At 37.3% G+C, this 103,425-nt stretch overlaps 3 protein-coding genes across 3 annotated transcripts; 2 read left to right on the top strand and 1 right to left on the bottom strand.

Moving 5' to 3' along the window:
* Positions 1-1,444: 1,444 nt before the first annotated feature.
* slc2a11l (solute carrier family 2 member 11, like) lies at positions 1,445-32,587 on the top strand (the record flags this gene model as incomplete). The annotated part of the gene is made up of 12 exons (XM_083902311.1): positions 1,445-1,468; positions 1,879-1,977; positions 2,552-2,712; positions 3,026-3,150; positions 3,279-3,408; positions 4,587-4,735; positions 5,608-5,795; positions 6,233-6,343; positions 31,311-31,412; positions 31,532-31,607; positions 32,165-32,292; positions 32,393-32,587. The coding sequence occupies 12 exons, from the start codon at positions 1,445-1,447 to the stop codon at positions 32,585-32,587; spliced, it is 1,488 nt and encodes a 495-aa protein (XP_083758437.1).
* Positions 32,588-35,627: 3,040 nt separating this feature from the next.
* Positions 35,628-42,506, top strand: nt5c2l1 (5'-nucleotidase, cytosolic II, like 1). Its single transcript, XM_083902806.1, has 17 exons — positions 35,628-35,661; positions 35,746-35,863; positions 37,758-37,853; positions 38,087-38,178; positions 38,665-38,722; positions 38,821-38,914; positions 39,005-39,058; positions 39,142-39,225; positions 39,318-39,353; positions 39,680-39,787; positions 39,882-39,948; positions 40,068-40,238; positions 40,320-40,371; positions 41,574-41,634; positions 41,982-42,158; positions 42,243-42,327; positions 42,422-42,506. Exons 1-16 carry the CDS (start codon positions 35,643-35,645, stop codon positions 42,324-42,326), a joined length of 1,371 nt encoding a protein of 456 aa, XP_083758932.1. The 5' UTR covers positions 35,628-35,642; the 3' UTR covers position 42,327; positions 42,422-42,506.
* A 23,295-nt stretch (positions 42,507-65,801) lies between these two features.
* On the bottom strand, positions 65,802-86,078 carry sppl3 (signal peptide peptidase 3; the record flags this gene model as incomplete). The annotated part of the gene is made up of 11 exons (XM_083902308.1): positions 65,802-66,114; positions 66,826-66,935; positions 67,020-67,210; positions 68,078-68,241; positions 68,696-68,802; positions 69,679-69,791; positions 70,400-70,478; positions 70,698-70,817; positions 70,980-71,071; positions 72,977-73,054; positions 86,053-86,078. The coding sequence occupies 11 exons, from the start codon at positions 86,076-86,078 to the stop codon at positions 66,043-66,045; spliced, it is 1,152 nt and encodes a 383-aa protein (XP_083758434.1). The 3' UTR covers positions 65,802-66,042.
* Positions 86,079-103,425: the final 17,347 nt, after the last annotated feature.

Below are 103,425 nucleotides of genomic sequence, written 5' to 3'. Positions count from 1 at the left end.
ATGCTTTACCTATGCATAGACTTTATGGTCAACCCAAATAAAAACCCCAAATAAAGTGGTCAGAACAGCACCTAATAGCTTAATCATTGACATGCCTTTATCTTTGTAATATGTTGAGAAAGCAGTGTTTTACCTTTACATAACAGTGATATTCCTCTGTGTGAGAAAGCAAATAAGTTACATTATTCTCTGTCTATTTGTAAACCGAAGAACCGCCTTCATGTGATGTAATCCCTGTGACGCTAATCTGTAAACCCAGGGTCCGGTTAATTTGTAAAAAAGGCCGTTAGATTTTAAAGCGGGACAAGGAGGAGACATGTCTTCATCTTCAGTTTTTCCAGTCGGCTCAAGTTAGTGTTTCATTGGTTCAGTGCAGGTTTCCTCAAGCTTTTAAATAGATTGCGAGACAATAAATAACTGTGTTTTTTTTTTTTGTAGAGGCTGTTCAAAGTCTCTCATCATTCTTGTGAACAAAATCCTTCAGTAAACAGAAACAGAACACACACACACACACACTGGTACATCTTTGTGAGAATATACACTTTTATTTATTTATTTATTTCACCTTTATATAACCAGGTTCAGTCCTGTTGACAATGACATCTCCTACGAGGGGGCGACCTGACCCTGACCCATTCACTGGTTCACTTCCTCCTTTCTTCTATTTATTTATTTATTTATTTATACAATGTTTTGTAGTACAACCATTACATGAAGTTACTTTTTACGTAGTATTTTATCTTTGGCTACAGGCCCTTGCTCTAGTCTAAACCAAACCAAATGCCTAACTAATTTTCCACTTATTTGACCAGCCAAAACAAACGTTCGTCTTTTACCTTGACCAAGACCACTTCATAGTTGTCCAGATTTTTACCGGCTGCTTCTTACAGCTCAATAAACAACCCTCTGGAAAAGGGGCGACCAGAACAAGTATGGCGGACAACTCGAGTGTCTTTAAGAGTTTTTATTCTAAACACAACTCAATACACTGCTTAATAGGTTGTAAACCGGCAAAGCATACAGGTTCTGATGATCAGTTACAGATGACGACAAACAAATACGGGGGTTAGTTATATACAAGAATTGCCTTGGATGTTAAAGCTTTGATTTGCGACTGCTTTGATGACAATTCCACTCGGATTCCGCACAGAACGCGCTGAACAACTGCTTGAAAGTTCTACATAATACCTAACCCTATAAACTATAAACCTTACCACAATTCAAACTTAAATCATCTTCCTCGTGGAGGTTTTTGGTCTCCACGACGAGGAAAAAAAAATTTAATAAAAATAAACACACAGCACAGCCTCCCGGTCGGAGATAACGTTTGCTTCGTCACTTTTCATCGCACAAAGTTAATCATTTCAAGTTTTGGGCCACACCAGCGTCTCAATGTGTGAATGACTTACGACATTTGGGACATGAGAGTGACCAGACTTCAGCGATGTCTCAGTACTTAAAACTCCTGGTAAGAAATATTTAATAATAATAATAATCGACATCATCATCATCATCATCGTTGTGATCATTTTGATTTGTCCTCTCAGGGATACACTTGTGTGACAGCCATGGGTTCAATTAAAAGTAAAAAATAAAGACATTCATTTTTAATTAAATAGTTTTTTATTTCATTAAAGGTTGTGACTGATTGATTTACTGCTGCGCTGAGCCACCATAAATAATTCAACACACTAATATGATAAATGCAAGCCTTGGGCTAAGTGGAAATGTGGACTATAATAATAATAATAATAATAATAATAATTGGTAGAAAGGTTGGTCTGGTCGTTTATGTAAAGAAATATTGACATTTTGTTAGATTTCTGTGCCTGTAAATGTACATTTTTAACACAACACATGTTCTCTCCCTCTCTGCAGTTAGACTTCCCTGTTGTAATCGCAACCATTTTTATCACCGGCATTGGAGGCACATTTCAGTATGGATTCTCTGTGTCTGTGTTGACTTCCCCTTCCGTTGTAAGTGGAACTACCAAGCAAAATCACACCAAATGTGATCTTTTACAAATGTGTTTTTGGATTAACTCAACTTTGTGCATGCGTACACGACCGTTCAAAGGTTTGGTGACACTTAGAAATGTCCTTATTTTTTGAAGGAAAAGCACTTTTTTTTCAATGAATATATAACATTAAATGAATCAGAAACACACTCTATACATTGTTAATGTGGTAAATGACTATTCTAGCTGCAAACGTCTGGTTTTTAATGGAATATGTACATATGTGTAGAGAGGCCTATTTCCAGTGTTCTAATGGTACATAAGAGCGTTAGAAGGCTATTGGATGATTAGAAAACCCTTGTGCAGTTTTGATGGTTCTTTGACGAAAGGGCAAAATTATTATTTTGAATAAAAATCATTATGTTCTAATCTTGCCAATGTCCTAACTATATTTTCTATTCATTTTGCAACTCTTTTGATGCATAAAAGTTTGACTTTTAATGGAAAACACAAACAAATTGTATCGGTGACCCCAAACTTTTGAGCCGTAGTGTAAGTCATATAAACGTGATACTAACATGTTGTGTTTTCAGTTCATAATGGACTTGGTGAACGAAACGTGTGTGCAGAGGTACGGCCTCTCCCTGCAGTCCAGTCAGGTGTCTCTCATCTTTTCCTACATCGTCTCCATATTCTGCATTGGAGGGTTAGTGGGGTCGCTGATTGCGAGTCCACTGGTGTCCAAATATGGCAGGTTCGTGTACTGCTACTGCTAATATAGCATTTTTATTATTATTATTATTATTTTTATAGTTCTATTGTATGACCTGTTTATTTATATTGTTTTTATATTTTCTACCGAATTTTATTGTTTGTTCTTAGGTCTATTAGGTCACACGTTTGTATGTTTTATTTGTTTTATTTAGTTATCTCTGATGCACAGCACTTTGTTTCAGCTGGTGTTGTTTTTTTTTAAGTGCTTTATAAATAAAGTTGGATTGGATTAAAAAAAAATTCAATTTTGGATTATCTGGCTCAAACACAGATATTTCTGTCTCCCTGAACAGGAAAAGATGCCTTTTGTTGAACAACTTTGTTGCTATAGTCGGAGCCTTGTTGATGCTCCTGAGCAAACAAGCTGTGTCCTTTGAGATGATCATGGTGGGACGACTTCTCTATGGCATCAATTCGGGTAAATCTAGTATTCCACCTCTGTCACTTTCTGTTTATTCTCTTAAAAGCCTTAGTTGCACAGATCATTTGTCAACAAACTCCATGTGTCTGTCTTTAACCCTTTTCTTTCTTTTTGTACGCCTCCAGGAGTCAGTTTCTGTGCTCACACCATCTACCTCATTGAATGCGCGCCCAAGAGGCTGCGAGCAATGGTGGGCGTGACCATCGCTACCTTCATCTCCTTTGGGAAGTTCAGTGGTCAGCTGCTGGGGATCAGGTAAGAAGTCTGGGCGTGACAAACACTGTGCAGGGGAAAGGTGAGGGGAGCCGGTGCTAGGTCAGATCACATGACGGGTCAATCATGGGCTAAAGGAAAACCGATCTGTCCGTACCACTTATTCCCCTCAAATTGAAGTGACTTTTGGATGAATCACATTTTCTACAGACATATATATATATATATATAAAACAAATCCTAACAGTAAATCCAGCTGACCATGGTGATTTTCTGACTGCTCCTCTAGCACCACCATGAGGATAACATTTACATTTCTATGTAATATCTTACAGTTTCCCTCAGGGTGATTAGATGCAGCAACATCTTTTGAGGAGGAGTTAAATGGCATATTTATGCACACAAACCAAAAAATGTAACTTTACGTTTGCAAGTTTTTACAAAATACTTAGACGAGGATGGGTGTAGGGATGAAAAAGGTTTTTCTGAATCTGATAGGGTTGTGCTTTTCACCTTCTTTTCTTTTATGCCTTCAGTCTTCTTATTATTTTAATATGGAGAGTATATTTGTACGTTTCTGATAAATATCTTGTATATTTATTCTGTTTGAAGGTATTTATTAGTGGAGCAAGCAAGAAAGCTGTAGGGACATACTTTTTACAATACAGTTTTGCTTTGACGCTGTTCTCTTGTGTTATCTTATCTGTGTTTTTTTATTATTGTTTTTATTTTAAGGTTCAAAATAAATTGAATGGTAATTCATTATTACATTTTCTCAAATTGAGTCCCTCTAAAACCAGGGGGGTCAAACTCAACGACCAGGGGGCCAATGAGTTCTTATATGGAACCACGTATACTTACCATTCATAACATATTTATGATGCGAAATGAATCTATTAATATCAAAAACAGAGAAATCAATCTCAAGTAAGTAAATAAATAATAATGTGGACAACTGTAATTAAAACACCAAAGAAGCTTCCAATTTAATGTTGAATGTAATACATATTATTATTATTATTATTATATAATAATAATTGACAGTGACAGTTACAACAGAATGCAATGTTTTCATTATAACAAGGTATTAAATGGTGGTGGTGCACATGTAATCTATCAGTTTGACACCTCTGCTCTAAACATTCAAAAACATTATTACTGAGACTTGGATGCTTGCCTTTATACAACATTATGATATTGAGCTGTTGTTGCTCTTGCAGTGAATTACTTGGTACAGCAGAGAGATGGCCATGGCTGCTCGGTTTCAACGGCTTCACGGCGTTACTTCAGCTCGCCATACTTCCCTTCTTTCCGGAGTCGCCCAGCTTCCTGCTCCTGAACAGAGGAGATCGTCAGGCGTGTGAGAAAGGTAAATGAAAAAGAAACAAAAGCTCTCGTTGTGGCCTCCCCCACTTCATATTGTCTCCTTCTCAGGCAATTTTACTGTAGAATTTCCAAGTGAATCAAAGGTTAACTCAACCCATAATTTCCTACTGCAAGAATATCCATTCAGGGACTGATCCTAAAGTCTGCCTGTTCATATCAGTGCTGCCCACACTCTTAGAAATAAGGGTTCCAAAAGGGTCCTTCTACAAGGGCTGAGGTTCTACCTGGAACCATTTGCTTCAAGGGTTCTTGGTAACACCAGGAACCTTTTAAAAAAGGTTCCACCAAGAACCCTTTTAAAACCCTTTCTCCGGGAAAGGGTTGTTCAGGAGCAGGAAGCTGGGAGCTCAATTAGGACATTATCAGATATATTCAGTTTTCCCGAAATCTTTAATATTTTCCGAATTACTCAACATTTTCCACATATTTTTTCCCCATTGGAATGAATTAATGAAGAAATGCTTTCAAACATTAACATTTTCATACATCTTTCAACTCCTTCTACTCACTGACATTCAAATTTCCAAATGTTCCCAACATTGTTTTGCTTTATTCAACTTTTCAAAACCCATCATTCTTTCCACAATCAGAGTTTAAGTTTCATCAAGTTTTTGGACTTTTTCCTGAGTTACATCAGTGTGTGGATTAGCGTGTATGCTGTTGGGGGAAAGTTTTAAAGGTACATTCCACCCAAATATTACTTTTTCCAAATAGACTTAGACTTAGACAGACTTTATTGTCATTCAAATATACTCCTTCTGAACAACATTTCGCTATAATATAAAACATTGTCAATAAACATTGACCTTGACCTCATCACCACGTAAATCTGCTGCTTCGCCCTTTGACCCTCAGCTTTGAGGAGGCTGTGGGGCAACAAGGACTACACCAAGGAGGTGGACGAGATGACGACAGAGAACGTTTCCATGCAGAACGTCAGCAGCCGCTCACTGATGGACCTGTTTCGGGACAAAAGTATGCGCTGGCAGCTCAGCACCATCATCGTTACCTTCATTGGACTGCAGCTCTGTGGCATCAATGCTGTGAGATACAAGACATTTCCTCTCCTCTAGTTTGACATTTCACCTCCTTTTTAAAGTTATGTATCATATTAATCAACTTTGTGTTGAACACAATGATGCTGAGGTTTATTATGCAGATCATTGTTTTACAGTGTTTGAGTAACACTTTCCTTTACAATACAATAACATCATGGTAGTACATTTGCAATGGGGAGGTAATATTATGGTTATACCAAATGATGTCTAGTGCAATTTATAGTTTGGAATAACCATGGCATCTATCTATCATATGTCTGTCTGTCTGTCGATCTATATCAAATGGATGTGTGTTAGTTATTTGGGAAAGTTTCAGGACATACTCAAAACAAAAAGTATAATAAACTGTGGTATATAGTCCATACTTTACCACAAAACATTTTCATAATCCAAAGTCTTCATTTTTGGGCTTCACTCCACAGGTGTACTTTTACTCTTTTGATGTGTTTCGTGCAGCAGGAATCCAGGAGCAGCAACTACGTTACGTTGCCTTGGGGACGGGGCTGTGTGAGCTGACGGCCTCTTTTGCTTGTGTAAGTCACATTGCTTGTGAGTAATGTTCTTCACCATGTTCAAATCAATTAGGACATTATCGGATGTATTTTAGTTTTCCCGAACTATTCAATATTTTCCAAATTATTCAACATTTTCGGCAGATGGATGAAGAAATCTTTTCAAACTTCAACATTTTCATACATCATTCAACTCCTTCTACTCATGCATACTTTCACTGAGTATGAGTACTATACGATGACTTTTTGGATGATTTGGACAACATATTATACATATTATACTATGTCCAAAATTTTACAAAAAAGTCATACTTTATTATGTCATCCAGATGTGCCGAGAAAGTCATAGCATGTCGTCCAAAATTTGACAAAAATGTCATACGATAGCATATCGTCCAAAATTTGACAGAAAAGTCATACTATAGCATATCGTCCAAAATTTGACCAAAAAGTCAAATTATAGCATGTTGTCCAAAAGTCATACTAATATACAATATATATAATATACAATTTTTTGAAAAACATTCATTCCAAAACTTGACAAAAACGTCATACTATACTATGTAGTACGTCCTACTATACTATGTCGTCCATAATGTGACCATTATTTGAAAAAAAAAATAGGTCCAAAATTTGACAAAACGTCATACTATACTATGTCATCCAAAATCTGACCTTTTTTTTGAAAAACGTTTTTTTGGTCCAAAACTTGACAAAAACGTCATACTATACTATGTAGTACGTCCTACTATACTATGTCGTCCATAATGTGACCATTTTTTGAAAAAAAAAATAGGTCCAAAATTTGACAAAACGTCATACTATACTATGTCGTCCAAAATCTGACCATTTTTTTTAAAAACGTTTTTTTGGTCCAAAACTTGACAAAAACGTCATACTAAACTATGTAGTACGTCCTACTATACTATGTCGTCCATAATGTGACCATTTTTTGAAAAAAAAGAATTGGTCCAAAATTTGACAAAAACATCATACTATACTATATCGTCCAAAATCTGACCATTTTTTTTAAAAACGTTTTTTTGGTCCAAAACTTGACAAAAACGTCATACTATACTTTGTAGTACGTCCTACAATACTGTCGTCCATAATGTGACCATTATTTGAAAAAAAAAATTGGTCCAAAACTTGACAAAAACGTCATACTGTACTATGTAGTACGTCCTACTATTCTATGTCGTCCATAATGTGACCATTTTTTGAAAAAGAAGAATTGGTCCAAAATTTGACAAAAACGACATACTATACTATGTCGTCCAAAATCTGACAATTTTTTTGAAAAACGTTTTTTTGGTCCAAAACTTGACAAAAACGTCATACTAAACTATGAAGTACGTCCTACTATACTATGTCGTCCATAATGTGACCATTTTTTGAAAAAAAAGATTGGTCCAAAATTTGACAAAAAAGACATACTATACTATGTCGTCCAAAATCTGACCATTTTTTTGAAAAACGTTTTTTTGGTCCAAAACTTGACAAAAACGTCATACTAAACTATGTAGTACGTCCTACTATACTATGTCGTCCATAATGTGACCATTTTTTGGAAAAAAACAATTGGTCCAAAATTTGACAAAAACCACATACTATATACTATGTCGTCCAAAATCTGACCATTTTTTTAAAAAACGTTTTTTTGGTCCAAAACTTGACAAAAACGTCATACTATACTATGTAGTACGTCCTACTATACTATGTCGTCCATAATGTGACCATTTTTTGAAAAAAAAAATTGGTCCAAAATTTGACAAAAACAACATACTATACCATGTCGTCCAAAATCTGACCATTTTTTTGAAAAACGTTTTTTTGGTCCAAAACGTCATACTATACTATGTAGTACGTCCTACTATACTATGTCGTCCATAATGTGACCATTTTTTGAAAAAAAAAATTGGTCCAAAATTTGACAAAAACGTCATACTATACTATGTCATCCAAAATCTGACCATTTTTTAAAAAAACGTTTTTTTGGTCCAAAACTTGACAAAAACGTCATACTATACAATGTAGTACGTCCTACTATACTATGTCGTCCATAATGTGACCATTTTTTGCAAAAAAAAATTTGGTCCAAAATTTGACAAAAACGACATACTATACTATGTCGTCCAAAATCTGACCAGTTTTATGAAAAACGTTTTTTTGGTCCAAAACTTGACAAAAACGTCATACTATACTATGTAGTACGTCCTACTATACTTTGTCGTCCATAATGTGACCATTTTTAAAAAAAAAAAATTTGGTCCAAAATTTGACAAAAACGACATACTATATACCATGTCGTCCAAAATCTGACCATTTTTTAAAAAAACGTTTTTTTGGTCCAAAACTTGACAAAAACGTCATACTATACTATGTAGTACGTCCTACTATACTATGTCGTCCATAATGTGACCATTTTTTGAAAAAAAAAATTGGTCCAAAATTTGACAAAAACATCATACTATACTGTGTCGTCCAAAATCTGACCATTTTTTAAAAAAAAACGTTTTTTTGGTCCAAAACGTGACAAAAACGTCATACTATACCTTGTAGTACGTCCTACAATACTATGTCGTCCATAATGTGACCATTTTTTGCAAAAAAAAATTGGTCCAAAATTTGACAAAAACGTCATACTATACTATGTCATCCAAAATCTGACCATTTTTTTTAAAAACGTTTTTTTGGTCCAAATCTTGACAAAAACGTCATACTATACTATGTAGTACGTCCTACTATACTATGTCGTCCATAATGTGACCATTTTTTGAAAAAAAAAATTGGTCCAAAATTTGACAAAAACATCATACTATACTATGTCGTCCAAAATCTGACCATTTTTTTAAAAAAACGTTTTTTTGGTCCAAAACGTGACAAAAACGTCATACTATACTTTGTAGTACGTCCTACAATACTATGTCGTCCATAATGTGACCATTTTTTGCAAAAAAAAATTGGTTCAAAATTTGACAAAAACGTCATACTATACTATGTCATCCAAAATCTGACCATTTTTTTTAAAAACGTATTTTTGGTCCAAAACTTGACAAAAACATCATACTAAACTATGTAGTACGTCCTACTATACTATGTCGTCCATAATGTGATCATTTTTTGAAAAAAATAATTGGTCCAAAATTTGACAAAAACATCATACTATACTATGTCGTCCAAAATCTGACCATTTTTTTTTAAAAACGTTGTTTTGGTCCAAAACTTGACAAAAACGTCATACTATACTATGTAGTACGTCATACTATACTATATCTCCAAAATGTAACCCTTTTTGGAGAAAAAAAGATTTGGTCCAAAATTGGACAAAAACGACATACTATACTATGTCGTTTTTGATTCTGACAATTTTTTTGAAAAACGTTTTTTTGGTCCAAAATTGACAAAAACGTCACACTATACTATGTAGTACGTCATACTATACTATGTCTCTAAAATGAGACCATTTTTGGAGAAAAAAATAATTTGGTCCAAAATTGGACAAAAACGACATACTATACTATGTCGTGCAAAATCTGACCAGTTTTTTGAAAAACGTTTTTTTTGGTCCAAAACTTGACAAAAACGTTGCACTATACTATGCAGTACGTCATACTATACTATGTCTCCAAAATGTAACCCTTTTTGGAGAAAAAAAATTTGGTCCAAAATTGGACAAAAACGACATACTATACTATGTCGTCCAAAATCTGACCAGTTTTTTGAAAAACGTTTTTTTGGTCCAAAACTTGACAAAAACGTCACACTATACTATGTAGTACGTCATACTATACTATGTCTCTAAAATGTGACAATTTTTGGAGAAAAAAAATTTGGTCCAAAATTTGACAAAAACGACATACTATACTATGTCGTCCAAAATCTGACCAGTTTTTTGAAAAACGTTTTTTTGGTCCAAAACTTGACAAAAACGTCACACTATACTATGTAGTACGTCATACTATACTATGTCTCTAAAATGTGACCATTTTTGGAGAAAAAAAATTTTGGTCCAAAATTTGACATACTATGTCGTCCAAAATCTGACAATTTTTTTGAAAAACGTTTTTTTGGTCCAAAACTTGACAAAAACGTCACACTATACTATGTAGTACGTCATACTATACTATGTCTCCAAAATGTAACCCTTTTTGGAGAAAAAAAATTTGGTCCAAAATTGGACAAAAACGACATACTATACTATGTCGTTTTTGATTCTGACAATTTTTTTGAAAAACGTTTTTTTGGTCCAAAACTTGACAAAAACGTCACACTATACTATGCAGTACGTCATACTATACTATATCTCCAAAATGTAACCCTTTTTGGAGAGAAAAAATTTGGTCCAAAATTGGACAAAAACGACATACTATACTATGTCGTTTTTGATTCTGACAATTTTTTTGAAAAACGTTTTTTTGGTCCAAAACTTGACAAAAACGTCAGACTATACTATGCAGTACGTCATACTATACTATATCTCCAAAATGTAACCCTTTTTGGAGAAAAAAAATTTGGTCCAAAATTGGACAAAAACGACATACTATACTATGTCGTCCAAAATCTGACCAGTTTTTTGAAAAACGTTTTTTTGGTCCAAAACTTGACAAAAACGTCAGACTATACTATGCAGTACGTCATACTATACTATGTCTCCAAAATGTAACCCTTTCTGAAGAAAAAAAATTTGGTCCAAAATTGGACAAAAACGACATACTATACTATGTCGTTTTTGATTCTGACAATTTTTTTGAAAAACGTTTTTTTGGTCCAAAACTTGACAAAAACGTCACACTATACTATGCAGTACGTCATACTATACTATGTCTCTAAAATGTGACCATTTTTGGAGAAAAAAAAGTTTGGTCCAAAATTTGACAAAAACGACATAATATACTATGTCGTCCAAAATCTGACCAGTTTTTTGAAAAACGTTTTTTTGGTCCAAAACTTGACAAAAACGTCACACTATACTATGCAGTACGTCATACTATACTATATCTCCAAAATGTAACCCTTTTTGGAGAAAAAAAATTTGGTCCAAAATTGGACAAAAACGACATACTATACTATGTCGTCCAAAATCTGACCAGTTTTTTGAAAAACTTTTTTTGGTCCAAAACTTGACAAAAACGTCACACTATACTATGTAGTACGTCATACTATACTATGTCTCTAAAATGTGACCATTTTTGGAGAAAAAAAATTTGGTCCAAAATTTGACAAAAACGACATACTATACTATGTCGTCCAAAATCAGACAATTTTTTTGAAAAACGTTTTTTTGGTCCAAAACTTGACAAAAACGTCACACTATACTATGCAGTACGTCATACTATACTATGTCTCCAAAATGTGACCATTTCTGGAGAAAAAAAATTTGGTCCAAAATTGGACAAAAACGACATACTATACTATGTCGTCCAAAATCTGACCAGTTTTTTGAAAAACTTTTTTTGGTCCAAAACTTGACAAAAACGTCACACTATACTATGTAGTACGTCATACTATACTATGTCTCTAAAATGTGACCATTTTTGGAGAAAAAAAATTTGGTCCAAAATTTGACAAAAACGACATACTATACTATGTCGTCCAAAATCAGACAATTTTTTTGAAAAACGTTTTTTTGGTCCAAAACTTGACAAAAACGTCACACTATACTATGCAGTACGTCATACTATACTATGTCTCCAAAATGTGACCATTTCTGGAGAAAAAAAATTTGGTCCAAAATTGGACAAAAACGACATACTATACTATGTCGTTTTTGATTCTGACAATTTTTTTGAAAAACGTTTTTTTGGTCCAAAACTTGACAAAAACGTCACACTATACTATGCAGTACGTCATACTATACTATATCTCCAAAATGTAACCCTTTTTGGAGAAAAAAAATTTGGTCCAAAATTGGACAAAAACGACATACTATACTATGTCGTCCAAAATCTGACCAGTTTTTTGAAAAACTTTTTTTGGTCCAAAACTTGACAAAAACGTCACACTATACTATGTAGTACGTCATACTATACTATGTCTCTAAAATGTGACCATTTTTGGAGAAAAAAAATTTGGTCCAAAATTGGACAAAAACGACATACTATACTATGTCGTCCAAAATCTGACCAGTTTTTTGAAAAACGTTTTTTTGGTCCAAAACTTGACAAAAACGTCACACTATACTATGCAGTACGTCATACTATACTATATCTCCAAAATGTAACCCTTTTTGGAGAAAAAAATATTTGGTCCAAAATTGGACAAAAACGACATACTATACTATGTCGTTTTTGATTCTGACAATTTTTTTGAAAAACGTTTTTTTGGTCCAAAACTTGACAAAAACGTCACACTATACTATGTAGTACGTCATACTATACTATGTCTCTAAAATGTAACCCTTTTTGGAGAAAAAAGAATTTGGTCCAAAATTTGACAAAAACGACATACTATACTATGTCGTCCAAAATCTGACCAGTTTTTTGAAAAACGTTTTTTTGGTCCAAAACTTGACAAAAACGTCACACTATACTATGCAGTACGTCATACTATACTATATCTCCAAAATGTAACCCTTTTTGGAGAAAAAAATTTTGGTCCAAAATTGGACAAAAACGACATACTATATACTATGTCGTCCAAAATCTGACCAGTTTTTTGAAAAACGTTTTTTTGGTCCAAAACTTGACAAAAACGTCACACTATACTATGCAGTACGTCATACTATACTATATCTCCAAAATGTAACCCTTTTTGGAGAAAAAAAATTTGGTCCAAAATTGGACAAAAACGACATACTATACTATGTCGTCCAAAATCTAACCAGTTTTTTGAAAAACGTTTTTTTGGTCCAAAACTTGACAAAAACGTCACACTATACTATGTAGTACGTCATACTATACTATGTATCTAAAATGTGACCATTTTTGGAGAAAAAAAAATTTGGTCCAAAATTGGACAAAAACGACATACTATACTATGTCGTCCAAAATCTGACCAGTTTTTTGAAAAACGTTTTTTTGGTCCAAAACTTGACAAAAACGTCACACTATACTATGCAGTACGTCATACTACACTATATCTCCAAAATGTGACCATTTCTGGAGAAAAAAAATTTGGTCCAAAATTGGACAAAAACGACATACTATACTATGTCGTTTTTGATTCTGACAATTTTTTTGAAAAACGTTTTTTTGGTCCAAAACTTGACAAAAACGTCACACTATACTATGCAGTACGTCATACTATACTATGTCTCCAAAATGTGACCATTTCTGGAGAAAAAAAATTTGGTCCAAAATTGGACAAAAACGACATACTATACTATGTCGTTTTTGATTCTGACAATTTTTTTGAAAAACGTTTTTTTGGTCCAAAACTTGACAAAAACGTCACACTATACTATGTATCTAAAATGTGACCATTTTTGGAGAAAAAAAAATTTGGTCCAAAATTGGACAAAAACGACATACTATACTATGTCATCCAAAATCTGACCAGTTTTTTGAAAAACGTTTTTTTGGTCCAAAACTTGTCAAAAACGTCACACTATACTATGCAGTACGTCATACTATACTATATCTCCAAAATGTAACCCTTTTTGGAGAAAAAAAATTTGGTCCAAAATTGGACAAAAACGACATACTATACTATGTCGTTTTTGATTCTGACCATTTTTTTGAAAAACGTTTTTTTGGTCCAAAACTTGACAAAAACGTCACACTATACTATGCAGTACGTCATACTATACTATGTCTCTAAAATGTGACCATTTTTGGAGAAAAAAAATTTGGTCCAAAATTTGACAAAAACGACATACTATACTATGTCGTCCAAAATCTGACCAGTTTTTTGAAAAACTTTTTTTGGTCCAAAACTTGTCAAAAACGTCACACTATACTATGCAGTACGTCATACTATACTGTATCTCCAAAATGTAACCCTTTTTGGAGAAAACAATTTTGGTCCTAAATTGGACAAAAACGACATACTATACTATGTCGTTTTTGATTCTGACAATTTTTTTGAAAAACGTTTTTTTGGTCCAAAACTTGACAAAAACGTCACACTATACTATGCAGTACGTCATACTATACTATATCTCCAAAATGTAACCCTTTTTGGAGAAAAAAATATTTGGTCCAAAATTGGACAAAAACGACATACTATACTATGTCGTTTTTGATTCTGACAATTTTTTTGAAAAACGTTTTTTTGGTCCAAAACTTGACAAAAACGTCACACTATACTATGTAGTACGTCATACTATACTATGTCTCTAAAATGTAACCCTTTTTGGAGAAAAAAAATGTGGTCCAAAATTTGACAAAAACGACATACTATACTATGTCGTCCAAAATCTGACCAGTTTTTTGAAAAACGTTTTTTTGGTCCAAAACTTGACAAAAACGTCACACTATACTATGCAGTACGTCATACTATACTATATCTCCAAAATGTAACCCTTTTTGGAGAAAAAAATTTTGGTCCAAAATTGGACAAAAACGACATACTATACTATGTCGTCCAAAATCTGACCAGTTTTTTGAAAAACGTTTTTTTGGTCCAAAACTTGACAAAAACGTCACACTATACTATGCAGTACGTCATACTATACTATGTCTCTAAAATGTGACCATTTTTGGAGAAAAAAAATTTGGTCCAAAATTGGACAAAAACGACATACTATACTATGTCGTCCAAAATCTAACCAGTTTTTTGAAAAACGTTTTTTTGGTCCAAAACTTGACAAAAACGTCACACTATACTATGCAGTACGTCATACTATACTATATCTCCAAAATGTAACCCTTTTTGGAGAAAAAAAATTTGGTCCAAAATTTGACAAAAACGACATACTATACTATGTCGTCCAAAATCTGACCAGTTTTTTGAAAAACGTTTTTTTGGTCCAAAACTTGACAAAAACGTCACACTATACTATGCAGTACGTCATACTATACTATATCTCCAAAATGTAACCCTTTTTGGAGAAAAAAAATTTGGTCCAAAATTGGACAAAAACGACATACTATACTATGTCGTCTAAAATCTGACCAGTTTTTTGAAAAACGTTTTTTTGGTCCAAAACTTGACAAAAACGTCACACTATACTATGCAGTACGTCATACTATACTATATCTCCAAAATGTAACCCTTTTTGGAGAAAAAAAGATTTGGTCCAAAATTGGACAAAAACGACATACTATACTATGTCGTTTTTGATTCTGACAATTTTTTTGAAAAACGTTTTTTTGGTCCAAAACTTGACAAAAACGTCACACTATACTATGTAGTACGTCATACTATACTATGTCTCTAAAATGTGACCATTTTTGGAGAAAAAAAATTTGGTCCAAAATTTGACAAAAACGACATACTATACTATGTCGTCCAAAATCTGACCAGTTTTTTGAAAAACGTTTTTTTGGTCCAAAATTGACAAAAACGTCACACTATACTTTGTAGTACGTCATACTATACTATGTATCTAAAATGTGACCATTTTTGGAGAAAAAAAAATTTGGTCCAAAATTGGACAAAAACGACATACTATACTATGTCGTCCTAAATCTGACCAGTTTTTTGAAAAACGTTTTTTTGGTCCAAAACTTGACAAACGTCACACTATACTATGCAGTACGTCATACTATACTATATCTCCAAAATGTAACCCTTTTTGGAGAAAAAAAATTTGGTCCAAAATTGGACAAAAACGACATACTATACTATGTCGTTTTTGATTCTGACAATTTTTTTGAAAAACGTTTCTTTGGTCCAAAACTTGACAAAAACGTCACACTATACTATGTATCTAAAATGTGACCATTTTTGGAGGAAAAAAAATTTGGTCCAAAATTTGACAAAAACGACATACTATACTATGTCGTCCAAAATCTGACCAGTTTTTTGAAAAACGTTTTTTTGGTCCAAAATTGACAAAAACGTCACACTATACTATGTAGTACGTCATACTATACTATGTATCTAAAATGTGACCATTTTTGGAGAAAAAAAAATTTGGTCCAAAATTGGACAAAAACGACATACTATACTATGTCGTCCAAAATCTGACCAGTTTTTTGAAAAACGTTTTTTTGGTCCAAATTTGACAAAAACGTCACACTATACTATGCAGTACGTCATACTATACTATATCTCCAAAATGTAACCCTTTTTGGAGGAAAAAAATTTGGTCCAAAATTGGACAAAAACGACATACTATACTATGTCGTCCAAAATCTGACCAGTTTTTTGAAAAACGTTTTTTTGGTCCAAAATTGACAAAAACGTCACACTATACTTTGTAGTACGTCATACTATACTATGTATCTAAAATGTGACCATTTTTGGAGAAAAAAAAATTTGGTCCAAAATTGGACAAAAACGACATACTATACTGTGTCGTTTTTGATTCTGACCATTTTTTTGAAAAACGTTTTTTTGGTCCAAAACTTGACAAAAACGTCACACTATACTATGCAGTACGTCATACTATACTATGTATCTCCAAAATGTAAACCTTTTTGGAGAAAAAAAATTTGGTCCAAAATTGGACAAAAACGACATACTATACTATGTCGTCCAAAATCTGACCAGTTTTTTGAAAAACGTTTTTTTGGTCCAAAACTTGACAAAAACGTCACACTATACTATGCAGTACGTCATACTATACTATGTATCTCCAAAATGTAAACCTTTTTGGAGAAAAAAAATTTGGTCCAAAATTGGACAAAAACGACATACTATACTATGTCGTTTTTGATTCTGACAATTTTTTTGAAAAACGTTTTTTTGGTCCAAAACTTGACAAAAACGTCACACTATACTATGTAGTACGTCATACTATACTATGTCTCTAAAATGTGACCATTTTTGGAGAAAAAAAATTTGGTCCAAAATTTGACAAAAACGACATACTATACTATGTCGTCCAAAATCTGACCAGTTTTTTGAAAAACGTTTTTTTGGTCCAAAATTGACAAAAACGTCACACTATACTATGTAGTACGTCATACTATACTATGTATCTAAAATGTGACCATTTTTGGAGAAAAAATTTTTTTGGTCCAAAATTGGACAAAAACGACATACTATACTATGTCGTCCAAAATCTGACCAGTTTTTTGAAAAACGTTTTTTTGGTCCAAAACTTGTCAAAAACGTCACACTATACTATGCAGTACGTCATACTATACTATATCTCCAAAATGTAACCCTTTTTGGAGAAAAAAAATTTGGTCCAAAATTGGACAAAAACGACATACTATACTATGTCGTTTTTGATTCTGACAATTTTTTTGAAAAACGTTTTTTTGGTCCAAAACTTGACAAAAACGTCACACTATACTATGTAGTACGTCATACTATACTATGTCTCTAAAATGTGACCATTTTTGGAGAAAAAAAATTTGGTCCAAAATTTGACAAAAACGACATACTATACTATGTCGTCCAAAATCTGACCAGTTTTTTGAAAAACGTTTTTTTGGTCCAAAATTGACAAAAACGTCACACTATACTATGTAGTACGTCATACTATACTATGTATCTAAAATGTGACCATTTTTGGAGAAAAAATTTTTTTGGTCCAAAATTGGACAAAAACGACATACTATACTATGTCGTCCAAAATCTGACCAGTTTTTTGAAAAACGTTTTTTGGTCCAAAACTTGTCAAAAACGTCACACTATACTATGCAGTACGTCATACTATACTATATCTCCAAAATGTAACCCTTTTTGGAGAAAAAAAATTTGGTCCAAAATTGGACAAAAACGACATACTATACTATGTCGTTTTTGATTCTGACAATTTTTTTGAAAAACGTTTTTTTGTTCCAAAACTTGACAAAAACGTCACACTATACTATGCAGTACGTCATACTATACTATGTCTCTAAAATGTGACCATTTTTGGAGAAAAAAATATTTGGTCCAAAATTTGACAAAAACGACATACTATACTATGTCGTCCAAAATCTGACCAGTTTTTTGAAAAACGTTTTTTTGGTCCAAAATTGACAAAAACGTCACACTATACTATGTAGTACGTCATACTATACTATGTATCTAAAATGTGACCATTTTTGGAGAAAACATTTTTTTGGTCCAAAATTGGACAAAAACGACATACTATACTATGTCGTCCAAAATCTGACCAGTTTTTTGAAAAACGTTTTTTTGGTCCAAAACTTGTCAAAAACGTCACACTATACTATGCAGTACGTCATACTATACTATATCTCCAAAATGTAACCCTTTTTGGAGAAAAAAAATTTGGTCCAAAATTGGACAAAAACGACATACTATACTATGTCGTTTTTGATTCTGACAATTTTTTTGAAAAACGTTTTTTTGTTCCAAAACTTGACAAAAACGTCACACTATACTATGCAGTACGTCATACTATACTATGTCTCTAAAATGTGACCATTTTTGGAGAAAAAAATATTTGGTCCAAAATTTGACAAAAACGACATACTATACTATGTCGTCCAAAATCTGACCAGTTTTTTGAAAAACGTTTTTTTGGTCCAAAACTTGACAAAAACGTCACACTATACTATGCAGTACGTCATACTATACTATATCTCCAAAATGTAACCCTTTTTGGCGAAAAAAAATTTGGTCCAAAATTGGACAAAAACGACATACTATACTATGTCGTCCAAAATCTGACCAGTTTTTTGAAAAACTTTTTTTGGTCCAAAACTTGACAAAAACGTCACACTATACTATGCAGTACGTCATACTATACTATATCTCCAAAATGTAACCCTTTTTGGAGAAAAAAAATTTGGTCCAAAATTGGACAAAAACGACATACTATACTATGTCGTTTTTGATTCTGACAATTTTTTTGAAAAACGTTTTTTTGTTCCAAAACTTGACAAAAACGTCACACTATACTATGCAGTACGTCATACTATACTATATCTCCAAAATGTAACCCTTTTTGGAGAAAAAAATTTTGGTCCAAAATTGGACAAAAACGACATACTATACTATGTCGTCCAAAATCTGACCAGTTTTTTGAAAAACGTTTTTTTGGTCCAAAACTTGACAAAAACGTCACACTATACTATGCAGTACGTCATACTATACTATATCTCCAAAATGTAACCCTTTTTGGAGAAAAAAAATTTGGTCCAAAATTGGACAAAAACGACATACTATACTATGTCGTCTAAAATCTGACCAGTTTTTTGAAAAACGTTTTTTTGGTCCAAAACTTGACAAAAACGTCACACTATACTATGCAGTACGTCATACTATACTATATCTCCAAAATGTAACCTTTTTTGGAGAAAAAAAATTTGGTCCAAAATTGGACAAAAACGACATACTATACTATGTCGTCCAAAATCTGACCAGTTTTTTGAAAAACGTTTTTTTGGTCCAAAACTTGACAAAAACGTCACACTATACTATGTAGTACGTCATACTATACTATGTCTCTAAAATGTAACCCTTTTTGGAGAAAAAAAATTTGGTCCTAAATTGGACAAAAACGACATACTATACTATGTCGTTTTTGATTCTGACCATTTTTTTGAAAAACGTTTTTTTGGTCCAAAACTTGACAAAAACGTCACACTATACTATGCAGTACGTCATACTATACTATATCTCCAAAATGTAACCCTTTAAAGGAGAAAAAAAGATTTGGTCCAAAATTGGACAAAAACGACATACTATACTATGTCGTTTTTGATTCTGACAATTTTTTTGAAAAACGTTTTTTTGGTCCAAAACTTGACAAAAACGTCACACTATACTATGTAGTACGTCATACTATACTATGTCTCTAAAATGTGACCATTTTTGGAGAAAAAAAATTTGGTCCAAAATTTGACAAAAACGACATACTATACTATGTCGTCCAAAATCTGACCAGTTTTTTGAAAAACGTTTTTTTGGTCCAAAATTGACAAAAACGTCACACTATACTTTGTAGTACGTCATACTATACTATGTATCTAAAATGTGACCATTTTTGGAGAAAAAAAAATTTGGTCAAAATTGGACAAAAACGACATACTATACTGTCATCCAAAATCTGACCAGTTTTTTGAAAAACGTTTTTTTGGTCCAAAACTTGTCAAAAACGTCACACTATACTATGCAGTACGTCATACTATACTATATCTCCAAAATGTAACCCTTTTTGGAGAAAAAAAATTTGGTCCAAAATTGGACAAAAACGACATACTATACTATGTCGTTTTTGATTCTGACAATTTTTTTGAAAAACGTTTTTTTGGTCCAAAACTTGACAAAAACGTCACACTATACTATGCAGTACGTCATACTATACTATGTCTCTAAAATGTGACCATTTTTGGAGAAAAAAAATTTGGTCCAAAATTTGACAAAAACGACATACTATACTATGTCGTCCAAAATCTGACCAGTTTTTTGAAAAACGTTTTTTTGGTCCAAAACTTGACAAACGTCACACTATACTATGCAGTACGTCATACTATACTATATCTCCAAAATGTAACCCTTTTTGGAGAAAAAAAATTTGGTCCAAAATTGGACAAAAACGACATACTATACTATGTCGTTTTTGATTCTGACAATTTTTTTGAAAAACGTTTTTTTGGTCCAAAACTTGACAAAAACGTCACACTATACTATGTATCTAAAATGTGACCATTTTTGGAGAAAAAAAAATTTGGTCCAAAATTGGACAAAAACGACATACTATACTATGTCGTCCAAAATCTGACCAGTTTTTTGAAAAACGTTTTTTTGGTCCAAAATTGACAAAAACGTCACACTATACTATGTAGTACGTCATACTATACTATGTATCTAAAATGTGACCATTTTTGGAGAAAAAAAAATTTGGTCCAAAATTGGACAAAAACGACATACTATACTATGTCGTCCAAAATCTGACCAGTTTTTTGAAAAACGTTTTTTTGGTCCAAAACTTGACAAAAACGTCACACTATACTATGCAGTACGTCATACTATACTATATCTCCAAAATGTAACCCTTTTTGGAGAAAAAAAATTTGGTCCAAAATTGGACAAAAACGACATACTATACTATGTCGTCCAAAATCTGACCAGTTTTTTGAAAAACGTTTTTTTGGTCCAAATTTGACAAAAACGTCACACTATACTATGCAGTACGTCATACTATACTATATCTCCAAAATGTAACCCTTTTTGGAGGAAAAAAATTTGGTCCAAAATTGGACAAAAACGACATACTATACTATGTCGTCCAAAATCTGACCAGTTTTTTGAAAAACGTTTTTTTGGTCCAAAATTGACAAAAACGTCACACTATACTTTGTAGTACGTCATACTATACTATGTATCTAAAATGTGACCATTTTTGGAGAAAAAAAAATTTGGTCCAAAATTGGACAAAAACGACATACTATACTATGTCATCCAAAATCTGACCAGTTTTTTGAAAAACGTTTTTTTGGTCCAAAACTTGTCAAAAACGTCACACTATACTATGCAGTACGTCATACTATACTATATCTCCAAAATGTAACCCTTTTTGGAGAAAAAAAATTTGGTCCAAAATTGGACAAAAACGACATACTATACTATGTCGTTTTTGATTCTGACAATTTTTTTGAAAAACGTTTTTTTGGTCCAAAACTTGACAAAAACGTCACACTATACTATGCAGTACGTCATACTATACTATGTCTCTAAAATGTGACCATTTTTGGAGAAAAAAAATTTGGTCCAAAATTTGACAAAAACGACATACTATACTATGTCGTCCAAAATCTGACCAGTTTTTTGAAAAACGTTTTTTTGGTCCAAAACTTGACAAACGTCACACTATACTATGCAGTACGTCATACTATACTATATCTCCAAAATGTAACCCTTTTTGGAGAAAAAAAATTTGGTCAAAAATTGGACAAAAACGACATACTATACTATGTCGTTTTTGATTCTGACAATTTTTTTGAAAAACGTTTTTTTGGTCCAAAACTTCACAAAAACGTCACACTATACTATGTATCTAAAATGTGACCATTTTTGGAGAAAAAAAAATTTGGTCCAAAATTGGACAAAAACGACATACTATACTATGTCGTCCAAAATCTGACCAGTTTTTTGAAAAACGTTTTTTTGGTCCAAAATTGACAAAAACGTCACACTATACTATGTAGTACGTCATACTATACTATGTATCTAAAATGTGACCATTTTTGGAGAAAAAAAAATTTGGTCCAAAATTGGACAAAAACGACATACTATACTATGTCGTCCAAAATCTGACCAGTTTTTTGAAAAACGTTTTTTTGGTCCAAAACTTGACAAAAACGTCACACTATACTATGCAGTACGTCATACTATACTATATCTCCAAAATGTAACCCTTTTTGGAGAAAAAAAATTTGGTCCAAAATTGGACAAAAACGACATACTATACTATGTCGTCCAAAATCTGACAATTTTTTTGAAAAACGTTTTTTTGGTCCAAAACTTGACAAAAACGTCACACTATACTATGCAGTACGTCATACTATACTATATCTCCAGAATGTAACCCTTTTTGGAGGAAAAAAATTTGGTCCAAAATTGGACAAAAACGACATACTATACTATGTCGTCCAAAATCTGACCAGTTTTTTGAAAAACGTTTTTTTGGTCCAAAACTTGACAAAAACGTCACACTATACTATGCAGTACGTCATACTATACTATATCTCCAAAATGTAACCCTTTTTGGAGAAAAAAAATTTGGTCCTAAATTGGACAAAAACGACATACTATACTGTGTCGTTTTTGATTCTGACCATTTTTTTGAAAAACGTTTTTTTGGTCCAAAACTTGACAAAAACGTCACACTATACTATGCAGTACGTCATACTATACTATGTATCTCCAAAATGTAAACCTTTTTGGAGAAAAAAAATTTGGTCCAAAATTGGACAAAAACGACATACTATACTATGTCGTTTTTGATTCTGACAATTTTTTTGAAAAACGTTTTTTTGGTCCAAAACTTGACAAAAACGTCACACTATACTATGTAGTACGTCATACTATACTATGTCTCTAAAATGTGACCATTTTTGGAGAAAAAAAATTTGGTCCAAAATTTGACAAAAACGACATACTATACTATGTCGTCCAAAATCTGACCAGTTTTTTGAAAAACGTTTTTTTGGTCCAAAATTGACAAAAACGTCACACTATACTATGTAGTACGTCATACTATACTATGTATCTAAAATGTGACCATTTTTGGAGAAAAAAAAATTTGGTCCAAAATTGGACAAAAACGACATACTATACTATGTCGTTTTTGATTCTGACAATTTTTTTGAAAAACGTTTTTTTGGTCCAAAACTTGACAAAAACGTCACACTATACTATGCAGTACGTCATACTATACTATATCTCCAAAATGTAACCCTTTTTGGAGAAAAAAAAATTTGGTCCAAAATTGGACAAAAACGACATACTATACTATGTCGTCCAAAATCTGACCAGTTTTTTGAAAAACGTTTTTTTGGTCCAAAATTGACAAAAACGTCACACTATACTATGTAGTACGTCATACTATACTATGTATCTAAAATGTGACCATTTTTGGAGAAAAAAAAATTTGGTCCAAAATTGGACAAAAACGACATACTATACTATGTCGTCCAAAATCTGACCAGTTTTTTGAAAAACGTTTTTTTGGTCCAAAACTTGACAAAAACGTCACACTATACTATGCAGTACGTCATACTATACTATATCTCCAAAATGTAACCCTTTTTGGAGAAAAAAAATTTGGTCCAAAATTGGACAAAAACGACATACTATACTATGTCGTCCAAAATCTGACAATTTTTTTGAAAAACGTTTTTTTGGTCCAAAACTTGACAAAAACGTCACACTATACTATGCAGTACGTCATACTATACTATATCTCCAGAATGTAACCCTTTTTGGAGGAAAAAAATTTGGTCCAAAATTGGACAAAAACGACATACTATACTATGTCGTCCAAAATCTGACCAGTTTTTTGAAAAACGTTTTTTTGGTCCAAAACTTGACAAAAACGTCACACTATACTATGCAGTACGTCATACTATACTATATCTCCAAAATGTAACCCTTTTTGGAGAAAAAAAATTTGGTCCTAAATTGGACAAAAACGACATACTATACTGTGTCGTTTTTGATTCTGACCATTTTTTTGAAAAACGTTTTTTTGGTCCAAAACTTGACAAAAACGTCACACTATACTATGCAGTACGTCATACTATACTATGTATCTCCAAAATGTAAACCTTTTTGGAGAAAAAAAATTTGGTCCAAAATTGGACAAAAACGACATACTATACTATGTCGTTTTTGATTCTGACAATTTTTTTGAAAAACGTTTTTTTGGTCCAAAACTTGACAAAAACGTCACACTATACTATGTAGTACGTCATACTATACTATGTCTCTAAAATGTGACCATTTTTGGAGAAAAAAAATTTGGTCCAAAATTTGACAAAAACGACATACTATACTATGTCGTCCAAAATCTGACCAGTTTTTTGAAAAACGTTTTTTTGGTCCAAAATTGACAAAAACGTCACACTATACTATGTAGTACGTCATACTATACTATGTATCTAAAATGTGACCATTTTTGGAGAAAAAATTTTTTTGGTCCAAAATTGGACAAAAACGACATACTATACTATGTCGTCCAAAATCTGACCAGTTTTTTGAAAAACGTTTTTTTGGTCCAAAACTTGTCAAAAACGTCACACTATACTATGCAGTACGTCATACTATACTATATCTCCAAAATGTAACCCTTTTTGGAGAAAAAAAATTTGGTCCTAAATTGGACAAAAACGACATACTATACTATGTCGTTTTTGATTCTGACAATTTTTTTGAAAAACGTTTTTTTGGTCCAAAACTTGACAAAAACGTCACACTATACTATGTAGTACGTCATACTATACTATGTCTCTAAAATGTGACCATTTTTGGAGAAAAAAATTTGGTCCAAAATTTGACAAAAACGACATACTATACTATGTCGTCCAAAATCTGACCAGTTTTTTGAAAAACGTTTTTTTGGTCCAAAACTTGACAAAAACGTCACACTATACTATGCAGTACGTCATACTATACTTTATCTCCAAAATGTAACCCTTTTTGGAGGAAAAAAATTTGGTCCAAAATTGGACAAAAACGACATACTATACTATGTCGTCCAAAATCTGACCAGTTTTTTGAAAAACGTTTTTTTGGTCCAAAACTTGACAAAAACGTCACACTATACTATGCAGTACGTCATACTATACTATATCTCCAAAATGTAACCCTTTTTGGAGAAAAAAATTTTGGTCCAAAATTGGACAAAAACGACATACTATACTATGTCGTCCAAAATCTGACCAGTTTTTTGAAAAACGTTTTTTTGGTCCAAAACTTGACAAAAACGTCACACTATACTATGCAGTACGTCATACTATACTATATCTCCAAAATGTAACCCTTTTTGGAGAAAAATAATTTGGTCCAAAATTGGACAAAAACGACATACTATACTATGTCGTCCAAAATCTGACCAGTTTTTTGAAAAACTTTTTTTGGTCCAAAACTTGACAAAAACGTCACACTATACTATGCAGTACGTCATACTATACTATATCTCCAAAATGTAACCCTTTTTGGAGAAAAAAAATTTGGTCCTAAATTGGACAAAAACGACATACTATACTATGTCGTTTTTGATTCTGACCATTTTTTTGAAAAACGTTTTTTTGGTCCAAAACTTGACAAAAACGTCACACTATACTATGCAGTACGTCATACTATACTATATCTCCAAAATGTAACCCTTTTTGGAGAAAAAAAATTTGGTCCAAAATTGGACAAAAACGACATACTATACTATGTCGTTTTTGATTCTGACAATTTTTTTGAAAAACGTTTTTTTGGTCCAAAACTTGACAAAAACGACATACTATACTATGTCGTCAAAAAATCTGACCAGTTTTTTGAAAAACGTTTTTTTGGTCCAAAATTGACAAAAACGTCACACTATACTATGTAGTACGTCATACTATACTATGTATCTAAAATGTGACCATTTTTGGAGAAAAAAAAATTTGGTCCAAAATTGGACAAAAACGACATACTATACTATGTCGTCCAAAATCTGACCAGTTTTTTGAAAAACGTTTTTTTGGTCCAAAACTTGACAAAAACGTCACACTATACTATGCAGTACGTCATACTATACTATATCTCCAAAATGTAACCCTTTTTGGAGAAAAAAAATTTGGTCCAAAATTGGACAAAAACGACATACTATACTATGTCGTCCAAAATCTGACCAGTTTTTTGAAAAACGTTTTTTTGGTCCAAAACTTGACAAAAACGTCACACTATACTATGCAGTACGTCATACTATACTATATCTCCAAAATGTAACCCTTTTTGGAGAAAAAAAATTTGGTCCAAAATTGGACAAAAACGACATACTATACTATGTCGTCCAAAATCTGACCAGTTTTTTGAAAAACGTTTTTTTGGTCCAAAATTGACAAAAACGTCACACTATACTTTGTAGTACGTCATACTATACTATGTATCTAAAATGTGACCATTTTTGGAGAAAAAAAAATTTGGTCCAAAATTGGACAAAAACGACATACTATACTATGTCGTTTTTGATTCTGACAATTTTTTTGAAAAACGTTTTTTTGGTCCAAAACTTGACAAAAACGTCACACTATACTATGCAGTACGTCATACTATACTATGTCTCTAAAATGTGACCATTTTTGGAGAAAAAAAATTTGGTCCAAAATTTGACAAAAACGACATACTATACTATGTCGTCCAAAATCTGACCAGTTTTTTGAAAAACGTTTTTTTGGTCCAAAACTTGACAAAAACGTCACACTATACTATGCAGTACGTCATACTATACCATATCTCCAAAATGTAACCCTTTTTGGAGAAAAAAAAATTTGGTCCTAAATTGGACAAAAACGACATACTATACTATGTCGTTTTTGATTCTGACAATTTTTTTGAAAAACGTTTTTTTGGTCCAAAACTTGACAAAAACGTCACACTATACTATGCAGTACGTCATACTATACTATGTCTCTAAAATGTGACCATTTTTGGAGAAAAAAAATTTGGTCCAAAATTGGACAAAAACGACATACTATACTATGTCGTCCAAAATCTGACCAGTTTTTTGAAAAACGTTTTTTTGGTCCAAAACTTGACAAAAACGTCACACTATACTATGCAGTACGTCATACTATACTATATCTCCAAAATGTAACCCTTTTTGGAGAAAAAAAATTTGGTCCAAAATTGGACAAAAACGACATACTATACTATGTCGTCCAAAATCTGACCAGTTTTTTGAAAAACGTTTTTTTGGTCCAAAATTGACAAAAACGTCACACTATACTTTGTAGTACGTCATACTATACTATGTATCTAAAATGTGACCATTTTTGGAGAAAAAAAAATTTGGTCCAAAATTGGACAAAAACGACATACTATACTATGTCGTTTTTGATTCTGACAATTTTTTTGAAAAACGTTTTTTTGGTCCAAAACTTGACAAAAACGTCACACTATACTATGCAGTACGTCATACTATACTATGTCTCTAAAATGTGACCATTTTTGGAGAAAAAAAATTTGGTCCAAAATTTGACAAAAACGACATACTATACTATGTCGTCCAAAATCTGACCAGTTTTTTGAAAAACGTTTTTTTGGTCCAAAACTTGACAAAAACGTCACACTATACTATGCAGTACGTCATACTATACCATATCTCCAAAATGTAACCCTTTTTGGAGAAAAAAAAATTTGGTCCTAAATTGGACAAAAACGACATACTATACTATGTCGTTTTTGATTCTGACCATTTTTTTGAAAAACGTTTTTTTGGTCCAAAACTTGACAAAAACGTCACACTATACTATGCAGTACGTCATACTATACTATATCTCCAAAATGTAACCCTTTTTGGAGAAAAAAAATTTGGTCCAAAATTGGACAAAAACGACATACTATACTATGTCGTCCAAAATCTGACCAGTTTTTTTGAAAAACGTTTTTTTGGTCCAAAATTGACAAAAACGTCACACTATACTATGTAGTACGTCATACTATACTATGTCTCTAAAATGTGACCATTTTTGGAGAAAAAAAATTTGGTCCAAAATTGGACAAAAACGACATACTATACTATGTCGTTTTTGATTCTGACAATTTTTTTGAAAAACGTTTTTTTGGTCCAAAACTTGACAAAAACGTCACACTATACTATGTAGTACGTCATACTATACTATGTCTCTAAAATGTGACAATTTTTTGAGAAAAAAAATTTGGTCCAAAATTTGACAAAAACAACATACTATACTATACTATGTCGTCCAAAATCTGACCAGTTTTTTGAAAAACGTTTTTTTGGTCCAAAACTTGACAAAAACGTCACACTATACTACGCAGTACGTCATACTATTCTATATCTCCAAAATGTAACCCTTTTTGGAGAAAAAAAATTTGGTCCAAAATTGGACAAAAACGACATACTATACTATGTCGTTTTTGATTCTGACAATTTTTTGGAAAAACGTTTTTTTGGTCCAAAACTTGACAAAAACGTCACACTATACTATGTAGTACGTCATACTATACTATGTCTCTAAAATGTGAACATTTTTGGAGAAAAAAGATTTGGTCCAAAATTTGACAAAAACGACATACTATACTATGTCGTCCAAAATCTGACCATTTTTTTTTAAAACGTTTTTTTGGTCCAAAACTTGACAAAAACGTCATACTATACTATGTAGTACGTCCTACTATACTATGTCGTCCATAATGTGACCATTTTTTGAAAAAAAAAATTGGTCCAAAATTTATCAAAAACGTCATCGTATAGAATGTCGTCCAAAAATGGTAAAAAAAAGTCAATAGTATAGTATGTCGTCAGAAAATGGTCCAAATTTGACAAAAAAATCATACTATACTATGTCGTCCAAAATCTGACCATTTTTTTTAAAAAACATTTTTTTGGTCCAAAATTTGACAAAAACGACATACTATACCATGTCGTCCAAAATCTGACCATTTTTTTGAAAAACGTTTTTTTGGTCCAAAACTTGACAAAAATGTCCTACTATACTATGTCGTCCATAATGAGACAATTTTTTGAAAAAAAAAATTGGTCCAAAATTTATCAAAAACGTCATCGTTTAGAATGTCGTCCAAAAATGGTAAAAAAAAGTTATAGTATAGTATGTCGTCAAAAAATGGTCCAAATTTGATAAAAAAATCATACTATACTATGTCGTCCAAAATCTGACCTTTTTTTTGAAAAACGTTTTTTTGGTCCAAAACTTGACAAAAACGTCATACTATACTATGTAGTACGTCCTACTATACTATGTCGTCCATAATGTGACCATTTTTAAAAAAAAAATTGGTCCAAAATTTGACAAACACATCATACTATACTGTCGTCCAAAATCTGACCATTTTTTTGAAAAACGTTTTTTTGGTCCAAAACTTGACAAAAACGTCATACTATACTATGCAGTACGTCCTACTATACTATGTCGTCCATAATGTGACCATTTTTTGAAAAAAAAAATTGGTCCAAAATTTGACAAACACATCATACTATACTGTCGTCCAAAATCTGACCATTTTTTTGAAAAACGTTTTTTTGGTCCAAAACTTGACAAAAACGTCATACTATACTATGTAGTACGTCCTACTATACTATGTCGTCCATAATGTGACCATTTTTAAAAAAAAAAATTGGTCCAAAATTTGACAAACACATCATACTATACTGTCGTCCAAAATCTGACCATTTTTTTGAAAAACGTTTTTTTGGTCCAAAACTTGACAAAAACGTCATACTATACTATGCAGTACATCCTACTATACTATGTCGTCCATAATGTGACCATTTTGTGAAAAAAAAAATTGGTCCAAAATTTATCAAGAACGTCATAGTATAGTATGTCGTCCAAAAATGGTAAAAAAAAGTCATAGTATAGTATGTCGTCAAAAAATGGTCCAAATTGGTCAAAAACATCATAATATAGTATGTCGTCCATAAACGGTCAAAAAAGTCATAGTGTAGTATGTCGTCCAAAAATGGTCAAAAACGTCATAATATGTCATCCAAAAATGGTAAAAATTGGTCAACAAGGTCATAGTATAGTATGTCGTCTAAAAATGGTCAAAAAAGTCATAGTATAGTATGGCGTCCAAAAATTGTCAAAAATGTCATAGTATAGTATGTTGTCCCAAAATAGTCAAAAATGACATAGTAAAGTATGTCGTCCAAAAATGGTCAAAAACGTCATACTATAGCATGTCGTCCAAAAATGGTCAAAAAAGTCATAGTATAGTATGTCGTCTATAAATGGTCAAAAATGATCAAAAACGTCATAGTATAGTATGTCGTCCAAAATTGGTCAAAAAAGTCATAGTATAGTATGTCGTCTAAAAATGGTCAAAATTGGTCAAAAAAGTCGTACTATAGTATGTCGTCCAAAAATGGTCCAAAATGGTCATAAACGTCATACGTTGTCCAAAAACGGTCAACAACATCATAGTATAGTGTGTCGTCCAAAATTGGTCAAAAACGTCATAGAACAGTATGTCGTTCAAAAAAGGTGAAATATGTCATTCTATAATATGTAGTCCTAAAATGGTCAAAAACGTCAAACTGCAGTATGTTGTCCAAAAATGCAAAAAAAGATGAAATTAAAAAAAATAACTAAAAGAATTGTCAAATTTTGGAGGACATAGTATAGTCCGACGTTTTGTCAAATTTCTGACCAAAAATGTTTTTTCACAAAAAATGGTCAACTTTTGGATGACATAGTATACCAAATTTTTTTTTTACTTTAGTCTGAGAAAGTTTTGTGCAGTTTTAGCCTCCTTGTGTAGTCGGCTGGTGAAATTGTGTTCAACATTGCAGTTCTTGATTATCGAGAGCATGGGGAAGAAGGTGCTGCTGTTCAGAGGATACGTGACAATGTCTGTGTTACTGGTTCTCATCACCATCACTCTGTCCCTGCAAGTGAGTCACCACTAAACCAGCGCCTGTTTGCAGCATAGCTCTGCATATTATGATGTTCAAAACATGAGTAACAGCAAATTAAATCACTCATAAACAACAGATTTTTTTTTTTTCCTCAGAGTTACGTCTATTGGATGCCATACTGCAGCATGGTCCTCCTTTTCTTATTCATTGTGTCTTTTTCCTTTGGACCAGGTAGGTTTACTAATATATAATAATATATATGTATATAGATGTACATATATAATACATTAAAAGCAAGTAAAATTAAACAAAATACCCTATGAAACATTGCAATATGTACCATACTATCAATATGATAAATAAGAACATGGGTTAACTCTGTACAGAATGTGCTGATATGGGAGTGTGCATAATATTGTCATGCGTAGTTAATCAAGGATTTAAAGGTCCACTGTTAAGAATTTGAGTTTTGCAGCTTGTGATCTGAGGACTCCTTCATTCTCAAGTGCGTGCGGAAACTATGGTGGCCTTTGCATACCAGAAAGGATGTTCTTTACCCAATTCTTTCTTTGGGTATTAAGCTTTTGCTTCAAAACATATAACACACACACACACATTTGATTACAAACATGGCAAGCACATGATGGCGTTTATTCTTAGGCTAGAAAAAAGTAATCTTTTTAAGAAAATAATTACACTCTTAAACAAACATACTTATGGGTAGTAGAGTCAACCTCTGTGAATATACTATTAAATGTCCTGAGATGTAAAATGTTCTTGTCTCTCAGCTGGAGTCATAGCTCCTCTTCCAGGAGAGATCTTAACTCAGGCTTATAAATCAGCTGGATATACACTGGCCTGCACTCTCAACTGGATAAGCCTGTTTTTGTTGGGGATGGTCTTCCCTTTCATTGTGGTAAGCACCATAACTTTCTCTATGAAAACTGTAGGACTGAACAAGGAGGTGAAGTGTGTTAACACTAACTCACACATTTAAAACCCTCCTTTTTTTCCAGCGGTATCTGGGTTCCTTCTGCTTCCTCATATTTCTGTTCTTCTGCATGGTCTGTGCACTGTACGTGAGGTTCAACGTTCCAGAGACCAAGAATAAAACGGCACTGGAGATCGCTGCAGACTTTGATAAGATGCACAGCAAAAAATCCCCAGAACCAGACGGCGGTGTCGTCAAAATATGTGAGAGTAAACTCTGATTCTGTTCAAATAAACTGGCAATCAAGTGGCTGCAGGAAATGACTTTGTTTTCTGTGTTTACATGTATGTTTTTACTTGTGAGGACTATAAACAATGTATAAACCATAGAATGGAAAAATGGGTTAGACATGGATCATTTTAGCTGGTCTTTGTAACTTTAATTTATTTTTTCAGGCGTTTAATGTAACTATATTCTACTGTTCTACTTTGAAGGCCGAGAAATGTGAACTTTGAATGTGGTGACGGTCTGCCTTACAGATCATTTCAATAACTTGTTTTTCATACTATATGAAAAAAAATATATATTTTCAAAGTTCACAACCTTCAAAATTCCCATTTCACAGCCTTCAAAGTCCACGACCTTTACAGTTTGAATGTTGAAGTTCACAGCCTTCAATGTTTGTGACCTTCAAAAATAAAAACAAAAATTACATAAGTTCTATACAAAACTTGTGTTCAGGACATCTGTGACTTCTGTCATACTGTAAATCAGACATTTTTATTGTACACATTTGCAAGTTTTAAGCAAAAAAATATACATTTTGAGATGTAATAAAAACCAAAATGTCCATAAGTCTTAGACAAGACTAAGTCTGAGATGTCCTGAACACAAGACTCCCTATCATACTGTACATTTTAGATTAATTTCGAATTAAGTGCCCAATATTTGCACTTTTTAAGCAATGTTTATCTAATTCACGGCTCCTTAACAAAAGGTAAAATTCCTTACAATGTGAAAATCTACTTTCTGTGGGATCATATTAAAGCTTTTTGGTGAAACGTAACCAAATGAGTCGATCATTATTCAAAAGAAGTGAAACATTCAGAACACGGGGGAGGGGAAACTCCTTCTGCAATTACGCAAGCGCGCAGCCTCTCCAAAATGTGCGCGTCGCTGATAAGACAATCTGCACGCACCAACGCTCCAAGTCTCACTGGGCGAATATTGGGCAGATGCTGAGGATCAGAGACTGAGTGCGTGTGACACGCGGCCTTTGACATCACCGACAAGTTAAAAGTCACAGGGAGGAGGAGTTTGAGTCTGCACATTTAAACATGAAAACAACTTTCAGGTTCCACGCCTTCACAAATGCCAGGCATTTAAATGAATCTGCATTGAGAAAACACGTTTGAGTTTTTCCTGTGAACACATGAGTCACTGCGTCATCAATGGACGCAATGGACACAGATGCCAGCAGCTGCCCAGAGAACAGCCAGAAGCCAGACTTTGACCAGAAGTAAGTTTAAATAATAAATACTAACGAAAACATCACATGAACTGAAGCTCAGCACTTTCTCAGCTCAGTGATACATTAACATGAACAAAAACAAGGGTGGGGGGGGGAAAAAGCATTTTGAATTTATATTTAACAGAAAATGCCTCTCAGAGTCAGAATTAGTTGGGTTTTTTTCCAGGTAAATAATATAAGGTAAATAAAATAGAAAAGAGTTAGGGAAATAGTTATTCACAACAGAGTGGATATAATTTTAAACAAAAAGTGAATATCATTTAAAACAAAGTCAGTGCAACATTAGACCTATAGTACAAGTATGAAATACTAAAACTAGAATCTACACGGCTACTAATAGGAGCTTTCTTCGATTGCTGATGCTAATCTTTTGATATCAGTGCAGCCAGTGGCTACAGTATATATGATTTATTTCTGGCCAAATTTTATTTTATTTTCCTCCATCTAAATAAAACAGAAGCAGAATTGTCTTAATTGGCCAAGTATTGGACTCTTTTTAAATGATTATTATTCTCTGTGTATTTACAAAAAAAAGTTTATAAATTAAATATAAAAATATAAATATGCTTAACAATTAGCATTAGTTAATGCAAGTAATTAGAGTTTTATAAAAACAAATTCTACACAAAATGAGCTTCACTAAAATAAATAAATATTATGACTGCACTACTGTCTAAATGAAAATAACATATAATCTCAATTAAATGTTTTTTTTAATATAAAAGCCTATTAGTTATTCAAAAGCATAACGTTTTAGTGACTTGTCAGCATTTATCATGTTTCTGAGAGCAAAATATAGAACAAAAAAGGCAAAATTGTCCCCATGAATCAGCCTGAATGCTGCCTACACTTTTTAATAATCACCTGTATCATAAATCCGTCTACTTTCAGAGTGTTTTTCGTGTGCTTCTATTCTCTGAAGGTCTAAACTGTTTAAATCCTCCAGCATCGGCCTCTCTCTCAGCTTTTATTTGCTAGATTGATCTCAGGAGGAAGATCCTCGATGCTTGGCAGCAGCACGCTTACCAAACAAGAGCTCGCAGGTGAATTATTTAACCGCAACTCTATATGGATGAACTGTCAGGCAGTGTTGAGCTGGACATGCTGCAGATAGGCCTCTCCGTCTCTGTCAGGGTGTCACTGATAAAGAGGAGTGACACACAGGAAACCCAGTACAGATGCACCCAAAAACAACCATATCGCACATCTCCGAGTTTCTTTTTCCTCGATACGCTGCTTGTGATGTCTGCTGCTATACAAAATGTTGGAGCTAATTGAGGGCCGTGATAAAATCTCCCGACTCCACCCTGTTTCATTGCTGCTGCTGCTGCTGCTGCTGTGGGATCTTGTTGAGGCAACACTAAAGGCCTTTAAGTAACTCAAGTCAAAGTTTAGATAAGCTTCCTGCATTTAAAAAGACAAAAAAGCTAAAACATTCTAAGAAAGAAAGAAAGAAAAGTTCTAATAAACTTTGGTAACATTTGACTGGAATGAAAACAGCCTCTGAGTAGAAACAAGATCATGAACTCAGACTGTGGAATGAAATATTCTACTCAAGTAAAAGTACCACTGTTTTGTACTTGTACTTGTAAGTTACTTAATTACTTTAAAAAACAAGGTTGGGGCTCTCTCTTTGTGTCAGGAGAACAAATAAAATATGTAAACACAGTGTATCAGTCAAAATGGGTCAAAGGTCACAGATGCTTGAACTGTCCTCATCATTCATTCACCTGTTGTGTTTGATCTCAGGATTTTCGTGAACAGAAGTCTGACATTGGAAAACATCAAGTGCTATGGCTTTGACATGGACTACACACTGGCAGGTATTAAATATTCTCTCTCTGCTGCTCTCTGCGTCACACAACATTCACTGGCTTTGTGTGTCTATGCATTTGTTTGTTTTTCAGTCTACAAGTCTCCCGACTATGAGAGCCTGGGCTTTGAGATGATCAGAGACAGAATGGTGTCGATCGGTTATCCTCACGAGATTCTGCGTTACACGTATGACCCCAGCTTCCCCACGCGGTTAGTTCTCTTATCTGACATAACTGACCATAACTTACATCTACATGTAAGTGTTTCATGGAAACACTAAATAATAATGTCATCAACACTGCATGATTATTTATTGTCTTTCTTAATATTAGGATTAATAGTATTTTAATTGAAATTATATAGCAAGCATTAACTTCTATTTTCCAACTACTACAGGCGTCACTAGGTTTTAAGGACGGGGGAGGCTTAGCCCCCAAGAGACACACAGATGTGAGCGAACATATCGCTCAAACACATTTCACAAAAAGCTTTATCGTTGACACTTTCTTGGCCTGTTCGCTCTTCTTCTTCTTCTCTCTCTCTCTCCTCTGCCTCTTGATCCCCTTCCTCTCTCTGACTTGACCTTGCCTGTTGATCTATTTCTCCCTCAGCATCTCCTTCTGCCTAACCCATCAAGATACAATCGAAACACAATGAGTTGAATTAATAACTGATCAACATAGAGGCTAATGCCATGACTTTAGCTCACAACAAAGCCATTTGTTTGTTCCCAAATATTTTAAAGTCGCACAGATTACATTTTGGGCACATATGTAAGTAAAATGGTTGCCATTTCAAGCCCTGCAAATTTATTACTTAATTACTTAAATTAAAGTAATATTAAGATACTGTTGAAAAATATTTGGGTCAGGCTGATTTGTGCTTTATATAAATATCTTAGCTTTCTCCACTTTCTAATCATTACTCTCCTCAATGAAAGCTCAAGTTAAATAAGTCTTAAATGGTGCACCTTGACTGAAATGTTTCATATTTCATGTTCATTGAGTTCCATAAAATTCCAAAACTGTCTGGATCATAAATGACTCCATCCTGTGAAATCTCTTTAGACTCACTTTTCCAGTAGAGATCTCTCTCCTCTCACTCCCTGTGCTCCTCTGCCCTGACTCCTACAGGTCAATAGTGATTATTATTAGTGTATTATTATTATTATTATTATTATTATCCACTGATGATAATCATACACGAATGAGCTCAGCTCCTGACGCACGGTGTGCATCCATGCCTACATTGGGAAACACAGCTGCAGAGATTGTCTATAGTATATTTTTCAAACAGGGAGCACTTGGTTCATTTATTACATGGGACTTTCTGCTGTTAGCTGTTAGCTGTTACTGTTACTATGAGCAGTGATGAATACTTACTTTCTTGAAAAACTTTCTGATGTCCATTCTTGACGTTATGCTGCTGTATTCGCTCTGTGTGCTTCAAGGTGCACACATGCTGCAGGAGTACAATCAAGGTAGCAGGGAAAACGTGGACTGGATTTTCAGTGTCACTGAGCCTCCAAAGGTGCACACACGCCTCTGAGTGCAAGCAAGTTAGCAGGGAAAACGTGGACTGGATTTTCAGTGATGTGAGCGTTCTCGATATGAACAAGTGGAATGGATTGGATAACGACGCACTGGGGGGCTTCAGACCCCTAAAATGGGCCTAGTGACGCCACTGCTACTATTACTACTAATATAATCATAATAAACCTTGTTTGTAAGGCACTATGCAAAACAAGGTTACAAAGTGTCTTACAACCAAATTAGGCAAATCAATACAGTAATATTTTACAATAAAATATGCAAAAATAATCAAATCTATTAGCTAATAATTAGGTAAATATTGACTAAATATTCATTATTAATGAATGACAAATCATAAGATTATCATTATCATTAGTAATAGAAGTATAATTATTCAAGTCTGCCTTAAAATATTTTCCAATACACACATAATACATAAAATAGTGACAATTAAAAAAAAACAAGAAGGAACATATTAGGATTAAACCATTCAGTTAAAAAATAAGAAATCATTTTAATTTTGAAAATGAGTTGTTTGTCTCAATAACTTTGTTGTCTTTTCCCACCTGTAGTGGTTTAGTGATTGACACCACATATGGGAACCTCCTGAAGGTGGACTCCAATGGAAACATTCTCGTCTGTAGTCATGGCTTCCTCTTCCTCAAAGGGTAGAATGTTTTAATAATTATATATATATATATATATATTTATTTTTTTTGGGGGGGGCATATATTCCAATAAGTTATGACACACAGGATAAAGATAAAGATCTCAGATTTACAAAAACAATGATATCGCCAGGCAACAGTAATCATTTGTGTTCGCAGTCTGTGTTATATTGTGTTATAATATATTATATTATATTATATTATATTATATTGACTTGTCCTGTGTTTGACAGCGATGACGTCGCCAAATACTATCCCAACAAATTCATTCAGCGAGGCGACATCGACCGCTTCTACATCCTCAACACACTCTTCAACCTGTCAGGTATTTTTATTTATAATAATTTGTGTTCTTATACTCATACATGGAATTATATATATAAAAAAAACAATCACAATAAAGTCTCAGAGCATTTGAAAGCTCTTGATTCGCTCCCGAGTGAAAGTCAAAGAAACACACAGGTAAACGCTTGTTAAACAGAGAAATATGACACAAATACACAATTTTGTGTATTATATATATATATAGTTTGTTTGTACTCTAGTCTATTTCACTTGTTTTTTTTAATTACTTATTTCACCTTTTGGATTACAATCATTCTAGTTTTTATTATTATCTTTTTACATTTTCTAATCTCTTTTACACAATAAATCTCTGTTGCCTAATTTTAGTTGAAAATCTAACATTTCCCTGTGTATTTTCTGTCATTTTCACCACATCTCTGTAGATTTACTTATTATCTCGTAAAAATATAAAGGTTTTATATGATATAAAAAAAAAATGTGAGTTAACTGTAGTGTTTCCTTGCAGAGACTTATCTCTACGCTTGTCTCGTGGACTTCTTCACCAGATGCAACAGATACACAAAGTGAGTTTTATTCCTTTTATGAGCTTAAACAAACCTTCTTTTTATTAAATAAACTCACAGGTGAATTGACTGTAAACAAACTGTCTCTCTCTCTGCAGCCTCCTGAAAGGTCACCAGCACGGCGACTTGTTAATGTCTTACAGAACAATGTTTCAGGACGTCCGAGACGCGATGGACTTCATTCACGACACGGTGAGACAGTAAAAAAAAAACACTGCAGATAATTCTTTTTAATGATGAAGTTTGATTTGACTAATCATAAACTCTGTGTGCTGTGCGTAGGGAATCCTCAAAGACAGAACCATTAAGAATTTGAGCAAGTATGTTATCAAAGATGTGAGTAAACTGATAAACATTTCTTTATTTTTGTGGCGCAAAAAAAAAGTGGCAGCAATCTTAAACGCACTGTTTCTTTACAGCCAAAAATCCCAATTCTCTTGTCTCGGATTAAAGAAGTGGCCAAACTCTTTCTTGCCACTAATAGTGACTACAAGTACACCGAGGTGAGTTGTTCCATCATCGTTAAAGAAAATAAAGTGTTCAAAACGTTCAAAACGAATCTCACATTTTTCGATTATTTATATTTCTCATCAAGGCCATTATGAAATACCTGCTGGAAGGTCCTCTGAGGGTAAGAAAGTATTTATTAACTGTGATTGAAATGTTTGATTCTTGTGTCGGAATCCGTGTTTTCCTTTTCTTCCGATGTTGACATGTTTTTGAGAGGGGTGCTGAGTCTTTTTTAGGTTGAGTATCATTTAGGGGTTGCCAACTTCATGATCCAATCCAATCCAAATGTATTTATAAAGCACATTTAAAAACATCAATCTTAAAACTTACACTTTAAACCAACAGGACATTAAAGTTTCCTTAATCTTACAATGACACATCAGGGTCATTCGATGTGCTGCATTTTTCCCACTCCGCATTTTTTTAAAACATTATTGTTCACCTTAGTCGGGAAATCCCAAAGATTGCTGGCGCTCCTTCTTCGACCTCGTCGTCGTGGACACCAAGAAGCCGCTGTTCTTCGCCGAGGGCACTGTGCTGAGACAAGTGGACACGGTACGTCAGAGTCCATCACTCCTTCCTGCACATTTACATGTTTTTGTGTTGACCCACAGCAGCTTTTTGATAACTCTGTGTATTTTGGAGACAGGACACGGGAAAGCTTCGGATCGGGAGGTACACAGGCGACCTCCAGCTTGGGACTGTTTACTCAGGAGGTGAGATTTAAAAACACAGATTATAGATTTGAGTATTTAAAGGTCCAGTGTGTAACATGTATGCAAAATAAATGTGTTCTAACTCCTCGTACCTTATGTTCCTGTTTCCTCGCCGTAAGGATCCTCAGACATGGTCTCTGACCTGCTGCATATCAAAGGTAAAGAAATCCTCTACGTTGGAGACCACATCTTTGGCGACATCCTCAAATCTAAGAAACGTCAGGGCTGGAAGACTTTCCTGGTCGTGCCGGAACTCACCAAAGAGCTGAGCGTGTGGGAGGAGAAGAAATGTAAGACGTGCGTGACGTTCTGTTATCTTCTCACTGTGATTTGACTGTTGTCATAAATCATTTCTTGTTTTTTTTTTGCAGACGTGTTTGATGAGCTCAAACGTCTCGACGTCTTCTTGGCTGAACTTTACAAGTGAGTTGATGTCCATCTCTACATTTATCTTATATATTACTCACTTTTTAAGCAGTTTTAATGTGTATATACCATTAGTAAACAGCTCATTATAACCTATAATGTTACTTTTCTTATGCAGTATTTGTCACATACAGGAAATTGAAATGGTTATGATTTCCATTGCCACTAGATGGCACACTAACACCAACATCTCAGATTCAAAAACCCTCTCCTTACACAAGGCCATTACTCCTCCCTCGCTTCCCTGTTCCCTGGAGGTTGTTGTAAAGCCACTAAACACACAATGAAAAGCAAATATTAATAAGGTTAGTTCCGTCACATTTCCACCCTGGTTAGTGCTTCTGTCAGGGTCCGAGTCGCTTCTTAAACGTGTGAATTTGAGACTTGTTTTTTGTAGACAAACACAAGTTCTCTTACACCTACACGAAGAATGTTGAGGATAGTTAATGTTCTGGTTTAAAGTATGCAGAAGCACAGGGAGGAGGCTAAAATTAGAGAGAGGATGCTGTCTTTCAGTCAGTCAGTCAGTCAGTCAGACTTTATTTATGTGGCACTTTTAATTCAGAATAATCAAATGTAAAACACTTCTGTGGATAAAGCAAAGCTCTGCTTCTCCATCCAACTCAACGTCGCACATCCCTAACAATAACACAATGAAGAAACATCTTGAGAAAACACTGGAGACTAAGAATACTAATGCTTGAACACAAAACCCAGAAATAGTCCCTCATTCATCCATCTTCTACCACTGTATCCTCCACTGGTGCCAATCCCAGCTGACATAGGGCGAAAGGCGCGGTACATCCTGGACAGGTCGCCAGTCCATCACAGGGACACATAGAGACAAACAACCATTCACTCACACTCACAAACCTACGGTCAATAATAGAGTCTCCAATTTGCCTAATCCCAAAATCTGCATGTTTTTGGATCGTCAAAATCCCATGCACACATGAGGAGAACATGCAAACTCCATGCAGAAAGGCCCTTTGTTCCGACTGAATCGTGACCACGGTTTTTCTTGCTGCAAAAGCAGGAGTGCTAACCAATAAAAGGATGAACTAAAATAGATTAGAAAAGGATAGACACACAAACACATCATCTTTAAAGTCCAGCACCAAATCCGTCGTGGCTGGGTGACACGGTCCAGCAGCAGCAGCTGATATCATAACTGTGTCGTCTGTGTTTGTGGTTCAAAGACATCTGGACAGCGGCAGTCGAGAGTGTCCAGACATCAGTGCCATTCAGACACGGATGAGGGTGAGCGCCACATTCTGCACAAAGAATCTATTCAGGGAACCATGTAGATCACACACGTGATCAACTGATGAATGACATTTGTAGATCTATAAATTGTACAATGTTTGCACATTCAGAGGATCTTTCTCTTGTTAAAGCTGAGGTTGGCATGAAAAACTGCGTATTGCTTGTTGAGTTTCACGTGCAGCCTTTGCTAAACATACTTAGGCTTTGAGATCACGATTTTCTGTCTTAAGATCTTCTCAACAGATGCACTCGTTTCATATGCGACAGATGACCCAAGGCAATCAGAAGAGCTTGTGTGTTGGACATTACATCTGACGTGGTTGTGTTGTTGGTGCCCGCAGGTGCTGACCCACAGGATGGACATGGCGTACAGTCAGATGGGCAGCCTCCTGCGCAGCGGCTCCAGACAGACTCTGTTTGCCAGTCAGCTGATGCGTTACGCAGATCTTTACTCTTCCACGTGCATTAACCTGCTGCACTATCCCTTTAATTATCTCTTCTTGGCTCCGCCAGTCCTGGTCAGTCATGGAGCATAAAAATAAAGACACATACAAATCAACTGTCACGGCAGTCGATTCATCGTCTCACTCTCGTGCTTTCAGATGCCTCATGAAGTCGCAACGGAGAGCTACGACTTTGGTTCAACACAGATGCCCAGAGTCAACAACCACACCATCCGAAACTGAGGTTATGATCATTAACATGAAGACTTTTACTGTCTTTTGTTGATTTGTTTACCTTTAAAGAATGAATCATGAACATGTTTTCCTTCCTCTTGCAGTGACAAAGACGAAGCTGACCAAAGACAAGACGAGACAGACAGAGGAGGGACATGTGAAGACAACACAGAGACAACACTGGTGCAGGGGCGTGCATGGACGTTTCAGGTGGGGGCTCAAGGGGAAAAAGGGACACTCCAAAAAATACAATACAGTTGTTGGGCGCGTTAACAGCAGTTAATGGCGTCAACGTTAGCGCACGTTAACACATGTAAACGCAAGACGAGCTGAGCTGCACCGGAGTGCAGGCACCGTTTACTAGTTAGCTCCATTAGCCGATGTAGCTCCTTTAGCGGCGTTAGCGCGCCTACGGTCGAACTGGAGCGGTCTGTTTATTAAACGAAAAGAGCAGGATACATTAAAAAGTATAGTATATTCAGCCTCTACTTAAGGGTTCAAAGACGGGGGACAACCTGGACAGGTCGTCACTCTGTCCCTGGGCCCACATTATAAATGAAAGCATGAAATTAGAAGTATTAATAATGATGATTCAAGATGACTTACAAAAGGAGGTCCAAAGGGCTGAGGTGCTTGAGCGCCACCTGGGGGTCTGTCTGTGCGCGTCCACGACCTCGGTATCAGCTGCAGTTGTCTGATGTCAAAAAACAACTAACCCACTGCTTCACCTGCTGGATATGGAACAGAATAACATGTAACGTTTACCAGACTAACTCATACATTTCATTATTCTAAGAAAAAGAAAAAAAAACGAGGTCATTGTATATAAGAGTGCAATTTTTGAGTTTGTGTAACTGTTTTTATGAAGTGACTTTACTTATTTGTTTGCATTTCTCTGTGGAATTAATTGAATAAACCTTCGTGTTATTTTGTTTTCATCGCACGACGACTTTCACGATGTATGCAGGTGTGTAAGGTGACTCTAAAACACAGGCACAGTCTTCAGTGCGTGGGTTGCATTAGATCCTTATGAAATCTATAGGGGATAAGAAGAGAAAAGGTAAACCTAGGATATTTAATTATTTTTATTTCATTCTTGAAAGATGAAATACAAAAAAATAAAAACAACTATTACAAAAGAAATCAAAGACAAGAATGAAAAGGAGCAGAAAGAAGATAAATACAATGAAGTAAGTGAAGGTGAGCTCCTTTAGGAGTCATTTAAAGGGAGTTCTACTACTGCAACAACTGTTTATTTAGTAGAAAGTCGTCCCAGAAAAACTGACTCTGTTTTCTACAACACCTTCACAAACAAGTTCAGCACAAACAATAACATGTTTAAGCAGGAGAGTAAATAAAAACCTGCAACAACTAAAAACAAAAATCCCCTTTAATTTGTGAAGCCTCCCTTTAATGGTGTCTTTTCTACACTACATGTGTTGTCCACTGGGTGGCAGTAAACACCTCTGCAGCAGACCTGCAGGTTAATGTGTGAACTGAATAAATGAGTAAAAATCATTTTAATCATTGCAAACAAGCTTAAACATCTCCCTGAATAATTGATTTAATATACATTTCCACACAAATCGCTGCGGTAGCAGTGAAACAAAGTCAACAATGTTGTAACAGCTTCACCTACGTCTCTAAAACAAATGATCTTTCTGTTTATTTAGAAGTTTATTTGACTCCTGTGACAAACAAATGCTCAGCAGCGTCTTTATTCATCAAACTTTTTTTTTTCTTTTCTTACAGCAGTAAAAAGCTCCATAAAAATTTTTGATATTTGTGCTGCTTTTAACACGTGAACCCTGGTATGCGCTCGCACACACACATGGAAACGCACACAAACCTGTGAATTATTGTGGGACACACACACACTCTGTATTTATCTCTTGTTCTCTCTCGTTGGTTCAGACAGTCCTGCTCTCCCACGAGAGCTAAACCTTTATCAAGAGACAGCAGAGAGGAATGTGTTCTCCCGCTCTGTCTCTGTCCCTCTCTCACACACACACACACACACACACACACACACACACACACACACACACACACACACACACACACACACACACACACACACACACACACACACACACACACACACACACACACACACACACACACACACACACACACACACACACACACACACTCTTGTACTTGCTGCATACTGAGGACCGGGTAAAAGTGCTGGCAAAGCGAGGACTGGCATTTCCACTTTATAAATCAACACAATTACAAATATCTACTAAAGCATTATTGAGTGCAGTATCGTAAAATGTCTGCAGGTGGAGCCCCAGAGCAAAAAGTGTGTGAAACACCAGGGCTGGAAAAGGCTGGCAATTTTGTACCAAATTGAGGATCTCTTTTAAAAACAAAGTATAAAAGTATAGTATAGTATGTTTTAGTATAACCTGAGGAAGTGATTTCAATGAAAACAAAGTGAGGACCGGCCAAAATGTCCTCACTTTGTGAAAATGACCTCATGGTTAAAAACCCTCACTGGTCCTCAGTATGCCACAAGAACACACACACACACACACACACACACACACACACACACACACACACACACACACACACACACACACACACACACACACACACACACACACACACACACACACACACACACACACACACACACACACACACACACACACACAGTGCTCACGTGTTTAAATATAAGCTGTGTTTTTTGTTTCCTCCTCACAGGAAATGATGCATTGTTCTGGTGGAGCGTAAGTGTGACAACTATCACAGTTTTCCTGCTGTGCTCTCATTTACATACGACTGCATGTTCATATACATTTATATAGTACATGCATCTCACTCTGCAGCAAATCTACAGCTGAAAATGAACAGAAATGTCAGACTTATGATTTACTACCCTCTTTAGCCATTGGAGGACAAAAACGTCAAAAACTAGTACAAATTCATATTTCTTACCACTTTGTTTGGCTTTGTCTTATAATGAACTTCAGTCCTGATCAAAACTATCAAACATATAATAATTATCATGATTTTAACGCTTTAAATGGCAGTTTGGTGACTTGATGCTAGTATTTTGTATGAAAACTTAAGCATCAAGTACATGTTACAGTGTTAAACTGCTCAAAAATGACTGAATGTTTGGTAGTTTTGAGCAGGGCTGATGTTGAGATTGAGATTTATGCAGAAAAAAGGCAGAATAGATATTAATATAATGTTTTTATAACAGTTTTTGGAAGTGGACATTTTTTTGTCCTCTAATGACTTAAGAGTATGGTTATATTTTTCACAGTGGTCTACTGATCTATAAGACAAGACAAGTCACGAGAGAGACTTTCTTACAAAAAAAATGTGCCGCACACACTAACAGCACAGAGGACAAATTTGCCCGAATGCACAAAAATGTCCAACAACAATAGTCGAGTGAGTCAAATGAAGGAGCTTTTATATATGAGTGTCAGGAGCCCTGTCAGCTCTACAGTGGACGCCATTTTGGACCACCATGTTTTTACAGTAGCCCACAGAGGAAAAAACCTTACATCTTTTCTGTTTTGTTGCTAAACCAAACTGACAAAGTGTCTGCAACACACTTGGAAGGGAAAGGTGAGGTGAAAGATATTCAAGTTTCCAAATCTTACACACTGTGCCTTTACAAGCTTCTGTCAGTGGAGGTCTTTAGACTGAGTCAAGCTTCCTGCAGCAAAGGTTTTTGCTCTTTATATAAATAAATAAATAAATAAAACATGACAGGAAGTCCAAATTAGGAAACACCCTCGTGCATCCATAGGCACCGCCTCCTTGTGCACACACGCGTTTCCTCGATGATTTCATTTCCTGAATGACGGCTATTTCAGTTTATTTGGATTTCCCTCGTCTTTGTCTGCTTGTCACCTGGATTTATTGTTGTTGTCTGGCTCTGTTTTTTTTTTTCTTTCTTCATAAAACATTTTTGTTTCTTTGCTTTTCTTTTGCATTTTATTTTTTTTGTTTTGTTTTCTCACCTGCAGCAAACCCACCCTCCCTGCTTCCATCTGTTTAATGTCTTTAATCTTGTTTTTTCTTTTTTTTTTAGATCAATTATTCAGTTTGATGTTTCCCAGTGCACGGAAAAACAACCTCACTGCTTCTCACATTTGATGTGAATCGACAAATAATAATAACATCTATCAGTGTTTTGCACACATTTCACTTGAGTCATTACTGGAAGAGAATTCTCCTGCTAGATATTTATATTTATATACTTCCTAGATGCAGGATGATGAACTTTTCCTGTGGACACTTTTTATACACATTAAACTTCTGTATTATTTCCTACTTTTTCTGTTTCTGATAGATAGATAGATAGATAGATAGATAGATAGATAGATAGATAGATAGATAGATAGATAGATAGATAGATAGATAGATAGATAGATAGATAGATAGATAGATAGATAGATAGATAGATAGATAGATAGATAGATAGATAGATAGATAGATAGATAGATAGATAGATTATAAGGGTTATAAAAAGTTGAATTAGAGAAAATATAATTAACTTAATTGTTAGATATGAGTGTTGTGTTCAGGTCACAGACACAGAAGATGTAGAAATTCATTATGTTTAACATAAAGTGAGGTTTGTGAGGTGCCATTTTCTGTGGAGGATTTTTTAGAAAGACCAGTTCAGAAAATCAACTTTCTAAGCTTGTTTTTCTTTTATTTATTTATTTTTTTTTTTTTAAATATAGATTATTTCCTTGACTTCTATCAGTGCATTTTGTGGATTTTCTTATTTCTTTTCCCCTGAGTTTATTTGCATTGACACAAACTGTGAGGAACAAATAAAACATGATGCACTCAACAACACAAGAGTCACAGAAATTGTTTAAAAATGAACCCCACCTTCAACATAGAACATACATATGTATATATGTGTATATATATGTATGTAGATAGATAGATAGATAGATAGATAGATAGATAGATAGATAGATAGATAGATAGATAGATAGATAGATAGATAGATAGATAGATAGATAGATAGATAGATAGATAGATAGATAGATAGATAGATAGATAGATAGATAGATAGATAGATAGATAGATAGATAGATAGATAGATATAGATAGATAGATAGATAGATAGATAGATAGATAGATAGAAAGATAGATAGATAGATAGATAGATAGATAGATAGATAGATAGATAGATAGATAGATAGATAGATAGATAGATAGATAGATAGATAGATAGATAGATAGATAGATAGATAGATAGATAGATAGATAGATAGATAGATAGATAGATAGATAGATTTTTTTTTTACTTTAATAATAAGATGAAATTGTGTATTGTCTCTTTTTAACTAATTGTTTTATTTTTTTTCCCTTTCATGTTTTCATGTGCACCAAAGCAAATGCCATATTTGTTAATACTGACACATATTTGGATTGTGAAGAGCTGGATGTTTCAGGTTTGATACTTTTGATCATGTTCTTCTTTGCCAGGAAAACTGTGTTGTTGTTTAAATGTTAAATAATATTTAGGAAGCAGAACTTTTATTGTCTTTTATATAGTGACTGAGTATTGTTTTACTTAAAGTAAATGGTGTCAATGTCTTGTTTTCTTTTACTGGAAGTACAATATGGATCCTACAATATATCTCCTAACAGAGTACATGATAACGATGTGAAATTAAGTCACAATTTAAATATCGGTGTCTGACGATGGTTTTTTAGTCTTCAAAACCTTTCTTTTCTCACTCTCAATTGGGAGCTGAAGCTTCGATCACACCTTTCATCCACACAAACACGCACACACACCTTTTTCGCCCGTTACACAACACAGGTGCACACTTCTCATGAGGAGTTACCTGTGCAGCAGAGGCGTGAAAAGGCATCAGTGTCTAAACAACGCTGTTGCCGTCTAATAAAGTATCTCTCTCACACACACACACACACAAGACATGTTTTTGTTTACCTTCAAACACTAAAGTGTTGCTAATAACCAGAGAAGTGAGTTAAACCAAAACAGACACTGTTTGTTTTCCAAGGAGATAAACAGGTTTATACTTTAAACATTTACAACAAGCGTATAAAACAAAGGTGGCACAGCGACTATTAAGATGATTATTTGATACGGATCTTTGTTGGCAGAGTTTGATCAGAGGCCTTCAACAACTTTGTTTTCACTGTCATTAGCAGGATTATTGGCACAAATACTATTCAAATAAACCTTTTTTCAAGTGATAATTTTCCTACTAATTTTCCCTTTACATTTTCTTTGTTTCCCATCTCACGTGATACGTTTCTGGCTTTTTGAACAAACCTTTAAAACATGAACTTTGCTGTTTAGCTTTACCATAAATATTAAATAAATCATTTGTTTCTTTCTTTTAGAAAAAGGTGTCTTTGCAAAGGTAAGGAATCTCACTGTCACTAACACTTTAGATTAAGTTTGACAATTTAGATCAAACACATGACAATGGTTAATCATATTTTAAACACTTTTCCAAAGTGTGAACGTGTGAACCTTTAAAAAAAAAAAAAATTTTAGAAAATAAAAACAGATTAAATAAACTATTTCCCCCCCGGTTTGTTAGTTTTCCGATTCTTAAAACAATGGTAGATGTCAAAGTCTGTACTACTACTATTATTATTATTATTGTTATAATTATTATTATTATTATTATGATAATTTGAAAACTAAGAAACATCAAATTTAAGAGTTTTCAAGAAAAACATAACTCAAAACATACATGTTATCTTTTTTTTTATTCAGGTGAAAGGTAACGGAAACAAATCACAGTGATCATCAATGATGAAAACCATTTCATTCAAAACAAATAAATACACTTCCCCAAAGGAAATAAAAACAATTAGAGCAGTGTAAAGAATACACACCCACACATGAAGAGCAGACCAATGAACAGATTACAAAACACTCTGTAAAAATGCAGATTTAATTGATGTCATTTAGTCGTGTGTGTGTGTGTGTTTTTTTTTGTGTGTGTATCCTCTGCTCTTTAAAGTCTGTGGATCCTCTCATTTACATTCAAACGCTGCTCTGACATGTTGGCTTCCAGAGCAGGAGACTCTCGGCTGCTCTGTGCAGTCAGATAACTGCAGAAGCTCCACCGTCCCCCATTCCACACATTCCAGGATTTCCCAGCAAGCATTGCAAGCAAGCCTAAACAAGTCACGTTCTTTACTCGGGGAGAATTTCACACAGTCAAGTGACTGAAGGTCTCCTTGGTTTTTTTTTTATACTAAATACACTAACACCTCAAGACTTTTGAAGGAGAATCTGTGCCATGCAGCACACAAAGATACATTGTTTTTTCTCCCTCGCGTCCCTTTTTGCAGGAGCTTGTAACTGCGACTGGACTGTGGTTAAACATTTCCACCCAGCAGCAGCAGCAGCGAGGTCTGCCGGTGGTCATCAAAACAAACAAACCTCTTTACTCTCTCTCTCTCTCTCTCTCTCTCTCTCTCTCTCTCTCTCTCTCTCTGCTTTAGGGTTCAAACACGAGGCACACAGGAGCAGTGACACCTAATCTCAACATGGAGAGAGAGAGGAGAGAGAGAGAGGGGGAATGCAAAGGTGGAGAGAGAGAAAGAGAGAGAGAGAGAGAGAGAGAGAGAGAGAGAGAGAGAGAGAGAGAGAGAGAGAAAGGGCCCTTGCTCCCTACATTCCTCCCAAATGTCCCCTCCCCCCATCGCTACCACTGAGGATGCTCAAAAACACACATCACCTCCCCCCCCCACACACACACCCAACCACCACCACCCTTTCGTTTCCCCCCCCCCATCTGCTTATTTAACACACACACACACACACACACACAGTTTGGTGTGACAACAGAGCTACACACACACACAAACAGGTGAAAGAAAAAAACAAATAACTCAGTGTAAATGAATGAATGAACTTTATGCAAAAGAAAACACAATTTAATTCAGCGTGTAAAAATAGAAGAAATAAAATTCAAATAAAGCCTGAATTAAATAGGGGAATCAATGAGTCAAGTGGATTTTATTTAATTTGGATTGATTTATAGTTGAGTTTACAAAATAAGATGGATGAAATAAATCGATATTATAGTTAAACTGCATTTAACCGCCACGGACTCATTTTAATATTCAAAAGTGCTTATATATGTATATTTACAGTTTTCTGTGCTTCGCTCACGCGTGCTTAAGTTAATACTAAACTTTATTTTTGTAGGCGTGCAGCGTCAAATACAACAATAGAAACACAACACAGGGTGGAATGAAATGGGAAAAGTCTAACGTAAAAAAAAACATGTTTTAACTTTGAAATTAAAGGAAAAAAAATGCTAATAAACTAGTAAAATACAAATAATAAAATAGGAAAAGGCTACAAGAGTCAAGAGGTGAAACCTCTGTTTTAACTTAGAAAATAAAGCATAACACAGGGTGGAATAAAAAAAAGGAGCTTTAGTTGAAGGCTAGAGTAACAAGTTTTAGTCTTTTAAAAATATCCACACACACACACACGTCTCTGTAAACACTTTAGGAGCCTTTTGCTCTGACCCCACCACCTGCTCTCAGATGTCACTTCCTTCCCCCCCTCACCCCTTTATTTTACACACAAATAAGAGTGAAACGAGCCCCCCTTTTAGCACCAGTTAAGTGTGAGCTGAGGCCAAATGCTATGACAATACTATTGCACTGCTAGAATGGATGGTACAGTAGTGCAACATTGTCAAAGCAGCTGACCTCAGCATGTGTCAGCACGTGGACATGGTGGGTGGAGGGGGGGGGGGGGGAGACCAGCCATTCTTCACTGCCAAACTCCCAATTACACTCAAACGTAGGCGACAATAGCGTAAAATAGTTTCCTTTAAATAAAAAAAAGGGAAACTTTTGCTACTGACGTGTTCAAATCGTTCTGAAATTTGTATTTTTTTTTCCCGTTCCTTCAAAATAAAGCGCCTAACGTTGTTTTTTGTTGTACACAAATTCGTAATCGGTGACTATTGTGGCTCAACATGCATGTGTGTATGTTATAAGAGTTAAGGCAGTAAAGGGAAGGTGTGGGTCTGTTTCATCAGCCAATGCCCTTTTAATATTGCACTGCTCATCTCAGTGTCCAGTAGTGCAACAGAAAAAGGGCAGTGGACAACAACATGGACACCATCAGCATCCACTGCACACACTGACTACACCCCCCCCCCCCCCCTCCCAATAACAACAATACAAACAAACATTCTATGATCATGTTACATTATTAAAAAACAACATTATTATTATTATTATTATAATAAAAACAAGAAGTGATGCAGCTGCAGGAGAGGATACATGTGGAAACTGTTTTCTGAGCCCTTCAGTGTTTAACAAAGTAACTTTTATAAAAGTATAGTGAGTTAAATTAAACAGCACTGGTTCTTCTCTCTCTCTCTCACACACACACACACACACACACTGGGAGGACGGGAATTTCCCAGCATGTGGGCCCATACTTTTCTCCCCTGTGAATGACATGCATTCTAATTTTGGGGGAGAACTGGGAGGTTGGGAGACAAGAGGGGGACACACACACACTCCCACAGCCTACCACCCCCTCCTCCATACCACACACGTATATATACACACACACATGTATATATATGTTGAGTATTTTAAATAAATAAAGTATTATAATTATGCTGTAAATAAAAACACAAAAGATCAGACGAAAAGTAACAAAAATACAACAACAAAAAAGCAGGAAAGTTGCTGCTGAAATTACAACAAAAGGATTAAAACTGAAACAGGTCTGAAAATAAAAAGAAGGCAAAGTGCAACTTAGCACAATCCACGCGTGGTTACACAACGCACAGAAACTATAGACTACACACACACACACACACTCAGAGAGAAAAGGACGCAGAGAATTCTCTCCAAACACCGTGTGCTTTTTTCCCCCTCACGCTCGATGCGACTCTTAATCCCTGCGATGTTTATTATTATTTATTATCATGATGTTTTTACCTGTTCCTCAAAGGCTTTCTGTGAGAGGGTTTCTCCGCCATAGTGCGCGCGGCCTGTGCGCCTCCTTCACGTTTGAAGCGGAGTGGATCTGCTGTGCCGAGCCATTCCTGCCAGCTCACACACACACACACACACACACACACACACACACAGACACACACACACACACGAGCCCCCAGCACAATACTGACGACTTGTTAGATTGCACAACAGCCTATAGGCTGCATTAAACGCGCCAGCGCCGTGGAAATGTGCGTGTCTGGAGGAGGGGGGGGGCCCTCCCCCCCTTTTCTTGGATACAGCATTACACACCACAATCACAGCCCCAATAAGGCGCAGCACGCGTTTATCTGTCCACACAAGGCGTTTCGATCGCGTCCTGGTCCAAGTTTTTGGAGCTTCCAGATGCGCAGCAGCAGCAGCGCGCAGGATTTAACCAGCTCTCACTGCCGCCGCTGCTGCTGCTGCTTCTGCTTCTTCTGCTGCTGCTGTTTCTGCTGCTTCTTTCCTCCCCGCAAGTCTCATAAATAAACACTCAATCTTCACATTCGACCTTTGCAACTTCCAAGTTTGCACTGAGCTTCTGACAATTTGCGCAAAAGAAGAAAGGGGGAGAGGAAGAAGAAAAAAAAAAAAGAAAGATCGGCTACAACTCACAGTGGACACCCCCCTCCTCCTCCTCCTCCTCCTCCCTCCTTCTCCTCCTCCTCCTCCAAAATCATGAATAGTATCGAGCCAAGGGAGGGACAATCCGTTATAGAGAGAGAGTGAGAGAGAGAATGGGGGGAAAAAAGTTGTCCATAAAACAAAGAAAAGCAAAACCCTGTCCACAAACCACTCATCACGCTCCGCTGCTCCGAGGATTCTCGGCGTCATTCCCGTCACGCAGGCAGCGTAAACCGATCAAATGTGCGCAGCTCAGAGAGTCAAACATGGAGAGACAGAGAGCGAGAGAGAAAGAGAGAGAGAGACAGAGAGGGAGGAGGGAGGGGAAAAAAAATCGCCAAGTCTTCCACGCACAAGCACACGGCCTCGCAGATCCGGACTCCATCTTTGACTACTTGACATTCAGAGCCTGCCGGAGCAAATTCCTCGTTTGCATGCCTCCCGCTGATTGGACTCTTCCTGCGCTAGTCTTTGCTTCGCGGCGCGTCATTGGTCCGCGTTCGGCGTGTTCGACATATGTAGCGGCCTCGCCATTGGCCGCGCGCCGGGAAGCGTCAGAGCGCGCAGCGAATACCTGACAGTTTGACTCCCATTCACAAATTTCCCATCAACTCCGCTCTCACTCTCTCTGGATACTTGATCACTAATGATGATGTTTACTTTAAAAAAAAAAACTAAAAAAAACTTTTACAACAGAATAAGTTGTAATCGGCCTTTAATCGGCCTCATAAGGGTGAGTTATGGTTCAGATGTGGACTAAAATGGGATTATAATCCACACACACAGGGCAGCGGGGATCGAGTTCACGTTATTGATCTGCGTAAAAATCACGCGCTTTTGTTGTAAATATGGATGAAATTTGACGCGCACATTTTCGGACGTGATGGGAAATAAAATAATCGCGGTAAAGTGAAATGAGCCGCAGTTTGAAGTCGCACGTGTTGGAATGATCGTGTGTGATAGATATAGAGTTGGCGCTGGAGGCGGAACCGTGTGTGTGTGTGTGTGTGTGCGCCACGGCCCCTCGCGACGCTTTGATTGACGCACAGAGAGCGAAGTATCGGGCTGTGAAATTTGGCATTCCTGACCAGAGGAGCTGAAATAATGGTATTATCCAGAGGGAGAGGGCCCACTCTCTGCTCCACACACACTCACCCGACCACAGCACACTCTGAAGGGGATCGGATTGTGCAGCCAGTCGGCAAAAAAACAAAAAAAGAAATTGTTTGATGTAAGGCGGGGCGTGATAGATCCACCAGTGATGTCTGTCCATGTCCTCATGTCCCTGTCCTCATGTCCCTGTCCCTCTGGACACACAGTGTCCTGTCAAAGTTGAGGACACAAACTGCATCTGATGCGTTTTCCTGTAAAAAAAAAAAAAATATATATAAAAAATAATAATGCAAAGATTCAGTTATTTAATCAGAAATAATGCAGTTTTTAAGATCCTGACAATCACCACAGACAAGCAGGATAATGTTTGTAAATAAGTAAATGTGTGTGATGTAAAAGAAATGTAGCTAAGTTTCTTAGAATTATTGTTTCTTTTAGTGTGTAAATGTGACTGAGTAAAGGTTTAAAAAGATTGATTTCATGGAGGATAAAGAGTGGATCACTATCTACCATCTGTAACCTTCACAATCTTCATCTAAAAAGCGTTTAAATAGAGTCAAAGGAGTGAAATGATGCAGCAAAAACAACTCATGTTTGATGCGAACAATTCATTTGTTTCAAGTTCCTATGTTTTTGTGCCTTTGAAACAGAGGAAACTCTGTAAAAAAAAAAATACATTCATAGATGTGAGTTTGTCTAATTTGGTTAACTTAAAATCAACAAAGCGAGGTTTTATGGTGAAAAACTTGAAGATTGTGCAGCAGATCTGTGTGTTCATGGAGTTGTGTAATTCTAGTTTCAATAAAACAACGTCCACTAAAAGAAGATTAAAGACATAATTCAACAACAACACATTTATGTTCTTTTATCTTTCATCCACTGGTTTGTATTGAAGCACACAGTTTTTTTACAAAGTCAAATGTAATCATTTCTGATTCTTTAAATGACAGGAAAGTATTTCTGCTGCTGAGTGATTGCAAAACACTGACAATTAATTATGTATCATAAATGACAAACTCCTCCAGGGTGAAAGAAGTGGAAACATGCAAAAACAATTTGACATGTTTGTTTTAAACATATATTTTAGATTTTTTAACGCCACGTTTGACTTAGGAAGAGTTTTCCCCAAATTAACAGAGTCTCTGAAATTGTTTTCAACAAATTAACAGTGAGTAAATGCAGTTTTTTCAATTATGTAGAAATTAGTGCTCATACACTATGTGATCTGGATAAATCTTAAATGTGAACAAAGGTATTTTATTCCTTCTTTTTGAAGAGATTTCCATTTTTTATTATTATTAGTTCATTAGTTTGCATTTTTAAAAACTGTCTTTCTTGTTAGCTCAACATTATCAATACTCTTTAAAGTACAACATATAAGGAACAAATATAAAAGGATTGTGTGAAGCCTTTTTGACGGAAGCCCAAAGGAGAGAAAGGAGAACAAACAAAGAGAGAGAAAATGTGTTGGAAAATGTTTCTTCTTTAAAAATGGGCCTGAGGGGAAAGTGCCTCAAACTACCACTCCCTGCTGAACGGCCTGACTTTAAACTGCTGCCTGCATGTGTGAGGTATCATGGGGGCTGAGAAAAAGCCTTTTAAACATGGGAGTTATTGTTCCCTCTTTTTTTCCTCCTACCCCCCTTCCCCACCTCAACCTCCCATCCTCCGAAAATGTACCTCCTTTCTTCCTCTGCCCTTTAACCTCTCCCAACCCCCATCCCTCCATCTCTCTGTGCACATTTCCCCCCCTCTCCTCTCATCGGCTGAAGACCAAACAACCATGATGGATCGTCATTGATCATTTTCCCACCCAAAGAAGAGGGAAAAAGTTAATGGAGAACTTTTTTTTTTTTTTTAAGGGGAGTGTGGGGTTTTTTTTCTTCATCTTTTTCATGAAGCAGAGGTATAGACCCCACCTCAAGTCCCTGTGCACCCACAGAGGGTTCCCCACCACCACCACCACTCCTCCCCTCTCCTCCTCCCCCTCTGCCTCCCTCTTGAAACAGACTCTATAGACTGCATGCATGACATTCCAGCTGTGTGGGTGGCACAGGGCTTCTTACAGCGTCTCCAACAGCACACAGGACTCCTAACGCTCAGCAGCAGCAGCAGCAGCATTAGAAAGGAACCTCGTCGTCGACCTCACGGCGCGAGCGTCTCCATCTCACTCGGGGTGTCCTCGTCATGAAGACCCGACTTCACCTGGGACAGGAAACCTCGACAGGAGCGGGGGGGGGGTTTCTTCTGAAACAATTTAAATGTGTTTATGAATGTGTTTTGCTTTAGTAGCAGAACAAACATGGAACGAAGGAAATGAGAAGAAAAAATTATATAAATATATATATATATATAATGTATATATGTATGTGTGTGTATAATTACTAGAATTATAAGTAGTAGAACATCTTCTTCAGATTCCATATTGTACTTCCAGTTAACGAAACCAAGACATTGACACCATTTACTTTAAGTAAAACAATACTAAGTCACTATATGAAAGACAATAAAAGTTCTGCTTCCTAAATATTATTTAACATTTAAACAACAACACAGTTTTCCTGGCAAAGAAGAACATGATCAAAAGTATCAAACCTGAAACATCCAGCTCTTCACAATCCAAATATGTGTCAGTATTAACAAATATGGCATTTGCTTTGGTGCACATGAAAACATGAAAGGGAAAAAAAATAAAACAATTAGTTAAAAAGAGACAATACACAATTTCATCTTATTATTAAAGTAAAAAAAAAATCTATCTATCTATCTATCTATCTATCTATCTATCTATCTATCTATCTATCTATCTATCTATCTATCTATCTATCTATCTATCTATCTATCTATCTATCTATCTATCTATCTATCTATCTATCTATCTATCTATCTATCTACATACATATACAAATATATACATATGTGTGTTGTATGTATGAAACAGTTTCTGTGACTCTTGTGTTGTCGAGTGCATCATGTTTTACTTGTTCCCCACAGTTTGTGTCAATGCAAATAAACTCAGGGGAAAAGAAATAAGAAAATCCACAAAATGCACTGAAGTACAGAAGTCAAGGAAATAATCTATATTTAGAAAAAAATAAATAAACAAAAGAAAAACAAGCTTAAAAAGTTGATTTTCTGAACTGGTCTTTCTAAAAAATCCTCCACAGAAAATGGCACCTCACAAACCTCACTTTATGTTAAACCTAATTATTGTCTACATCTTCTGTGTTTGTGACCTGAACACAACACTCATATCGAACAATTAAGTTAATTATATTTTCTCTAATTCAACTTTTTTATAACCCTGTTCACGAGAGGAATAGCAGGGATTTAAGAGTTTGGAAAACAACGTCACTTTGTTGTTTTTTTTGTCTCTGTGTGATGTTTTAAAATATTCTTAATGTGTGTAATCCATAAGAAATATTTGTATATTTGATGTAACAGCAAAATCTGCTTGTTATTCATACATTAGTATTATTATTATTATTAGGCTTTTGTGTTTGTGGCTCGTTAGTTAAAAACAACAAAACTAGGGTTTATTGGTGTCAGAAGAAAATAAAAAAAAATAACCCATTTAAAGCATAAATACGGACGTTTTGTTCACATTTATAATAAAAGTTATTATTTTAATTGTGCAGCAGTGGGGCCTTGCAGTGTTGGAGTAGTAGAAAGTCTGTGTTCTTTTAAATGTATCACCGGAACTCTTCAAATACTGCACTTCCTCTTTACTGGTCACACATTTATAAATGTGTCGGATGTGAAATCCGATCCCAGCACGTTTTGCACGGACACACACTTTATCCTCATGTGCAGTGGAGTTTATTTATAGCAGCGATAAGTTCATTCATAAAAAACCCTCCTCCTCCACCCACTGACTTATAGAGGCTGCCACCACCAACGGAAGAACTAATCAAGCTCCACTTCCTCAAAAGCCTCACACTTCCACCCTCCACCCCCCTTCAAATCAATTAGTCATGATCCCGCAGGATTATTAGAGGAGTTTACTCTCAGATAATCCCAGCTGTGATCTGCTGTGGATCGATGCAGGATGCAGCTTCACGTGGGAACGTCGCGGTGGAGAGAGTGTACATTGAGCTTGTTTTTCTATACTCTTGCAGCGGGGCGAGTGCGGAGAGCAGAGTCCAAAGGATGGAAAAAAAAAAAAAAAAAAGAAGAAGAAGAAAAAAAGAAAAGGGAAAAACTCACCCCCATTAACTGAACTTCAGAGGAATTCCTCACTTTACATATGGAATGCACTTTAGGTCAAAGGGCAAAGGGCCAGAGGGGAATCTACCCGCGCCCAGGCAGGCAGACCTTATTTAAACAAGCCAGGAATGCCTGTTTGGAAGAGAGAGGAGAAGACGAGGAAGAAGAAGAAGAAGAAGAAGAAGAAGGAACCTCTGCCATTAGGAGGAGGAGTGGGAAAAAAGGTGACAAAGACACAACAAGGTGCAAACTGTTAATTTTCAATAAAATGTGAACATTTCCCCCCTTTTTTTTGCTCCATATAACAAAGCGTTTTATGTCAAAATCACATAAATGAAGATTTAAAAGGAAAAAGTGATTTTAACACTCTGCCTGGTTTTGTCCATCCAGGCTCCTGTAGACACATAAAAGTCTTATTTTAAAGCAATTATACACATTTAAAAAACACACTATACATTTATTGTGCAATTTGATCACAAAAAGTAAACACAAAGGTGCAAATTGTTAATTTAAAATATGTTTTCCCACATTTTTCAGCTTCGTAAATGTGAACATTTTCCTTCTTTTGCTCCATATAACAAAGAGTTTTATGTCAAAACCACATAAATGAAGATTTAAAAGGAAATAGTGACATAAAAATGAATATTGTAAGAAAGAAGACATAAATAAACTCACACTCGGGCTGGTTTGTCCATCCAGGCTCCTGTAGACACATGGTGGCACCGAAAGTACAAAATAAAAGTCTTATTTTAAGCCAATTATACACATTTAAAAATACAAAAAAATGCAAATTGTTCATTTTCCTAACATTTTCTTTGTAAATGTGAACATTTTCCCTTTTTTTTGCTCCATATAACAAAGAGTTTTATGTCAAAACCACATAAGTGAAGATTTAAAAGGAAATAGTGAGATAAAAATGCAAATTCTAAGAAAGAAGACAAAAATAAACTCACTCTGCCTGGTTTTGTCCATCCAGGCTCCTGTAGACACATGGTGGCACCGAAAGTAAGTTGATACAGGAGCAGGGGGGCATCACCAATAAATACCAGTGCTTTTGAAATCACTTTATATTGTGAGCTTTTCCCACACATATATATATATATAAGTATATATAACACTTCTCAAATCACAGTGAACACGTCGATGAAGTGCAGTAAACGTTGATCTTTTCCCACTCACGCAGCTTTAAAAGTTGTAGAAAGCCTTGTTTTCCACACTCTCTGACTGTGTCATATATATTATTTCACATTCATTCACTCACACACACGTTCAGGACGTACGACTCAAATTGTTAAAACTCAGCGTAACAAGTTTGACACCTTTGAAAGGTCTGACATTTTTTCAACTCTTTCTGTGAGCGTGAACTTTGTCATGAACTGAACTCTCCTCTGAGGCGTAAAAACGCGGGTTATTCCTTTACCAGTTGTACCAGTTTATAAACTCAAATAAAATTCAATTTCAAGACATTTCGTTTACTAGTTCACACAGTTTCTTTTAGTCTTTTAAACGACATATTCATCACCTATGAATCAATAGAGTAGTAGTTTGAGTTTTCGCTGTAAAACAAAGACAATTCATGCCCAAACTGTATTTTCATGAACTTATAGGTGTGTTTAAAAGCCGACAACGTCCACAAAATGATTGATTTAAGTCTCGCTGGACACTTTAAGCGGTTTCACTCGTGTCACGTCAGAAAACACATTCTCTAAATTCACGTCATCGTCTATGAATCAGTAGATGTTTGAGCTTCTGCTCCACGATTCATGCCACAACTGTATGTTTTAACAACTCACAGGTTTGTTAAAAACCCCAAACAAACAAACAAACAAAAATCCACGTCCACAAAACAATTTCAAGACATTTCGTTGGCGACTTCCTGTTCAGCCTTTTAATATCAGAAATGATATTCATAATGTATGGATCAGTAGATGTTTGAGTTCTACTCCTCTACGGTGTAGAATAAAGACTGTATTTTTTATGAACTTATAGACTTGTTTAAAAGCCTACAAAGTCTACATGATGATTGATTTAAATCTTGCTGGACATTTTAACCGGTTTCACTCGTGTCACGTCAGAAAACACATTCTCTAAATTCATGTCATCATCTATGAATCAGTAGTTGTAGAATAAAGACGATTCATGCACCGACTGCATTTTTATCGACCTGTACAAAGGACAAACGAGCACAAAATGATTCAATTAAATGTTGCTGGATATTTGTACGCCGTCTCAGTCGTTTAATGTCAGAAAACATCTTCTACTAAAGTCTCTAAACTGTACATTTTTGGAGTTGGAGCGACTCCTGTAAAGTGTAAATTCCTGCTTCAATTATCCACTAACTGGGAGTCACTGATCATTCACTGATTGGAAATATCAGGATCATTAAGTGAGAAACTCTGCAGGCAACTCTTTTAAAAAATAAAAATAAAAAAAAGCCCTTGTATTCTAGGCGAAGGCAAACCTCTCCAATTTTAGGACCATCTCGCCAAAGTTTCTCACAAATGACGTGCTACAATCCCCATGGCTGTGGTGGAATTCTGTCCACTTCAGGGGCTTCAAAGCTGCACAGAACTCATAGGTTCAAGCGCCCAATAGGTGGAGAGGGGTGGACCCTGCCTGCCTTGACCTCACCGACCTTCTCCAACCTCCCCCCAACCAACCAACCACCCACCCGGTGTCCTGCTCCCTCATCCCCCCACCGTCCACTTCATCATCCGTCCACACACACACACACACAGCTACTGGCTTGGCTCGTCCCATCTGTCTGCTCTCATGTGCGGCCCAAAATATTTCGAATTTTAAGGGAGTCGCAGTTGCCACCGTTAACGGCACCTTTCCCCCCATTTGATTTCAAGTGACTGTTCACAGGAGGTAAAACGGATTTGCTCAGTGGGTGTAATCACATTTTCCAGAAAAGAGTGGCTCTTTATGCGTCCCCTCATTCCCCGCTCCACTCGAACAAAGGCATTTATCCTGCATTTGTCATTTTAATACACCGATTCTCCACAGAAGTGTAATCACAGAGCAGCCAAAGTGAATCAGACAGACGAGGCTTTTAAAGCCACTGTAAAGTACAAACTCTAAGAGGGGGAGAGAAAAAAGGGTCCCCCCTCAGCTTTTCAGGATGTTATTCTCATTCTACAGCAGCTCCCCGGTTTTTTTTTTTTCCCCCTTTTTCTTCTTCTTCTATGCTTGACTCAGCGTCTTTGGATTGTCATTGAGGCAGCCATTTTCTCATGAAGGCTCACCAGATCCTTTCCCCCCACTGCCCTGCAGGAATCAATTACCTTACTTTGACGAGGCCTTGGCTTTGCATTTCAGTTTGACTTCCTGATCACTGCGTGATTTATGTCTTTTATTGTTGTGAGCGTGCAGCTTCTCGTGGCTCATGTGTGTGTGAGCCTCACACCGCCGCGGTTTGAAGGTATATCTGTACACTAAGATACTCATTTAGTAGATTATCATTGAAAACAGTTACTACTGGACGGTGAGTTAATCATTTTGGTTGTGATGATCATGCGCGAAGTAAAAAAAAAACTAAAAAAAACCACCAAAAATAATATGGTGTGTTGGGAGTTTAAAAGCCTCATTAGGCCTCTCACTGCTTCTGAATTCTCTCCAAGTGTTTTTTTTTAGATGTTTGTAGTGTGTCGCCATCTGGTGGAAAAGAGTGGACATACACTTCAAAACCCACATCATGGCAGTCACTCAGGTATAAGGGATCATGATGTGCAGCTGCAAAGCAGAAATGTACCTGCCAAAACGACAAAAAAACAGCCACTTATAATAACAAATAAATAAACACATGGAAAAGTAGAACAAAGACTGTTCAGTTAACCTTCTAGAGACAAAAAGAGACTGGACGGGGCCAAGAAAGTCCAAATTCACCATTATGTACCCTTTACAAATAATTTTTCTCTATCATGAGATGTCACAGTGGCAGAAAAAATGCCATATTAACCTGCATGTTTTTAATTTCATGATGATCAATTCTGTTAGTAAAGAGATTAAATCAAAGTTTCTCGGGAGCCGCAGACACACCCCGAGAAAATCTGGGATTGTGGTTAACCTCTACTGTAGACACATTAAGATCTATAGATAATATAATAATACACAGGCATATACTGTAAGTAGTGTATTAACCTTTGTGTGTATTAGATCAGAGTTCCCTCTTCTTCAGGGCGCACCCTGGGCTTCATGTGTTGTTATTGCTAACAGATGGACATCAGTTGTTCTTTTCTTCGGTTACAAATCACCACATTCTCACATTTTGTTTGTGTTGAAGCCCAAATGAAAAGAATCGGGAAGCAGAGAAAACTTCTCCTACACTGATACGTCTGTTTGGAACAACAACACTAGTATTTTTAACCCCTTAATCTGGCACTAAATCGCCCTTAGTTACGTATAAAAACGTCCGTCGACGCAAAAGTGGATTAAGTAATGTTTGTGATAATTCACTTATTTATAATGAATTGCAAATTGTGAATATAAAATGAAGGGGAATTAGGCTTTCCTAGCAGTAAACAATAAGATCTTCTAGAAATTAGATCCAACACCCAACTGTTCTTATTTTTTTTCTTCTTTTCTGAGCGTTTGTTAACGTGATTATGCAAAAACGACGAGGCTGATTACTGCGACTGATTAAATGAAAACAACCTGGGAGGAGTGGAGAAGACCGTAGAGATCGAGTTTGTCAAGATACAATTGTCAGAAATCAGTGTAAAATAATAGTGGCACATGTTAAGTCTAATACTCTAGGACCAGGATCAGGACAATAGTTGATACCTTTTTTATTTATAAACCGACCTGTACATAAATGAGGCTTTAAGAGCAGGTGAAAGACACAGAAGCAGTGGCTTTACAGTTAGAGTCATGTTTATTTACAGCAGAATCCTGAACAGGGAGGGAGGAGGGAGGGGGGCTGTGGGAGGGACGGGGTTAAAAGGAGACAAGGTGTTTTAGATCGAGCACTTTCAGGATTCATGTTTCACTACACGGTTCTTAATTTATTTTATTCACCATTTTTCTATACAGAATCCATTCATTCAAAAAAATATCAATGCTCCAACAAAACGAGAGTCCTCTGCTGGAGAGAGGAGAGGGGGGGGGGGGGTGGAAATTAAAATTAAAAAACAAAACAACCCTCTAAAGCACTAAAGGGGGGGGAAAAAACAAACATTTTCTATATAAAAGGAAAGTTTCGTTATCACCATGATCGTCATCGATTATGTATATATGTATACATACACACGGTTATGTGTATATATATGTATATAAATCTATATATTTTTCTTTCCACGTTCGTTAAGAGGTGATAAAGGAGTTTGTGGTTCAATTAAAGTCCGAGGAGACGACTGCATACGAGCAGCACGGCTGGACGTCCCCCCAAACCCCCGACAACAGCGTTCAGATCTTTGTGAATCAGAGGTCAGAGCTGAGCCATCGCAGTCTTTCTGACCCCGCAGCCTTTTTTGTCCCACTCACAGATACAGTAGGGTCCAGTGCCTCATTGTCCGGCCAGCAGAGACTCAAAACTGCAGCGGCTTTGTCAACGCAGTCTGAGAAATGATACACTGTACACGTCACATGCATGGCCAGATAAAATAGAAGAGTTACAAAAACAAAACAAAACAAAACAAAAAAAACAGCAAACTGCATCGTCCGTACATCTCTGTCTCGTGTGCCGTCGCACCTTTTCCAGTATATATTACATATTAACTGACAAGCACCACAAAACAATTGAGACACAAAAAAAAAAGAATAAGACTGTTGGGTACAAAGTGGTGAAATAATAATAATAATAAAAAAAACATTCTATGGGTTAGATTTACTTTCTATTTTTTTTTTAATTTTTGATTTCTGAAGGGCACAACTGATTTTCTCTCTGTTCTAGGTCCAAACAGACTTAATGTTATTCGATCACTCACACACGCACACACACACACGCACGCTCTCTTCCTCTCTCGCAGACACACACGCCATCCAGGAAAAAAGAAAAATGTGTATAAACCCAAACGGTACGATTCCACGCTTCGAGTCCCAGCTTTCACAATAGTCAGGTCTTCATCGACTGAGGTGAAACACTGACATTTACAAAGTTCAGGTGAGATGTGCTTCTTCTCATTTGTCAAAATATATATATATATTTAAAAAAAAACGATCTGACATAATAATCACGCTCGGTTTGAAAGCGGACATTGGATGTGTAGTGTTTCCATGAAGGTAATTTGTAAATTTGTAAATTTAGGCTGTGCATAACAGTAATTCAGTACAAAACCCAGCATGATGCACGGTGAGGTTTCATAATGACAACTAAAAAAAAAAATCAATTCAACATTCCTTTATTTATATATAAAAAAACAAAAAACTTTACATTATCAACTGTCTGCAAAACTAAAAACAATAAAAATGACCCCTGTTGAGAAAATGTTTTCAGTAAATCTTTACAATACGAAACAAACTGTTTCCCTGCTGGACTCGTGTCTTGTCAGCCCACTGGAAACCTGACTATTGCCACTGAAGTTTATGATTTCAAATTAAAACCAAGTAAAACAAACATTCGCTCGCACACACACACACACACACGCGCGCATCCACACTTTAACACTAGAGCAGGAAACTAACTTCAACCGTCCACTGACGGAGATATCCACGAATCACACGAGCCAACAAACGCTCGCAGTCCGCTCAAAAAGACGGAGATTGACCAGGATTGAGCCGAAGGCTGCCGTCAGTTTCCCACTCTACACACAACATGCTCCCCGATCACAAATACAAACTCAAGATACCGCAAATACATGTGTACACGTATATACAAATAGAAGCGGCCCCTCAAACACTGGGGGCAGCTTGACAATTTATAATGCGTAATTTCTGTATATGCCAAGAATAAAACTTTACTAAATAAAATACATAGTTATCTGGGAGGGGAATGGGGACAGCAGATGAACAGAGAAGAAGATGAGGGTGGGTGGGGTGGGGGCCCGCAGTGTCGAGGGGGAGGGCAGTAGCACTGGGGAGAAGCCACCGCTGAGGGACGACAAAGACGACAGATGAAGAGAAGCTGGGGAGGAGGGGAAACAGAGGAAACAGATGGAGGAGGGGGGAAGACCCTTCACTGTCACTGCTCCCGAGTGCTGTCCTGTGCCACCGCAACACTCCCGAGTCTTCCAATGCTTTGTTTAAATCGTTCCGTAATAATAATAATAATAATAATAATAATAATAATAATGACCACGACAATGCTAAAAAAATAGATATAAACCCCAGCCACGTCTCACAACCATAAGTCCACAAAAAAGGGAGGAGGTCTGGCCCTCAAGTTCATCTGAGTCGATGACAAACAGATGCAGAGGTGATTAAAAGATGAAGAGAAAGACGAGGCCTGTCGAACCAAGTGGGCCAAAGTGGCAAACAAGACCAACTATGGAGGAGGTAAATAGAGGAGGGGGGCGGGGAGGAGACGGAACAAAAATAGCACAGGATGTGCTACAACGTAGAGGAAATAAACAGAAAAAGAGGAAGCGGAGATGAAAACGAGGAGGATGTGGGGACTAAAGATGAGTCGTGTTGAGTTGTTGTGATCCACACACTGGTGTCCCTTCTGAGGGTGTTCACAGAAGATTGGTGGAAAAGCATGAACAAGTGGTGACAACATGGCCTCACTATGAGTGTGTACTCTCTCTCTCTCTCTCTCTCTCTCTCCTTCCCGCGAAACGAAGGGAAGGCAACCGCAGTCCTCCCCACGCTGGTCGTTGTGTCCCAGAGTGCATCATACCTCCAGGAAGCGGGAGCTGGTGGTCTTGGTGTGGAAGGGCTCGGACCACATGCGCCGCAAATCTCCCTGCGAAGCACAAAAAAAGGGGTTTAAATCTGGCTTTCTCACGGTTATTCCTCAGAAAACCACCATCTACCGATTCTGCGAAACAAACAAAGGGCAAAATTGAAAACGAGATTGTTGCATTTGTGTTGAGTAGTGTACTCGCTTTAGCCAAAACTCTTTGAATCCATTTCATTTTGGTCACTTTTTATTACAAATCTGTGTTACAATCTCCACTATTACTTTCAGGACAGACACACCGCTGGCTGACACGTCAGAATGAGGAAGGGAATAACTGGTATTAACTACTACAAATAAGCCAGTGTGTTGTCTCTTGTTTTTGTTTTTTTATTGTGTGCATTTGTCACCAGTGGATCACAACTACTCATTGTTATTTGCGGTACATTCTGCCGCAGAAGCTCCACCAATTAAAGTGCAAACGCACAAGGCAATCAAGAGAGACAACAAGATAACAACTCCCATGTCCTCATGCTGCCTCTCAACGTCATCGACCTTCAGATAGTTTGATTGAGACCCCAAGCAGCACAAATCTGTGTTTTTAACTGCTGTAGTTTGAATTTCATTTTACAATAATTGGTTCAACACAAAAGCAAAGAAAAATGGGAACTCAGAGCAAGAACCTTCAACAGGAACAGTACAACATGAAATATTTACACAATCTGCAAGGCATGATAAGAAGAGCAGATACAAGACTGGTGCTGCCCTTCAGTGTACCTTCAGGTAGGCCATAGTGAGCAGAGGCAGCAGGGTGAAGGGTACCAGGTAAAGCAGAGCTGGCTGAGCAGCACGATGAATCCTGGAGGCCACAGTGGCAGTCAGCAGACCTGCAGACAGTCACACAGTCAAGTCACTCTGAAACGCACACTGAAACTACACTGACCTTTTCCATCCATCTATCGACTTCTTACCCACAAAGTATCCGATGAGAGTGCAGTGGAAATAGGAGACGCGCTGCATGCGTCCGGGCGCATTACCGGGACCTGGGACTTCCCCGTTTGCTTGCTTCTTATAGTTGTCATACCGCAGGACAAAACATAACAGCAGCCCCGGCATCACAATGTCTCCTATTCCCAGCATGGAGAAGTGACTTCCTGTGGAACTGCATGAATGGAGGGTAGAGATTTACAGAGGTTCTGATGCTGGAAGACACAGCACGCTCAACTCCCATGTACATTATTTCTGTTTCACTATGAGAATCACTGCAGATTCTGAATAAGCAATTATTATGGGGGTCATATCTGCTCACTTGTGACCAGGCAAAGAATGATTAGCCTCAAGATGGTGCCAAAGTAAAGTGTTATTCTAGATGTTTCACAGATAAGTGACCGTCTATAAAGGGCAAAAAATTACGTGGTCAAATAAACCGGAAAACCCTCGTCACAAGTCGCTGACTTTCCTGAAGACAAAGACATCTTCAAATGTCAAAACAAGAACATTCAGTTCATTCTCTCACAAGCATTTGTGTCTTAAGACTGTGTGGTGTCTGCACCGGAGCTAATCTGCAACTATCAGAATGAGAAAACACTTTATGAATATCTGGGGGGGTAGCTACTGTGTGATATTTAGCACATCAACATGCTATGCTGATGTTCATCTAAACGGAAGTTATTACTTTTATTAGTACCCGGTTATGACCTCAAGTGAAATCTGAATAGACAGTGAGATTAAATCAAGTCAGACAGACACTAAAATCAGCCACATGCATCCAGTGGGGGCTTTAAATAGCTGTACCCATTTTTTTTTGTGATGAGCCAAGAGTGGTTAAGAAATGTTTCTTTGGACCAAAGTGCTGCACTGACAGATGGACAAACCACCACCGCCAGAGCCCAATAAGGAGAGATTTGGAGTTTCAGTGCAGAAACTAATCGATGGCGACAACCACAGATTCCGCTTTTATGTGTAAAAAAAAAAACCAAAAAAAACAAAACAACAACTACTTTCCTCCCTCTGGTTTTAACGGTCTTACCTAGGAAAGACCAGTTTCCCTGGTAGTGAGAGACGAGGGACATCGCGGCCCATTCCTGGCCCCAAGTGGAGCTTCCTGGACAGAACGTCTATGGGATTTTCAGCAGGTTGAGTGGCAACTTTGACCATCACATTACTATTGAAGATGTAGGCTGAGAAAAACACCTGGAGGGAAACGTAAAAAGACAACTCAGACCCATCACCTTGACAAATGCTCATCACAACATCATTACCATGTTAAGCACTTAGTTATGATGCACTAACTGCTGCCAACTTCAAAACCAAATGATTTAAATGCAACATTTTATGAGGGGAAGGAAGAAAATCATCAGTTCTGAGAAACTGGAATTTCTCAGTTTTGGTTCTGATAAATTTTAAAATGTGATTCTACTGCCACTTCATGATCAATGGGAAAGTAGCATTGAAGCTCAGTGGTATGCTGCAAGGTTTGCTAGCTCACATGTGGGAACAATGAGGGTAAATTTAGAGAAATGTTTTCAGTGCAGCACATAACAAATACTTGTGTGCTAAAAACCTTGATCCGATTTCATATATTTGCTTCGCATTCTCATGGCATTGGCTTGGTGGAGGTGGAGTTTGGGATAGGAGCGGTTCTTACCCAGAACACATCATAAATAAGCAGACCCGACAGCAGCAGGCAAGACACCTTGAGACTAGGTAGCCGCACGAAGGCTATCATGGCAACACACAAGCCCATGGCTAAAGCTGAGGGGTGAGAAAAAAAACACATGGTCAGTCAAAAAAAAATTACTCACATTTTAGCAGAAATTGGAAGAAATGGCAATATGGAAACACATTGATTACTGTGCATGCAGGCCTAATTAATTAGACTAAAATGATAATGTTCCTCTTCATTTTTGGGCACATGAGGCAGGACCTGATATGGTATAAGATGGTATAGAGCAGGGGTATCAAACTAGCGGCCCGCGGGCCACATGCAGCCCTCCAATCGATTGCAGTGGCCCACCCACCACTGTGCTGAGGCAGTTGCCAGCGAGGTGATGGAATATAGACAGAATAAAATCCTTTTTACTATTATAAAAAATATTGCTAGCAAATAAGACATTCAGTTTTAACTATTGCTCTATTATTACACTCACAGCTGTTTTATTGTGAAGTATACATCATTTTCAAAACAAGCACTTTTACTTTGAAATTCTGTCCAATATCATCATGAATGTTTTATATTGCCCAACTGCTACTGAAGAGTAGTATTTTTCCCCCACTTTTTTTCTCTAGACCAGCCCCCTCTTGATCAGACTAGATGCTCATTGGCCCCCAGGTCATTTGAGTTTGACACACCCGGTATAGAGGTTTTTCAACAGAAACTAAGTGTCAATAAAGCTACAATTTGCTGTATTGTTATAATCCACTAATTCAAAAGAAAGTTATTATTTATATGGCACCTGTAAAGCATGACTATACAGTCACCCGAGTCGCATCTGTGCAGAGACATTAGAAATTAAAATCTATTAATGTCCTTCATTTTCCTTGAAGATTCATGTACACACGCTACTGCACAAGTACTTCCCCATCAAGCTTGAAACTAACTCTTTGAGAGGCACGACAAGAGCGACATACCATCCATTAAAAGCCAGTGTCCAGTAAGCACCCAGATGAGCACCAACAACACAGAGAGGGAAAAGGACAGGAGTTCGGCCAGGGTGAAACGCCCACAACAGCCGAACGAGATCCTACAACACATTTTAAAAGAGAAAATGTATGAAACACAAGCAAACATTTCTAGGGCTGGTATATGCTACTGTTTACAAGCATTTAAATATTTTGACTCATAAGCTATTGGATGCATACAAAATTAATTCATAGGGCATGTAAATGTGATATTTGAGTGCAAATATGGGTTGGAAATTGGTTTATTCCTGGGTCTGTCAGACGGACAAAGGTCTACTGAAACTTGATCAGGGGCTCTGTAGCTGTAACCAGAGAGCTGGTAGTCATGCGGGATACAGCGTAGGAGGGCTGTGTTCTTGGTAATTCAATGTGCTTTGCAATGGCTCAAGAGAGTAAGAGCTCATTCATCCCAATAACTGGGAACAAAGGTTATTAAAATGGTTTGTACATGTTAAGTGAAGAGACAGATGTAACACAGGAAGATCCCCCAAATGGTGACATACATATCCAATTTCCATTTTAACACAATTTCATCCCTGCAGTACAACTGTGGAATCAGTCAGTGACTGGAATAAGAGCTTCCTGAATATTTATAAAAGACATGCATAACAGCACGGAGCAGTTTGTGCAATTCTTACTCAATTTAAAAGACACAGAATGATTTCCTTACTTGTTCTGTGGGGAGCAGGGTCTGGTCAGATACTGGCACATTGGCAACAAGAGGAATGCAAATGCAATTGTTGCAAGAACTGGGGAGAAGAGCAAAGCACAGCAGTGAGACTGAAACACATGTACACCTAGACTGCTTGTTCTAGTTATTTTCTGTCAGCTTAATGGGGCAGTTAATGGTCTTTACAGTTTCAATAATCAGCACAGAGAAGAGACCTTCCCCAGAGTGCAACTTCTAAACAGAAAATGCTAACAGTTAATTCCATAGTTGTAGTGTAATGTTCAACAGCAGTAGTTACCTGCAGTGCAGATGGTGAAGACCACCTGTACTGAGTCAAAGAAGAAGAACATGACTAGCAGAGATACAGAGGCTCCTATGGGCAGGAACAGGGCCTGTGTGGAGTCTATAGTCTGAATACCTGCAAATGAAGGGTTTAAAAAAAAACAAAAAAAAACACAACAGAGTTAAAGGATATAGTGGAAACAAGCAGAGCAACTCTCCAATCACAAGTGATTTCTTGAAAATCCAAGAAAACCCATTGCCTGTGTATTACAGGCCTTGGTATTTAAGTAACACCCACTGTTGTTTGTGTTGCTGTTATTGAAAGCCCCTGTATTTGTGGGGTTGCCGTCTTTATCCTTCTCCTGGTTCTCACAATCCATGTTTAATGACCTTCAGTCAGGAGGGAAAGACAGAGAGGACGGAAGAGAACAGGAGAGGGTGTTATCAAAAAAATTCAAAAGGTATGTAGACCACAGAATGTAGAGACCTGTGCATCAGCCTAGTTTAACCTAGTTTTCAGGGGAAAACAGTTATTGAACAATAACTGTTTTTTCCTGTCATTTATGTTAAGAGAAAAGTTAAATATAGACAGAAAAGAGAAGTAATTGCAGCAAATTCTGTTAAAATACGGAAGAAAATATAATGCGTTTCATGAAGTGACACGTCTGGTTTAAGAAGCAGGGAAGGGATATAATTGTCTCCTTATTTATAAAAAAGTTTTTCATCTATTCCCCCTTTCTTTTATTCCTTCAATAATGCAGCAGTGCCACTGAGGTTTAATTCACATGCTACATGTTTATCATAACAAGTCCATCTCTCCATCAAGTTGTGGTTGCACAGCAAAACACTTCCTTTCTGTCGTTTGCATTTTAAAGGTTGAACACATCAATTCACTTAAAAACAGAGGGAGGGAAATTCGGAGGGTATGATGGGCTTTTTTGAAACTTGACCGATCAAAACACCATTAGTAATGCCGCAAAAATATTAACAGCTATCATTTACAGGATATACAAAGGCTATAAGTGAGGCAAAGTTTTTCATATGAACAAAAATGCTAAAACACTAAAAAGGCATTTACAACCTACTAGTTATACTTTATGAATGGAGACCAGACAATAGGCCTGGGCGATATATCGATTTTATCGATTAATTTTACTTTTTTGTTCCGGACGATTTAAAAAAATAAATAAAAACATTGATTGTTTTCTCCTCTTACTAAAGCGCACCTTTTGCCCTTGGGAGCTTTCGTGTGGAACCCCCCCTACTTGTTTCCCCTCCAGACACGGACACGGATGCACACATAGCGACAACACGGCTACTGCAAACGAGTGCGAAAATTGACTTCCCTAATATCTTCAGTGATTTGGAACTGGTTTGGGTTTGCGGCGAAGAAGACGTATAACAAGTGACTGCAAACTTTATTTAAAGCTCATTTCAACAAAAGGCAGGAGCACAATTAGGGACAGGAGCTACTGCTGTATGTGACTGTATCAGAGTCTTTGCTCTGGAGAACACCGACACAAGGATCAAGCCGAACAGTGCCAAAACTATAGATCATTTAAAAATATTTAACGATACCAAAAACGTGGGTTAATCTCCAACAATTACCAGGGAAATGTCTAAAATCTCAATATTTAACACAGTAGTCAGGTCCAGTGACTGTGACACAGACAGGGAGTCTGAGCTATGGTCATGAAGGACATATTTCAAATTTCAAATTTCAAGTTTAATTACCTGACACTGAAACACTGTGTATGCGTGTGTAATACCGCATGCATTTACACATAGTATATCATATGAATAAATATTTTGTCTTTAGTAGTTTAAAAAACAAACAACGACTTAAATCGAAAATCGTTTTTTTTAATAAATAAATCTGGGATTGTTATCGCACAGCCCTATGTTGATGTGTTATTTACAGTCATTAACTCAATGATGTACAATCTTACTTGATTTATTCCTGTGAACTAAGTTCATATCTTCACTCTATGGCATTATGTTGGTTTACTTTACATAATGATTTCACTGTGTCATGTGACAAATCTGGGATCACAATAACAATTGCATGTAAAAAATATATATATATATATATATATATATATATATATATCTATATATATATATATATATATATATATATATATATATATATACACCCATCAATCCCTAAAATGTGGGAACGTATGTGGGAATGTATGTGGGACAACCGAACAGATCTGGCTAATGTCAGAAACATGATACAGTTAGTAAATAATTGTTCACGTCTGAAGTGAACGTTTATTCATTAATACTCACCTAAAGCTGCCATATACGATGAGGAGGATGGAAATGAGGAAGGTGGACACCTGGCTGGAGTCAACTAGGGAGTACGCCCTGCAGAGGGAAGAGAAACAGAAACATTTTGAGCTTAGCGCTGAAGACAAAATGGTGATTTTGTTTATAAACCTCTCAACAGTAACACTTTACATCTGTGCTGCGACAGCACAATATTTCACGACCATCACACACAGCTGGAAAGTTAAGCAGACTAAATACACACAAATGTCATCAGTAAATGCTTGGTTCTTCATGTCCATGTTAATCTGCAGCTTCCTCCTTTGATTCTGCGAAAATTAAGTATTTTACACTACGAGTTGACTCAAAGCCAGTTAGATGACATTAAGTTATAGCATAATTTATGGCCCCATCGTTAAGTCTGAGTTAATTAAAAACACTTCATGAATCTTCTTCTGAGAGAAAACATGTTTTCCTAATATCTGTTAGACCAAATCCTGAAGGGTTTTTTAATGACACAATTTTAGTTTTAAAGACTTTGGCTAGTTTAAAAACAAGACCTCTACATTTACTTGCATGACAGAAGATATTTTAACTTCCAACAACAATATGCTACACTGGCCAGACAATTCTTTCCTCGGAAATGTGGCAAAATGTGCCTCGTTTCCTTTGTTTGTGGAATAAAAGTTGTTTTTTTTCCTTCAGGATTCTACTCTATAATCATTGCATCTGCAGAGTGCACCCTCACATAAACACAGCAACCATCAGTCTGACATCAGGACACATCATGCTTGCACTTTTTCTGTTTATTTTTATTTATTTAATCCACCATGTTGTGGAAAATTCATGTACAGCTGTAATTTTACTCAATCATTCAATCATTTGGGGGTTGACAACCTCTGACTGGTTGTGGCAATTGTATTCTCACCACACATATCACTTTACCCTCCTCCAAAACAAGCAACAATACTGTGACAACCAAATTTAAATGTAGAATTGAAAATTATGACATTTCACTATGTGTGACAGCCAATGGAGCTGTTGATCTGACCAGGGCGATTTTTAATTAAATAGGTCAGTGCAACTGCTTGTACAGTATTCCTATTCATGATGGAGAAATGTTTCTAGTGACAACCAAAGAGAACATCTTATACAACATGCAAATATATGGATAACGTGTTGAATTGTGGCACTAATGCTTGGAGCTTACACAGAACGGTCACCCAGAACATTATTTTACAGTATTAGTAGAGAGAACTCAAACTTTTCTAAACCAAGCACCACCTAAGAAAATATTGAGAAACACTGCTCTAACATAATATTGTGATTGTTGTTTTTAAGTATTTAAATTACTTTGCAAAAACAGCAGCAGTGAACAGGATTCAGTGCGTCACATGACCACGAGTGGGCCTATGTGATCACACAACCTCTCGCTAGCGTTCTCCCTGCCACACAGGTTGACAAGAAGAGTGAAAACAATCCAACAGCAAAATAAGAATTGCACATTTAGTTGAATTTTTAAGAAGAAAGGGGGGAAACAAGTTATTGATTGTTAAAACCAAGAAGGCAAATGGAATCCAATTCATATAGTCCCCTATGCACAGTAGAAATTGTCACCAAACGAAGGGGGTCTCAGCAGCTCTCAGCAAAGTTTAGTCTTTATTCTTCTACATTTTGAGCAAGTCTATTGATTTAACTTGATTGCGCATGACTGTGAATAACTTATGAAAAACGCTTAAAAACTCATTGTTAACAGCTCTCTGTGTTTCTCTTGGTTTTTTACCTCATGCCAATTAAGCCATTGATTTCCCTCACTTATGTCTGGTTGCAAGCCGCACAACTCAAAAGGTGAACAGGGTTTCAGGGAATTTTCTGGCAATGTTTGTTGTGGCCCAAGGAGGGAATAAATAGAATTTGGTGGTGATCCCCATATGGAAACTTAGCAACCTTAGCAGAGGCTTGCACTCTCCGAGTGCCATCTCTCATCTAACTGTTGAGGTACTTGCTAAATTACAATGAATATTAACTATGGACTTCCATTTTAATTAATCTTTGAAATAAATTTACCATCACACCCAAATGGGCTCTTCTATGGGTATCTGCAGCATGATTTCAGCTGAGTTTTGGCATTTAGTTTTCACACAAGCCTGAAGACTGAAACACAAATTAACAACAAACCACATCTCCCTGCAGGATTTGCAGGCTGCAGTTGTACCAACATATTTTTCACGCAAGAGGCACCAAGTCAGGATTTATTTATTTCTGCTGTCCTTTATGGGACAGGCTTGACAAAATAAAGAGGACTGGATGAAGGACGGTGCAATGCATGTCTGTTGCTCAGGGTTGTGCTGCTGTTAAATTAGTGTCCATTCTTTTCACTTTGATACAAGCCGTCTTAGTCACGGAAATCAATCAATCAATACTTATATAGCACTTTTTAAACAGATAAACTAGAACACAAAATGCTTCATATAAAAGGCACCCACACACAAACACCTAGCCAGCTAAATTCACACACCTCAAGATATACAACTGAAACATCGAGGCCAGGATCGATCATACACGGAAAAAAAGGAGCTGAGGAAAGGCAAGTTATACTGTCTCAGTGAAGAAACAGTATACCAGTTTAACAAAGCTTTCACATCTAATTATCTTCTAATTTGCCGTTACCGCTGCTGAACCGCGTAAATTTCAACAGAGCAGATCGCAATATACAGAGATGCAAGTTGTGTTGAGGTGTTTAAAATGTGATCTGTAACGTGTGCATTTCCTTTGATAACCAAGGACTCATGTTGTTAAAGTACAAAAAACTCTCACAGTAAGTTATTTTACACCACCGTTACTTTTTAAATTAAAAAACAACAACCCATGTGTACTGGCTCAGTATAGCTGGGGCATTATATGCAAGAAAAGTATATATTCATTAAATGTTGAATTACTGAGTTCACTGCTCAGTGTTTATTTAGAGAAAAGTAGATGAAAAAAAGAGGGTCACAGATGCATACAGATAGCAGTGTGATGACAGATGCTCTTCACAGGAAAACCACATTAGCTAAAAGCAACAATAATCACTTATTGACCAGCAACTACACTTGTTATATTTGTTTCATGTTGAAGGTTTCTTGGATTTGTACTGCTTTTTCACTTTGGTTTTTTAGAGTTTTCATTGAAATGTATTCTAAAGAGCTCTGGGTCATCTTTTCAAAAGCAAAAAATGTCTCCTATTCTAGCCATAGCCAGCATCACAATCCCTACTCGGTTACTGTGAAGCGACATACAGAGAATATAAATGGGTTCCCCTGCAACATACTGTATTATGCAGGCTTTGTGTCACTTTGCAATCTCGAGTCCAATGCAATCTCTTGTGTGAACTGCATTGATAAGAAGAGGCCTAAATATTTGGTTCAGCTGCAAAGTATTTACACAGGGTACATTACAATAACCACATGAACAGCACTAGATCCAGATGCATGCATGTAAAATAAACAAAATAAACCCTGGCATAGTATGAAGGGGACTTATGTGATAATACACTGTGGTTATGATACTACAACTGAAATGTGTCCTCTTCTCTGCTGCCATACAATGAATACAGTTTCAGCTGAGTAGTGCTGGACTGCAATACATTTTCTTCCAAGTCCTGACAGAGAAAATGGGTCTTGCATTAAATGACCTAAAATCATTTTTCATTATGGTGCACACGGCAAATGGGAATTCACAAGTTTCATAGTGATGCTGGGGGGAAACAAACAAGTACCGCCTTCATCGTTCATCCATTTGTAAGTATATAATGACTACAATCACTTGCGTGTTGGAGGGGAAGGGTAACATGTAGTTCCCCGTAGAAACAGGATACCAGTACAATGCTACATCGTGTAGCTTGGCCCTGGCCTTGTTTGTCCAATAGATAATGACTGAGAAACACTCATCATCATCTTCGTACACGTCACATTACAGTGAGGTCTTGTATACCTGACCCAAAACATGAGGTACAATAAAGGTGATATGAGCATGACTCTGTTCTCAGGAAAAGTGTCTCTTCAGTTCAGGTTGTATCCTAAAGCAACTTTGTTTCAAGTGTTTAAAAGAGATTAAGAAAGTGAACTTGTTCTTAACAAAGACACAGATGATGTCACTCCCTCAGTGTCAACACAGCAACCAGACAGACGGCGAGTTTCATCTGTGACAAACCTAATTCATATTCTAGTATCGAACTGCTTGGTCTGAATTCTGTGCACAGAAGCCTGTAGAACATGGGTGAGATAGATGAATGGAACATTTAAAAACAAAATACAATCCCGGACTGTTGAGGGCTGGATGGCAGCCCAAAGTACCATAAGACGTCCTTGTTCACTGACAGACTTGGTTTTCAATAACAATTCCAATACCGTTCTCCATCAAGCCAGTTGCATGCATGACTTGACCACTAAAGGCCAGGTCACCAAACCACAATGACCACTTCACAGGCTAAAAGCTGCACAAATAATATTGAGAAACATTTATTTGCTTCCATAATCTCGTGCCAGTATGGATGTGAAAATGTGACGGAACATTCAAAAACAGCAATTCAAAATTCAAAAACTGTGCCCTTATAGCCTCCATGAAAATAAGTACACTCAGTGCTCTCAGTGCATGTTTGCAGAAGTAACTAGGGGTCCGACTTCCAGTATTTGTTTCTTTCCCGTATCAGTGAATGGTGCTAGTTTGCTTTCTTAACAATGTTTGTGGGAACATTCAAAGCAATCGATAACAACAGATTCAAATGGCAGGTCAATTCCACATCCATGTAATATTACGGAGTAGGAGGATGACATTATTAATTAATTTTCGCCATTGCTTGGTCTGGACGGTGAAATTAATGAATGTCATTAAATTGTGAATTGATAAAAGTTGGCAATATAACCAGAGTTTCATTACACAACTATATAAAGTGTCACTTGGGGCACCAACTCAGAGCACTAACAACACTTAATCATAATTAGTTCTGGCTTTACCTGTGGCTGCGAATGTCGCCATGAAAGTTTTACTGGCGTTTAATAGCCCAGACACTTCTCCAATACTGCATGGTTTATTTTCAACACAGTCAAACAAAAAGACGCTACAGCAGCTTCAGCCACAGGCAAAGCCCTACTTTGTTATTTGGGAGGAGGTAAAATTTCCGTCTTCCTGTGGCTGATGATGAAAACATGACTGCACACACAATATCTATTTTCCTTGAAGTTATGTTATCGTTTGATTAGGGCTGCAACAATTATTTTATAACTCATCAACTGTTTTGACAATCAATTATTTGGTTCAAGAGTTTGTTTTTAATAATTAAAACAAACTGAATATTTGTTTGTATAAGTTTCTTTGCTCCATGGAAATTTCAACATTTTACAGTACTGATTAATCAAGAAAATAATGACCAGATTAATTGATTGTGAAAAAAATTATGGATGTCTAACCTTCTTGTTTCAATCGAAAAATAAGGTCAATGAGAGATCCTGGATTGGATGTGTCGGTTACATGATTTATGCCAAAAATGATCTGCAAAATAATCTCTTGAAAATATATTTCAGGGAAAATACAGGTCCATATTAGCTGCTTTTAATACCAATCAAAACTGACATCCAGTTATAATCATTTGGTTCGGTTAATCATTTTATTAATAGTACATCAACACAAGTGACATCCTTAGCCATAAAGTTAATGATTTGACAATCTGCTGTGTTTCCAAATTAAAACCACTTAGTCCTTCAGGCTCAAAATAATAATTAGTGTCATTTCTGATCTGGGCAGGGGAAACAGGTGTTGCAGTTATCTGTCATGTAAAAATCTGTCAATGTGTGCTCAAAGCTGAGAATACTCAAGTCTAAGAGGATTCATTGTAAACAATACATAAGCACCGAAGCAATATACCTCACTGGTTATTGTGTGTGATACTGAATGCAGAGAAATCATTCAATCAAAACATTACTCTCTTAGCGAGATGTGGGAATTATTAGTTGATTAATCTGTGCCTAGAAAGGGCAACCCTGAATTAGATTGTATTGCTGTCTGAACAACAGGACTTTGGGATTAGATCTTAATAACCATGTTTCCTGAGGAAGGGCTTTCTCATAAATTCAGTAATTTAAAGGCCAAAGGAAAACTTAAATTGTAATGAACCAGAACCACGGCTGTCTAAACAGCTTCCTGTCTATTACATTAGTTGTGTGATAGCAAAAAAAGAAAAACGGCTGATGTTAATGGTAAATATTTTCAGCACAAATCAACACAACCTAAGCCAGACTTGTAAGAGCCAAAATACACTTCAAGCCTAAACAAGACATAGCAAGGACACTGAAATGTGGTCACATGGTCCGTATGTGTTTGAAGGATCAAAACTTACCATCCAGATGTAGCCTACGCTAAGAATGACAAACCCTGCCCATAAACACAATGTTTAACTTTCAGTTTGATGTGGTGGCTGCAGTTTATGCAAACAACACTCAACATGGCAGACAATGTGGCAAGTGGTTCAATTATATGATCCCTTTCTTTTTTTTTTTTTAAAGCAAAACCATAGTGTGTTAGACCAACAAAAAACAAATTTTGACAAGTGACGCACCCATGTGAAACAAAGACACCGTCTTCACTAGTTTACTTCTGCTTGGGCTACAACTCCTCATTAAAGCTTATTCATGCGGTCTGCATCTATGTGGTTGTAAGAGTTTGCAAGCAACTGATTATAATAGTAGTTATTACACTAAAGTTTTATTTTAGTGCCGTCACTGCTGTGAAGCTACAGCTGTCCATTTCACATGGGACAAAAGAGGCTGAAGGTCACACTTCTTAAAATCAGACTTGCATTCTCCTGATATTCATGTCCTTATCACCGTTTGAGACCTCTTTGGACTTATTTTGGGCCAACTCTTAATTAACAACATTCATGTGCATAAACATTTCATCTTGATAATTAAGAAATTGTGTTAGGTGTATGTTTGAGGAGAAGATGTTGTAGTTACTCAAAGGAATAACACAGGACATCATGATTATACTTGATTGTTGACATGACTTTCCTGCAAATACCATTCTCTCTCGCCGCAACACAAACGTTCAACCACTCTCTTTGTAAACCTTATCTGGATATAATCACATTGGCACAACATTCCCTGAAGACTGAACCATTTGGCTGTGCAGCAATGAACTCAGCTGAGATGCTAAACCAAAGCAAATGCTCACATATTCTTTCAAAAATGTAATGGGTTATGCTTTTGTTACTGTACATATTTAATCTCCAAATAAAGTGATTGAATTATTACACAAGAGCGCACCAACAAGGACAGCCAGCAGTCAACACTGTCTTTGTATTGAGCAAAATACAAAGCTGGGCAGCACATAGCATTTGACAACTGCCTGGACGGTCTAGTCAAATCAAATACTACATGTCAACTGTAGAGGTCTGTGTCTATGTGTCTGCATGTGTGCATCACTAGGTGTGCTTCAGGTATGAGTTCTTACTACATGCTCCAGAGAGAAAAGACTGTGAAGAAACTGTGCATAAACTACTTATTATATCTCCAGGATGTCTACTTGCCCCTCATTGGGAACTGTCGCGGCCTGCCACTGTGAAGACGACTAAGCAAATAATCGAACTACAAAAAGGTTCTAGAATGCATCTTTAGAACCTACTGTATACAATAGCCCATGAGTAACTATAAGGCTAAATAGGAAGTATTGCTGTTTACTTGTTAGCATTGTATCCTAGAATAAATATAGCAGCTTTAAAGCCAATTGTGCACATCAGCACTTGCAAATGCTGTCAAGTTTTGCAACATGACCAAATGTACATACTTTCATTACAGGAGAAGATATATTTAAGTGGAAAATTAGTGTTGGGATGCCACTCGAATAAAGTCTTTATGTCTGTCTACCCATCTCTAACAGAAGTAAGACATTGTCTATACCAATGGTTGCCCTGTGTGTCCTCTCCATCAGGAGTGCAGCTAATTTAGAGATAGAGATATTTTACGGGCAGATGTTCCTTGAATTAATTAACGGGTGACATTACACATTTCACATCAAAGGAGTTTATGAACACGTAAACCAAATTGCTGCAGAAAAACGTGCTCAGTGTTTCTCGCCTTCAACATCCCGAGCTTCAACTGACTCAGCATCACGTACATGGAACGGTGACACATCTGACCAGAACACTGACTGTTGCTGTGATACCCAAGTGTTGCTATGGCATCAAAATAACCCAGACACAGACAGACACGCAACAGGCAGGTGTTTGATTTCATCTTCTTCTTCTGATAATTTCCAGCAGGCTGTACACTGAGGTGTGTAATGCTGCCCTCCACAGTTCAAAGTTCTCAATCACAGTTCTCATCCTCTCATCTCCTTGGTCTAATCCTCCGTCGCACTTCAAAGCTCCTAATCACAGCACTAAGTTCCCCATCCAACTGTCCTTGTCTACCGCAGTTCAAAGTTCCCTCAGTGCAACGTGTGGTGAGCTAGTCTCTGCCGACAACCATATCCCCTCTTCTTAATATAGTTTAAATACTCAAGAACACAACTGTTCTTTTAATGGACAAGGTAAGTCACAACTATGGCTGTCCCTTTTATTAAAAAAAAATAAAAAAATCTTTATTTACAATCAAATCAAAAACACACCCCATACGTTAGGTCTTCATTGGTTCGATGTTAAAAAATTAAAAGGGCAAACCGCACAACTTAATTTTTATTTGACACTCAGCAGTCTGATTGGTGGCTAAACTCACTTGGAACATCACCGCACTGGTTTGTACTAGGGGTGTCACGGTGTGCGTGTGTGTGTGTGTGCGAAATTAAAGCGTGATTATCATCAAAGCAGTCATCAACAACAGCTTTGTTTGACAAAGGAAGGCAAGGAGAACATGACAATAATTGTCTGTGGCTGAACATCTTCACAATGACAGCGAAAGCTCAGAGACTGCTGGTGTGGACTGTTAGCATTTTAAGCTAGCGATCTTTATGCTAACGTGTTAGCAACGTGTTAGCAGACTTCATCGTCACAAAAACAACAAACAGATGGATTATTCAGCGGCTGAAAGAGAGCAGGACACACACGGTAGTTGTCCGAGATGATGACGTGACGCCAGGACCGTGCTATAGTTTAATGGGTGAGGTTTCATATACGTATATGTCCTGAGGGCTGTCGTCTCCTCCTTCGGCCATGATTCCAGCTTCGATAAAGTTTGAACATCAGGTTGTAGGCTACAGAGTGCGCCTGCGCGGCAACTTCAGCAGACGGAGACGCTGGAAAGGCTCACGGTGCCTACACCGCGGGCGCGGTTATTCACCGAGATAATAATTTTTTTTGTAATGAAGACGGTAATTATTATCGTCAAAAATGTTATCGCGGTTTACCGTTACACCGTTAACCGTGACATCCCTAGTTTGTACAGGTCCCACATGTGCACGGGCACCAGATAGGAAAACTTACAGGAACCATAACATGGATCCGACTACTTCAAATGGTCTAAGAAAGCATGCATTATGAACAGGTCATTTCAGCACAGATGTTACCTTTGCACTCAAATTTCAAGTAAAAAGTGACACCGCTATTCACAACTGTGTAGGGGTTTGTATTCTTATTTACAAGGTAATAACGTGGGTTAAAGCCTCAATATTTTATTAATAATTTTCTTATTATTGTCTTACAGACATCGATATCGAGTCAAAACCCCATTCATTAAAGACACCATATGTAAGAATGTGGCCAAAAATGGTTACTACACTCAAATTCAAAATACCGAGGTCTTTTAGGTTTCTTTTTAGGCAGCTGAGACTCTACTGACTGCAATGATTGGTAGAAGGCGATATGTGTGGCGCCACATGCCAAACCATGATTTCAAAACTAAACATGATTTGTGGTCCACAATAGATTTTTTTTAATGCAAATATTTTGGCTGGACTGTAGTTGTTGATGAGTTCAGTTTGTTATATGAATCTTATTCCCGAGTCCCTGTGACATATTCGGAGGATTTTATGGCCGGTTGCTTTAGATTTATTACATAATGCACCTTTAACAATGAAGTTATAATTTTTGTAATGAAGCTTAATGATGACAGCACAGTTAAGAAGTCAGTACAACATGATCAACATTTCTTGACAACAATTGTAAAATTCAGTATTATAGATGCAACTTAATTTTTCAGATCACGAATGTCAAACCTGACATGAATTAAAAGGACATGTAAATTAAAAGAAACTTGTATTCGTAGTATTACTCACGTGATACTATATAAAACTGCACAGGACCGTATGTTGAGGTACAATTTAAAAATCTGTGCATTATTTTTAAAGGAATGGTTATAAAGCAAACATGTCGCCAGTGTGAGTATAACTGATTTTGCATCAATTATAATTCTGCATTTACTCATTAATTATCTCTGAATGCCCTTGATGCCATTTAGGCTTTTTCTGGCACAAAAGACATTCACTACCCTAAAAATATTGCTGCTGACTTTGCACATTGACAGAAACGGGACTATACTAAGAATAAGACCCATTCAGGTAGAATTTATTTCTCATGGAGAGGTTGGGTGATTTAAAAGGAAAACCACAATTATAATGTAAAAAACGGTATATCCATCTGACTTAAGTCAAAGTAAAAGAAATGGTCATTAATTCGAGCCACAGTGTTTTGCTGTGCCACAATCTGTTTTTTTATATACCGGTTTTATCACCAGCACTACATACACAAACCAGCCACTTATAAGCCACACCTGTTCAATTGCCTGTTAGCAAATATTATAGCAGTCAATCACATGGGAACAACTCAGCCAAGACCAACTGTTGAAGTTCATAACAAGCATCATAATGGGGAAAAAAAACATGATTTAAGTGGCGGTGAACATAGTGTGGTTGTTGGTGCCATACTGCTGATGTGACTATTTCATAAACTTCTTATTTATTGGGATTTTCTTGGACAACTAGCTCTACAATTGAATGAATGGTCAATGATAGAATAGTGAGAATGGTCTGTAAAAGAAAAATATTCATTAAGCCACGGTTCTCTGGATGAAAAGGAACTGTTGATGAAGGAATGATAGAATGGCAACTTGAACTCAAATAACCACTAGCGACAAACAAGGTATACAGAAGACCATATGTCAACACAAGTCGAACTTGAAGATGTGCTGCAGCAACTGTACACTAAACCAATTGTTGCTCCTGGCACTATGTTAGGTGTCCTGTGTGCCAAATAAAGTGGTCACTGAGGGTATGTACTCCATGCAAAGGACACCAAAATATATATTAAGCCGAGCAGAGGTGTGTTTCTTATACTTCTCTAAGATCTCTTCTCTAAGTCTATTGTTTATTTTCATTGAGCAAAGCCAAACTTACTAGGTCATAACATGCTGTATTTTAACAACATTACATCTGGCATTAACACGCATCATATACCTGAATGAAGAATACATATATGCAGGCCGAATTGTAAGACAAAGTTCATGCCGATCTTAAGCAAACAAAAAAAAATAAAAAAATAAAAAATGTAATGTGTGATACAAGTGGCAAAGAAAAAGCAATACCAAGCATTAATATACTATTAGTGTATTATTAGACAATGGTGGGCACGATCCATCAGAGTAAAGAGGCATTTGATGCAAACTTTTAAAGTGAAGATCCCAAGACATCAGATAAATATTAAGTGGACCAACTTAATATTTATCTGATGTCTTGGGATCTTCACTGCTATTTTTGAATACTGATACACCTATCTGATACTGAGATCATAAATGTTGCCACGTAACAGAACACAAGTCAGTTAAGTTAAGAAAAGGGAAACTGAACTTGTAACTTATCAAAACACAAGATGAGTGAGGTGACAAAGTGTCTTGAGTGTCACGAAAGGCGCCTTCAAATATAATGAATTATTTTTATTATTATTATTATTAATATTATTATTATTATTAAAGGAATAGTTAATTAATGTCTAACATGTTAAGTGCATCAATGTAAAGAAAATGTTGGTAAGGCTTCTCCCTGTGTAAGCTGTCCTGTGATATTGAGACATGCATCACCATAAAAAGGAATCAGATAGATGTTCACATAAAATTAGATTTACATAGATATTCTAACTAAATGCTACATTTGTGTGACCCAGTTACATTAAATAACTCCTGTGTAGTCATTGAGCAATATAGGTTTGTATTATTCAAACACAAGTGGATGGTTTTCTCATCCACTTATGTTACTAATCATCATTATAAACACTAAACCATGTTCCCAGAACCAAACAGACTTAATTCAGCCTTCAGTAATTAGCAAGGCCTCGACATAAGTCAGGTCCTTTTCATTCATGAGGAAAACTGAATACTAATCACAGCGCCTCTTCTATGGTTTCTTCACCCAACACTAAAATCCAATTATAACCTAAACCCAGGCCTTAATGGTTTGATGCACAGTTCTTCAAGGATGAGCTGAACCAACTGGTCGTGAGTCACAATGCCAACCTCACACTGAAACTGGTATTTTGAGACACAACTGCGATGCCAGTGAGCTAGCTCACTTCTACGGCAGAACCTTTGTTATTGTGTGCAGCGAGTCGACGAATGCTAACAGTCTAATTGGCTAACACTAATTCGCTGACGCAGCAAACATCCACTAATCTGCCCCCGTCGTCAAGCAACGCGGTGTTAATTGTGCAAGATTATGTTTCTCATAAAAGCAACCGCTGGTGATAAGTGCGAAGGAGTCATTCACCACCGGGCTAGCCCAGTTAGCTTTGCCGAGATATTAGCTCGGTTGCTAGCATTCGTTCGTAATGGCTCCATTGGAATTGACCGCTATCGGTAGCATTAGCATCAGCTGGTGGGGCTGCTAGCTTAAGATGGAGCTCAAGTTAGCCATTAGCAGAATCAGACCTGCATGTAAAAACACTTTAATGGGAGAGGCATGGCTCCCTGTGATGTAATAAAGGTGTCTTAAGACATACGGTCGATGAACCTTATGTTTGTGTGAATTGTCAGAAATATCATTCATTGTTTAAGTGACCTATATCAATAAGACTGTGTAGCGATTGTGGCTAAGCTAGCATTAGCTAGGTGCTAGTCTGTAGAGCTGTGTCTGTGCGCACTCACCAGGATGAGTAGCCCTGCTCCGCCATATCGCCAAAAACAGTGGGTTCTGCGACTGAGGCTAACACAGATTCAGGTCCCGGTGACAACCCGTTGGGACCTCGGCGATGGATTTTCTGCTTATCCTTCACAATCCGACGACCTAATAGTCACTTTTAGGTGACAACATGATGATACATCCCGGCAGCAGCTAGTGGTTACTAGCTGAATATGTAGCTGCAGCTGAAACGGAATGATGGTTTGCTATCGTTAGGTGGACAAGACAAAGCACCCCGAGAAAAAAAAGACACACTGGTGTTATTCTCGTCGGTTTCGCTGGTGTCCTGCCGTCACCCCAGCCGACAAGGCTCGGTCTCTAACTATGCTATACCCGCTGTAAATCCATATTCAGCATGATGCGTCCAGAATAAATTCGGTTATTCCTCAGGTCTGCACCCCTAGCTGTTATGGAAAACGCTCAGCTTTGTTTTCTACGGCGAGAGTCACGGGAGCGCGCACAATCGCCCTGCTGTAGAGGTTTACAAGTAGGACGTGCACGGAAATGTTTGTGTGCGCTGAAAATGCTCTCGATGGTCTCCTCTCATCCGCCACAGCACTGCAACCTATCACATGCAACGAAAACCACGAGCTTTAAGTTCGTTCTAACATGTAATTTACGGTCGAAGTTAATGCGTTTAATTTAATGGCTGCGAGGCACGATTTACGTTTGTCACAAAAGACCTCAACCTATTATTATTATTTTACGACTGATGATAATAATAATAATAATAATAAACATTTACGTTTTTATTATTTCAAATATATTTTGAAAAAAAATATATATATAATTACCCATACGATTATATTTCCATGGCTCTACTCTATTGAAAAGAATTGTGCTTGTAAGGGCACCTAATCCAATTAATACTAAGGTCACCAGTGCACTACAAAGGCAACAGGTATATACCTAAATGAGCCACTTCCACATGCCTAAATACAGTCATGCCAACAGAGAGATGATTTGCAAGCCAGTGCGCCATGCACATGATGCAGGTGTTGCACTAGTTCACTATTGAGTGCATTTCAAAAATATTTAATGTTAATTTACGGTAGAAACATCAAAAGATGCACAGGCACTACACAGCTCTGCTAGATTAAACAGTTTGACAGAAACTGAATATACTACTACCCGTACATGTATAATCAATTTAAAATCAGAATAATTTTGTTTTCGTAGCCTTAGAATAAGACTTTTATATGTACTATGGACAAAGTCCTTAGTACATATACAAGTCCTTTATGGAGACCACCATCTTGGGGGGTAACGCTCATTTAATTATTCAGGAGCTGCTAATGAAAAGGTGTGGTGTACAAGACCTCCATTACCATTAGGGGGGGTTAGAGGTTGCAGATGTTATGAGGGGCCAACACATTTAAAAGCAAATGATAAAAACTTTAAATAATGATTCCTAAAATGGAAAGGAAGTCATTGGAGAGCAGGCAGAATACGCATAATGTGTTCCAACTTACTGTTTCCTGTTAAAGGTGAGCAGCTGTGTTTTGGGTAAGTGTGCAAGGCAAACCTGGTTAATGCCAACACAGATGACATTATAATAGTCTAAACAAGTCAAGATGAAAGCATCAGTCTCAGGTTTAACACGTGGTGCAATAAGCCAATGAAATTTAATCTATATCATTTAAGAGTTTTAACTTTTTGAATACCATGGGTACAATAAATACCACATCCCCTGTTTAATATCCTTCCCTCATGTTTGGTTAAACTATTGTATGCAGGGTTTTTAAGGTGATCTATTGAACACGTCACAACTGTTGCAATACCACCATTAATCAAACAGAGCCGAGCCCCCATTAGTCTTGTAATCGTAATTTGCATTGATTGCAAAACATGTTAGAATGAGCAATGAGATACACTTTTTCAATAGTCCCTTTCTCACAGCAGACATTTTGACATATCGCAGTGGAGGCACAGGTGTAAATAAGAGTGAATGATGTTTTCAATCAATCGTGCGGGCTCAGTGAAAGGATTCTGGTATTGCGCATAATAGCTCACCGTGACACCGTCATGTCTTAATGGGGGTGCTGAAACTGAACAGGGCCATTGTTAATGTTATCTGTAACACCGTTCTACAGTATGTCAAGATGTCTGCTGTGAAAAGGTCCACAGGACAGAGATTTAAAGAGGGTTCTTTTATAATTTGGCACTCTTATAACCTCTGGTACAGCTTATTTATTTAGGTGTTCTTGTAGCTGTACCTGCTCACATCTTATTTTATTGACATATATTGCACATGACAGAGTCAGGCAAAAGGACAAAAGCTTCCTTTCTGTTGACATATAAGACCACTCACTAAACACTGTCTGCTCCTCCACAGATTTTGAGTGTACAAATGTGATTACCCACTTACACAAATTGGGCAAAAGTACCATGAGCACAAGGAGACTGGAATATACTCACTTAAGTATGAACGTGTTGGATGGAGCAAACAACATACAATATTTATGAGCCACATTAGCAGCTTGGCTCTAGGGATGACATTGTTTGTCAGTAGATGTCTACATACATTTGATGCGGAATGAAATATTATGACATGATTAGGTTTACTGACTTTGAATTCCCAGCATTTCCCCTAGCAGCACCTTGATGATATCATTGTGGGTTTGTAGTAAATTACCTCAACAGCTATGGGATCGATTGCCGTTACATTGTCATTGGTAACTCCAAAGTCCAGAGAATGAATTAAATGGCTTTTTGAGAGAAAAAAAATCACATATCTAGTGAACTACCTCTACTTTTAAAACAGTTATTCTTGGTCCCTGGGTAGTAATGCATACAAACTTTCATGTCTCAATAAAGCTGAATGGATTGTTATGCTACTTAGTGCAAACATCAATTGTCTCACCCAAATCATGCAAAACAGTGTACACCAACCAATGCAGTATACTGATGAGATTATGATTATACAGTATATGCAAAGTTGACATTTTGACTGAAGGTGCACAAGAGACAAGGCTGATTAAAACTTCTATCCTTAGGGCATAATTGTGCTTGGTTAATTCAATAGCTATCTGCTCATTAGACTTTGTAGTTTGTATTGTGAGGGTGCAGAAAGAGGAATGATCAGGGGGCCTGAAGTTGGGCTTAAATGATGGGTGTCTAACAAAGGAAGCAATCAGCAAGCACATTTCATAGCAACCTGCCCAGTACATTTCTCGAGATCAATTGAAAATATTTGATTGGTATTGACACAAGATAACCAAACAGACAAACACCAAACACATTCAGATTCACCCTCTGTAGACCACGAATGTCCACTGCAAAAAATAAACTAGAAAATCACTCGGGAGTGCGCAGACCTCCTCCAAGGCAGCCTGGGTCAGACAGCAAGAGTTGTAACCAGTTCTGAAAATTTCATCCAAATCTGTCTGTGACTTTTAGATTTATGTTGCTAACAGACAGACAGACAGACAGGCAGACAGACAGACAGGCAAACAAACAAAGGCAAAAACATATACCTCTTTGGCGGAGGTTAATAGTTACACAATTGTGGATTAAAGGGTCATATCAGACAACAGATCATCAGTTAAAAAATGCTTTATCTTTAGTCTTTGCATGTGAAGCATTAGCGTCTGTACAGACCAGTTGTGTTTCTTTAAGGCACAGCTTCTAATACAAACAAAGGTCAGAGCCTAACCTGACATGACATTCGTGAGAGTGTAACACGTTAAGACTTGACAATGTATACAGAGATTAATGAATGCATAATGTCACATTAACGCAGACATATTTTGACTCGGATATGCAAACGCTGATTTGATAGCATCTATCAAACACAATCAAATCGAACATTTACACATATTATACATTTGCATAGTACTCTGTCACAGGTAACTCCAGACACAGTTGAATAAATGTGGGTTTGCATTGTTTTTAGTATTGCAGATTAGATTTTTATTGTCATTTGTAGATTATTCCACCCTGATTAAATCAAATGTTCAGAACAGCCTTGTTTTTCATCATTGTTATCACCACTCTTTCATATATGAATTGATCTGATGTGAGTTTTATATACAGCACAGTTTTAAGCACAGTAGAATAAATATTTATGTTTTACCATAAAAAAAAATGTGTTAAGGTTTGGCTGATGTCTGATGAGACAGTGTTGTGGATAAAGATTTGGGGTTTAGGGTTTAGACATGGGTCATTGGGATTCCCTCTAGCCAAAGAGTGTGGGGATTACTGCAGTTCTTAAGGATTATGCACAATCTGTTGTCAGGGACAGAGCCTTCAAATTCACAAGACGCAGGAGCAGCGATGACTCGTCGCTTCATTAATTCAAGTTTTCTGAGTAGCATGTACCAGCTTGCACTTAGCCAAAGAAAACTAATGCCAACTGAGGTGTATCATAGACAGTTAAGCCTTCCACTGCCTGATCTGAATCCAGCCTGCGCGCTCTGTACATTAGGGTCAGTTTGAAAACACTCCATCAAGCCGCATACTCTAGCTGAAGATATTCTTCTTTTTCTATCAGGAGATGCAAAAAGGCAAATTAACACCCAGGGAAAGAAGCTAAGAACACAAGAATGTCAATCACTCTTACTGAAATATTCAGGAATGAGGTATCCACAACGTTTACTGTTCAAGCCCATTAACGGCTTTCGTGATACAGCAACACGTACAGTACAAATACACAGCTCAATTTACTGTATTTGGTGTTCATATTGATGTCAGCTACAGAAAAGCCTGAATAATGTAATTCTCCGGCTTCCTCCCAGAGTCCAAAAACATGCAATATGGGGATTAGGTAAATTGGACACCTTAAATTGACCGTAGGTGTGAGAGTGAATGGTTGTTTGTCTCTCTATGTGTCCCTGTGATGGACTGGCACACTGTCCAGGGTGTGACCCCCCCGCCTAACGCCCTACGTCAGCTGAGTTTGCAACAGCACCGCCTGCGACCCTCGTGTGGAGGATAAAGCAGTAGAAGATGGATGATAACAGGTCAAGTAATGAAACACATTTTTAGTACATAACACTGTGTCCAATGTTAGATTTATTAAAGGTAATACCAATGAGCTGACGTCTTTTGAAATGTTAAGAACAATGCTCCCCTTTCAATACTAAACCTATATGGATGTGTGGTGTAATACATGCACGTGTCCAGTGAGTGTCAGTGTTTACTTAAAAAAAGGTTGTGGAGGCAATAGATTCCAGGATTGTGAGTCATACAAACAGAGCTTTAATAAAATGATATGTATTAAAGGCACAGTGTGTGAAATTGAGCAACATTTGTATGTTGCAGAAAAGGACCTATTGCTCTGCTAGGAATGATAATTTTTCTCTCCAAATAATCTCCTCGCTTGCAAAAATCAGTGATTATCTCTAAGGACTTTGGTGTGGTTTTACAACCTTCAGTTTCCCGTTGGAAAAGTCTGGGTGACACAGTGAGACAATTTATTTTAAATATAAATAACTTGTATAAATTATATAAACCACTGAACCGACAAATAAGAGAGAATGTTGAAAGACTTTCTACGAATGAGCAATTCAAATGACAAAGCCCTTATGTGCTGTTTTCCGACACGACTCCAGTAGCTGGCGAATCACAGCGGTTGAAAATGGATGATACTCGCATTCTTATTTAAGAGGGAGCAAAGATTCCCCTGCTGTCAGTCGCCGCTGAAAGTCCCTCATCTTTTAACGTCTGTGTGTTAACTGTGTTCATAATTTGAAAAACCGATTACTCACACCAACAAGCTCCAACAAGTTCTCTCCACTGATCTCAGCCACTTGTGGAACTCGACATTCAGCGAAATGTAGAGAGTCGGGGATCTGCAGAATCTGGGCCAATCGTGTGTACGATGGAGGTTAAAATATTGAATAGTGGGATGATTTCTCAGGCTTTGTGCCTTTTGACGACATACTCATGACCAGCGCACATTTATTTGTCGCCATATTTAACTATGAATATAGTTAACCTGAGCAAAAAACAGATCACTGTGAAATATTGTGTTATCGACAGGAAGCTAGATTATGCCATATGTAAACTCTGTGCTGAAGACAAAAGATTGAACCCTCAAAGTAAAAAGAAAGTTGTGATACCACCAGGTAAAGTTGAAGAAATGTCGATTTAATATAGTGAACAGCTTACAGATTTATTACAGTTGAACAGGAAATGACAACAACCACAAAAGCTTATGAGATGTAAAATAAAAAAATAGTGCTCTTCTTTTCTTATATAAAACAAATCATAAAATAGAAAATAAAATGTCCTTTGTGTCTGTGTCACTTTAGTTTCCTTGTATTCCTCTTTGTTCCTTCGTTTCAGTGATGTTCGCTTGTTCAATGAATTCTCATGATCAATGTAGACTTCATGAATATATAAATTCTTCTCTGGAGATCCAGAAATTCTAAGAAGAATCCACTGGCAGAGTTGGAAGTAGCTGGCCACAACACCTCACGGAACACTTGACGGCTCACAATGAGACTGGCTCACCATCAAACCAGGTCTTCAGCTTGAATCCAGATTACAAAAAAAACAAAGAGTGAGGTCTCACGGAGGAAAAACACCTGCTCCAGAGAAACACTGGTCGCAATCAACAACAAAAATCTGCTCCTTGGTAGTGCAGGTGTTTCAGTTGTCTCTGTTTCGTGTGACTCGAATTGAGTCGCAAGGATCTACGACGAGAGACAGTGATGAAGGTTTCTTAATCCTAACTGCTCGTGCTGTTTTCCGACATGACTCCAAAAGCTGGTGAATCACAGCAGAGTAGGAAGGCTCTCACTAGCTGGCCAATCACAAGACAGAGGGTTGGGCTTAACAGCTACAGGCGGAGCAAGTGCGTGAATCTTTGAAGCGAAGAACACGACTGTCTCTGCGACAAACCATTCTGAAACCCGCAATTCAGGGTCATCATGGTGATATGAAAAACGTGCCTCGCTCACCACAGTGGAAAAAACAAGCTATGTTGTGACACTATCACACACTATCCTGAGTAATTAAGAACCAACTCATCAAACCACGTTGATCGCATTCAGTTGAAGATCAGGTTTAACGTGTTGGTGCAGTGTGAGCGATTGAGAATAATCCGCTCAGAGTCAAAAGACAGTTGTGATACTACAAGAACTCCTGAAAAGATTTGGTCCAGTACCTGAGAAGGGTGAAGCCTGTACCATTGGACACAAGGAGACGTAAAAAGAATGGATTTCATACAAATCATCGAGGTGGAAAAGATCATTGCGAACCATCGGCACTTGAATCGGTCAGTGCAAGTGCTCATAAACAGCACTGAAAACATACTGAAGGGTGGAGCTCAGGCAGACAAATATGCAACGACCTACAACACGTTCATGTGTCATGGCTCCTCTGTCTCCCCAGCGTTTGATCACTGTGTTCGAGTTTTCGGTTTGCATGTCAGGATACACGTACAGATGTCATGGCTCTGAAGTGAAAGAGACTCTGCTTGATATAATCAACAATCTCCCTCATACACATGATGTCGCAGATACGTCTGAGCCCATGAACATCGATTAGGTGATGAGATGGGGATTCTTTTTACTGCGGAAAGAAGTGCTTTGTAATGTGTATTGCTCATTCATAGAATGTCTTTAACATTCTTATGAAATGTACTGTAAAATGAAACCCAATGAACAAAAGTGAAAAGGTTCAACTTTATTGTCATTACACTTGTACAAGTACGAGGTAATGGAATGCAGTTTAGGATCCTATCAGAAGCACATATTTTATGTGCGCATTTCTTTTCCCCATCTCATCACCTAATCGATGTCCATGGGCTCAGACGTATCTGCGACATCATGTGTATGAGGGAGATTGTTGATTATATCAAGCAGAGTCACTTTCACTTCAGAGCCATGACATCTGTACGTGTATCCTGACGTTTGCAAACCGAAAACTCGACCACAGTGATCAAACGCTGGAGAGACAGAGGAGCCATGACACATGAACGTTTTGTAGGTCGTTGCATATTTGTCTGCCTGAGCTCCACCCTTCAGTATGTTTTCAGTGCTGTTTATGAGCACTTGCACTGACCGATCCAAGTGCCGTTGGTTCCCAATGATCTTTTCCACCTCGATGATTTGTATGAAATCCATTCTTTTTACCTCTCCTTGTGTCCAATAGTACAGGATTCACCCTTCTCAGGTACTGGACCAAATCTTTTCAGGAGTTCTTGTAGTATCACAACTTTCTTTTGACTCTGAGCAGATTATTCTCAATCGCTCACACTGCACCAACACGTTAAACTTAATCTTCAACTGAATGCGATCAACGTGGTTTGATGAGTTGGTTCTTAATTACTCAGGATAGTGTGTGACAGTGTCACAACATAGCTTGTTTTTTCCACTGTGGTGAGCGAGGCACGTTTTTCATATCACCATGATGACCCTGAATTGCGGGTTTCAGAATGGTTTGTCGCAGACACAGTCGTGTTCTTCTCTTCAACGAATGTGTGGGGTCAGCATTTAGCACCATCAATGTTTTGCTGAATGACAATTTCACAGAGTAGATCGTGTTTTCCAATGCGTTGAGTGAGGCATGAATTTCATATCATCTTGATGATCCTGGATTCTGGGTTTCAGAATGGTTTGTAACAGAGACGGTCGTGCTTTTATATTCTAGGTTCACGCACTTGCTCCACCTGTAGCTGTTAAGCCCAACCCTCTGTCTTGTGATTGGCCAGCTAGTGAGAGCCTTCCTACTCTGCTGTAAATTCCGCAGCTACTGGAGTCATGTCGGAAAACAGCACGAGCAGTTAGGATTTAGAAAGCTTCATCGCTGTCCCTCGTCGTAGCACTCTACGTTTTCATTCAGAGTCACAAGAAACGGAGACAACTGAAACACCTTCACTACCAAAGCTGCAGCAGGACGTTTTATAAAAGTATTGTTTGTTTTTCTGTGTATTTTCTCTATTTATTGAGGAAAGAAGTGCTTTGTAATGTGTATTGCTCATTTATAGAAAGTCTTTTAACATTCTTGTTAAAAGTACTGTAAAATTAAACCCAATGAACAAAAGTGTAAAGGTTTAGCTTTATTGTCATTACACATGTACAAGTACAAGGTAATGGAATGCAGTTTAGGATCCAATCAGGGACAGCGATGAAGCTTTCTAAATCCTAACTGCTCGTGCTGTTTTCCGACATGACTCCAGTAGCCGCGGAATCACAGCAGAGTAGGAAGGCTCTCACTAGCTGGCCAATCACAAGACAGAGGGTTGGGCTTAACAGCTACAGGCGGAGCAAGTGCGTGAATCTAGAATATAAAAGCACGACCGTCTCTGTTACAAACCATTCTGAAACCCAGAATCCAGGATCATCAAGAGGATCTGAAATTCATGCCTCACTCAACGCATTGGAAAACACGATCTACTCTGTGAAATTGTCATTCAGCAAAACATTGATGCTGCTAAATGCTGACCCCACACATTCGTTGAAGAGAAGAACACGACTGTGTCTGCGACAAACCATTCTGAAACCCGCAATTCAGGGTCATCATGGTGATATGAAAAACGTGCCTCGCTCACCACAGTGGAAGAAACAAGCTACATTATGACACTGTCACGCACTATCCTGAGTCATTAAGAACCAACTGATCAAACCGCGTTGATCACATTCAGTTGAAGATCAGGTTTAACGTGTTGGTGCAGTGTGAGCGATTGAGAATAATCCGCTCGGAGTCAAAAGAAAGTTGTGATACTACAAGAACTCCTGAAAAGATTTGGTCCAGTACCTGAGAAGGGTGAATCCTGTACTATTGGACACAAGGAGAGGTAAAAAGAATGGATTTCATACAGATCATCGAGTGCCATCGGCACTTGGATCGGTCAGTGCAAGTGCTCATAAACAGCACTGAAAACATACTGAAGGGTGGAGCTCAGGCAGACAAATATGCAACGACCTACAACACGTTCACGTGTCATGGCTCCTCTGTCTCTCCAGGTTTTGATCACTGTGGTCGAGTTTACGGTTTGCAAACGTCAGGATTAACGTACAGATGTCATGGCTCTGAAGTGAAAGTGACCCTGCTTGATATAATCAACATTCTCCCTCATACACATGATGTCGCAGATACGTCTGAGCCCATGGACATCGATTAGGTGATGAGATGGGGAAAAGAAATGCGCACATAAAATATGTGCTTCTGATCGGATCCTAAACTGCATTCCATTACCTCGTACTTGTACATGTGTAATGACAATAAAGTTGAACCTTTTCACTTTTGTTCATTGGGTTTCATTTTTGTTAAAAGACTTTCTATGCCTTGGTAGTGCAGGTGTTACTGTTGTCTCTGTTTCTTTTGACTCTGAATGAAAACATAAGGATCTACGACGAGGGACAGAGATGAAGCTTTGTAAATCCCAACATGTTCGCGCGTTTTTCCGAGATGCCGCCAAAAGCTGGCGGATGACAGGAGAGAGTGATGGCTCTCACTAGCTGGCCAATCACCAGACAGAGGGTTGGGCTTAACAGCTGCAGGCAGAGCGAGTGCCTGAAGTACATGTCATAGTGACTTTTTGAAGAGAAGAGCACGACCAACTGCGACAAACCATTCTGAAACCTGCAATTCAGGATAATCATGATGATAGGAAATACATGCCTCGCTCACCACGTTAGAAAACGATCTAGTTTATGACATTGTCATTCAGCAAAACATTGATGCTGCTAAATTCTAACCGCTAAGGGTTTAGCGCACAAATCTTGAAGAGAGAGTGATGAAGCTTTCTAAATCCTAACTGTTCGTGCTGTTTTCCGACATGACTCCACTAGCTGGTGAATCACAGCAGCGTGGGAAGGCTCTCGCTAGCTGGCCAATCACAAGACAGAGAGTTGGGCTTAACAGCTACAGGCGGAGCAAGTGCGTGAATCTTTGAAGCGAAGAGCATGACAGTGTCTGCGACAAACCATTCTGAAACCCACAATTCAGGGTCATCATGGTGATATGAAAAACGTGCCTCGCTCACCACAGTGGAAGAAACAAGCTACATTATGACACTGTCGCGCACTATCCTGAGACATTAAGAACCAACTGATAAAACCGCGTTGATCGCATTCAGTTGAAGATCAGGTTTAACGTGTCGGTGCAGTGTGAGCGATTGAGAATAATCCGCTCGGAGTCAAACGAAAATTGTGATAATACAAGAACTCCTGAAAAGATTTGGTCCAGTACCTGAGAAGGGTGAATCCTGTACTATTGGACACAAGGAGAGGTAAAAAGAATGGATTTCACACAGATCATCGAGTGCCATCGGCACTTGGATCGGTCAGTGCAAGTGCTCATAAACAGCACTGAAAACATACTGAAGGGTGGAGCTCAGGCAGACAAATATGCAACGACCTACAACACGTTCATGTGTCATGGCTCCTCTGTCTCGCCAGCGTTTGATCACTGTGGTCGAGTTTTTTTTCGGTTTGCACACGTCAGGATACACGTACAGATGTCATGGCTCTGAAGTGAAAGTGACTCTGCTTGATATAATCAACAATCTCCCTCATACACATGATGTCGCAGATACGTCTGAGCCCATGGACATCGATTAGGTGATGAGATGGGGAAAAGAAATGTGCACATAAAATATGTGCTTCTGATAGTATCCTAAACTACATTCCATTACCTCGTACTTGTACATGTGTAATGACAATAAAGTTGAACCTTTTCACTTTTGTTCATTGGGTTTCATTTTTCAGTACTTTTAACAAGAATGTTAAAAGACTTTCTATAAATGAGCAATACACATTACAAAGCACTTCTTTCCTCAATAAATAGAGAAAATACACAGAAAAACAAACATTACTTTTGTAAAACGTCCTGCCGCAGCTTTGGTAGTGCAGGTGTTTCAGTTGTCTCTGTTTCTTGTGACTCTGAATGGAAACGTAGAGTGCTACGACGAGGGACAGCGATGAAGCTTTCTAAATCCTAACTGCTCGTGCTGTTTTCCGTCATGACTCCAGTAGCCGCGGAATCACAGCAGAGTAGGAAGGCTCTCACTAGCTGGCCAATCACAAGACAGAGGGTTGGGCTTAACAGCTACAGGCGGAGCAAGTGCGTGAACCTACAATATAAAAGCACGACCGTCTCTGTTACAAACCATTTTGAAACCAAGAATCCAGGATCATCCTGATGATATGAAATTCATGCCTCACTCAACGCATTGGAAAAAACGATCTACTCTGTGAAATTGTCATTCAGGAAAACATTGATGCTGCTAAATGCTGACCCCACACATTCGTTGAAGAGAAGAACACGACTGTGTCTGCGACAAACCGTTCTGAAACCCGCAATTCAGGGTCATCATGGTGATATGAAAAACGTGCCTCGCTCACCACAGTGGAAGAAACAAGCTACATTATGACACTGTCACACACTATCCTGAGTCATTAAGAACCAACTGATCAAACCGCGTTGATCGCATTCAGTTGAAGATCAGGTTTAACGTGTTGGTGCAGTGTGAGCGATTGAGAATAATCCACTCGGAGTCAAAAGAAAGTTGTGATACAACAAGAACTCCTGAAAAGATTTGGTCCAGTACCTGAGAAGGGTGAATCCTGTACTATTGGACACAAGGAGAGGTAAAAAGAATGGATTTCACACAGATCATCGAGTGCCATCGGCACTTGGATCGGTCAGTGCAAGTGCTCATAAACAGCACTGAAAACATACTGAAGGGTGGAGCTCAGGCAGACAAATATGAAACGACCTACAACACGTTCACGTGTCATGGCTCCTCTGTCTCTCCAGCGTTTAATCACTGTGGTCGAGTTTTCGGTTTGCACACGTCAGGACACACGTACAGATGTCATGGCTCTGAAGTGAAAGTGACTCTGCTTGATATAATCAACAATCTCCCTCATACACATGATGTCGCAGATACGTCTGAGCCCATGGACATCGATTAGGTGATGAGATGGGGAAAAGAAATGCGAACATAAAATATGTGCTTCTGATCGGATCCTAAACTTCATTCCATTACCTCGTACTTGTACATGTGTAATGACAATAAAGTTGAACCTTTTCACTTTTGTTCATTGGGTTTCATTTTACAAGAATGTTAAAAGACTTTCTATGCCTTGGTAGTGCAGGTGTTTCAGTTGTCTCTGTTTCTTTTGACTCTGAATGAAAACATAAGGATCTACGACGAGGGACAGAGATGAAGCTTTGTAAATCCCAACATGTTCGCGCGCTTTTTCCGAGATGCCGCCAAAAGCTGGCGGATGACAGGAGAGAGTGACGGCTCTCACTAGCTGGCCAATCACAAGACAGAGGGTTGGGCTTAACAGCTGCAGGCAGAGCGAGTGCCTGAAGTACATGTCATAGTGACTTTTTGAAGAGAAGAGCACGAAAGATTCCCCTGCTGTCATAGAGTGAATGCCGCTTCCATGTACAGGTGAAGATCAGGTTGGTGCAGTGTGAGCGACTGAGAATCATCAGCTCAAATCAAAAGAGAGTTACGATAGTTAGAACTCCTGAAAATATTTGGTCCAGTACCATTGGACACTCACAAGGAGACATAAAATTAATGGATTTCATACAGATCATTGAGGAGGTGGAAAGGATCATTGCGATCTATCTGTACTTGGATATTGAAAACATACTGAAGGGTGGAGCTCAGGCAGACAAATATGCAACGACCTACAACACGTTCATGTGTCATGGCTCCTCTGTCTCGCCAGCGTTTGATCACTGTGGTCAAGTTTTTTTTCGGTTTGCACACGTCAGGATACACGTACAGATGTCATGGCTCTGAAGTGAAAGTGACTCTGCTTGATATAATCAACAATCTCCCTCATACACATGATGTCGCAGATACGTCTGAGCCCATGGACATCGATTAGGTGATGAGATGGGGAAAAGAAATGTGCACATAAAATATGTGCTTCTGATTGTATCCTAAACTACATTCCATTACCTCGTACTTGTACATGTGTAATGACAATAAAGTTGAACCTTTTCACTTTTGTTCATTGGGTTTCATTTTTCAGTACTTTTAACAAGAATGTTAAAAGACTTTCTATAAATGAGCAATACACATTACAAAGCACTTCTTTCCTCAATAAATAGAGAAAATACACAGAAAAACAAACATTACTTTTGTAAAACGTCCTGCCGCAGCTTTGGTAGTGCAGGTGTTTCAGTTGTCTCTGTTTCTTGTGACTCTGAATGAAAACGTAGAGTGCTACGACGAGGGACAGCGATGAAGCTTTCTAAATCCTAACTGCTCGTGCTGTTTTCCGTCATGACTCCAGTAGCCGCGGAATCACAGCAGAGTAGGAAGGCTCTCACTAGCTGGCCAATCACAAGACAGAGGGTTGGGCTTAACAGCTACAGGCGGAGCAAGTGCGTGAACCTACAATATAAAAGCACGACCGTCTCTGTTACAAACCATTTTGAAACCAAGAATCCAGGATCATCCTGATGATATGAAATTCATGCCTCACTCAACGCATTGGAAAAAACGATCTACTCTGTGAAATTGTCATTCAGGAAAACATTGATGCTGCTAAATGCTGACCCCACACATTCGTTGAAGAGAAGAACACGACTGTGTCTGCGACAAACCGTTCTGAAACCCGCAATTCAGGGTCATCATGGTGATATGAAAAACGTGCCTCGCTCACCACAGTGGAAGAAACAAGCTACATTATGACACTGTCACACACTATCCTGAGTCATTAAGAACCAACTGATCAAACCGCGTTGATCGCATTCAGTTGAAGATCAGGTTTAACGTGTTGGTGCAGTGTGAGCGATTGAGAATAATCCACTCGGAGTCAAAAGAAAGTTGTGATACAACAAGAACTCCTGAAAAGATTTGGTCCAGTACCTGAGAAGGGTGAATCCTGTACTATTGGACACAAGGAGAGGTAAAAAGAATGGATTTCACACAGATCATCGAGTGCCATCGGCACTTGGATCGGTCAGTGCAAGTGCTCATAAACAGCACTGAAAACATACTGAAGGGTGGAGCTCAGGCAGACAAATATGAAACGACCTACAACACGTTCACGTGTCATGGCTCCTCTGTCTCTCCAGCGTTTAATCACTGTGGTCGAGTTTTCGGTTTGCACACGTCAGGACACACGTACAGATGTCATGGCTCTGAAGTGAAAGTGACTCTGCTTGATATAATCAACAATCTCCCTCATACACATGATGTCGCAGATACGTCTGAGCCCATGGACATCGATTAGGTGATGAGATGGGGAAAAGAAATGCGAACATAAAATATGTGCTTCTGATCGGATCCTAAACTTCATTCCATTACCTCGTACTTGTACATGTGTAATGACAATAAAGTTGAACCTTTTCACTTTTGTTCATTGGGTTTCATTTTACAAGAATGTTAAAAGACTTTCTATGCCTTGGTAGTGCAGGTGTTTCAGTTGTCTCTGTTTCTTTTGACTCTGAATGAAAACATAAGGATCTACGACGAGGGACAGAGATGAAGCTTTGTAAATCCCAACATGTTCGCGCGCTTTTTCCGAGATGCCGCCAAAAGCTGGCGGATGACAGGAGAGAGTGACGGCTCTCACTAGCTGGCCAATCACAAGACAGAGGGTTGGGCTTAACAGCTGCAGGCAGAGCGAGTGCCTGAAGTACATGTCATAGTGACTTTTTGAAGAGAAGAGCACGAAAGATTCCCCTGCTGTCATAGAGTGAATGCCGCTTCCATGTACAGGTGAAGATCAGGTTGGTGCAGTGTGAGCGACTGAGAATCATCAGCTCAAATCAAAAGAGAGTTACGATAGTTAGAACTCCTGAAAATATTTGGTCCAGTACCATTGGACACTCACAAGGAGACATAAAATTAATGGATTTCATACAGATCATTGAGGAGGTGGAAAGGATCATTGCGATCTATCTGTACTTGGATATTGAAAACATACTGAAGGGTGGAGCTCAGGCAGACAAATATGCAACGACCTACAACACGTTCATGTGTCATGGCTCCTCTGTCTCGCCAGCGTTTGATCACTGTGGTCAAGTTTTTTTTCGGTTTGCACACGTCAGGATACACGTACAGATGTCATGGCTCTGAAGTGAAAGTGACTCTGCTTGATATAATCAACAATCTCCCTCATACACATGATGTCGCAGATACGTCTGAGCCCATGGACATCGATTAGGTGATGAGATGGGGAAAAGAAATGTGCACATAAAATATGTGCTTCTGATTGTATCCTAAACTACATTCCATTACCTCGTACTTGTACATGTGTAATGACAATAAAGTTGAACCTTTTCACTTTTGTTCATTGGGTTTCATTTTTCAGTACTTTTAACAAGAAGGTTAAAAGACTTTCTATAAATGAGCAATACACATTACAAAGCACTTCTTTCCTCAATAAATAGAGAAAATACACAGAAAAACAAACATTACTTTTGTAAAACGTCCTGCCGCAGCTTTGGTAGTGCAGGTGTTTCAGTTGTCTCTGTTTCTTGTGACTCTGAATGAAAACGTAGAGTGCTACGACGAGGGACAGCGATGAAGCTTTCTAAATCCTAACTGCTCGTGCTGTTTTCCGTCATGACTCCAGTAGCCGCGGAATCACAGCAGAGTAGGAAGGCTCTCACTAGCTGGCTAATCACAAGACAGAGGGTTGGGCTTAACAGCTACAGGCGGAGCAAGTGCGTGAACCTACAATATAAAAGCACGACCGTCTCTGTTACAAACCATTTTGAAACCAAGAATCCAGGATCATCCTGATGATATGAAATTCATGCCTCACTCAACGCATTGGAAAAAACGATCTACTCTGTGAAATTGTCATTCAGGAAAACATTGATGCTGCTAAATGCTGACCCCACACATTCGTTGAAGAGAAGAACACGACTGTGTCTGCGACAAACCGTTCTGAAACCCGCAATTCAGGGTCATCATGGTGATATGAAAAACGTGCCTCGCTCACCACAGTGGAAGAAACAAGCTACATTATGACACTGTCACACACTATCCTGAGTCATTAAGAACCAACTGATCAAACCGCGTTGATCGCATTCAGTTGAAGATCAGGTTTAACGTGTTGGTGCAGTGTGAGCGATTGAGAATAATCCACTCGGAGTCAAAAGAAAGTTGTGATACAACAAGAACTCCTGAAAAGATTTGGTCCAGTACCTGAGAAGGGTGAATCCTGTACTCTTGGACACAAGGAGACATAAAAAGAATTGATTTCATACAAATCATCGAGGTGGAAAAGATCATTGCGAACCATCGGCACTTGGATCGGTCAGTGCAAGTGCTCATAAACAGCACTGAAAACATACTGAAGGGTGGAGCTCAGGCAGACAAATATGCAACGACCTACAACACGTTCATGTGTCATGGCTCCTCTGTCTCGCCAGCGTTTGATCACTGTGGTCAAGTTTTT

This window comes from Microchirus variegatus, assembly GCF_963457635.1.
Source record: "Microchirus variegatus genome assembly, chromosome: 16".
Classification (NCBI taxonomy): Eukaryota; Metazoa; Chordata; class Actinopteri; order Pleuronectiformes; family Soleidae; genus Microchirus; species Microchirus variegatus.
The sequence above is the reverse complement of the archived record's forward strand: the minus strand, read 5'-3'. Positions and strand labels throughout refer to the sequence as shown.

Bases quoted from the DNA above. Each gene is read 5' to 3' on its own strand.
- nt5c2l1 (XM_083902806.1), top strand. The intron at 35,864-37,757 runs GTTAGTTCTCTT...TCCCACCTGTAG, and splicing joins GACCCCAGCTTCCCCACGCG to TGGTTTAGTGATTGACACCA. The intron at 39,059-39,141 runs GTGAGTAAACTG...GTTTCTTTACAG, and splicing joins GCAAGTATGTTATCAAAGAT to CCAAAAATCCCAATTCTCTT.